The sequence below is a fragment of the Ailuropoda melanoleuca genome, chromosome 5 (genome assembly GCF_002007445.2).
Source record: "Ailuropoda melanoleuca isolate Jingjing chromosome 5, ASM200744v2, whole genome shotgun sequence".
In the NCBI taxonomy this organism is placed as follows: Eukaryota; Metazoa; Chordata; class Mammalia; order Carnivora; family Ursidae; genus Ailuropoda; species Ailuropoda melanoleuca.
The window spans coordinates 118,329,317-118,473,495 of record NC_048222.1 but is presented as its reverse complement, the minus strand read 5'-3'; the positions used below and the strand labels follow the sequence as shown (position 1 = coordinate 118,473,495).

Below are 144,179 nucleotides of genomic sequence, written 5' to 3'. Positions count from 1 at the left end.
AAAGAAACCAGAAAATTTTGACTTATGAAATAAGTTTGATAGTATATACATGTTAGAATAATAGACAATAAGTATGATAAGATAGAGAAGAATTTTATTGGTGCAAGCTATATGATTTAAAAAGCAACCATACTTTACTGGGAAGAGTAGTGCCAACTGAAGATATGGCTGGACTATAGTCTCTAAGATACAACTTCGAAAAACTGAAATCTTTCATAATTTACATTTTATTTATTAAAATGACTAAAATTACTTTAAAGAATAAATTGTTCCTTTCTTGTGGGAAAAAATCACTTTTTGCCACTGCCTGTTGTAAAACCACAGACTATATGTCTCCCGGTTAAAAATGATACATGTTTAGGAATTTTGAGCTATCATTGTATGAACATTTATGAGGAAGTTAAGGAGGATCTGATTCAATTACCCACATAAAAATATAAAAGATATAGGCCAAATGAGCTCTTTCTTGCTTAATTAGTTTGATAACTTTATTTTCAAATGTTTCTTTAAATATCTGAATAATTTTCCAGTTGCTTTCATAAAGTTCACTGTATTTGTATCTATGTATCCATACAATTTATCTTTTAATCATTTAACTATCCTAAGATTAGTTAAATTTTAGAAAATGGAGTTTAGAACGTATTTTAGAAAATGTATTCTCAGACTCTCTCTTTTGTTAAAATTGAATCATGAGGATTTTTGAGCATTTCTAGCACATATTGAAAATACTATTTAAACCTTTTGTAGAAATGTGAAAGGAAATAAATTTGAGCAATGAAGAGTCATACAACTATATCTAAGTAATAATAATTATAATTACAATAATACCAACATTTCCTACAATCTGCTGAAGTGGTATTATATATTCATTTATAATGAGTAGGATTATTATTCATATGAGTAGCTAAAAAAATCATAGGAATTTGCTAATATTTAGATGTGGATATTAGTATTGAGGGTTCTTAAATGGTATCAGGAGGTGGCGCTAAGCAGTAAAATGCACTGAAATACATTCCTCAAACAAATGAAGGATTGTTTCAGCCTCCCTCATGTTCTGGTTTCTCAGTGGCTCATCCCCTCCAATTCCTTGGCAAGACCAGGGAGTTCATGGTCCCAGTAAGTCCTGGGTTATAGCTGCCTGGTTACACTATGATTGGCCACACATCTTCTAGGCTCCTGATTTCCTTGAAGGAAAAACATAGCATACACCAATAGTTAAACTAAAATGAAATAAAATAAAAATTCCCCAAATATTCTCATTCCTTTGTATTGGCTTCAAAAATTCCCAAAACCGGTAAGCTTTAGAAATGTTTGGTAAACTACTAGAAACCATCCACGCCTTATTTTCTGCTTCATAAGGTCTGATGAATTTTAGAAATTATTTTGCCTAATAATCGCTTATCACCACTATCTAGGGAGTAAGATAGTCCATGAACCTGTCATACTCATGTATAACCATAGAATAAAAGCATACAAACATTTTGAAGGGAAAGTACCTTAGTAAACTCCAGTTGTGCAGTTTAAGGGTTTTTTCTTCCCTTTTAATCTTTATTTGTAGCATATTTTACTTTACTTTAACTAATACTTATATCTGCTATTATAGCATGCTATGTATTTTATGATCTATTAAAGATACTAAGCAGTTTTCAAGCATCTATTTATAGAACCCTGTGCTCTTCAACCTCATAGAATGTTCTCTTAGAACATAGAAAGTTGTCTTATTCAAAATGTGCTTGCTGGTTCACATACTAAGTAGAATATGGTGAAACTCTATGAATAACATGTGAGGAAAGAAAAATGATATAAATCCAAAATTCTGACCTAAATTGGATATTCCAATTTATTGTGCATGTTTTAAATTCTAGCATTATCCCTACCTACTCTTTCGATTGTCAAGAGAGGATAAAGATTTTTTGGAATAAAAAGGTTTTTTTCAGATGTCATGAAGAAAATTCTAGATATATAAATAACAAGAATTAATTATTCCAAATTGTCTTAAAAATCATGTATATGGAGGCATACTATGTTATATGAGGAGCAGACTAAGTTTGGGTGAAATTTTGCAACTTTTAAAACATTTTCATAATATGTTTTGTAAATAATATAATTAAGAGACTAAAACAATCTGTTGCAATAAAAAAGAAAGTAGATGGCACTTTAATAAATGAAAGTAAATTCTGAGCCTCAATTGGGAAATAACCTGGTATATTTAAAATCATAATTTTGAAGAAAAGCAATTAAAATAGCAAATTTCAATATCTGAAACAATAATTTTCTTTTAAAATCTCTACCTGGCATAATAACAGATGTTAACAGTCTTATATTCATTCAGTACTTATTTCAACTAATTATGGAACTCCTATTATGTTCCAGATAATATTCTGGGGTATGGGAATAAAGCAGTGACTAAAATAATCTTCTTGAGCTCTGGAGTCTATGTTCTAGACTGTTCACATGTACCAGTGACTCTTTAGAACATTTATTTATCTACCCATGTATGCAAAAGCAAGTATATGTAATTTTATTTTACTAAGAAGAATTTGGGTGAAATTTATTTATTTAATATTGCAGAAAATTAGGCTTACACTTAAAGAATACTAGATAAATACACCTTAAAAATTACTCTAATCATATCTATGGTGGTTTTCAAAACACATACTGGAGGCTTGCAGCTTTGTCAATTGGATATTCAGGTCAAAATGCTCTCTCCATCTACAATTCTGTTCTTCATAACTTTGAGCTGGAGAGATAAAATAGAAATCATTAGATAAATAGATTAATTGATAGGTAAATAGATAGATGATAATACATAGATAGTTGTATATAGAATAAGTGTATTGAAATATCATGCCTCTGTAATTTTTGGTAGCTTTTCTGGATATGCCTAACAAAAATGTGTAATTTATTTTCAATCTACATTGACCTTACTACACATATTTCAAATCACTTATGGATGCAACCTTTGTTATAAACCAATCCAAAAATTATCTCAGTCATGCTTTAATCTTACTGACTTTAAAATGAATCACATTGTTCTTGTTTCTGCAGTTTCTAATCTATTAATCTCACCCAATTTTCCATCAGAGTCAAAACAATATAGTACCTAGGCTTACTAGTATGTTTTTTCAAGTCGCCATGCCTTCATTGCTCACTTAGAATTATCCTCAATTAATGACCATCTTTGGGAACAAGCTGCTTTGTCTTGGCCACCTAAAATGTTCACTTGATTTCTACTTTGCCCCCCTTCACTCCCCCTACCCACTCTACCAAGTAAACCCTTGCTGGGTCTTTAGCTTTATCATATTCTTGCTTTTAAATATACATATTTGTGTATGTATTTTAAAATACATATATTGCTTAAAGTTTTTTTTTTAACTTTATCGAAAGGATATGTATGTTTCCTAGACTTTTTATTTATTTTTATTTTTTTATTTTATTTATTTATTTTTTAAAGATTTTACTTATTTTTCAGAGAGAGATACAGAGCACAAGCAGGGGGAGGGAGAAGCAGACTGTCAGCTGAGCAGAGAGCCTGATGTGGGACTTGATTCCATGTCCCTGGGATCATGACCTGAACAGAAGTCATGACACTTAATCAACTGAGCCACCCAGGCAGCTCATTTCCTAGACCTTTTAAATTCAACATTATATAGCTAATATTCATCTATATCTTGCAATTATAGTTATAGTTCATTTGTAAATATATTCTATTGTGTGACTTCACCACATTTTATTTTCATCCTCCACATACAGAAATAAAGTTGGCATTTTCTGGCGTTTGAGTTAGCATTTGGTTTACAGTATTACTAATAGTGCTGCTGTAAACTTTCTCAAACATATCTCCCAGTGAAGAGTTTCTTTAAAGTTTATATAAATATAAGAGTATGACGAGTCACATGGAATAGTAATAATCAACTCTATACAGTATAAAGAATGAGCAAATTATTAATCGAAGGGAATGCAAAGGAAGAAAAGATCATTTCACCAGAGTGCCCGGGTATTGAACACATAGTAAATCTGTTCCAGGCAAATACTTCCCATAACTATCTAACAGACAATATTTTATTCCTTAAATCTTTCTGTCTTTTTCAATATTGAAAATTGGATCTTCCCCCATCATCTCACTGTTGTGATAAAGATCTAGAGGAGATGTCATTAGCTTCACTACATATTAAAAAACATAGAAATGTACATATATATATATTTGAGTGTGAGTATATATGTACTTACACATGTATTTAAATGAGTTAATTCATGATGAAAAGTACCAGTCTCATCCTAGTAAAATAAACATCTAAATTATGGTTGAAAAATAATTTAAACCTTGAAGTTGTCAGTTCTACTCTTCAAAATGCAAAAATAATAAAATAATAGCTTAAAGATAATGAAAAACTGTGATACACTTTGTTAGAAAATTCTGAGTATTACAAAATGTTAATTATAAAATTCAACAAATTTATTAAGTACCATTTCTATTAACTAAAATGGCATTTTATTTTATTTTATTTTATTTATTTTTAAAGATTTTATTTATTTATTTGACAGAGAGAGAGACAGCCAGCGAGAGAGGGTACACAAGCAGGGGGAGTAGGAGAAGGAAGAAGCAGGCTCATAGCAGAGGAGCCTGATGTGGGGCTCGATCCCATAACACCGGGATCATGCCCTGAGCCGAAGGCAGACGCTTAACCGCTGTGCCACCCAGGAGCCCCTAAAATGGCATTTTAATTTGAAACCAAAAGAATCAAGATTACTTGTCAAACAAAAGTGTGCTACAGAATTGAACGGGGTAACTGCTGTGTTCAAACAGACCAGTTCCTTAATATCAATATGTAAGGCACCATTTTCTGAATCTACTATAGGACTTTTTAATATATTTTGAAGCTTTGATAAGTTATTATGAGGCTTAAGTAAGGTAATATATGCAATCAGAGTTGATAGTATGCTATTTAAATAGATATTTGTATCTCTCATAAAATTTTATTAACAGTATTAAAGCAATAACAAATTTTAATAAATCATTACAATTTTTTATTACAAAATTTTTATTATATCATTTCTGTTGCTCAAATTTGGACTATAATCGCCTCTTAATTGATGTGACAATAAAACTTTGGAAATGGAGCAAATGGCAGGTTGTATTTTAAGAAACATTTCCAAGAGCCATTTTCCATTATGAAACTTAAATAAATCATAAAGAACACAAAACAAATAAAAATAATCAGTTCATAAAGCACTAATTTCAACTGAAAAATTCAAGAATAAATTCTGACCTACAAACCAAAAAAACTAATTACAAGAATTGATACTGTCATTGTGCAGAAAAAAATAAAATATATATATATATATTGGATTTCTGGTCCAAAGCTATTATAGAAATAATCATTGACAATGATTTATTTCTATTTTAAATGTGAATGCTTTGAAATGTTGAATTTAACTTATAGTTACTATATCAGCCAGGAAACAAAATACATGATAAATATTTAAACAGAAGTTATTTCATCTGACAATAAGTTATGTACCTGTTATAGAACTGAGACCAGAGCAAAAACACAGAGATACACTAGAGGTGATTGCATGGAGTAGCTAACAGTCCCAAGTCTGGAGGATACAAGGGGAAAAAGTTGAGCTGATCAGATTTCAGAGGGAAGAAGAAAAGCCGCTTTTCCAGCTGGAGCATGGGCTGCTGCTGTTCCTTTGAGGGAGTGCAGTAGAGCTGGTACTAAGGATGCTAGAAGAAGCCAGAGGCTAGAAGAAGCCAGAGGCTAGGACCAACACTGCTGAAGAGATTTGTTGCCGGACCAGCAGCAAACAGATAAGGAGAAAGCCTCCTCTGTTCTCCTTCCACCTTTCAATCACTCTAAATCCCCTGTGTTAACACATTCTGACCAGAAGTCAGTTGTCAAAGTCGACCTGGCGTTTGCAGAATCTCAGCCTCAGCACTCACAGAGCAGAGGATGGAATTGTGATTTAGAAGCAATAGTTCCCTAAGCTATAACTTCATACAGGTTTTTATTCTATTCTTACAGTTTGTTTCCACCCAAATAAAGAAATGTTTATTGCTTCTTAAGATTTGGCCCTGGGAGGTACTTGCATTTTTGACTCCTCCTGTCTTCATTTCTTGCCAACATTTCTTTTCCTCTTCCCAACCCAGGCCCTTTACTATTTCCCAGGCACTGTAGGTTCCATACTCAGCATGTTATTTCTCACATTGGAGCATCTGCACACCCTGGGCGCTCTGGGGGGCATTCTCTTCCCTCTTCTCCAGCTGGTAAACTTTTACATGTCCTTCAGGAGTCAGCCAAGATATCATTGTCCTTGGCTTTGAGTGACAAGTGCCCTTCTTACTGACTATAATGGTACTACTTGCTTACCTCTATTGAGGAATGTAAAACACAGTACAACAACGGGCTCATTTTTAGCTGTGCCAATAGGCCATAAGCCACTGGAGTGGTGCGACTGTTTTCTGTTCATCCTCAGCTTAGAAAATGCGAGGTATTATATATATATATATATAAAATACATATATATTATACATATATATTATACATATATATTATACACATATATTATACATATATTATACACATATATTATACATATATATTATACATGTATATATTATACATATATATTATACACATATACATATATATAATACATATATAATACATATATATTATACATATATATTGGATTTTGATTCAGAAAGCTATAGGCACACTGCAAGGGCTGATATGGTTGCTGTGTTTGAGCTCTAGTTTTGTTAATAGGCTTTATAGAAGTGAAGGGGGGGAGGGGAAAGCCGCAAGATAAACTGAAGCAAGACTTACCTTTACTAGGAAAGGTGAAAAGAATACCAATGAATAAAAAGCCTTAAAAATGTGTTATATATCAATGAGCAAACTGATCTGCATGCAAAAGAGTACAGGAGTAAAAACTGGATCAGAATTAAAATGTCTTATCCATGGTTGGTTTTTTTTTCTGTCTCATGGAACATAACTATCAATTGAAAGCAGTAAGAATAACAACACATAAAAGAGAATCAACCAAAGGAGCTGTTGAGAGAAAAAAACCACCTAATATTAAAGCAGACTTCTGAGCAAATGGCAATTAGTTTGCATTTGGTTGAAAGGAGAAATAGTGGAGGAATGAAAAAATGGAAGAAAAAAATAACCCCCATTAGAAAGAAAAACATGAGAAAGTTTAAAAGAATAAAGAACATATGAAAAAAGAACGAAATATCAAAAGAGAAAAAGAGGCTGACTTGGCATGTTCCGTTGGGCCATAGCTTGTAAGAATGCCAACTGGTGATACAAGAGTCCATTTACAAGGGACCCTGAGAAACTCTGGGGCATCTGAACAGGTATGTCCTATCTGCTTTTACATAAACAACTTTATCCAGATCGCCTTTATGGGCAATAGTAACTGTTAGAGTAATACTATTTCTTAAACTATTTCACTTCTTTTTTGCAAATGTCATATAGAATTTAACTGCTAATATTCTTTTATCTTGATTTACAGCAGTCATTACTGAAGTAAAATGATTGGCTTTATAATTGAGGAAAAAAGTTATGCCATTTTATTGACATAAGGTCATAAAAAAGCTCATTTTTGCTTCTTAACAAAGGCAAAGAGAAGTAAAATTTTGCATCTGATGAAAACTTGTAAAAACTAGGATGATAGGCAGGTCCTATTCCTTAGAGACTAAATCAGGATTGTTAAGAGATAAGAACATTCTCAGGAACCTTGACCTTTTTTTTTCTCTCTCTCACCTCTAATCCCAAATTGGCTATTTCACTTTCAAATATCCTGAGACTAATTATTTCCTGATTGATCTTCTTAAATGAGCTTTTCGCTGCCTCATCTAAAGGATGTGTGCCCCTCCCTAAATCTTTTGTCAAACTCGCCAATATAAAGATTATCCCCCAGTGGTGATTTTAGTTTTTTGTTAAATAGGTCAGCCTGAAACAAAATGGAGACCGAAAACTCAAACCTTTCACGGAACTAAAACCCAGGGGGCGTTATATCTGTTTTGATGGTGTAGCTTTCTGAGAATTTGAATGAATATGGATTTAGACTCATGTAACAGCAATGTCAAATTACCGTAGGAATTAGTCTTGACAACAATTAGGATGTTCATGAATATCTAGTTTGAAAGTGAGCACATTTGCATTGGAATTTCTATACTAGTCACTAAATTAATGCAATAACCTTCAGTGGTATAATGTACATTTGCCTTTCATGAACTTCAACTTTGAAATTCTATCATTCGTACTTCAAGGCTGAGTTCAGAGAAAAAGTTTATAAAATTCCACTTTATGCTGAATTCTATTATACTTTCACATAAGAGTTTTAATTCTATACAGTGTTAAATATGGAAGCTTTCTTTCTTAGAAGTGTTTTTCCATATATAGAACATCAAACCAGTGCGCATGGTTTTCTAGGCAAATACTACATGAGTTTCATTATGGAGATTCATTTCTCCTAAAAGTTAAATAAAGTGAAGTATTTGCTCTGAGTCCCACACACATAGGAATCAGGGTTGGCTTCTTGAGCTTGTGAATAGCATAAATGCACAGGGACCCTCAGTCAAAAGAGCCCATGCTCATGATTAAATGCTTTTTGTTCACTGTCTTGAAATTCTTAATAATCTTGCCTTTGGATTTCTTTATGTGAAGCTCGATGGAACAATGAAGCTTACTCTACAGTCTTAGCAACTGGGCTCACATTTTCCGATACCACGTGTTGTCCTCCCAGGATGTATTCTTCATAGTTTTTATTTTTTTCCCCACCCCCTGGTGTCCCAGGGTTTTCCTGACCTACCCCTCTCTTTCTCTGCCCCATCACCTCTGCCACGCTCTACCCCTGACTTACTTGTGTAAGCAGAGGGAAAGAAAGGAGAAAGCCTGTGTTCTGTTATTGCCCTTCTATTCCTTGCAGGGATCTGAGTACAAGTGTGGGGAGGGGAGACACTGGGTCTGCACACACCATGGCATCTCAAGGAGGAGGTGGTAGCCATCCCCAATTGGGCTGGCAGTGCCATAGTATGTTTGGTGAGCAGCTTTGAGCCTCTTGCCTACCTTTGATCCAGGTGTTGAGCATGGAGGTTGCAATCCCTTGGAGGTCACTCTTCCACCATGTATTTAGGTGGTGATTTGTTGGAAGTGGAGACTGATTTCACAACCCTCAAGTGAGGCACTTTGCCTTGGTCTAGTGGCTGGTAGGAGAGGGAACCTAGCAGCCGGGGGGTCAGGTGCCTGCATGTGTGCCTTATCAAAGGGTCTGCACTTGCCCTATGAGTGTCCTGTGACTGAGGAAATACAGCATTAATGGAAAATAAAAAACACTGATGAATGCTACAAATAAGCACTGAATGCTCTTGCTAATGATTAAATGCAGTAGAAATCAGAACCCTATGTAAAAGACATACATTACAAGATATAAATAGGTATTATCAATGTCAGATTCATATCATGTGGAAATTTGAGAGTAGGTGTTCATAACTGTAAGAATTTGACTAGGAAAGTAGAATCAGTATGAGTCCTATGTAAGTTTTCACGATATGGAAATTATACATATTTCATATTTGAATTATTATAAAGATTAGACTTGATATAGTTGTGGGAGCTGGTAAAAAAGTCTGTGACAGGCTTTTGCCTTTGTACGTGTTGGTGAGCCTGAAGCCACTGTCAGCAGGGCTGTCAGGAAGAAAAGTTGAACATGAAATAATGGAGAATTAGAACCCACAGGACAGTCAACAACCTACAAGGACAAATTGAAACCCTGAACTGTTTCTAACAGTATCCAATATAAATTACATGATTTGACCTGTAGAAGAAGCTGGGGTCATTTTTACAGAGGTACACAAGTACCCTAGAACTTGAATTACCAAAAGAGAAAGGCAATTGTCTGTGGACCTAGCTATTATCTCCTACCAACAGAGCGAGCCAGGACAACCACAGGAATGTGTTAGAGTTACAGTGAACCTTGCATTATAACCTTTTCATAGTATAATGCTGCTGCTTTGCTTCCAACTTAAAAATCTTTCACAAATTTCTCTTGTGACCACCCTGCTCATGGGACCACAAAGGGAAAAACATTGTAATTACAGTTATGGCTTAGTTAGGTGGACATAGTGCAGAGCCATTGTAGATGCCAATATTATTCTATATCAAGCATAGCAATGTTTTGAAATATTGGTGATTGAGAGGATTTGATTTGGAAAATTTCTTTCAAAAGGATTGTGCTATGAATTTCACTTTCCTACCTTTCAAAAGGAACGCAAGGGGTACTAACTCTTAAACCAATGATTACTGAGAGAGGCTTCAAATGGACCACTCTTTGAATTTGATATATAATATATTTTTTAAAGATTTTATTTTTTTTTTATGTGACAGAGAGACAGCCAGCGAGAGAGGGAACATAGCAGGGGAGTGGGAGAGGAATAAGCAGATTCCCGGTAGAGGAGCCTGATGTGGGACTCGATCCTGGAACGCTGGGATCACGCCCTGAGCCGAAGGCAGATGCCTAATGACTGTGCTACCCAGGCACCCCTTGATATATAATATTTTGTGTGTGTGTGTGTGTGTGTGTGTGTGTGTGTGTGTGTGTGTGACTGGGTTAATCCAGGGGATGGTTAATGATTCACGTTTTAGGAAGTGAACATGATTTGCATCAAAGAGTTAAAGCTGGTATCAGGGAAATAACTGCATTGCCTTATATTATGACAGCAGGTCAAAGGCACATGAATCCTGGAGACCAGATGAGCAATCATAGTAGAAATGAAAAGAAATCCTGCCTAAGATGGTGTCTTAGTTTTATGTTACCAAGAATAAAATCTAAGATGAAGATTCTTGTTCAAGTGATTTATCAGTGGAGTGATCTCAATAAAAAAGGAGTTGTATTAGTGTTCTATGCTACGTAACAAATTATCAAAAAATTAGGAGATTAAAACTACACCCATTCATTATCTCAGGTTCTGTAAGTCAGGTGTCTTGTCATAGCTCATTTGGGTTCTCTGCTCAAGGTCTCAGAGGGTTGAAATCACTTCCTGAATGATATTGCTGCATTTTGACAAATTGCTGTCTCTAAGCTGATGCCTTGCTGCATCTTCAAGAGGCCATTCTTTTGCCCCCGTATATGTATCTAGTAGCTTCTGGGTGGTGTAATACATAGTACCACTGGTTGATCCCATGTGTTGTAACCACTGCTGCCTCTCCTTAGGTTTAATTTTTTTCTCTCAGACTTGGAGATATTATACAAGGTTCCATAACATAAGGTCCTCTTTACACACACAGTGGTGCTGGCTGAAGTACAATGGGAAGGAGAGGCAAACCCACATTTTACCCTAGTCAGGAGGAAAATTTGCCAGTTCTGGGGATGAAGGTGATTGATATTAAACACTTTTACCAAAAGGTTGACTGGTCTCCTCAAATTTTGGTTTTATGGACTCAGCATTTGTCTCTATTGCTTGTACGTCAGAGTGGCAATCACCAAATCAATTTTGGTAAGACAGCTGATGCTACTGAGCTCATACATAGTTTCCAGCTCTGCCACCATGGAAAGTCCACTCTAGAGACCAATGGAAAAGCCTAGGACATTCCAGCATTTAAAAGCCATGGGGTATGCTAACAGAGGCAGAAGGTTAGGTGGAATTGGAATTGGCCAGCCAAAAAAAAAAAAAAAAATAGCACTGTTTTGTCTAGGAACTTATCATGGAGAGGTCCAACAAAAAGTTTGTGAAGAAACTATATGCATTATCACAATATAAACTATAATCTTTAAATAAGTCTTTGCTGAGAAGGGGAAATTGTGCATGGACCTAGTTAGATTATTCTCTTTCCTCTCTATGCTTCAATTTCAGAAATATCAGGAAATATGGTGAATAAGTGAAAAAAAGAAGATATTAATTTAAATTCAGCCTAGGCGTTTTGATTATCAGTTCTGAAAAACTTTACTTTCTAAATTGAGAGTATATTTGCAATTTAAATCGACTGTAGGTCTCTGAATTGCTTAAGAATGACCAGAAAAGACATGAGCATATGGGAGATTTTATTCACTGTCAGGGGAAGAACTACCAACTATGTCCCATGAGTCTTATTTAGTTCAAAGTATTAACTACATAGGTTTGTCCCACAGATTACAGGTTGAAGGCATTCCTGAGAATAAAAAGAGGAAACAAGGTGTAAATGTGTTTGTTAGGTGAGTCTAGACCTGCACAGACCAAGCACTATAGAAGATGAAGCCAAGAGATAGTTGGCCAGGATCTCACAGAACTGGCTATGACCTCATGTTTCACCTAGACCTCACCTCAAATAGGATTACTAAGAGAATGTAAGAAAGTTGGCATAGAGAATGCTAAAATTAGATTTTTTTCAAAAAAACCTTGATTCTTGGTCATATTTTAGGGAAAGGATGGTGCATAGGTCTCATTTTCTTGTAAACTCTCTTTTTCTCCTACTGTCTAATAGGTATGCAAAAGGGAACAATATTTGAAACATAGTATATGAGATTTGTAGACATTTCCTTATAACTTTTTCCATTCACTATGCGCACTATTTTCGATCTATGATTTACCTTCCTTTTTTTTTAATACAAAATATTTAATTTGTTTTCATTTCTGTGAAATGAAACAGTCTTAAAACAGTCTGGATCCCAAGCACTTTGAAAAAAGGGACTGTTTAGTAATAGTAACTTCAAAAAGAAATGATAAATATACAAATTTTTCTTCAGTATTTGTTCTAAATCTTCTCATATACTTTGCTTTGTAGTTTTTAAATGTTTTCCAATACTGCTCTCTTTCAAAATGGATTTTATGATCTAAAAATAAAACATTGTTATAATTTTTTCAGTTAATCTCATAGATTTCTCAAATAATTTTTTTTCATAGAATGTGTTGTATAAATAACCGAGGTATGGCTAATCAGTCAAGAGAAACATAGTTTAATTATACACAAAGAACCAGACTGATCCAAAATTTCTGAGAGCCAACTTTGTAATACTAGACATAAACTGATAATAATGTCACAAGTCATTACCCAAGAAAACAAATTATTTGAATAAGACCCTTATTCCCTCAAGAACTACAGCTCACATTTTTGAATTAACCAACTTTATTACAGGAAATTATTCATGGAGATACAGTTGATTTTTTTCATGTTTAAAAGGTGAATATGATTAATATCCCTGACTGTACTTCGGTCATGTAGTTAACTTAGAACATGTTTCTAGCAATTAATTCATAGTGTCATAAATATAACTTTTACATCACCAATTTATGCCCTAAAGAGCAATAAAACACATGCAAAATCTTCTGAAGACTATTAATAATAAAAAGGCAAACAATGAAAGTAAATATTTAATTACGTCTGTTGCCATGTCATAAGACTTTTGTGTATTAATTCTATCTTCTCTATTACCACGCACAAATGCATGTTTGTGTTTTCTTTTGCTAGTACAGAGAAATGATATACAAAATGATTTTGGCATTGTAAATAGTGACTTTGAATAATGGTAATGGTATGGTAATATTTCATAGAATATAAAGGAGAAGCAGTAATATCTGATGCACTTATATGTTTTTCTATTTGACATTCAGGTAAATATTTTATTGAAATTTTATTTTCCAGAACTGGTTGTCAAAATTTTTTAAAACTTTTCTCGCTTCTCTACTCAATTACCTTTGTTACACCCAAAACAATTATTATTTTTTTTTATCATCGAAGTCAGAATATACAAAATGGATTTGGGGACAAACAAGAGATGGAGGAAGTATGGAGACTAATCAACTATTTGCAGACTACAGTGATGTTTTTATACGAGTCACCTATAAGGTACAAAGAGGGGGAAATCCCACTATGAAGGGAAACATCTTCCTTGTGAAAATAAAAAGATAGAAAAAATGATAGAGATACTTATAATGAAAGTGCAGGGGGATTGTCTGAAATGTGAATGAAGATGGCCAAAAGATTTTTGCTATAATCAAATATGGTTTTTGTAAGCATGTACATGTGTGCATATGTAGTTTATGGGTCTTGCATTTGTGTGTTTGTGGTTATCTGTGATGTATGCTGAAGATAAGTTGTAGCGAGTGTTCCTTTAAAGTCTGCTGGGAATAGACAATTGGTCAAGGTGTAGGATTTAATGAAAGTTTTGAGAATAAGTACTACAAAGATACACAAAACTTTAGTTTCTAAATACTGCTTTTTTGGTCACTCTTCACATAAAGTGATGTTTTTATAAATTGGTCGTTTCCTCTAAGTTCATAATATTAAAAATGAATGTCAGCATACTATATTCTCTCTACTTTTTTTTGTGTAAGTTTTCATGAGTTTCCCCAAGCCACCTCCGTCATCTGGGAAGTGACAGCGAATGGGTAGAAAGAAGTTCTGCATTCTCCTGCCAGCCCTTCCTATCAACTTGAGAAAAGTCTGACTTTATACAATGAGATTCTATAAGTTTTCCTTTGGACACAAGTCTATGTCACTTAAAAATAAATAAGCAAATCAAAACTGACAACTACTGCTGATAACTTCTTTATAGTAAATATGTGAAGCCTTCAAAAATATTAGATAATAATTACCTAATGGTATTAGGTAAATGTCATCCACATGAAAGAGAAATGTTTAGGAAACCACAATAGTTTGAACCAAAAGAGCAGCAGAATAACTGAAAATTACTGTTATTGTCAAAAATGCCTGGCAGAATTATGTCGGACCATTCTTTCATCCTAACCCAGAAGTACCAGGGTGACCTTCTGCAAAAGGTTAGTGCAAGGCTGAGGACCGTTCAGAGGCTCCCTGCCCACCAAGATAATTGGTAGAACAACCAATACAGGTTGCTATCTTTGTGTGACTCAGGTGGCCTACTCCCAGTGAAGCTATTATATTGCTCCCAGAGCAGGTCAGACAACCAAGCTCCTTTGTGTGCATCACTTCAAATAGGCACTTGCTCATAATTACTCTAGGGCACATAGGTTATGCCATATTACAGAGTTGAACCAAAGTAGTTTTGTAAAGTCATTTCTAAATCTGCTTCTACTGAGGCCTAATTAAACATCAATGACTATCCTAAGGAAATACCATAATAAAAACATAGATGAGTGCTACCCATGAAAGTACTAAATAAACCATTCCAGGCACATGTGCAAACTAACAAACTAAGGTTTTCTTATTAATTGCCCTTAGGTATCTATTCTTTTCAAGACATACAAGGAATTCTTCCTTCTTTATATAATTTCCTCAATCAAAATTTTGTTTGGCATTAAAATTTTCCCTACAACTCTACCCAACTATAATTATTCTTCTTTTACTACCTACCAGTGATAATTTCTGAATATTTTATCTTCTCTATATCACTGATTTGGAATATTTAAATCAAGAATGTCAATTCAAGGAAAACTATAAACATCAACAAAGGGAGAGAGGAAACATTACACTGGATAATCTCAAGAGACAAAGGATATCAATGTTGTTTTATTAGCAATGACTAGAAATTATGGATGTGTGATTTAAGATTGTGTTGACCATGAGACATCAAACTGGACTTTTGAACTAAGAAGTGTTTGGGTCACAGTGACAAACACATGTAAATATTAGGGATTAGTGTTCTGGGGATGGATGCTTTGATTTTTTGAGTTTCTTCTTACTTACAAGCAATACACACATATACACCATTTTAAAATTTCAAGTGTTTAAATTAAATATATCAGTTGCTATAATTCTTTTATTCACCATAATTCATATTAACACTAAGTTTTATTATGCTATTTTCAAGTTTGAAAATACCTCTCCTTTCAAAATATATACTACTCTATATTCTCTTATGAACATCTGTACTACCATCTACTGGAAAGGTAAGTATATATCAGATATCATTATTTTCAGCCATTCAAAAAAGAATACAATGAATTTGGGGAAAAAATGCAAAACACTGTCATTTTTTGGTATTCAAAATCTTCCACTTAACAACAGTAATTATTGTGTATATGTATCATACTGAAAGATATACACACACATGTGTACTGCATATCAACTACATGTGTGCCCTGATCACAAAATTTTAAATTAAATTACATAATTACTTAGCATTTGTTCACTAAATGTTTCATTTTTATCTCATGATTTTACTATTAGTTTTCAAATACTTTCTGAATGTAGAGATCAAATGAAATTCAGATATAGTGAATTAACTTTGACCTGTCAAATGTTTATGTAATTTCACTTCTTTAACAGCATATTTTTCAGTGAAATAATAGTGTCAAATAAAGCATCTAGATGAAATTCAGAAATGAAAACTAGAGCGCTATATTTAAAGATAGGTAGATAAAAGGTTCATTTTCATGGACATCTAGGCTATATAAATTCATGTTTGTGTTCTATGGTGGAGAATGAGAAACCATGCAGAAGCATAACACATGAACAAATGTTCACAAATGTTACATTGTGTGATGTCTGGAATCATGTCCTGACCCCTCCACCTGCAAACTGTTAAAACTTGAGCAATTTAAGGGGTGCATGGGTGGCAAATTTGGTTAAACATCCAACTTGGTTTAGGCTGGATCATGATCTTTGGGTCATAAAATTGAGCCCTGTGTTGGGCTCCCCGCTCAGCATGGAGTCTGCTTGACTCTCCCTCTCCCTCTCCCGCTCATTCTCTCTCTCTCTAAAATAAATAAATACATTTTTTTAAAAATGAGCAATTTAATTAACATCTCTGATACCCAGAATTATATATATATTAGGACTTTTGGAAACCTCAGAGATAATTGATAAAAGTGCCCATTAGCTCTTCTTATAATAGAAGATAATTATCAAAAATCCTGGATGATAACAGTTTATACATATTTTACAAATACCTTTGGATTTATTTTGCATTCATTATGATACTCCTCTATCAGCCAGCACTCCTCAGTCAGGCAACATATGCTAATAATTATGATTAAGTTCATGGAAGTACTTAAGCCAGCAATGAATTGGTTCATTTGTTTGAAATATTAAAAAAAAAAATCAAAGTTGAGTTAATTTTTGTTCTCAATATATCCATTCAATGAAACAACGTATGTGCTTTAATCATACTTCTGTTAATGCTGATGATAGGTTGTTTAAATAATGCAGTAAAATATAGAAGCCACAAACAAAAGTTAGAATGGATTTTGTATAGATGGTAACTAGTTTCAGTAATTAAAGATTATATCCAATTAAATGGTGGAACAGCCAAGTCATAAATTTTATTATTGTTGCTGTTAGAGTTGGTTGTTACTATTTATTGTTAAATAAGATTTAGTAAATAAGATCAACATACATTTGAATTTAGAATTGATTTGCAAGAAATTGTTTCTTCTAGGTAAGTAGAAATGGGTATTTATTGAAACTGTAGAAATGGTAAAAATCAGCTGCTTACAGTAGGGATATTTAAGGAGCTCATTATTTCTACTAAGTACCCATTAAGTATACTTGGAAATCTACATTTAATGATTTTGGTTAAACATCGGAATAAACAGGTATACTGTCAAAGTATAAAATCTGTATTTTCCTTTACTAGGAGTTAAAATAAAGGGTAATAGAAAAGAAAAATTACTTGTTATAAAGTTTAGCTATTGAGATTGGCAAGTAATAAAATATGCTGATTTAGAATTACTTTCTAGAACAATGGCATCCATATATCTACAGTTGCTATAATTTTATGAGCTTTTCTGACTGCTATTGAATGCTTTAAATATGCTCTAATAAATTAAACAATCACATTTATGTGTTATTCACAAAGTTCTTTTATTCCACTTTGTAATAGATAAATCTTGAAAATATAAGTTTTTAAAGGCAGTTTATATGATATTCCAAGAATCAATTAAATTTTTACTTCATATAAAAACATTAGAGCAGTGTGAAATATATTAGAAAAGATAGTATTAAAAAGTAAATATAAAATCATTAAATTAATTATATATTTTTTACATCTTGAAATCCTTCTAAAGACATTATTCATGTAAGTGAAAATAAATTATATTTTCAAGCAAATGCATACATTACCTCCTGGGGTTTATACTATTATAAGTAGTGAAAAATGTGTAAGTATACTTTTCTGAATTTTTCTCATAGAATTTTGATGATATCACCCATTTAAAAAATACTATTTTATGAACTTCTTTGCCTTACAAATATACCTATATGAAATTTTTACACTCATATGTGTTGTGGTTCTTACCTACATGCTCAAACTTACTTTCCTATAATCTTTTTTTTCTAAGTCCCAATTATTCTTAATTTCTATAATATATTTAAAGAAAAAAATAAAGAGTAGTAGACATGACGAAGTGTAAACAGCATGTTCACACAACATACAGATGATGTTTAGATGATTATTTAAGCTTCACATTCCAAAGTGATAATATATAGATTACATGTACTTCTAAGAAGTTTTACAATTAAACAAGACATCATATGTAAATAACCTATCAGAGTTGCTATCTAATAGTAGTTATGTTATGCATGTTAGTTCTACCCTTTTATTCCTGGGTGGAAATTATCTGAACATTTTGTTAAATAATTCAAGCAATATTCTCTCCTCATTTATTGCTACCCATCACATGGGTATACAAGAAAGAATGATAAATGGCCCCAGCCTTTGGGGATCTCTGTCTCAGAAAATCAGTGAAAAAATATTACAAGGAGTAGGTCCATAGTTAAACAGAATACATACTCTCAATGTTAAAATTTTTGTTTTAGTTATAAAACCTCTTTGTTTGAAGGATCTAAATAATATTGGTTTAAGTTAAATTAAGCTTACTCTTGGATTTATATATACATCCCCAATGTAAATTTCAAATTCAAATAGATTACGGTTTCTTGTTCCTGTCCATAAATTCATAGTTTTTTTTTTAATTGAGTATTCCAAGAAACAGTCAGTCCCCTATACATATAACTATATTTGACAAATTCTTCTAATACTGAAGTAAAAAATTAAGTGTATCAGAAAAACACTAAATTTGAGTTTTCACAATGTATTTTTTTCTGGTCACATATTACTGTATGTATGTACGTATGCTTTCTTTTTATATTTGAATGTTATTTTTGGCTTTCCCAAGTGTACAAATGGTAATTTTGTGATCCTGCACCCTTAACATGAAGAAGTAAAGAAAAACTGACATAATCATCATCCAATCCTACCATGAGCAAATTAGTTTCCAGTGATCACCCATGAGAGGCAAACATTTTCTTCCAGAACATTGGGGTTCCATTTCTGTTACCTCTTCTGGTACAGCAAATGACACTTCGGTGCCTGATAGAGTTTATTTGCCTCTTAGGTATACCATACTCACCGAAGCATTACACAATAATATTAACTTGGATTGTAAATTCAATGAACCAGTGCACACCATCCCCAGTTCCATGCTATGCATAGCACCTAATTCACTATAGAAAACTATTTTCAGTTTGAATATTATCTAAGAAAAAAATGATTTTGTAAGAACAAGGGCAGAAAATTATGAGTAGTAATATTCAAAATTAAGTTGTATGTTAATTTTTATCAATCACATATCTGCTATTCTGAATTTTTCACTTTTCTAGACCCTAGTTCTAAAAAACTAGTTTATTATCTTTCTCTAAGCATTTGTTGCCCTCCCCACCTTTTTTAGCTTGGTAGTTGTTTTTATTCTTTCTTTTATACTAATGATCTCACACTCCCTATAGCTGATTTTGCTTCTAAGCATCCTTCACTTTTCTTCTTAGTCACAAAACAGGAAAGCAACAAAAACCAAAATAAGGGGGAAAAATTTAACACTATAAAAATTTAGTTTGTATCTCATAATCTTAACTTATGTACCCTTTTCCTACTTCAATTGGAAAAGAAATTATAGTACTAGGATTTATTTATGTTCTCCAACCAAGACAATCTACTTCCAGAAAATTTATGTCACATTTCAACCCTTGTCCCTGATTCTGTATAAAATATGTTAAAATAAAGGAAGAAACAGAAAAGAAAAATTAAAAGGTCAGTAAACCAGTAAGACTAGAATTTTTATTTTTTTGAAAAACAATATATTGGTAAAATGGCTTCAGTAAAGCTAATACGTTTATAATATAATTATGAGTGTATATGTTGAAGACCATAGGTATCAACAGTAGAGAACATTTTTTAAAAATCAGTACAGTTCATGCTCGATTAAGTGGAAGAAGATGGCACTCACCAGCTTTTTACCCATACCTACTCAATTATCTCAGGACCAACTTGAAGCTGAAGAAAAGACAAGATCCCAGAGATCATGACAGACCTCACTGGTCTCCTCCTAGAGAACCTCCCCCATATGGATACCAGAAAGGCTGAATACCTCAGTTATTAGAGGATTTTGGAGATGGAGGTGCTTTTCCAGAGATCCACGTAGCCCAGTATCCACTGGATATGGGATGAAAGAAAAAAAAATGTCAAATGCACCAGTCAGGTGGATGCTGAAGGAAAAATTAAATATGATGCAATTGCTCGGCAAGGTCAGTCAAAAGACAAAGTCATTTATAGCAAGTACACTGACCTGGTTCCAAAGGAAGTCATGAATGCAGATGACCTGGAACTGCAAAGACCTGATGAAGAAGCCATTAAAGAGATAACAGAAAAGAAAATGGTAACCCTAGAAAAAACTACATCACAGAAGGTTGCTGCAGCCATGACAGTTCGAGCAGCTGAAAAACTGGCTCCTGCTCAGTATATTTGACACACACCATCTCAATAAGGAATGGCTTTCAACTCTGGAGCTAAACAGAGAGTTACTTGGATGGTGGAAATGCAGAAAGATCCAGTGGAACCTCCAAGTTTCAAGATTAATAAGAAAATTCCCCGAGAACCACCTTCTCCTCCTACACCTGACATGCATTCTCCTAGCCAAAAGAGGACCGTGAAGGAACAACAAGAGTGGAAGTTTCCTCCTTGTATTTCAGACTGGAAACATGCAAAGTATTATACAATTCAATTAGACATATGTCTGGCTGCTCATGGAAGAGGGCTGCAGAGAGTTCACATCAACAAAAACTTTGCCAAGCAGGCTGAAGCCCTCTATATTGCTTATTGGGTGGCTTGTGAAGCTGTAGAAATATGGGTTCAAGTAGAGAGAAATATGGTTCAAAAAGAAAAGGAGAAACATGAAGAGAAACTTAGAGAAATGCCCAGAAAGCCAGAGAGAGAAGAGTTGGGATCAAAACCCATGTGGGAAAAGAAGATAGGGAGGCACATGAGAAGGATGAAATCCAGCATGACAGGTAAAAAGAGAGACAACACAATGGGGGAATCTTTCCAGGACAGCTCCTGATAAGAGGTTAAAACTACAGAGATATGAAATTGAGATTTCAGTGAAATCATTGCTCCTGGTGTGCCCAATCCTCAGAAGTCCAATGAAGTCCAGTATGACCAAAGGCTCTTCAACTAATCTAAGGGTGTGGACAGTGGTTTTGCAGGTAGAGAAGATGAAATTTACAAGGTTTATGATTAAACCTGGAGAGCTGGTAAAGATATGGCCCAGAATATTTTCATCCCAGTAAAACTCTGGACAAGGACATGTATGGTGACAACCTAGAAACCAGAATAAAGACCAACAGTTTTGTTCCTGATAAGGAGTTTTCTGGTTCAGACCATAGGCAAAAAGGCCTAGAAGGACCAGTTCAGTTCGAGGAAGATCCTTTTGGTTTGGACAAATTTTTGGAAGAAGCCAACAGCATAGTGGCTCTAAAAGACCCTTAGATAACAGGTGCCTCAGGAACATATTCATGAAGGCAAGAAGAGGAGGAAGGAGTAGATATACCTCTCTTCAAAGTGAATGAAATTTTATCCATAACCCTAATGATGCAAGTCAGATGGGGAAACACGTTGTAAATGGCCAGGATAAAAACGAAATCTGGATATCAGACCCTAGCACTACTTTTTATTACAGGAGTAAGAAGGGATGAAAATTCTTCGACTGGTTGTTGTTGTTGTTGTTGTTGCTGTTGTTGCTGCTGCTGTTGTTTTTTAAAGACTGGGTTGCATTTGTGCTTCTATATTTTGGCATTTATAGAACATACTGCCCCACACATGAAATTAAGACCACTTCCTTTTGTGTGACTTAGTATTTCTGGGGGTTCATATTTTGTGTAAGAATGACTGCTGAGGAATAAAGTTGCCTAACCACAGTGGGCGGAAGGATGTTCCCATACTGAGACTGTCCTGCCAAATGACATTTGCCACTATTATGCTCTGTTTTAATTTGGAGTGAGGAAGGTAAGCTCTCATGTGGTGCAGCTATTTGTCTCAAATAAAAACATTTAGACAAAAAATAAAAGCAAAAGATCATTACACAATTGCTTAAGTTACTCTTGGGGAAACTTACTGTTAGAGAATATTATATATTTTTTGGTCTAGCGTAAGTCATAGTGCTAAAATCCTTTTCATGTCCCTCCAAAATAATTGTGCAGTATTGATAGCTCATTCCTTTATAAGATCACTCTGAATGTGGACAAGTTAGGTGGTACACGTGCAGAAGCATAGCAAGACCATTTGGAAATGGATCTGAAAGTAATAAGCAGAAATATAGAAGTCATTTCTTAGAAGCTAAATGGAGGGGGATCAAAGGAGATTAAGAATCAGTATGGAAATGAAAAAGAAGAAATGAGAATGGGTATTTAGACAGAAAGGGAAGAGAAGAAGGAAAGGAACAGAAAGGAAAAGAGAAAGAAAAGGAAAAGACTGAGTCCACAGTTGTCACTGATTCCCTTTGAAGTACAATTCTCACATTGTCAACACCGTTGGCTTCCATATTTTCAGCAGTAATAGCTCATTTTGTCTTAGAAGGCCTTCCTTACATTTATTGAAATGTGCAAACTCTTCTCCTGGAGCTTTGGCTTCCTATAACACCTTGCTACCTCATGTGGAGTCTTTAGACCATTAATGGCAGCATCACCAGGAAGTTGTAGGAAATGCAGACACTTGAACCCTACCTAGACTTACTGAATCAGAATCTGCAATGGGACAAGACCCCAAGTAATCTGTAATACACATAAATACTTCAGAAGCACCACACATTACATATTTTTAAATTTAAAAAGTAAGACCATGTTAAACTATACAAAATTTCTAACCAGTATGATTGAGTATAGAAGAGATCTTTCAGTGTTTGGATGAATTTTACACTGGGAATTTAGGATTATAGCAGGACATACCATACAGAGAGGTTGGAGGACTTAGTGAGCATAGGGGGTATAGGACAGATTATTGGAGGCTGACTGCAAATTTTTGGCAAAGCAGAAATCACAGTGTAACCCATGGTTCCATCAGAAAAGCTTCAAAACAAAAGTTAATCGACATTTTCCTGGAGATGTAGAGAGAGACCTTCATTACCCTGAATCTCTGAGTCATGTGGGAGTATATTGGGCCCATAGAAATATTTTGAATTATAGTAGATGTCTTTACTGAATCCTAATTGGTGTTTTAGGGTAACAGACTAATTAATCCTGTAGGCATCGGCTAGCAAAACCTTGATATCTACGTCTTTTGCTTGTGGATTATGTGGGATTTTATAGGGTATTAGGGGAAGGAAGTGAACAATGAAGGAGGATGGCACTTTGTGAACCTTCAATATCATCAAGGTGCTATTCTGAGCTCCCAAGGACAGAAGAGCTGAGGTGATTTTCCTCTTTTCTTTTCCTCTTTTTTTTTTTTTTAATTCACAAAAACATTGTGAAATTCAGCACATTGAACTGGCGCTCAAAAATGTCACCAAACAATTCTTAGTAACAGAAGGGCAAGTTTATTGCTTATATGGTAAAGGAGTAAATGTATATTTATATTTTATTTTATTGTGACAGTACATACAAGGTTTCTGGATCAAAGGCAAAATTATTTATTTGTACAATATTTTAGGGCCTTTTGTCCATGTTGCATTTTCTTCCAGGTGGCAAGGTGGTGAGTCAGATGGACCTGCCTGTGGAGGGGAGAGTAGGACCCGTATTATAGGAGAAGAATTGAAATTATAAAATTGGAAGCTTAATATATAGGTATTGGCATACTGACTCCTCCCCACTCCAAAGCGGGTTTTTTTGTTTTTGTTTTTGTTTTGTTTTGTTTTGTTTCTTTTTTTTACTTTGGAATGGAAAGAAATTCTACCTTTGGGAAAGAAGGGGAAAGTCGCCTACGATCTCATGGTTTGGAATATAATGAATGGCTACGGATTTTATTACCATTTGAAATGTAAACACATGGCTCCAAAACTATCACCTTAGAATATGAGGAGTAAATGGTTTTAGGAAAAAAGAGACATTCTTTATCATTATAGAGTGCTGTTTGTCTCTATCAGAAAGTCCTGTTTGTGCAGAAAAATAAAAATATTCACATTCACATTCGACAGGAAAGCACCACTTTGCCGGAGTCTTAGTAGCATCTCTGAAGGAGAATGCAAAGTCAGGATATTTATTAAGATTTGAAGTCTTGTTTATAGAGGATCTTTCAGGCGAAGGGCTTAATTAGGGTAAGAGTCATGATGTAATAATTTAGAACTGGCAAGAACAGACAAGCAAAGATTTGGAAGAGTTGAAAAGTGTAAACTATTATTTGATGCTTCCTACTAAAGGGCTGATGTAGCTTTCAAAAGGTCCCTGAAATGAATATATGTGGAAATTTTACCTTCCTGAGCAAGAGTTTTCTAGCACTGTAAATATATTAATGAACAGTAAATTAATGGGACAGTAGATTTATGTTAATATAAACTATAAGCTATGTAATTCGTTTTGATTCTCAGAACATTCCATGTGTCTTTGGTGTAGGTTACCCAATTATACCTCTGGTCCCACAGCCCCTTCACACCTTGGCATGACCCACCTGTTGACTGATGTCTGTTAATTGGAGCTCTGCGTCTGGTAGGGCAGCAAATCCCTGAGATGGGCAATACTTTTAGATAAGGAGACTGGAACAGAAAAATAAGAGCCTGAGTATTTGTGAGACACAAACCTCTTGGGGAAATTTCGAAGTGTTTATGACCCTAAATATTGTGGTGTGAGAAGTGTCAAGAAAGATGCTGAAGTTCTTCCCACATGAGACAGCAGAAACCAGGACTCATTGTCATCTGAGCATCTATGCAAAATGAGCCTATATTCGCCTACAGGCTGGTAAATCCTGGCAAGTTTGGATTTCATCACTGAACTTCTGAAGAGGCAATGAATTTTGTTGTGGTCAATCAGAATTCTCATCTACATAAAACCGATCTAATTATTATTTAAGAAAATTTACAAAACTTTTTTTTTTTCTGTTAATGAAACCTCAGTGTAATTTTGTGGAAAGATTATTTTTCTCTTATTTTATATGTTTCCCAAAATGCTGGTAAATAAAAATATATGAGCAAGCAACATGCTGTGAAATGACACAAAGAAAATCAGGAAAACGTGTGCATGGAAATGCTATAGAAGAGAACAAAGAAAAACATAGTCACTTGTCAAGCATTTTTAAGTCTAAACAAAGAATCATGCATATGTACAACATAATCACTTTAGAATCCAAAGCCTGATTAATTTGTTTTTTGTAAAACCTATTTGGATTTGTAAATAAATTAGAATCATCGTGAATCAGATTAGGAAACTGAAAACAAATCAGTTATAGAGATGTTTCAGTAAAATTTTAAGCTTTTAAGAAAGTAACAAAGATTATTTGAAGATAGCTCAACTTCTGTCTGCATTAGTAGGAGATAGTGCGTTTTGCAAATTGCTAATCCTATAACATGCTCCACGAAAACAGGACATGGGAAAAAGAAATGTTAGAAAGGCATTAGCTATGGAAAACCCTGCAATAAAGAAAACTCCCTAACCTTGTTTAACTCACTGTTTGCCAAACTTAATTAGCCATTACATCTTTTACTTCATACCTCTTTTTATTTATTTATTTATTATTTTTTTTTAAGATTTTATTTATTTATTCGACAGAGATAGAGACAGCCAGCGAGAGAGGGAACACAAGCAGGGGGAGTGGGAGAGGAAGAAGCAGGCTCATAGCAGAGGAGCCTGACGTGGGGCTCGATCTCCCATACCTCTTTTTAATACAGAAGAGCTAACACAAATGTTTTACACAGTGTATCAGATTAATCTTTACTGTGATACAGCTCTGTCATGAATTTCAATAGCCGTGACTTGCTGTGCAAAATTCGCACCAGCGGCATTGGAATTAGCTAGGATGTTGTTAGAAATACAGTTTATCATCTTGAAAAACTGAATAAGAACTTGAATTTTATAAGATCCCTAAGTGGTTCATAAGCATATTAAAGTGAGAGAAGCCATAGTATAGAGCCTGTTTTTCAACCATGGTTGAACATTAGAATAATGTGGAGATCTTCTCCTAATACCAGTGTCCTGGTATCACGCTAAAAGACCTCTGCTGTAAGTGCTTGCGAGAAATTCAGGTATATTGTCAGAAGCTCATTCGCTAGGAGATTCTAATTTGCAGCCAGGTTGAGACTGGAGGTAAAGAATACCACCAGCTCTTCAGTGTCCTGCAGGCATCTGTTCTTCCTCAATTAGCAGCAACTTCATATTTATAATAGTTTGAGGCAAAATCTTGGAGTCTTTCTTGACTTTTCACATTTTTTTCACATGCTACATTTATTTTATCAAAAATCTATAGGCAGGAGACTTCCATTTTCAGCCAAGGATATATCGGAATCAGTATGTCAGGTTTACCCTCATGTACCCGGTTCATAAATCCAAACAACTACACACACACACACACACACACACACAAGGACCAAAAATTTGAAATAGCAGTTTTCTAGACCCTAGACATCAAGAAAGTAAGGACAGTAATCCCTGAAATATGGAAAACAAATGAGGTGAGACCTGTAATTGTTTTGACTTAACTTGGGGGAGTTTCCAGGCCTCTGTTCATGGAGCCAAACTTTTTTCTTTTAATGTTAGTGGTTTATAATGGACATATAACATATTTCAACATAGTAATTACGCGTGTGCAGATATTGCTAAATAAGTCTAGTCTTATTCATCACACCTAATGGCAAATTGTTTTTCTTGTGATGAGAACTTTTAAATTCTACTCTCTTAGCAAATATACAATACAGTATTATTAACTGTAGTCAGCATGCTGTACATTACATCCCCACGACTCATTTATTTTAAAACTAGAAGTCAGTAACTCTTCACTACTTTTACCCATTTCATCTACTCCTATTGCCTGCCTCTGACAACCACCAATCTGTTTTCTGTATCTATGAGGTTGGTTTTGTTTTTAGATTCCACATATAAGCGAGATCATATGGTATTTGTCTTTCTCTGACTCATTCAAAATCTTGTATTGAGTTTTCTAACACTCAATCTCCATCTTCTCAATTCTCTTTTGCCCATCAACACTTTGCAAAACAGGTTCTGGTTGTTATTACTTCAATAAATCATAACTCACTTTCACGTGATTAAACCCATTGGGAATTGTTCCTTCTTGTACTTGACTCCAGAAGCTTCCCACACCTTTGAGAGTTTCTCTTTCTCTAAACTGTCTTCCTTCGGCTTTATTCATATCAAACACTCCTAGTTTGTCTTTATCCTTATGAATTCTTTTCCTGTTTTCCTCTTTAGTGTAATTAAAACCTGTATTCCACCACCATTCATACTAGTTAGTGGTCCCAGCTTTTATCAATGACTTCAATTCTATTTAACAGGGATGAACATCTAATGTACATTTCCAGCCTAGTATTCTTTTTATCTTGTATTTCCTTCTGATATTTTAAACTTATCCTAAAACATGTTCATAATTGAAAATAAGATTATCATTTCCAAACTGGTTTTATAACATTTCTATCCTTATGAATGTGAACCAACATGCATTCACTTAAGAAAAAAAGAACATAGAAACTATGCTTGATGCCTCCCTCTTCTCCAAACATCTGTTCCTAATTTTGCAAATCGATCCCAAATTCCATGTCTCTAGCAACACATGACTTCTAGCCGGTAAGGTTTTTTTTTTTTTCCTTTGAACACTACAGTAGGCCCTCAACAGTCCTCCCTTGCTCAAATCGATTTTCTATATGGAAAGCGGGGTTTTTGTTTTGCTCCAAACAATAATCTGATTATGTTGCTCCCTGATTAAAACTTTATGGTCACTCTCATTGCTCAAGGATATAAACAAAAGTTTTGTTGTAATTGAGAAGGCCCTCATTCTTGCTTCTACTAATCCCTCCAAAGTTATTTGCATTAAATGTCTCCTCGCTCTTTCAGTGGGGTTATAATCCTACAATGCTGGTCCCTCTATTCTTTGTCCAGGAAACTCATACATACCCTCTTTATTTAACCGAAACATCTCTTACTCCATGAAACTGTGTTTCATCTCTATGCCCAGGTGGCACCTGCCCATTATGTGTCCCAGAACTCAGTATATGTCTTTCTCATGGTACATCACATTTTTATTTTCGTCATTGTTTGAATACTACTGTAGCTTCTATTTTTTTTTTTTTTTAGTTGATGCTTGTTTCTTATACTAGACTTTAGGTTCTATGAGGGCAAGGTCAGCATATGCTTCTGCTCATCCTCTATGCCTCCTATTGTGCTTGACATAGAGTAGGCACTGTAATTATTCGGCAAACAAACATATTGATTGCATTTTTTTAATGATCATGTAATCTCTACTGCTTATTTTCAGGGACTGAAAATATTATTTTTGGGGGGTACTTCTTTGATGGAGTACTCATAGAGTACTTTTTAAGGTTTTATTTATTTATTCGAGAGACGAGAGAGAGAGAGAGAGAGCACACGTGTGCATGTGCGGGGAGAGGGGCAGAGAAAGGGGGAGATGCAGGCCCCCCACTGAGCAGGAAGGCCCAACACAGGTCGGTCCCATGACCCTGAGATGATGACCCGAACTGAAGTCAGATGCTTAACCGATTGAGCCACCCAGGTGCCCCTCAATCTATCTTTCTTGAGTCAAATATATGTTGGAAGCTCTGAGTATCTGAAGATAGTTGAAGGCCTGTGCTTTCTGGAAGTTCTGGAAAAGAAAATTTGTGCAAGCTCTCTCCTAAGAATGAGGCATGCTCTTACTAGGTCAGCATCATAGAGCCCAGAACCACAAAGCAGTAGATTCTGAATTATTTTACATCAGTGCATGTTCCTGGTTTCCCTTCTTCCCAAGAAGTGAAAAAAGGAGTTAAGGGTGTTGGGTGAGATATCCCTGAGTACCTAGGCTGCAGGAGTTAACAGTAGTGAAGATGACAAAGAGGTTTCCTCCAGAAGCATCAGCAGGGAACTTTTAGCTGGTTTCTTACACTCACTGGCTTGTGATGGACATCTGACTTCACATTCAACACCTAGCAGACTGTTGACACTTACGGCCCTCCAACAAACAGGAAACGAAAAACTGGAATGACAATAACAGATGGTAACTCAGAATGGACAGAAGAAATGATCAGAGAATCGAGTTTTTAGAAAGATAGACAATACCACAGAAAAGCAATAAAAGCAGTAAGGGAATAAAGTGAATTGTAACATCAAAAAGGGGTTTGTAGTTTGCCGCAAACAAAAATAAAACAAAACACCAAAAACCCTTATTTTAAACTTCAACAATACAATTAATAAATTGAAGGAAGGCGTGAATGCTGAGGAGGCCCAGATTAGTACCTGGTAGAACAATAAAATAAAAAATTTTAGGGGCACTCAGTCAATTAAGCGGCTGACTCTTAATTTTGACTCAGGGTATGATCTCGGGATCCTGAGATCGAGGCCCCATTGGGCTACACGGGGCCTAAAGCCTGCTTAAGTTTCTCTCTCCATCTTCCTCTGCCTCTCCCCCACTGCTCACTCTTGTATGCTCTCTCTCTCTCTCTAAAAATAAATAAATAATAATAAATTAATTAATTAATTTTAAAACACAAAACAACAATTGAACAAATATATCATGAAATGTCATAATAAGGAAAATATAAGTGACATAGTGGGTAAATTCAGAAAATATGAAGATTTCACTTGCGAATGATTGCATTTCTAGCAGGAGAAAAACAAATATATGCAGAAGAACTAATAAATAGATTAAGAATGGTAGAATAGCATGTACCTCTGCCAACCTGAATGTGTTAATGCAAAGATTTCAAGTAGTTCTGTGTAAGTCTAGTAATCAAAGACCCTCATCTGAACAGGTTAATATTCAATATGATGGACAACTGGTTGTATCTAGGCTTCAGCCAATACGAATGGATGCGAGCCAAAGCAATCTGATGGCTTCACTGGTACACAGGAGCAGAATTCAGCCTGGGACTAATACCGTTTTATTCAAATATCCTATCTCTTCCAAGAATCCAGGCACAAAGAGTTACTTATGTTAGATATCCCATTTATAGCAAATGTTGAAGAAGTAATTCTGGACAAGTGAAGAAAAGAGCCACAAATACCACAATGTTGATCCAGCCAAGGGACCATTCATTCCTCTGTCAGGGAAAAAGTGTTTCAACAGTTTTTTGTTTTTTTGTTTTATTGCAGATAAGATATTCTGAGATCCTTAACATTCTAATTTGAAAAACAAAAATGCAAGAAGTATATTTGTTACATAGCATGTTACAAGATTATCGGCTATAGAAGACATTTGAGTAATTTCTTTTGAATTAGTCCCCTGGAAAACTATACTTAAGGAAATGTTAAATTAAATCTTACAGTTTTTGTTAAAGGAAAATTAGAATGTTGTCATTAGAATTTCTGGGTACATAAGAATAGTTTCTGAGGAAAAGCTCCTGCTTTTATCTTGGTTTATACTAGGTAGAGCAGAACATCTTAAAATCTCTTTTGTTTTGTTTTATTTTATTTTATTATTTTATTTAATAATAATTTTTATTATGTTAGTCACCATACAGTACATCCTTAGTTTTTGATGTAGTGTTCCATGTAAAATCTCTTTTATAATATAAACTAATTTTGGAGGCTTCAGTTTCTTGCACTTAAACAGAAAAAGTATCCAAAATTTATTTTATATTGAAATTAAAAATTTATTATATATTAAACAATAAATAGAATTTTTTGGCATTTTAATTTTAAGGCATTATTATATAATACATTTTTGTTTTTTTATCCTGATAGTGAACAGATCAGTCAGTAGTTTTTTTAATAAGTCAGTGAATCAATGTACAAATAAGTAAAGGTAATATTTGAAATCAATAACCGAAATCCAAATTATAAATTTTTTAAAATATGCTAATTTTTTCCAAACTGTTCCTGCTTTAATGACTCAAAAATTATCTTAAGCATTTATAGGGAGATGAAACCCAGAGAACTAAATGCAGGTTGTAATCCACATTTTTCTTATTAGTAACTATGTATTATCCTTTGATTTAACTTTCAGTGTTTGGCAATATTCCAATATTATAAGTTTCACTTCTTTTTTTTTTCTTTTTTTAAAGATTTTATTTATTTGACAGAGAATGACAATGAGAGAGGGAACACAAGCATGGGGAGCGGGAGAGGGAGAAGCAGGCTTCCTGCTGAACAGGGAGCCCCATGTAGGGCTCAATCCCAGGACCCTGGGATCATGACCTGAGCCGAAGGCAGATGCTTAAAGGCTGAGCCACCCATGTGCCCTCACTTCTTTTTTAACTTAGTCTCACACAGGTGACCTAAACCTTGCAATCATATACACTCATTTGAAACTCCAATTTAGAAGTGAGGAATATAAATGGAGCTGTCGTATTGCTTTCCCAGATTGTGGCAGAGACATCTTGTTTTTGGAATAAATTGAAAGTGAATTGAAAAAATTTAGTCCTTAAATAATGGTGTCCAAAATGATGGCAGAAGAGCCATTGTAGTCAAATTTAGTTGTTGGGTTTTCTTATTTGGGGCTATCATCATGGTGGAAAGAACATGGTTTTCGATGTAACCTTGGAATTGGTCATTGTTCCTGGAAACTTAGTCTTTGTTTCACCAGCACTCTGTTTACCATTTACTATTCCTTAATGTAAGAGTTTGTTTTCTACTTAAACTAGCAGGAGTAGATTCTGTTATTGGTAACTAAACAAAATTCCAAACAGGCAGCAGATCTCTAGTCCTCACCCAGGCACCTATGTCTCCCTTTTGGCATCTCCTAGGTTTTCATGCTTGCCCATCCAATGGTGTGGGTGGAAACTTTTGACACTAAACAAGGGGCATTTTCTTCCTTTGACAAACATTTGTGGGTGGATATCCAGATTCACTGTTGACTGAGTTCACTTGACCAAAGTCCTTACTTTTTCTGTACTTGCTTTTCACCATGTGACCTTAAAGAAAGGCCAAAATATATACTTGTAGCTTAAAGTGGGGCCAGCCAGGGCACTTAAAATAAACAGCTTTCTAAAATTAAAAAAAAGTTAAAACTTGGTAAATTTCTCTTCAGAGAAAGCAAACTGGTGATATTAGGAGAAAATAATTGCAATGACAAAACAACACTCATAGCAGTTTACAAATATAAAACAAGTTGGTTAAAAAAGTATTTTATGAAAATATAAAAAGCAGATTTATAGGCCAAAATCAAATGATCTACAAATATGTGAAGCTGGAGGTTTTTGCTAAGATTTTAAAATGAATACAAAACCGTTTTATACCCACCTATTTGACAAAAATGTGGACGTTAAATACTAGCGAATGATAGTGAGGGTGTGGGGAGACAATCTTCATAATACACAAGCAGTAAGTTAGTGAAATTATTCATAGTCATACATGATGATCCAGCACTCCATATCTGGGTATTCATTCTAGAAAAACTTGGAGTTAGGTCCCTAAGGGGACATAGTACAAGGATTTTTACTATAGCATTTCTTGAGTACTAGAGAGTGAACACAATAAAAAATTTATTAAATAATCTATCAGCAAGATGGTAAATAGTATGGATGCTACTATGGAATAAAACCCAAGAGTAGTCAAAAGAGAAACTTTAAAGTACGTTCACTAACATGGATAAAATTAAAAAAAAAAAAAAGGTGGTGCTGAGTAAAACTGAAGAAAATAATGTCTAGAACAACATTGTTTACTTAATGAAATATGCATACATTATGTATTTTTTTCTAATATGCCTAAACATTCAAGGACATTTATTAATATGTAAGAGTCTATGGGGAAGAGAGAAAAAGTAGAATTGGTCATTATAGAAGAGGAGAAAAAAATTAGAATAAGATAAAGGGAAGGAAAAGATAAGAAGACAGGAAAGGAAATAGAAGGAAAGAGAAAAAAGAAAGCCTTTACATATACTTCAAAAATAAACTCCTTCTGCAGCTGAGGATTAAACAAATAAGTTAATTGCTGAATCTAATCACTCTGAAATCCTAGGCACCTACTATTTAAATCAGATACTATTTACTCTCTTTTGTTAAGCTGTTATGTTTTCTTAGAGTGGAGTACGTTATCTATATCTATATATTTTACGGAAGAATCATTTCCAATAATATTTTCGCAAAAGTTCTCAGTGCTGTTTAACAAGATTAGCGCAGGTAATTAGCCACAGGCTCGCTGTGGCTAAAAAGACTAATATAATCAATTTTAAAACACATTTATCAGACTTGTTTCTGGAAATTGTTGACTTCCAGCAATTAGACACACCCTGCTGCTTTTCAGCAATATTCAATTTCAGTATTTTTCCTAAAATTTGGTTCTCTTAAAACTGACCAAATTTTCTCACTTTGACATTACATCTAAAACAAATAGAAGTGTTGGAATTTTAAAGTATTATATTTCTAAACCAACATAGGGGAGCATAAACTCCATTAGATTAAGGATACACTGCTGATTTTCTGAAGGGAAAATCCCACTTGCCAATAATTGTCAAATCATGATTCATGCGCTCATATCAATTACAGTCTGCAATAAATATGTAAACATCAATAACAGCAGATTAGGTCAGTTTCTTCTTGCTGATAACCTTTGTGTTAATCTCTTAAAGTACTAGCAAAACTAGCTGCACTAATCTTTGTGATGTTGATAGTAATAAAAGAAAAACTTGAAGACTAATAGATTCCTTGCTTTTACTTTTATCTGGTTATAGGTCCTCTTCCCTGGCCACTGGTATCCATACCTGCTAATGTCGCTGCCAGAGTTAACTAACTTTCATGATCCTCAGGAGCGTGCTTTACTTTTGATTATTCTTTTACCCTAAAAAACTGACTTTAAAGAATTTGAATGACAATGTGACCTATCCAGCCCATGGATATATCCCATGGTGATAACAAGGAGAAAATTGTTTTTCTTACAACAGTCTCTTTTTCAAAGGAAAACTTGAGCTTTGATCTTTTTAGGTCCTGTTGCTGTTCATATTCAGGGACACAATGCCATAGATCTGCAAACTTGGAAGTTTCTCTGCGGCAGGACTAAAAATCCATAGCTAGCCAATTATATTGCATTTTTTTAAGATATGGAAGACATGAAATCTTCCTTTTTGGGGTATTCTCAATTTCTATCATATACAATGTACTCTTGCAGTATGGAACACAGACAGCCTATATTTAATTTGACTTAAGAGAATTGCATTGCATACTCATTAAGTTGTCCCGCAGGTCTTTGAAGAAGTACTAAATTTTGAAGTGCCATAACTAGTGGGCCAATTTTAATTTTAACCAAGCATGACACGAAATAAACATGCAAATGGCAAACAAAGAGCTGCTAATTTGTGTGAGAAGTTAAAATTAAGAAAACAAGAGGATAAAAGCAGTTAGTTTGCTCTAACACAGCGTAGAATCCACAATTCACATCCTGGGGGAGGGACAAACCAGTCATTTAATGCTATGTCAACACATGTATCTTGTCTTTCATTAGTAACTGTCCTGCTGGTTCGTACACTGTCAGAAGTAGACCTCCTACTGACATTCATAGAGGTGTGGAAACTAGGATGGTTTAATAATTCTGTTTTGTTTAACTTTCTTCCTTATCCTATTTGAAGCCAATTTTTTCCTTTACTTTTAGAACAAGTACATATTAGCTTCATTTATGAAGTAAATGTTTGAAATGTTTATGATTCCAATGACCTACTTTCCTCTTAATTCCTTAGAGCACTTTGACTATCCCAGCCAATTGAGGGTTACATCTGCCTGTAAATTACCCATGCTTTCGCTCTGCACACAGTCTGCCCACATCATCTGTGAATAAATAACCACTAAAAATAAATGGAGAGGAAAGACGACAGCATTCATCTCCCTTTCCCACTGAAAACTGTTCTATCGAGATGTTGGTTAATGACCTAAGCAGTATTATAGATCCAAAGTATTTTTCACCCCTCCAGCCCACTCCAGCCCCACAAACCTGTTCAATTTAACTCTTATCTGTTCTTAGATAATGCTGCTTCTAGGCAGTGAATAAGCAAATAAATATTTGAATAACTACATATGAAATTCATGCAAAACAACCATATAAAAATCTAGAAAATGCATTTTCTATCATTTGATATAGAATTTTTATCTATAATTTCTGCAAACATTTCCTAAGTACAGTCAAGAATCAGAGAAAAGCTGTCCTAATTTTACATTTTAACTAGCAAAGTCCTATTTATTTTAGGAAATGTTATTTGTAAAATTAATTCCTGGGATTATTTTGCAACAATGTAAGTCATTTTGACTTTTACACTAATCTGCAGAATACTTAAAACATAAATGTTGTTGTAGGGCTGTTTCAAATTGTAAATAGTAGTGCACAGGTGTTAAACATTTAAATGACAACTTCAATCAAATATTATTCCCATTTGAATTGATAATCCCTCTTTTTTTGATAATCCTTCTTCTAAAGAAACTATATTTAAATTATTTTGTTGTCTTCTTGGAACTATCTTAAATGTCTAATTTCTTTTAAAAAAGGACTGAGATTTTTTGGTTGTTGGTTTTAAGAACAATCAAGTAAAAGTGACATAGCTCACAAAAAAAAAGCTTTTGTGTGAAATCAAGGACTACTACAGCAATTTTAACTGTTTAATTATGTGTTTTACAGTCAGAATATAAGTAAATTCTAAAAGGAATACCAAAATTTTTGGAGAATTGACAGCACTGTTGAAATATGTAGATAATCATAGTAACTGATTTGAAGTACAATACATACGTAACATAAAATTCTATATATTTGTTTAAAAGTAATCTTAAATATGTTTGGTATATTTCTTTTTTTTTTTTAAGATTTTATTTATTTGACAGAGATAGAGACAGCCAGCGAGAGAGGGAACACAAGCAGGGGGAGTGGGAGAGAAAGAAGCAGGCTCATAGCAGAGGAGCCGAGGAGCCGAGGAGCCTGATGTGGGGCTCGATCCCATGACGCTGGGATCACGACCTGAGCCAAAGGCAGACGCTTAACCACTGTGCCACCCAGGCGCCCGGTTTGGTATATTTCATATCACAGTTTTAATAAAGGAATTTTAAAGTATTTCATATTTTGAGGTACCTGGGTGGCTGAGTAGTTAAGTGTTCAACTCTTGATTCTGGCTCAGGTCGTTTCTCAGGATCCTGGGATGGAGCCCCACATCTGGCTCCATGCTCAGTGGGGAGCCTGCTTCTCTCCCTCTCTCTCTGCCCCTCCTCCACTCTCTACTCATTGTCTCTCTCTCCCCCAGAAATAAATAAATCTTTCAAAATAAAATACAATATTTCATGTTTTACAGAAAGTAAATTTTGTACTTTTGAAGAGCTACAAGCAACCACCCTACTCCAAATTAAAAAACACAAACAGCTTTTAATTGAATATTAAATCACTAGAAGTAAAATGCTAATTAGTGCTTGACCTTAAAGTATTGAAAAAAAAATTTTTTTAATAACTACAATTTTAAGGGGAACCTGGCTGGCTTAGTCCCATGAAGCATGTGACTCTTGATCTTGGGGTTGCAAGTAAGTTTAAGGCCCCACCTTGGGTATAGAAATTACTTAAAAATAAAATCCTTCAAAAAACAAAAACAAAACTATGATTTTAAAATATTAAACATTTTGGGGCGCCTGGGTAGCACAGTCATTAAGCGCCTGCCTTCGGCTCAGGGCGTGATCCCGGCAACCCGGGATCAAGCCCCACATCAGGCTCCTCTGCTGGGAGCCTGCTTATTCCTCTCCCACTCCCCTGCTGTGATCCCTCTCTCGCTGGCTGTCTCTCTGTCACATAAATAAAATCTTTAAAAAATAAATAAATAAAATAAAATATTAAACATTTTATAAAAGTATTTTCTTCTAAGACCTATTTTTTTTTGAGAGAGAGAAAGAGAGAGAAAGAGAGTTTTTGAGTGTGAGCAGGGGGGAGTGGCAGGAGGGAAAGAGGGAGAATCTTAAGCAGGCGGAGCCTGACTCGGACTCAATCTCAGGATCCTGAGATCATGGAGCTGAAATCAAGAGTTGGACATTTAACCAACTGAGCCACCAGGCGCCCCTAAGACCAATTTTAAATTTTTTACTCTGAGCAAAATATTCATAATAGGAAACTAATTTTTTAATGAAAATGCCTTACTTGATAAAAAATATGTACAGTTTTTAAAAGAGAAAGCAAAATTATTTAAAATATTACAACTTAAAAGAGGCTGTAGTTTCAGTTACTGGAGGGAAGACACTTTTTGATACTCACTGAATTACAAACTTTAAAATGGAGAAACATTCTCCTTTAAATAATTAAACATTTGCTTCATAATATTTGCACCTTTAGCTTGTTCAAAAAGACTTGTGTTTAGTTAGTTCAAAATTATTACTAATTCTGACTTACTGGAATTCCTTTATAAGATTTGCATGATAAAAAAATAATCCAGATCTCTAAACAGATTTTATTTTAAATATTGAAACACAGGAGAAAATATTTTCCATAGTTCAGGAAAACCCACAATTACAAGAGACTGAGGAAAGTTAATTTCAAAAGTAGTTTCCAAAGCTTTAAGATTTTGTCCAGTTTCTCATTATGTTGGAAATCTGTCATGGTGCTATGTTTATAAATAATTGCCTTAAGCTTTAAAAAAATTATGACTATCTCAAGCTATGATTTTGAAAATGCATTTTATATACAATTTTATCCCTAATATTTAATATACATGAGCATAACACTTCTAAAGTGTCCCTCAATTTTGTCATTAGTTCTTTAACCCTGAATCTGTTAAAAAAAAAAAAAGTATTTTAACTATTTTAAAATCACAGCCCTTCTTCACGTTCTTATTTTACAGAATTTAAACATGCACTGTTTGGGTTAGTGTTTGTTTGCTTTAGTTTAGTTTTCTGCCTGTTTTAGCATGGGAAGTTTGTGGTTTTATCTTTTCCTTCTGTCTATGATTCTTTAAATTGCTTTTAGGTTTCCCATGGGAAACATATTGCATAAGATTATGATGATAAAGTTTTAGGGTAACTATGTTTCTCCAGCAAGAAGTAAAATGACTGTGCGTGCACCAGTGTTTATGATCTCTTAGGAAGTATCCGATGCCTTAAAAAAAAATTGTCATCAGAAGATCTGTCCAAATACAGCCAGGAATATTTCTTAGAGAACCACAACTCGATTTTTTCACTTAATATATCTGGTTTTGGTTGACTAGAAGATGTCCATAACAGAGCATGAACAAACACTGTAATTTGCTGGGGTCAGCCAGGTCTGCAGCTTTGAGATGGAAAGTCATCTTAAATTATGCTATCAGCTTTCCAAACCTCATTAGACTTAACCCATTTAGGCGCCACTGACTTCTCGGAATCACCAAAGGAACCCTAATCAGAAAACCGCAGAGCAGCCAGTCTACTGCTATCAGAAACCTCAGTACAACTTTGTATATTAATATTTCAGAAAGTTTGTAGGAACACATACTCCCTGCTGAGCACTAGGACCGGCTCAGACACAGTTACAGTCAGTGAACCCGCCCCGAGCGGCTGGCTGCGCCCTGTCTGTCTCTGCACCTGGCAACCGGGGAAAGGAAAAGACAGATGAAAATGAAATGAATGCCTCGCCTTGATTTATGATTAATAAATTCCCATAATTGGAGAGTCAGGTAACCAGTAAATAGAATAACATGGGTTTACAGGAAAATACCAATTTTATCCTGTAATGTAGCCATAGAATTTTGAATACAATATTACTTTATTTTTCTAGGAGAAGCAAATTTTGAGGCTTTTCTGAGACCATTAGTTTTCTCTAGTATTCTTCAAAATATTTAATTACATTTTCACCGTGTATTGGTTTAAATAAAGCCTAAGAGATATCCTACAAAACAGTGCAATTAAAAATATTTTATTTTTAATATTTTTATTTCATAATAGAAACCAATGTGGATTGTTAGCAACTTTAAAAATGTTTGTGATGGAAAGAAATATAATTTCTATAGTGATAAACAGTGACCAAAGTTCAGTGAAACACAGTAAAGCTAAATTTTAAAAATCGAAACAAAACAGTAAATGCAACCTAAAGGATGCTTTAATAATTTATTGCAAATAATTAGAATTTTGTACATAATCAATCTGTTTATTTATAACAAGGAAGATCTCATAATATTTATATTTACTATGCAATGACATATATTTACAGATGCTCCATTGGAAAAATATTTACAGAAACTTCTAACAAGTAAGAGTTAGTAAACAGGGGCACCTGGGTGGCACAGCGGTTAAGCGTCTGCCTTCGGCTCAGGGCGTGATCCCGGCATTATGGGATCGAGCCCCACATCAGGCTCTTCCACTATGAGCCTGCTTCTTCCTCTCCCACTCCCCCTGCTTGTGTTCCCTCTCTCGCTGGCTGTCTCTATCTCTGTTAAATAAATAAATAAAATCTAAAAAAAAAAAAAAAAAAAGAGTTAGTAAACGACCAGGGCACTGAAATGGCAACAAGGAATCTTTTTCATGTTCATTTTTCTTTAAACAAACGAATTGTTAAGACAGGCACACTTTCTGTCATATACAAACTTGAATATGACATTTTCCTTTATTTATGTGATTATAAATGGAAAGCATTAAAAACAACTGTAGCCATAGTCCTTATCGAAGGTGCTTGAATAATATGTTTTTCAATTGTTAACTGCATGGCACCACACACTGCATGGCACCACCCATCAGGAGTGACGGTCTACCCCAGTGCCAGCTCTGCCGAGAGCTATATGGACTGTACTGACAAGTTAATGAGCTTCTCACCTAAATTTAGTGTCATCTTACATCTGAGATTCCTCACAATCCCGCTGTTGAACGACTACATCAAAATCTTACATGGGCATGCACACACATTAATATAAATGTTTCTACCGTCATCCAAATCTGAGTATGATTCATATAAAGCTTCATAATTATTTTATTTAAAATGATATAGGGCCGCCTGGGTGGCTCAGTCCGTGAAGCAGCTGTCTTCAGCTCAGGTCATGATCAGGGTCCTGGGATCGAGCCCTGTATCTGGCTTCCTGCTCAGTGGGGAGTCTGCTCCTCCCTCTCCCTCTCCTCCTGCTTGTACCTTCTCTCTCTCTGTCAAATAAATAGATAAAATCTTTTAGTAAATAAATAAAATGGTATAAGAATATGAACACACAACAATCTTTGTCAGTTCTGATTTTATTTATTTTATTGTTATAAGAATGCTTAAGGAGATCTGGCCTCTCAACAAATTTTAAATACATACTACATTATCTTTGACTATAGATATAATGTGTACAGTGGATCTCTAGAAATTATTCTTCTTTCTTAACTGAAACTTTATGCCTGCTGCTTAATTACTCTTCATTTTCTCCCACCTCCAACTCCCCACTATTCTGGACTTTAATGTTATGAATTTGACTATCATAGAAACCTCATATAAGTGGAGTCATGTGGCTCTTTCTGTGTTTGGTTTATTTCACTTAATATAGTGTCCTCCAAGTCTGTCCATGTCTGTGTCATCACATATCTTAAAATGTCTTTCTTTTTTTATTTTTTATTTTTTTTTTAAAGATTTTATTTATTTATTCGACAGAGAGAGAGACAGCCAGCGAGAGAGGGAACACAAGCAGGGGGAGTGGGAGAGGAAGAAGCAGGCTCATAGCGGAGGAGCCTGATATGGGGCTCGATCCCATGACGCCAGGATCACGCCCTGAGCCAAAGGCAGATGCTTAACCGCTGTGCCACCCAAGCGCCCCCTTTTTTTAATTTTCTTTTATTTTTTTTTAAAGATTTTATTTATTTATTCGACAGAGACTGTCTTTCTTTTTTAATGCTGAATAGCATTCCACTGTATGTGTATACCACATTTTCTTTATCCATTCATATGTTGTTTGGTTGGTTCCAATCCAAATGTTGGCTGCTGTGTATAGTGTTGCAGTGAACATGACAGTGCTAATATCTCTTTGCGATCCTGATTTCAATTCTTTTGGATATATACTCAGAAGTGGGATTTTGGGATCAAATGGTAGATATCTTATGTTTAATTTTTTAACAAATCTCCAAACTGTTTTCCATACTGGTTGCACAGTAAGACCCATCCTGACAGGTGGGAAGTGATATCTCATTGTGGTTTTATTTGTATTTCTTTGATGATAAGTGATGAGCATTTTTTTTTCATATACTTGTTGACAATATGCATGTCTTCTTTGAAGAAACGTCTTATTCAAGTTCTTTGCCCATTTTTTTTTTAAAAAAATGAGGTATAATTGACATACAATGTTATATTAGTTTCAGGTATACAATATAATGATTTGGTATTTGTGTACAAAGTGAAATGCTCATCACAATAAGTCCAGTTAATATCTTTCACATGCATCGCCTCAGAACTTTTTCTTGTGTTGAGAATCTTTAATATTTACTTTTCTGGCAATTTTCAAATATGCAGTATAGAATTACCTGTGTTCACTATAGTATACATTATATCCCCATGACTTATTCATTTTATAAATGGAAGTTGGTTCATTTAGACTCCCTTCACCCATTTTACCCATTCCTCACCCTCCACATCTGACAAACCCCAATCTATTTTCTGTTTCTATGAGTTTGTGAGTGTCTATGTATGTGTATGTATTTGTTTTTTAGATTCTACATGTAAGTGGTATCATACAGCATTTGTCTCTCTGACTTATTTTGCTTAGCATAATGCCTTCAAGGTCCATCCATGTTGTCACATTGCAAGATTTCTTTTTTTTATGGCTGAAAATTCCATTGTATATATGTATCACATTTTCCTTATCCATTTATTTGTTGATGCACATGCAAGCTCTTTCAGTATCTTGGCTATTTTAAATAATACAAGGAACATAGGGAGTATGCTTAGACTCCTTTCTCATTATCTTTTGTGAATCTACTATATGTTTTTGCTTTGTGATTACCATAGTCTTTTTTTTTTTAATATTTTATTTATTTATTTGACAGAGAGAGAGGCAGCCAGCGAGAGAGGGAACACAAGCAGGGGAGTAGGAGAGGAAGAAGCAGGCTCCCAGCAGAGGAGCCTGATGTGGGGCTTGATCCCAGAACACCGGGATCACGCCCTGAGCCAAAGGAAGACACTTAAAGACTGAGCCACCCAGGTGCCCCTGTGATTACCATTAGTCTTACATATAAGTTATTTTTATTAAAATCTATTTTCCGTTGATAACAACTTAAGATCAAATGCATTCCAATGCTCTATATTTTTATTTTCCTCTTCCATGTTTATATTTTTACATTGTATATCACTTAACTAATTATTGTAGTTACGGTATTTTCACTACTTTTTTAACTTTCATACTAGCTTTCTAAGTGACCAGTCCACTGTTTTTACTGTATGTTTACCTTTATCAATAAGATTTATGCTTTCACGTTTTCTTGTTACTGATTAATGCCTTTTCTTTTCAGCTTAAAAGAGCCCCTTTTACATTTTTTGTAAGGCCAGTTTGGTGGCGATAAACTTCTTTAGCTTTTGCTTTTCTGGAAAACTCTTAAACTCTCCTTCAATTCTGAACTGATACCTGCCAGGGAGAGTACTCTTGGTTGGAATTTTTTTTTTTTTTTGAAGCATTTTCAATATACCATTCTCCTCTATTTTGGCCTGCAAAGTTTCTGCTGAAAAATCTACTGATAATCTTATGGGGGTTCTTTTGTATGTAACAAGTTGTTTTTTTTTTTCTTTCTTTCTGTTTTTGAAATTCTCTCCTTGTCTATAACTTTTGACATTTTAATTATAATGTGTCTTGGTATGGGTCACCTTGGGTTTATCTGTTTTTGGAGCTTTCTGGGCTTCCTGGATCAGGATGTCTGGTTATTTTCCCAAGTTCGGGGAAGTTTTCAACCATTATTTCTTCAAATAAGTTTTCTTCCCACCCCCTACCCCTGCTCTCTTCTCCTGTAGGGACACCTACAATGCAAATGTTAGTCCACTTGATGATGTCCTGTAAGTCCCTTAAGATATCTTCACTTTTTTTCATCTAGCTCCCATTTGTAATAATGAATGCTTCAGTGACCATTCTCCATCATGTTTCCTTACGGGCTTGGATGAGAATTTCTCTGGGATATATATATGGAAGAGAAATTGCTGGGTCATAGGAGTCAATAATTGATTTGTGTCTCTGGCACCAGACGGGCGTTCAGAACAGCTGTGTCAGTGCACAGTCCCACCTGCAATAGAGAAATGAGATGGCCCAAACATTACAATAGCCCTCAGCATTTTACAGTTTTCTAATTTCAGTGTGACTGGGGCAAAGTGATAGTTCATTTTTACAATTTTGTATTTCTCTTATTACCAGTGAATTTGAGGATACTTAGTAGGTTTATTTAATCTTTTGGTTATCTTCTATAAATTTTTGTCCATATAATTTTTTGCCTGTTTTTTCTCTCTTTATTGCTCTTTCAAGAATACTTAACCTGTTTGAGAAAACAGACATTAACACAGATATTTCTCACCACCTTTACTGCTTGCCACTTTTTTTTTCTTCCTCCTGTCTTGTTAAACCAATACGGTATTATCCCTGGTATTCCTGTTTCCACACTTGCTCCTGACTCATATAGTCTGTTCTCAACAAAGTTGCTAAATGATCCTATTAAATTGTGAATCAAATTGTGACATTTCTGCTCAGAATTTTCCATGTCTTTTCAAATTACTTCAGGACAAAATAACAACAACCTATCAGACCCTGTATCCTCTTTTGTTCATCTCCTCTTTAATCTCATCCTTCCCACTTTTTCCCCATTTTTGCCATATTGATCTCCTTAGTATTCCTTGAATAGGTCGGGCACACATCCTCACTTGGGCTTTGCAATCATTGTGACCTTGCCGGAAATACTAATGAATTACTCTTGCCTCCTTCAATGTTTGCTCCTGCTACCTTCTCTGTGAGCCCTTTTCTGAGCAGCCATTTAAAAATTGAATTTTTATCCAAGGCATTTCCTATCCTATTTTTCTTTAAAAAATATTCTTTGCAGCATTTATTATTTTCTAAAATATGATATAATTAAATTATCCATCATATTTTTGTTTTATTCCCCATAGTTGAACATACATACCCTGAGGGAAGAAATTCCTTTTTTATTTTGTTCATTCACTTTGTGAATGCTCTTAGCACATTATCTAAAATGTAATACAAAATCAAAAATTATTTGTCAAATTGAAATCACCACTATTTTCTCTTTTACCTAAACTTAAAACCTGGATAGGCCTAAATATATACACATCCTGTCAATTTCATATTCCTGCCAACAGTGACCTAAAGGAAAAGCAACATGGCATTTATAAAATGTTAAGGTACTTTATTAAATCTCGTGATAGATCTCTACAATGTTGCACATACCAACTTGTAAACAATTACAATGGCACATCACTTGTTACAAAGATATAGCTGAGCACTAGTTTGGCAAATCTAGTGAGCCATGTTTAGCCAAATAAAAGTTCCATAATACACAAACCAAAAACTGGGCAGAGAAGATCATGTAAGTTTGAGATAGTGAGTAATAAAAAAAATTCATTCATTTTATCATTTACCTTAAAAATTCATATAATATCTCAAGCCAGAAAATAAAAAGTTGTGAAGACTTGTTGTCCATACATTTCATTCAGGAATTTTAGCCCTACCACTTACTGGCTTGTTTAATTGGAAATAATTCAACTTTTACATAGAAAAGTATTTTTTCAGACATTTACTACTGCAAAATATATGCCCTTTATTCCTATTACTCCTTCAAGTCACTGAGCTTTCATTAAAGTATGTTTATGTGATACCCAAACCTATGAGTTCTAGATATGATCTTTTTACTAAGCTTTTCATAACACTCATTTAGCTATGATAGACATCAGTTCATTGTCATAAAGGGTTTGGGCTCTAAAATCATACATGTACTCTTGGGTATGCCCTCTGAATCTCAGTATGAAGTCAAGAAAATTCTAATATCTGTTAAATAGAATTGTCTTGATTATTAGGTGAGAAAGCATACATAAGTTACCTAACACAGTTTATGTTTAAATTCTCATTCTTTATGAGAATAAACTCTCACTTACCTTGAGTAAATTTCTCTTGACTCCTGATTGCCTATTCAAATCTTCCATAGTTTCATTTGCCTCCCTCTTATGGAACTCATTGCTAGTTGTGTCAATATCAAGCAAGAATTGGGGGGAAAAAAACAATCTGTGTTTAATTATTGCAGATAAATAAACAGATCTAAATGTTTTCTTAGTCACAGAAGTTGAAAAAAAAAGTTCTGTGAGTTACTAGACATATTCAGTCATTATATGAGCACAATTGCTCATCTTGTCATGTCTCCTCAGTGCATCTAACATTTGAATTATAGCATGGAGTTGCATACAAAGAGCTTCTAGGGCCATCACATTAATCTTCTGATGGGTACAAAGTACTTAGCACCCCATAGATAGACCATAAAAGCCAAAATGGAACCTGGACTCTTCAAGAAGAGTGTGGTTATAATTACCAACATTCTGGTTAGTACTTGTCATTAGTCTTCGTCTTAAGCAAATGGAAGAGAATTCTGACAATATCTATTTGATTACCTAGTGAGATACCAACAGAACCCTCAAGAAGCCCTTTGAAGATACAAAGATTTTTGCTTATCCCCATTAATAAAATTGTTCTCCTATTTTATTCAGCATTGGTATTTTTAACTTCCTCTGCTTATAAACATTAGGACATTCTGAAAAATATTTCTAGCAAATCCCTTTCTAAAGGAATTTTTAAAAGATCATCGTTTCCTGAGATGATTACAGATATGCTTGCAAATGTACATGCTAGAGAATGTTTTAAAATATACCTGAAAACTGGTTGCAATTTTGTTACTTGAGTCAAGGGCATTTAATGCCCTTGGTAACAAATTATTTTGGAGATGTGAATGTTGTGATTAGGTATTCTAACAAATGTATGTATTCACTTATCCCTTCTGTTTAAATCCCTTTGGCTAAGATGTTATCAACTGCTTTGAGAGATACTTAATGGTCTCTCATCAGTAAAGTTACATACATTTCCCCATTCAAAATGTTGTTTTGTAATGCTTTCATAAATTTGATTTAAAAGGAATGACTTCTTTATATTTACATTAGAAGTTTCACTCATATTTTAAAAGAAAATACTGTCATAATGTATAACTTGTATAACACATAAATTTATAATCAACTCAATTAACCAGATAGTCCTAAAAGAAGTAGGATAAAATAAATTATTTCTAATGCTTGCTGAACGACCTCCATCATTTCTCCATAAGTGTGTATACTGAATATGTTCTTAAATGGTAATAGGCTTTCTATGCAACTCTGTAACAATATAGCTATAGATATAAATGTAGTTGAATTAAGGCATATCTATTATTTTTTAGCTTTGACACCTAAAATGATAGAAAACAATGCAGAATCTGCCTCATGTATAAGTGTCTATGAAGGTCTAATTTTGGATACATTGAGACCACTTCACTGATTGAATGAGAATGATGTGAAATGTATACTAAAGGGAAAAAGATGTTTTCAAAAAGATGTACATGGAACTTCATATTGTAGCTTCTGGGTGCTGGATTTTAAGTGAGAAAAGACTGAAATTTCCCAGAAACAAATGTATAAACTTAGCCTATAAATAATTTGGAATTTCATGCACCATGTATAGAAGATTTTACTTGCCAGAAATGTTTTAAACATATTGATTCAGTTTTAGAAATAACACTTAAGGCTTTTATTCACCAAGATTAAATTAGCACAGGTTTGCCAAATAGTGTACCCTGTTTAGATGGAGATCTCACAGAGATCCATGCTATGATTTGTTTTTTTCCAGCTGTAAGAATGTTTTAGTCAACAAGGATCATGCTTCTCTATTTAAGTCTACAATTATGCCACATAATCAGTCATTTAGAAGAGGGTTTATAGTAAACAGTAACAGCAATGACAAAGCAAAGGTAACCATAATAGGCAGGGATGGTTTTCCGGCTTCAACATGTGAAGTGCTTTCAACTTAAGTAGGGCCGTGTATTCATTATGAATCATCACAGTGTGACTGTGTGGAACCAGCTCTGTTGATGACTGACTTTGACACTACTTGGGCACAGCTTTTTTCATCTAAACTTAAAATGAGACAGCTGACTTATGTAATAACAAAATTCTTTCTGGTTGTTGATTCATAATCTAACCTCTTGATTTTAATTTTTTGAAAAGAGTAGAAAAGAGGAGTAAGATCTGAACATCTTCTGTAGGTTTTTAGAAATTATAAGACTCTACAGTAGCCCCTTCTTATCTGTGGGGGATATATTCCAAGACCCCCAGTGGGTACCTGAAACTGCAGATAATAACGAACCCAATCTATACTATGTTTTTTTTTTTCCTATACATACATACCTATGATAAAGTTTAATTTATAAATTAGGAAGGTAAGAGATTAACAGTAACTAAGGATAAAATAGAATAATTATAGGGGCGCCTGGGTGGCACAGTGGTTAAGCATCTGCCTTCGGCTCAGGGCGTGATCCCGGCATTATGGGATCGAGCCCCACATCAGGCTCCTCCACTATGGGCCTGCTTCTTCCTCTCCCACTCCCCCTGCCTATGTTTCCTCTCTCGCTGGCTGTCTCTATCTCTGTCAAATAAATAAATAAAATCTTTAAAAAAAATAGAATAATTATAACAGTATATTATAATAAAATTTGTGTGAATATGGTCTCTCTCTCTCAAAATATCTTGTTGTACTGTACTCACCCTTATTCTTGTGATGATGTGAGATGATGAAATGCCTACGTGACAAGATGAAGTGAGATAAAAGACGTAGGCATTGTGCCATAGTGTTAGGCTACTGTAGAACTTCTAATCATATGTCAGGAGGAGGTCATCTGCTCATCACCAGGTAGATTTATTTTATTATTTACTTATTGATTTGATTTTTTTTATCACCTAGTAGATTTTAAAAGTTCTCACAGAATGCACATGTACACACACACACACACACACACACATTGTAACTGTGTGAAGTAATGGATAGGTTAACTAAACTTATTGTGGTAACCATTTTGGAATATATGCATTACATTTATCAAATCATTGTGTTGCACAACTTAAACTTAAACAATGTTACATGTCAATTATATTTCAATAGAGTCAAAAAAAAGAGAGTCTGTGAGACATCAACAAAAACTGACTACAGAGAAATCTTCAATAAATCTCCAAAAGGAAGCAGTACAGATTATTTAATGCAATGAATCTAGAATTAAAGACAAAATGGGAAATGAAAGAAAGGAGGAAAGAAAGGGAAGAAGGAAGGAAGGAAAGGAAGGAGGGAAAGAAGGAAGGAGAGAAGGAAGGAAGGAAGAAAGAAATATACAATGTAATTTAAGGCACAATGGAGAGAAGAGGGGGACATTTATTGAAACGAGATGTGTTTTCACTACTGGAATCACAGATCATAAGAATATTTTAAGTTATGTCTCTTGCCTGACATTTGTAGGAAAAATAGGGGAAAAGGAATTATGTTGATCTACATTATTTGGTTGTATAATTATATTTCATAAAATATGCTTGATTTGCTATAGGTCCCATTATACGTGTTCATGATTCAAAATGTAATTTCAGATTCTATTGTATAAATGGCTAGATCATTGTAAGATTCTACAAATACTGACACATATTTCTTTGTATAGTAGTCAATATTAGGAGATAGTTCACATAAATGTGAAGATTAAATTGAAGAATCAATAGCAGAGGCTGTGAATTACTATAGAAAATGAAAATAAACATAGGAAAGAGTTTGCATTTATTATTTCTATGCACCGTATTATTTATTTTATGGCTGATAATTTAAATGCAAGTTCCTGGTCTGATTCAAAAGAATGAGATTTTTCCTAATCAATTCATTAGTTCATAAAAATCACATTCCTTATCTGAACTAATATTCTTTATTATAGACAGAGACTATGATAATAATCTGCAATGAATAGCATTTGCAAGTTAGTCTTTACTAAATGTGGCCATCTTTGCTTTTTCCAGCTCTCCCTGATTAATTTATTTCAGTTGTGGAAACTAAATAAGAATCCTAGAAAATAATAGGTGGTGGGTGTAAGATTAGTGAGTGAGATTTTTTTTAAAAAGATTATATTTATTTATTTGAGAGAGAGTGAGAGAGAACATGAGTTGGGGGGGCAGAAGAAGAAGGAGAGGCAGACTCCCCACTGAGGAGGGAGCCACTGTGGTGCTCAATCCCAGGGACCCCCCCATCACAACCTGAACCAAAGGCAGATGCTTAACCACCTGAGCCCCCAGGAACCCCTACAAGATTTTATGAAATAGTTTCTCATCTTTCACGATGAAACTTTGACTTCAGTTCAAATTACAGAACAAAGAGAATTTCAAGATCCATACTTTATTTTTTTAAAGATTTTATTTTTGAGAGGGAGAGAGACGGAAAGAGAGCACAAGTGGGAGGGGAGGGGCAGAGGGAGAAGCAGGCTCCCCACTGAGGAGGGAGCCCAATTCAGGACTTGATCCCAGGACCATGGGATCATGACCTGAGCTGAAGGCAGATGCTTAACCTACTGAGCCACCCAGGCGCCCTTTCAAGATCATAATACTTTAAAAGAGATATAACCTGGATTGCTTATATTATTCCCATTCAACAGATAAATTTAAATGTTGGCTTTGTTTTACTACTTTTTAAGAATAATTTATTCATCTTAGATGTTGAAGCATTATAGAAAGGTATTATGATATAGTAGCATGTGGGGTTTTTTTTTATTGTGCTTTTATTTCCAACACAAAATATGAAGTCCCCCGAAAGAGCACTCACTTTTGAACTAGTCTTTTTCATCCTCTGCCTGTCATATTCTTATATTTGGCTTTTGACACTGTGGTATAGAAAGGGTGCACTGTAGGAAGACCAGGCCCTGTCAATGATGCTGAAATTATTATCAGGCAGTAGAGTTAGCATGATGGAGGAACTCTGCACTATGTGGGATATACTTCTCTGCCCTTGGCATCACATTCACCTCTTACACTGTTTACCGTGCAAACCTTTAGAATACAGTCAACAAAGGGAATTCAGCAGGAAATATGGAAGAATGTCTCATTGGGTAAACACGTACAGCATAACCCATGCTCGTCTACTCCTGTTCATCTTCATCAGTATCCCCTTAATCCACGGTTAGCCTAAGCTTCTCTGTAGCTTCCAAAGTGGTTTTTCTGTTCCTCCCTCAACCTCATTAATTGACTCTCTACATGGAAGCTAAGTTTACTTTTAAAAAATAAAACAGATTATGTCTTTTATGCTTAAAACCTTCCACTGTCTCTACACTCAGAATAAAATCCAAACTTTTTCCTCCCATACCAACCTATACAACTGGATTTATGCCTGACTTTTCAAGCTTGTGTCAAACTACCCTCCTCCTTGCTCACTATTTTCCCGCCATTGTGGCTTTTTTTCTTGTTCCCCTGGGCTTTGCACTTGCTTTCCCTTCTGCCTAGACTCTCAACCCTAGAGTATTGCATGTCTGACTCCCTTTCTTTTCAGGTCTCAACATAATTGTTCCACCCTCAGCAAGGCTTTCTTTGAAGTAACTCAAACCCCAAACATTTTATTGGATCATCCTGTGTGTGTGTGTGTGTGTGTGTGTGTGTGTGTGTGTGTGTGTGTGTTTAAAGAGCACTTTAGGGGCGCCTGGGTGGCACAGCGGTTAAGCATCTGCCTTCGGCTCAGGGCGTGATCCCGGCATTATGGGATCGAGCCCCACATCAGGCTCCTCCACTATGAGCCTGCTTCTTCCTCTCCCACTCCCCCTGCTCGTGTTCCCTCTCTCGCTGGCTATCTCTATCTCTGTCAAATAAATAAATAAAATCTTTAAAAAAAAAAAAGAGCACTTTAAAATATCTCGAAATGTTTTACTCACTTTAATATGATTATATTTTTTTATCAGCCCACTAGAGTATAAATTCTCAGAAGAGATGTGATTTTTTCTTTCTCTCTATGGTATCTTCTTGGTCTACTACTGTGCCTGCAACACAGTAGGTGATCGATAAATATTGAATGAAAGATTAAATTGAAAAATAGAGGTGTTCTATTTTGGTCTTGATTTTTTTTTTGCCTCCATGTGCTAAGAGAACCAATTACAAGGGTCTTTGTCCCAATGGTGTTATGCCTGTTCTTATCAATAGCCAAAATACTTATTTGTGAATGTGGAAGTAAATTCTCTAGGTGGGACAGTGACTTAATTCAAATGAGAAAAATCTTAGGATAAAAATGAGCCCTCCTGTCTACCAATTGGGAAACAAAAATTGAGTCATCTGAGAAAGTCAATGAGGTAATTGAGTATAGTGTTTAATATTGTATTCTAGACTCAAACTTTCTGGGTTTACATCATGACGTGGCTATTTACTAGTGATGTTACTTTGAACACATTGCTACAGTCATCTTCTCTGCAAATTTATTTATTCCTTTGTTTTTTGTACACGTGAGTGACGCTATGGCGTCTACCACATAGAATGGTTGTAACAAAATAAGGTAACATACTTCAGACTCTTAGAACAAGTTCTGAAGTGTTTTAAGTACTCATTAAAGCTTAGGTAGTATTGTTTTCACTGCCCCACATTAGCTTTACAGTCTGGGCTATAAATAGCTACATTGAAAGAGACATTCAGAACAGAAACTCTGATAGCTTCTGGCTCAGTTGCTTAGCGTGGAAGCCCAGCTCTACAATGGAGAAAAATCCCATTCTTAAGCACTCCCCATATGCTTAGATATAATTTTGATCTTGTATCTATCAAGAAGAAAAATAACTCCACAGGGTATCGGTCGCGGGTATTAGCCTTCTTTGTCTGAGATAAGGTCAGATATAAGGATTTGAATACTGGCAGTTTACTTGGGATATGCCAAGATTACCTGCAAGCAGGTAGGGAATGTTACAGGAAAGGAAAGGCAACCAATAAAAAACATACTTTTAAATCAACTAAAATGACAGGAAAATAGAGATCATGTTCACAGAGAAATTCTGAGCCTTTGTGTAAAACATCTCAAAAATATCTAAGAAGGCTGAAAGAGCTGAGGTATTTAAACTTATTGGCTGAAGGCTGCCCCTGGGGTGTGTTGATTTCCTGGTACCATCTGGGTCAGAATGACTTTATATAGCTCCAGGGAAAAAAATAAAAAAAGAAAGAAAGCATTCAGACCACAGGTGCAGGTAACAATGGGAGTCATTAGCTATAGGAAACAGAAAGGTCCAAGGAATATGGGCAGGTGACATGGACAGGTCTGCTGGAGGAAGAAAGCAGCATATGCAATCAGAGCTCGATTAGGCACCTCATGGTTCCAAAGAAACCATGTGGGACTAGCTCAAGCCTTCTAGTAATCACTTGCCCCTTGGTAAATGTTGAACTGGGATGGGGCTTTACCCTCTCAGCACTGGGAAAACCAGTCCCAGGCACCCTTTACAGGAATTTCTCTGAGTATAGCTTTTAGGAACTCAGAGTGCATTGGGAGGTCCCATTCAAGCAGGACAAAACCATTTATACTTTTTGGAGTCCAATACTTGTCTTCAAATTCCTGTATTAGTGTGCTTAGGTTATTGTAACAAAATACCGTAGGCTGAGCAACTTAAACAATAGATGTGTATTTCCATTAATTCAGGAGGCTGAGAAGTCCAAGATCAAGGTCCAGTTAATTGGGTTGAGCTAAGAGTCCCCTTTGTGGCTTGCAGAGGGCCATCTTCTTCTTGTGTCCCCACGTGACAGAAAGATCTACCTTTCTCTCTTCCTCTTATCCACTAATAGCATCATGAGGACTTTACCCTCATAACTTCATCTAACCCTTATTACTTCCCAAAGGTCCCACCTCCAAATGTAGTCACATGTGTGGGAGATGGAGTTAGGATTTCAAGATATGAATTTATGGGGGAACATAAATTAGTCCATGGTGGTACCTGAAAGGTACCATGTCATTAGTTTTTGAGATTTTTTTCACTTGAGACCCCTCTGTAACCCCTCACACAGGAAGGGTGTGAGCTTCCAGTCTCGTACTGCACACAAGTGGCTCATTGCTGTCTCATAACCAAGTCCAGGGGGTAGCCTAAAATAATCACCCATTCCATTTTGTGCCAAAGAATGTATTGTTATGCACAGGGATTGGGATAAATATACCTCTATTATCTTCAATGTTTTCTTCTGTAACACATAGCTGATCTCATCTAAATTGATTCTTTGTGGTTCTTTTTATTACTATTTTTATAGCACTTTGCTTTGTTTATTAATTTGATTTGACATTTGTTTGTTGCTTCATATGATTCTGTTTCGTTTTGAGTGGCTTTACATCTATAAGTAGAATATTAATTAAAAACTATGAGTTGGAAAGAGTCCCAACACCATCACAGATAACCAAAATCCATGCGTAGGTGTTTAAAGGGTGGCAGATACTTACAACTGAAATAATGTTTGTGTTCTATATGCCAAGACAGCTACAAAAAAGTTGAACTTTCTTTGAAGAAAGTCTTAAATATTAAAAATTTCTAGCAGTAATGAAATTATTTGTCTATGCTAAGTATATATGAAGTTAATTCATCATGTAACACTTAAACTAAAGAGGAATTTTTAACTTTAGCAGCACTAGAAGAATTATTTATAACACAAATGGGATAGGTTGATGTGTCTTAGGCTTCATATTTTAGGGACATGGAACCTTCTTACTTAGGCATGAAGTGCTTAGGGATGCACGTTAAACTGAACTCAAGGAAGAGAGTTCAGAATAAGACAAGGGAATTTTATATTTTATCTTTCTGAGATATTCCAAGAAGCCAGTTGAGAATGAAGGTTTTCTGTTTTGTTTCCTGCTGGTGGCTGTGGTTTAGACTGAAGACATTTTGCAAAAATACCGAAAGACTGAAGCAGAATCTGTTTTACAGTAAAAGCTGATGGGTTGGTCGGCCCTACAGTTCTACCATGCCAGTGCTCATGTGGTTTTAAAAATGCATACCCTGACGTGCCTCGATGGCTCAGTTGTTGGGCATCGGCCTTTGGCTCAGGGCGTGATTCCAGCATTCTGGGATCGAGCCCCACATCAGGCTCCTCCGCTAGGAGCCTGCTTCTTCCTCTCCCACTCCCCCTGCTTGTGTTCCCTCTCTCACTGGCTGTCTCTCTCTCTCTGTCAAATAAATAAATAAAATCTTAAAAAAAAACCCCGAAAATCCTTGCCTTCATCAAATTTACACTAGAATGTAGAGGAACATAAAACTTTTTAAAAGTGCAATATAATTTAATAATAGTGTATTAATAATAATGATGATAATGATAAGAGTAGCCAACTCTTACATAGCTTCTGATACATTACAAGTACTTTATGTGCTTTATGTAAATTAATTCATTTAATATAGTTGGTCAGAGAGGGTAAGGGCTAGATCTCACAACACTGAAATATGACCTGAGCCAAAATCAAGAGTCGGCCCTTAACTGACAGAGCCACCCAGTTGCCCCTATTTGGGAATTTTCTAAGCAAAACTTTCACGTGTCTGCATAGTCAAATTCCTGATGTTTTCATGGACGATCAGTAAAGTCTTGGCCAGAGAAAAGGGAGAACAGTCAGAGATGAAATAAGAGACAAAAATGGAGTGACAGGCTCAATATACATGGACTTGTGTGTCAGTAACAGGACTGTGGCACTTACTTCCAAAACAGCGGAGAGTTGCTGAGGGAATTTTTCAGGGAAATGGTATGGAAATTGTCTTCTGATTGCTTCTGTTTTCTCAATGAAATAGAAAGCAGATTCATCAGATAACAGTGAGGATAGAGATATTAAAAATCTAAGGAGAGGGGAAAGTACAAAATAATTGTAAGAACATGAGAAGCGAATGAACTTGAAAAATGTATGGCATTAATTGGAGGAATATGCATCTATGAGAGGTATTGGTAAGTAATTTAAAGTGCAGTCAGCATGAATAAAATGAGAACCAGTCAGGTACAGAGTAGGAAGGTAGGATTTAACCAAATTATTTTGTATTTGTTTTCACCTTTTTCCAGCAAAGCCAGAGAGGGGCAAAAAAAGTTGAGGGTGGACAAATGAACACATATGTTGAGAGGCTCAGGTCTGATCTGTTAAGCACCAGAGGAAATGGGAACCTTAGTATTCTCTAGCTTATATTTTGACATACTGATGTTTTCTTCTAAACATAGCTACATGGAATAAATACTTCTTACGGTATATCTCACCAAGACTCAGATACTATATAAAAGTTATACCATAATTTTAAGGAAATCTAAGAAGTATAGTTGAAAATATACTGTGCTTATACTGATTTTCAGGAGAACCATATAGCCTAAACCCAATGAAGTTATAAAACCTGCAGTCTGTTTCTCATACTGTGGAAAGCTTGTTGGATATACAAACTTGATATCAAGGAACTTTTATTAATAAATCTGTGAGTGAACAGATATGTTTTTCTTGATGACTCAGAGACATTTCATCAACATTTTCCCCAGCAAAAATTTGATCTGTGATACCTACATCAACACATTGTTCTATCTGTTTTGACATTTCTTTTGTATTTCTGATATTCCTGCTGTATATTTACACTTTACTTGTATACAGAGAACCTATGTTATTAAAGTAGGTACTCAGATTCCCTTTGTTCCTTGCCTCTATGGAGCTGAGCTAAGGCTGGCGCTGCTATCAACATCAAGGCAAACAACACTTGCCTAACTTCAAAAGCAATCCTGAGTCTGAATCAATAGATACTAGAATTAGAACAGAGCATAAAAAATGAGCAGAAATTTAACAAATTTACATCAGATTTTTAAGCATGAACACCTGAGAATGTGCTTTTTTATTGGGGTAGGTAGTAAGGTGCCCTGAAGATTGATAAGATGATCATTCCTTATTGTTAGCTAGCTCTTCTCACTACCATAGAAGTTGACAGGGGTTCTTTTCTTTCTTTAATTCTATCCAGTAAAGCATCATTTATATTATGTTATTGAACCACAGTCACATTGTTGCGGTTAACGTAGAGCATGAAATCAGCCGTAATACCTGGCTTGCTAAAATGTGACACACAGGCTGCTGAGGGAAGTTTTCGGAGAAGGGCGTAGGCCTTTGAGGCTACGTGACCACTCTGTTGTTGGAATGCCCTGGGGAGTGGCCTTCCCAACACTTTCCTAGCCGGAACAGTTGCCCTGTGGTCTAAGAGATATAGGCATTGTCCCTTAGGCTATGTTTAGCAGAACTCGACCCTGCAAATTAGCATATCGTATCTTTCCGGTAAACAGATCGCCCCAGTTTCAGTGAGACCCCTTGTCACACATCACAGGCTTGAGAAACAGTGATAAGGATTTGTGATTATCCTGAAGGAGCAATAAAAGTGGAGCAAAGAAGAGCAAACAGTCTCCGTCTCTGGACGTTGGCCCCCTTGCTTTTTCCTCTCTTTCCTAGAGAAGTTTTTTTTCCTCGGTGGGTTCAGGGATTGCTGGCCATTCCCGGCACACATGGGGAAGGTGGAGGAGGTATGGGGATATAACTGGGATATACTGATTCCTGGTGAACTTGATATTACCAAAAAGATTAAGTCGATGCTTTTGCATTTGCATTTTTTTCATGCCACCGATTGATCCATACCAAGTAATCTTCTAATTTGTTTCTGTCCAAGCATACTTTTTTCAGTTTCAGCTTGAAAGTGCTTTTCACCAACACATATGAGTATCTGCCTATTTTATGTTTTTTGGTTTCATTTAACGTTTTTATATGTCATTCCCTTAGCAGGGTTTTACTGGTGCTCTGCTCAGAAAAATCTCTCTTAAATGATGTGGAATGAATTCTGGTCAATTACATGCTTTCTTCTAGATACTCCACAAACCTTTATAAAACCACAATATCTCAGCCCATCTGTTTTTTGACTATCCTTCTTTCCTCCCACACTCACTAATGAATGACCTTTGCCTGAGTGCCATGTTAACAGTGGTCAGTTACTTACTAGCTTCCGAGTGGGGGATCCAAATTTACTAGTCTTGTCTTTTACAGATAATATTTCAATATAACAAAGAAGTGAAGATAGAACTATTGCTTCAGGGCTGTGTTTATATTCATTAAGTATTTCCCATTTCCATAGGGCAAATTAAAAATAATATCAGCTAGGAATTAAATACATAGTAATTATCTATTTTAACTTTTTGTAAAGGTTTTATTTATTATTTATTTGAGAGGAGAGAAAGGGAAAGTCCACAGCAGGGTGAGTGGGGGGGGATAGGAAGATAGGGAAGCAGACTCCTGGCTGGATCCCAGGACCTTGAGATCATGCCCTAAGCCGAAGGCAGACACTTAATTGACTGAGCCACCTAGGAGCCCCTGTCTATTTTGTTTAACAAGTAAGTATATTTGAGTAGTTTACCAGAAAATAAATGACATTGTGTAGAATTTCAACACATAATTATTAATTTATCTTTTCACCTTGTCTTGTTTGCTTAGGTCTGGTATAAATTTCATTATTATCATTTGCAACAAATTTAATAGCCCAATTTAAGCACACAAAAGGAACATCTCAAAGGACTATATTTCATTGGCTTTTTAACCCAATCCATTAATTATAAAACAGAAAACACTGATATTACTGCATCCTAGACAATTTTTTATAAGAGTTATGAACCATCTACTACCCATTTATGACACTGTATGAAAATATACTTGTTTCCTCTGGTGTAATAACACTAAAGTATGTGGTATATGGTTTGTTTATGGTTGCTTTTTTTTTTCAATTTGGAAAGAATCATGAAGAAATAGGAAAAATACATTAATTTGGAAGGAAATTTCCATTATTTCTATAGAAACTTTTGTATCTTTTACTAAATGTTGTTCTTCTATTCCTTATATCAATGTTCCCAAAGCAATGGAAAAGATATAAAATGCCCCCAATAAAATGTACTATTTTCCTATTGCTGCGATAACAAATTATCACCAACTCTGTGGCTTAAAATGACTCAAATCTGTTAGCTTCTGTATAGTTAGAAGTTTGATACAGGTCATGGGAAGCTAAAATGAAGGCTCCAATAGGGCTATGTTCTTTTCAGGAGGGAATGGAGAGAGAGTGTGTTTTCTTGCTTTTTCCAGCGTCTAGAGACCACCTACATTCCTTGGCTCATGGCTCCCTTCTTCCATCTTCAAAACCAGCAAGGTTGTGTCTCTCTGACCATTTTTCCATTGTCATATGTCTTTCTGACCACAACCAAAAGTGTTCTCAGCTTTTAAGGACCCATGTGATTAGATCAGGCCCAAGTGGATAAGCCAGGGTGATCCCTCAGCTCAACATCCTTAACTTAAACACATCTGCAAAGTCATTTTTTGCCACACACAGTAACATACTCAGAGGTTCAAGTGATTAGGATGTGAACATCTTTGGTGGGCAACTTATCTGCCTACCCCACACTATATGTAAGAAAGACAGCAGATTTTAGATCACATTTACAAAAAAATTAACAGAAAGAAAAATTTCCAAATCATAATGTGAATTCTCTTAGGAAGAGTATGATTAAATGAATTCATTAGCTAATTATTTTCTAATCAAGTAACTCCTTTTATTTCTCAAGATGAAAGGTGGTAGGAAACGCAAGTTACTTCCTATGATAATGTTAAAGAGAAAATGACTATCTTCTTTTCCCTAAGTATTTCCCATTCTCCTCTCCTCCCCTTTTCCTACCCAGAAATAATAATATATCTGTGTTTAGAATATAAGGAAAAAATGTTATTTCATGAATCAATTCATGATACTTCCTTACAAATTTTATCACTTTAACATTATTTTACCTGATTTTAGCTTTAGATATTTCTTTTCTAAATGTATGTGATGTTGCTAATCAATTCTCATTTGTATAACTGACAAAGTAGGAAGATTTTATATGCTAAGGTAATATATTTTAAATACATAGGTTGTGCAGAATAGCCAAAATGCCATAAAACTGCTTTTGATATATTCATGTTTTAGCATGTCCCATTGAGACCATAGTAGCTTCATTCTATCATGATTTAAGGTGACTTGTACAAAATATGTAGCTTTTACTTACTTAAATATTATAAAGTCATAACAGTTATTGAGACTATCAGGGTCATGGGAGAAGATCAGCTGTAAGAATAGATTCAATGATCTTTGAATATTGATTGTTCAATTGCAAGAGTCTAGTTCAGTAGTTTTTTCCTTCTTTGACACATCTTTTCTTCACTGTTCAACCATTCGGTTAATAAGGCAATGCAGTAATTTCAATGTACGACAAACCCTGATTTGCTGCCAATAGTTTCTGTCTTCACGCAGTTTCACCAGCATAGTGTTAAGCATTTGATTGATGTACTCCAATGTCATTCCCTATTCCCTTTAGCTGCCTTAATTCTCCTATCACTTGTCATCACCCAAGAGATGTTATTTGTCTGTTCATTATCTGAGTGCCACGCTAGATTACAAGGTCCGTGAAGAAAGGCAACTTGTCTCTTTTGTTCACCACTGCATCCCTTGTGCCTACAGTTACTGTGATATAGTAGGTGCTCAAAAAAATGTTTGATGAATGATTCACATGCTTAAAGAACTATAACCAATTTCAAAGTCACGAAAGATTTAAGAAAGATTTTACAGGGACCACATCAATTTTAAGTTTATATTGCCTGAAAAATGTTGCCTTTTATGTCATGTACGTAAAACCTATTTGCAGAATAAGTGTTTCCATTAATACATGTTTTGCACACACTCTCTATACAGTAGTGATTTTGTTAACTCAATAACCTGCACGTCAATGCCATATTTAATTCAACTTGTATGCTCTCAAGCTATATAATCCTGTGTGAATTCATTTGTTGCAAGTATACTTTGAAAAGTCCTTCATAGAGATCTAAATAATTTCTACTTGTTAGCAGTCTAACTTATCTTGTGTGTCTTTGAATTTAGGTGATCCCTAATGTTTTCCATAGATTTCCTTTTTTTTTTTTTAAGATTTTATTTATTTATGTGACAGAGAGACAGCCAGCGAGAGAGGGGAACACAGCAGGGGAGTGGGAGAGGAAGAAGCAGGCTCCCAGTGGAGGGGCCCGATATGGGACTCGATCCCCGAATGCCGGGATCACGCCCTGAGCCGAAGGCAGACGCTTAACGACTGCGCTACCCTGGTGCCCCTTCCATAGATTTCCTACCACTTGACAATAAATTACAATCCTATAACTTATTTCTATGTCAACCTGTATAATTGTATTAGTATAAGTTGATCCACGATTGCCATAAGATCTAGTATTGGACATTAGACATCAGGGATATAGTTCTATTACAATTATACAAAGCTTATGTACTCAAATTGTAATAAAAAAATAGCCATTTAGTGTGATGCAATTTTGACAGTTAAGACTGCCAAAAATAGCAATGCAGATAACTATTTTCATGCAAATTAGATCTGCATACTCAAAGATTTAACTTTCTAAAGTAAAAATCACATGGAATATTCCTCACAATAGAAATGACTTGAAGATTTTAGTGTTTTTTCCTGATGGAAAAATGACAACTTTTATTATAGCTAAAATTTCCTTTGCTCAAACTTTTGGAAACTTATGTTGTAGGTATGGTACATACATATCTTAACATTAAATACTTGGCAATTTAAAACTATTTAGTCATGCCATATACTTTTCTTAACTTTTGTCTCTACATTGACAGCATGTAAAAAGTCAAATTTCTAATTTTATATTTATTCCATATAGCACCAACATGCCTGCTTCGAAAAACAATAGTTAATGCTAAAAGCATTTCCTACTCCATCTCACTAAGTAATTTCATAAAGTCGTTCTATTGGCATGAGATAGATTTCAGGGTGATACGTGTGTGTGTGTGTGTGTGTGTGTGTGTGTGTGTGTGTGTATGCATATTTCCATTGGGATTGCTAACTTAAAACATTTCCTCAATTCTTTCAGGCGTTTTAGAACATTTTATTTAGGTTTCTTATCTGCTTTCCAAAGGGCAAGCTTACACTTTGGGTGCTTCCCCATCTCTCCTATTTCTTTCATCCAAAACTCCATTCATATACACATTTAGCTGATGAGTTACTTATGTCTCTGAGAAATTAAATTTCCTCGTCTTTTCACATTTTTCTATCATCTAATGGCAGGCATGTGTGTCCATAGACTTCTTTCTTCTCTTAGAATGGAGGAAATCACTTTCTCCTTCTCAAAATCCTTTTCCTCATGTAGGATCCCCAGTCTGGACATCATCCTTCTTTCTTTCCACAGCACCCTGCTTCTGCCATTAAGTCTGGTTTTTCCCACATTATCTGTTCCACAATTTGTGAAATCATTTCTAACAACGTTCATATTTAATGTAATATTGTCTCTTTTAGGAAAACTTCTTTGTTAAGTACAAGTTAGTCCCTAATACTTTCATCTTTTCTAAAAATTCTCAAAAGATTAGGCATATGCTGACTCTGTATACTCTTGATACATTTATTACTCTACCCACTGAATATTATTTATGCCTTAAAATCCCACTGATGCCCATCTTGCCATATTTGCCAATGATATCTTGAGTCCTATATTTAATTGACACTTTTCTATACTCTTTTAACAACGGGCAAGCGAGAGAGGTTTTTGGCCTGAAAGCCTTGTATAATCTGAACTCCATGGCATAAGGGCCTCAGCATATGTCATGTTTGGTTGAAATGATGGCTTACCAGACAGTTCAGGTATCTGAGTTGAAAATCAATGAAAACATCTAATAATAATAAGACCAACAATCAATGCAGCCATACTCGACAGGTTTTTGTCTGATACTTATTTTTTTCTGACATGCATTATTACAAAGATGAGTTGTCTAGTTTATCTTTATCAGATATGGTGTTGGCTTTTTTAAAAAAAATCTTTCTGAATGTGATTTTTAATTAACTGAATGGAATTTTTAAATTTTTGAATTATTTTTTAATCTTCCTTTCAGTAGTTTATACTATTGGAATGGCCTAGGAGGACTAATTTTAATATTTTGGAGGGGATCAAAGGAAGAACACAGATTAATTATCTATACTTTATAACTTAAATATTAAGGAAGGTGTTTTTGGTGGTAGAAATTTATGCTCATATGGGTACCATACCAGATAGGTAAGTGTTAGGACCATAGGACAATTTATGGTTAATGGATCTCAGAAAAGTATGTTCCAAAAATCTATAAAGATGGAGGAGACATTATTAATTAATTAACACATATTAATGAGTATCTATATGTATAGAGGTGAGACATACCCCTCTTTAATAAAGGAAAGGGGAATGGGAAAGTATTTTTAACATTGGTGTAAGGTGTGAATTGGCCAAGGGGCCTTGAAATAAGAGAAATTAAAATCCCAAGTAAAATGGAGACCCAATTAGGGGTTGATTTATCAGACTGGAGTTTAAAGAAAAGTTGTTTGAGGAGCCTATCATGTCTCAATTAAACCAGCTGCCTGGGACTTATCAATGTGATGAATGATTTATTGAATGTCTTTTTTAAGAGCCCAGCTTGTGTATTTTGAGAAGTGAAATGTGTGTCTCGTCATCTTCAGGAATGTCTGGAGCTCTAAGTAGGAGCAAGTTGATGCTGGTGAAGGTTTGTATTATAGCCTTGGAACATGTGGAGACATGTGACTTTGATTTATATTTGTGAGATGAAAGACTTCTAGACTTATTTACTCTGGAGGAGATAACTCTTAGGTAAGGGCCCAGGTTTGTGAAAATGAATAGATGAGGCCATTTGTTGGCCAAGGCACCTAGCATCGAGATGAGTGTCTCAAATTTTGGCCAGTTGGGTCCACTCTGGGGTTTTTTATCAAGTACATTTTGAAAAGGGGTTGAACAGTAGTAACATTCTACAGAACTCCATCTTTTATGATGGTGGCTATGCCATTCATAGAGTCTATGAACTCTCCTTATTGCTCACTCAGTTGATCAAAGTATTCCCCATATAGCCAAGAATCTGGGTAAGGGGTACCCTCCTTTAGCACTGTGGCATCTGGCAGGAAACGGAGGACTGTGGAGGTTACTGCCTCCTACAGGTGGAATATGACAGATGACCTGGAATTGACTGTATCTTGTGTCAAGGAGGCCTTTGCAGCCATGTCCAGCTAATAGGGTGTTGCTTTCATGATCCAATACACAATGAGCAAGTGGGTATGGAAGCTCACAGGCTTAGGGTCTGTGGGAGCCTCTATTTTTAAAAGAACTTAGTATGTGATGAGTAATTGCTGTTCTAAAGGTAGATAACATGGGGCCAAGTAGGACAGTTGTTTCTATTGGAAGTCCATGGGCAACTTCTGGCCATTACAGTTGATCCAGAGAGTCTAAGAGGCACGAGAAGTGGTTGCTGGAGCTCTTATAATAAAGTAGTCTCTGAAGGCACTAACAGGAATGATGATTTTGATTTGGACATATTTTAGAGCCTTCTACTGGAGAAGTGGGCTGATTTGCATTTAGCAACATCGGTGAGATTAATAAAATTGAGGAATGTGCTGCCTCAAGAGCTCTAAAAGGACTAAATAACACTGTACTTATATGTCTTTAAGGAGAGTGTCAGACAAATCTTTCTTGGAGAAGGGTTTCATCAATGTAATGTCATACCTTTGCTCCTGGAGAAAGATGAGAGTAGTTAAGATCTTATCTGTAAAGATTGTTTGTAAAGGCAAACTTCTTGAGGTCTCCTAAAGTGTAGCCTAGTAAAAGTGTACTGTGTCTTTTCAGAGGTGAAAGTGAATTATGACAAAAAGGCTGTTGAGATAGACATTGAACAGAAGATATTAGCCAAATGTATAAATGCAAAATGCTTAATGGGTATTGATTAGAGTTAGTAATTTTAATAATATCGAGTTACTGGGTATGGAGACTCTTATTGGGTGAGACCATAGCATTAAGGTCATAATAAGCTATCATGAAGCATAATTATTTATTATTATTATATTATATTATAGATTTAAGAATATGAAAAAATTGTTTGTGAAGTGTTAAAGTCATAGGGAAAGTAGCTTATTTATTAATGAAGTCCTAAATAATAAGTTAATTTTTGAAGGCTTTGTTTTAACTTGTACTGAACCATATTATGTGAGGGTTTGTGGGGTTCCAGTCTGTCAAGCCAGTTTGGAAGTCTCAAAGATTTAATTAAATTTCAATTTATTACACATTGTGTCAGAGTTTCTATTTGTGAAATATTTTAAGGCAATGGGTATTGTTGACTATGGAAAATTTAGTCAAGGCTATAGTTAGAATGAGTTTTATCTATTTTTTTTAATATTTATTTACTTTCCTAGGATTATAGGGGTACAATGTTTAAATTTAGTGTAATCTCAGGTATAACTGTAATTTAAACCCCAATATTGATTAAGTACATGAAGTTTTAAAATCAGTACATTTTAGCAAATGTTTAAGTTAATTTAGGACCTATGTGGTAGCGCAAAAACCAAATCAATCAGCACCATTTTTATCTTTTCATTATACAAGTTATTTTAGTAAATTTTGGATTTCTAGTTGGGTTAAATTATGGAACTTGTTTTAATTTAATAATAATATATTTGCATGTGTATTACTTATTTATTTTTTATTCAATCTATACCTAGGTCTTTTAAAATAATTCTTCATCCTTCCTCTTCCTCTTCCTCTTCCTCTTCTTCTTCTTCTTCTCTTCCTCCTCCTCTTCCTCCTCCTCTCCCTCCTTCTCCTCTTCCTTCTTCTTCTTGTCACTGGAAGTGCTTTAGTGTGGGGGCAGGGGAGAGGTTCTGTTCACCCAGATCACGTTTATGTATTTTTTCCCTAGATAGCTTCAAATCAGTTTTGTCAGTGTTTGAAACTTGCCCCACGGCAATGGTTGTGTGCTTTAAGGAGCCCCAGGTTCACTTGGGTTTGGATTAACCATTCCACTGTGCCACCGGCCCACCGTGGGTATTCACTGACCCCCCCCACCACCCTCCTCCATGAACCCTGAAGCTACAGCGGCAGTGGTTCAGCAGCAGCCCACTGGGCCCACAACCTAGAGATTGGCCATTGAAAATATCCTCGCTGCAGCCCAGCCTTTTCTCACCCTGCAGGGGTTCCCACACCACCCCTCTTTTGGGGCTTCCAGCTACCTAACACATGTTTTTTTTTTTTTTTTTTTACTATTTGATAACTCCTGTCCTACTGGGAAAGGGGCAAAGAGCCCCTACAGCTTTCCTGGTAGGCAGTTGTCTCTCATCCTGTCTTCCCAATCTACCTCCAAAAGTGAGGTTTGTACTTCGAGAACTAAAGAAGCCCTCAAATTACCTAATTTAAATAATTATGTTCTGGGCAAAGGGCTGTCTTTAGTTGTTTGGTACCTAGACCTTGGCAATAGGGCCAGTGCATTGTGGCCTCTGGAGTGTAAAAACCTGATAAGGGAAGTGGTGGTCCTGTGGATCGAATTAGCAGCTCTGAAGGAGAACTGACCTGCCTTTAGCCAGGGCCTCAAAACTGAGTCAAAACACCATTACAAACAAATAAACAAAACAAAATAAATCTGTATTATGGGTTATAATTATAATAGTACTAAATACACACAAATATATATACATGCATATATTTGGAAAATTTGGCAGTTTTCTGTGTAAATATTCAATTGCCAAGACAAACTATATTATTTACTTATTCTAAAACTCTTTTAGGATCTTCAGTAAGATTTTAGGGTTTTTTTAATATTGTTTATATTTCTTATTGAGTTTATTTCTAAATTTTTAAAGATTTTTTTCACTTAACTTTTACAGCTCATTATGATTGCTATTTTTAGGTTCTCCCTATAGATGAAAAATACTGATTTTTAAAATTTTGATGTCACCAAGAATATTTAACATTTATGTATATGATACATATTTGTGTATGTGTTTACTACAGTAGATTATTTTTATGTTTCTCCTTATTAAAACATCTTGAAGTTCTAGAATTAATACCCTTCATAAAGTACCATTCATTGTATTCGTTGATGGTTCATGTAGATGGTATTTTACCTAGAATTTTGTATGGATATTCACTTGTGAAATCAATCTACGATATTTTTTCTTTTTATCCCCTTGTACTAATTTTTCTTTTCTTAAGATTATAGCTGTGCTACCTGGAAAACATATATATATGAGGTTTTGATCCCTCCCTATGATCAAGAAATGTTTATTTATTTTTTATTTTCTTTAATGATTTTTTATTATATTATGTTAGTCGCCATACAGTACATCCCCGGTTTCCGATGTAAAGTTCGATGATTCATTAGTTGCGTATAACACCCAGTGCACCATGCAATACGTGCCCTCCCTACTACCCATCACCGGTCTATCCCATTCCCCCACCCCCCTCCCCTCTGAGGCCCTCCGTTTGTTTCTCATAGTCCATAGTCTCTCATGTTTCATTGGGCCTATCAATTCTTTATAATTAAGTAGAAATTAGCGAAACCATCTATCTTGCCATTTGTAACGACGTGGATGGAACTAGAGAGTATTATACTAAGCGAAATAAGTCGATCAGAGAAAGACAGTTATCATATGATATCACTCATATGTGGAGTTTAAGAAACAAAACAGAGGATCATACGAGAAGAGAGGGAAAAATAAAACAAGTTAAAATCAGAGAGGGAGACAAACCATAAGAAACTCATAATTGTAGGAAGCAAACTGAGAGTTGCTGGAGGGGAGGGGGATGAGGGGATGGGGTAACTGGGTGATGGACATTAAAGAGGGCAGGTGCTGTAATGAGCACTGGGTGTTATATGCAACTGATGAATCACTGAACTCTACCTCTGAAACTAATAATACACTCTATGTTATTTAATTGAATTTAAATTAAAAAAAAGAAAAGCCATCTATTCCTACCACCAGTTTTAATAGTTTTCAATCCTTTTTAAAACTCTAATTGTTATTATAATTTTTTCAAGTTATTTTCTACTAGATATTTTTGGGCATTGTATATTTTGCTGGAAGATTATTACATCTAATTTTAAAATGTTTTGTCTTAAATTGTCATGTATAACATAATAAACAATTTAAAGCTTTTCATATTTTTATTCACTTTATTTTTTTGTAAGCAAGCTCAAAAGAAATTACCAATTTTGTTGGACTTTTCAAATAATATCTGTATCAGTTAAATATTGCTGTATAACATATCACCCCTAAATTCAATGACCTTCATGATCCATCAAATGCAAATCATCTATGTTTATAATTCTTTTTAGTATTAGTTTTCTGTATTGCAATTTGAATTTTTTTGTGATTAGTCTTTTGTTTATTTGTTCATTATATATCTTTTCCATAGAGTTAAATTCTAGGAAGGCAGAGACTACTTTTGTTTTGTTCAATGTATGTATCCAGTTGCTAGTACAAAATCAGATTATAGAAAGTAGTCAAAAATTTGTTTAAAAATAAGATACATTTATATTTGACACACATGTAATTTACTTTTCATTTAAAAAAATTCTTGTATGTGAAAATAGTGCTATCTAATCTGTGATGGTTCATAATTGGTAAAAGAAGTTGTAATTATGTAATGACTTAACACAATTTATGTGTTTTATATGGCGTTGATTCCTTCATTTAAATATTTATTAATTTAAGAATTTTTATTGAAGATTTTTGACATATTTAGCTAGACGCTGAGGAAACAAAGAGAAACAGGTCAACCCTGCTTTCAAGAAGCTTAGAAGAAAATTCTAAAAGACAGTTTTTAAAGTAGTAATTCACCTTTCTAAACACTTCGGAAACAAACTGGAAAAAAAATAGCAAAAGTATGTATAGTACAAACTTTAGAATATTGCTGATTAATTCTAGGAAAATTTTTCCCTAAAGTTTAGTTTATATTTATGGTCATGTTTTCTGAAGATGTAAAGTAAAATAATTTTTGAAATAATTAATAGAAGAACACTGAAATATGATCCACTTTATTTAAAAAGTCCAACTCTTCAGAAAAATAATCAAGGCCAGAGATATCAATTCTTACAATCTGTTTTTCTATCAAAATAAAAAGATTTATTCTTCTTATTTTAAGAGATATAGATGTCCATTATAGGAAAATAAAAATATATATGAAGTTGTAAGTAGAGTGTGGGATCATCTTGAATCCTAACATTGTAGAGATAATCATGCTTTAGTTCATATGTTACATGTTTATGTTATACACAGATATGTGTATATGTGTATGCTTAAAAATGAACATATTTTAATGTAGTTATAGGTAATATAATCTTAAATTTGTAAAAAATTATAAACTTATTTATACAGATTAACTAAATGAAATTTTAATTAAAAAATTAATGTTCTTTCTGCCTATATCTGCATATTTCTAAGAAAGGCTCTATACTGGTCGTTGCATTCTTAAAAGACAGTCTTTTAGGGGCCCCTGGGTGGTTCAGTCGTTAAGCGTCTGCCTTCGGCTCAGGGCGTGATCCTGGCATTCTGGGATCGAGTCCCACATCAGGCTCCTCCACTGGAAGCCTGCTTCTTCCTCTCCCACTCCCCCTGCTTGTGTTCCCTCTCTCGCTGGCTGTCTCTATCTCTGTCAAATAAATAAATAAACTCTTAAAAAAAAAAAAAAGACAGACTTTTAAGGCAAAGAATAGTTTGCTTCTTTATAAGGTTTTTATCACTTAACAATATACTGTGAAAATCTTTCCATTATTTGAATTAATATTATAACATCAATTTAAAGAATTTTTATATATGATTTATTTTTTACTAATTACTCTATTCACGGTTATTCTTAAGATCTGAAAATTATGAAAAATACTCAAACTCATTCATAATAAAAGAAATGTAAATTAATACTCTGAAATACAAGTTCTTACTTATCATATTGGCACAAATCCAAAAATTGGACAGAATACTCTGTTGGGAGTCGGTAGGAGTTCAAAACCCTACAACTCCCACAGAGATGAATTTGACATCTAACAAGATTTTGTATCTGTCTCTCTGTAACAATTTACAACTTATCCACCAAATCCTACTTCTGATAATCTATCCCGAATTTACACACCTGCAAGTACAGATTTGTTCTGTAATAGAAAAATAGTGTAAACAGCATGATCACCATTAATAAAGAAAAGGTTCAATAAAATATGGTGTATCTCAACACAATAGACTACAGACTATAACATACAATTAAATCAAATAAAACCAATAAACTGAAGTAAAGTAATTCAAGGATTTTTACTCTAAAAAAGACACAGTTATATATACACATATTAATGTCTGTATAAAATATATTTTAATATATCTTTATTTTTACAATAAGAAATATTGTAAAGAGTAAGGAGTAATTAATACAAATAAGTGGTGCATGAGATTAAGACAAAAGAAGGGGGTAAAAATGAGAATTTTTGCAGGATATATTCGTAAAAGATTACATTTTATACCTCTTAAGTGTTTTATGTATTTTTAAAAGTATATACAAAGGAAAAAAAATCAAAATGACACATTTCAATTTAAAGTAAATTGGAGGAAGAGAGATTTTCTAAATTGAAAAGGCAAGTAGAGCAAATACAATAATTTTTTCTCCTGCTAAGTCTCACAGAAACTATTGCGGAAGCAAAGCCGAGAAAGATTCAGTCTGGGAAAGATTCTGAGAGAGCTGAAGCCAAGACAGAGCAAACCTGCCTGTAATCTTCCAGAGCATTCATTCTAGGAGAATGCATGTGCCAAAGAGGAAGGAAAAAATTAGTTTGGAAATGGGGGGGATTAGTTGAATATCTGCATTGTAAGATGCCTTATAGCCAGATATTTAAACTCAAATCTTAAAAAAAAAAAAAAGCCAAGCTTCTTTTCTTTGCAAATTGACTTAGTTATCTTAGTAGAACTAGGTCAGCCCTTTTGTGTGATTGAGAAACGTATGGCACATTCCACCAGAGTAATGGAGGCAAATGTATTAAAGGCACTAATTACAAAGATGCCAACAGAATTAACAGAAACAAATTAGGGATACTGAATAACTTAGGTCTAGCAAAAGCAAGGAGCTATGATCAGCAGGTCACCTGAAGATCTGAAGGGGAAGGGAAGGGAACAAGGGTCTATGGCAACTAGCAAGAACTGTGGCTGACAGAGTGGGTGTACGCGTCTAAAAAAGAGGTGGCAGAACAAATAGAAAAGATCCAACACAGATCCCAGGAAGGCAACCCATTGTGTTCTGAAATGTGTGTGTCCCTCAGTCATTGCTGGCTGTTCATCCAAAGGCAAAGACAGCCAGCCAGCAAACACCCTCCTTTTATGCATTTAAAATTCAAAGAACCTTATTCACGAATATCTGTGAATAAACCAGAATCATTGAGCCTTGCAACATGACAGAGAAAGATCTGTGTTTAAAAATGAAAAGAAGAAAAGAAAGAAAAATATGAAAAATCTAAAGATACTGTGGTAATTGTGGTATTGAGAACACATTAAAAATTAACATGAACAAACAAATCAAAATATAGCTTCTAATTATTGTTCCCAGAAGTTTTGAGTAAAATTTGCATTTGAAGAGTTAGAAAACAAATCTAAAATAGACCAATTACAGAAGAAAAATTAAGAAAACATTATTGCCAACAATGAGAAAGAATCAATAGAAAATTTAGAATACAAAAATTAATGATTACCAAAATAAAAATAAAAGGGAAAGAATATCAGATAAAAGATAAATGCATATAGAGAAATGATATAGGAAAATAGTAATGAAATATTAAGGAGTCCAGAAACACTGAACAAGGAAAATATAAAGGAAGAATTTATCAAATATGTTGTGTATTAAAATAAATTATTGTTGAAATGAACACGTCTCAATATTGGCATCTTTTTTAAATTAATTAATTAATTTATTATTTTTTTATTTTTTTAATATTGGCATCCTTGACAAATACTAGTCAGGATTAGTAGGGAAATTAAAAAAAAAAACCTCAAAACATTGTGAAATTTGAAAATTAAGGATAAACAGAAGAAACTTAAGTCTTTCAGAGAAAAATCTGGTCACTTAACAAGGAAATAAAGTTCAAACTGTCATGAGACATCTGGAAGCTAAGAAAAGAGTAGCCAATATCTTTTCAAACCTTAAAAAAGATTTCAACTTTGCATTTTCTATCTAGCCAAATTACCAGTCTTGTGTGGCTACAGACCAAAGATAGTTCAGATTTGATAAACATCGGAAATATTATCTGCAAAGCATTTTCCCCCCTCAGGTGGGATGCTAGAATTTAGGGCATTCGAATGAAAGGTACCACCCCAAAGGAAAAAGACACGGATCCAGGAACCTGCAGAACCATGAAGGGAAGCTTCCAAATCACAGCACAAAGGATAGCCAGAGAAATAGTTTTAATCAGAGCCTGCAGAGTAAAAATTGTGCTTTGGGACAGAACAATACCAACACGAGGAAAAGGGCTTTAAGGAAAAAAAAAATGTGAGTATGATAAATATATAAGACTGTGAATTGCAAAGGTACAGGATGAGTGAAAAGGAAAATTATCTAGAAACTCAAAAGAAGGAAAAGAAAAGCTTGTAAAGAAAAGTGTGGTTCATATATAAACAAATTAAATATAGCATGGTTTTGAGAGATCAGACGAGAAAGAAGAAATAATTTCAGGTAGGTGTTAAGACAATTATCCTCTGAGTGGACTAAGTTAAATTGGACCCTTTAAGAATGAAATAGAGCTACAAAAAACATCTCAGTACAGTGTTGAATGATATTTGCACTTTTCAATTATTTTATGCTGTTTATTGACTTTAAATCTTTGTAACTTTAAAAAGAAATGATAAAATACTCAGTTATCATCATAGACAACTATAAATAGGTCCCCACTGACAATATAGGTTACTTTCCCTCCCTCTCTCTCCCACGTCTTGTCTCCTTCTCACTCTCTCATTCTCTCTTTCTTCCTTTTTCTCTTTTTTAACTGATTAAAGTAGAAAAATGGAATGCAAAAGAGAGGTGGAAGGGCAACCACACTTTCATTTTTATTCCAAAAAAAAATGAGAAAAGAAAGAATATTTCTTATGATTGATAGCATAAATAATGAATCTTTCAGTAGATGGTCTCACATTCTAGAAGTGATCATTGCAATTTCATAAGAGGTGATATAAAAGCAAAATCAATAATCTCTAGTTCCAATATATCAAAAAATAATGAAATTTGCACATTATTTAGATGAAATGACAGCCCAAAGTATTAAGAACAGATATATAGTTAAGTAGGTGATTAAATATGATGGCCCCTGAGTAGTGAGATTAAAAGTAAGAAAGAATAAGAGAAGAAACTGTTGCCTTTCTGACCCAAATGTTTCAACTCTTTTTAAATATTTCAAAATTTCCTTAAATTTCTAAATATAGAAAAATGTGAAAAACAGTACACTACAATAGCCTATTTGAACACAATATATCTTATAATTTTATATCTCATACCAAATTTAAAAATTTATTCCGTTCCAGATAATTTCCAATAGGTATTACAAATATTTGGATAGAAACGCACATTAATATATATAAAATGACTGTGAGGTTTAGGAAGGAATTATGCTTACTTATCTCTCATCAAGATAAATAACAGTTCTTTTTGATAATTTTGAAGAAGTAAATGGTAAGTTCTAGCATATATCAGTTGACATTTTATCATCTTGGCTTACTATTCTGTTTTACTCTACATTAAATTCTGAGAGTGCCTGGATCTCCACATGCCTTCTGTCCACTTAGTCTTATTTTTCAATAACACAGAAAACAAGTAGCTAGCAGGGTGCATTTTTGCTCTGAGAATGCCTAAGTCTTTACTGCCCTTCTATTATTTACGTTTCCTGTGATGCCAATATCTATCAATAAAGGGCATGAGAAGATGACTTCTGCCGAGACATTTATGTTTTCACCATCGCCTGTGTGTTAAAAACCCATGGCACTTTAAAAAAAAAAAATGAGAGTCGTTCTTTTGTAGTATCAGTTCAAAAAAGAAATAATCACTTGGGAAATTTTACTCTGTATCTGCTGCAAAGAAACCCAGCAGAGAAGAAAGGCTTGCAAAACCATAGAAGGCAGTAAATGTCAGAAAAGGTGGGTCATTTTTGCTTGTAACCATAAGGGCATTTCACTTATACTCAAGCTCATTGTTATGCTTAGTCAACTATAACCTTATGTTAAGCTGATCTTTGCTCTGTGGAACTCTAGAAGTAACTACAGGTAACAAACTTTGAAATGATATACTGCCTCCAATTTACAGGAGGACTTTGCAGGAATATAGCCCTAAATAAACTTTAATTGCAGTTATAATGTAAAAATAAAAATGATTTCTCAGAGTTCCTTGATTTCTGTTTCATTAAGTGTAAATTTTTCAGATGCTATTTTCATTTTCATTAATTATTTCATTGAATTTCGCAAACTCAAGAGTCCATATATTTTCAGATATGTGAACCAAATACATACAACTATCTTAAATCTAATACATTTTTAATCTGCATACTCTCCAAGTGTGTTTAGCTATCATACGGTATATAGAAGAAAATGAAGAGCTGTGAACATCCAATAGGAAAAAGAAAATGTTTATTTTGAAATATTTATTTATTTATTTTTTAGTTCTATGAAAAGACTAACATCTGATAAATTGAACAATTTAAGTGAAGTAATAAAAATATACAGATCAAATATAAAACACAATTTAGACAAATATGCAAGACATTTTCATCTTGTTTTACCAAGCCAATAATCATTAAACAAATTAGATTTAGTTTAAACCTCAAAAAAGATCAGAAAATACAGACATGAGGACCTCTCTAGAATGTGAAACTAAATCAATTGGATAAAACATTGTAATTTATATTGTACTCTATCAAGAAAATAAACTGTACAAATGCTTGTACATACATCGGTATCTAATTTATTTTTTTAAGGAAACTTTAGTGTTAAGATGATGGTTTTGATTAATTTTGTTTTGCTTTTGAAAGCTATTTAGACATCAATTGTATAGAAGAAATTGTCCCTGTTATGACTGAAAATTAAGCAAAATGACATGCTGAGAAAATTCGGTTGTTGGTTCATATGTTTGTTTTGACCTCCTCCCTATATTCCATGAAGTACATGCTTGCGAGTGTTATCCTGGAAGTGGTCTACACAGCTATGTAGTAGTTACTTAGCTTATACCTATGATTAGTAATGCAATTTAAGAAAATTCGAGGCTACATTACACAATTTCATTTTTTAGTATATTCCATTGCTAATCTCTGGAAAAATCCTCTCTGCTAACACAAAACGGACATGATAGGCTAGTTAAAAAGATAAATGAAAACAGTAGTTGATGAATATAGAAGTAAGATGGGATAACATGCCATCACGTGCAACTCCTTTTCAATGTAACATTGTCTCGAAGCCAAGTCATTTACAAACTTTCATTCGTTCATTCAATCAAAAGTATTTCTTAAGCATGTACTAGGTGCTACAAACTGTTCTAAATTCCGAGGGTGCAGGAATGAGAAAGACAGACAAGACTCTGTCCTCACAGAGTTTACATTTTATTCGGAGAGGTAAAAATGCTGAAAAGCCTGAAATAAACTTTAGAGGTCAAGGATATGAGGAATGCAGTGAAGAGAAGAAAGCATCCATTGAAGTAGGAAGAAAATAAAAGCATATGAGTTACTTGAACCTGTGATGGACTATTGAATTTACCATCTGGTGACCTAAAACTCAGTTTGTGGAGTGGTGTGGATCAAATGAAAATTTGAATCAGTTCAAAAGTGTATTGGAGAAGAGAATGGAAACAACTAATACAGAAAATTCTTTCAAAACATTTTCCTCAAAGAGATTCAGAAAATGGATGTGGTAACCAGATGGAGAGCAGAAATCTCTGTGCACATAACCACACACAAAATAATTGTATCCTATCAATGTGACACAAAGCAATTGCTTTGAAATGATTCTGGTATTTGTATCAGCTTCTATTTTGGACCAGGTACACTGAAAATAATGAAAGATTTTGAGGATAAGAAAATTATTTTATGTTTATTGTTTAGTGAAAAGGGTATGCACAATGAAGTTTGTGTACAAAAGATTTATGATATTTCTATTTAACTCTTAAACAACTAATGGATTTTGAAAAGAAAAAAAAAACTACTAAACCTCAGGCATGCAGAAAAAATACCTTTTTTTCTAACTTTCTGCACTCCTTTACATAACTGACACCTTCTAGGTGGAAAATCCAAAACTATAAAGGGGTGGGGGTTGGGGGCTTAAACCACTGTGGTTGCCATGCAACAATTAAAAAGTCTGTTCCATATAAAATTCTTCAGTCTCTCTGATACATGGTCTCCAACACAATGTGACGTACCTCTCAAGATGGTACCTGGGAGTGAGGTGGGGCTTAGATTTCTTGACTTACTGTGTTTTATGAGTGTTTCCTACTGTCCTAGAGTTACAACCCACCTAGAGGAGGGTCCTGTACTGTCCTTGTACTATGGAAATAGTACTTGTTTTACTGATAACAGCTCACCCTATTGATGACACTGCCAAGGTCTATGGCTGACATAATTTTTAATCTGGTAAATCTCCTGACTGGATCAGATACTGGTGGGTACTATGCGATCAACCTGAACTCATCTAGGCTCTCACCATGGATGTAGATACTTGAGTTTTGCCATGCACTCACTATGGACCCTCACTGGGAGGGCTGTCTTAATCTATGCTCTTGGGACCCTTCCATTTCAGCATGAGATAGCAGTGCCCCTTGCACTCAGTCCAGTTGCCTTTACCGTATCCCCTATAAAACTTCTTAATCTCATATGAAAAGTTCAGGATATAATCTCATATGGAAAGTTCAGGATATGAACATTGCTACCTTGTTACTCAAAGTTCATGAGACAGACTACAAGTATTGGCATCATCTGAGTGCTTTTTAGAAAGTTAGAATCTCAATCTCTTCACTTTCACTGAAACTACCATTTCCGTATCTGCATTTTAATATAGTGTGGGAAGCACTGAGCTAGAGCACTAACTCTAGTTCTTAGATAACTAACTCTAGTCTTAATCTCTGATATGATGAGTAGAATTCAAAGAGAGTCTCACACCCACAGCCTGACTGAAGGCTATGGTTTGGCCTGTGTAAAAGATCTCATGAATGAACCTAAAGAAGAGGAGGTTAAAATGGAACAGGATTTAGGGAGAAAAATAAAATGTTTTGGTTTACTATTTATCAAATATTAACAAAATAGTAAAGTCATTAAAGTTATTTCATGATAAAGGGGGAAAAAAGGAAATTGCAGTGGTGTTTTCAAACTGTCATTCTAACCCAGTGGTCAATCTGAGCATCATTCATGGTTGATTATCCTGATGTTATGTGGCTGCTGATGTGATAAAAAAAATGAATGACATAACAACTTACCTACAGAATATTTTAACCAAAAATGTATACCTTTGATGCATGGAAACTTTTATACTAATTTCCCATTTATAGAAAATTAAGGGAGGTAAAAAAGAACTAAAAACTATGAAGAAGGTATCAGAACAATCCAGAAGGTAGAGCAACTGTCTGGATTTCTTTGAAAAGTCAGTGTAATGAAATGAAAATAAAAGGTGGCCAGGGATGGGGTTTGGGGGAAGGAGAACTTTAATAGAGTAAAGAGACAAGGGTTAAATCCACATTTTTTTTTCACTTGAATGAAATCATTTCTAACATGATAACAGTTTTCAAAAAGAGATGAACTACATCTATAACAAGAAGAGAAAATGTTACCAGTCTCAGCGATTCCCATGTGCTTCATTGGAGATAAGGTTGGTTCACAGAAAGTCTGATGTTATCTTCTGCTATACTAAGGCTCAATTGCTCAAATGCCTATGGTTCCTAAATTTAAAAATAATTTTAAAAGTATATGGACCTGGCTTAGCCAAGTTTTTCATTGTTTCTTCACTTTGTTTACATCTAAATAATGGGAGAAATACTTTTTTACATCTAGATGGAGGGGGGCGTTCCCTCTCTCTCTCTCTCTTTCTCATTCTTGAACTACAATCCTTCCTCTCTTGCTTTTTCTCAGTAGATCATTCTTCCCTAATTAAACACAAATAGAGTAGAGGGAGCTCAAAGCACTCCTATTACAAACACTCATTTTACTTAGGAAGAAAATATATTAGAACTATCTCCTAACTCTCCTAACTCGTGCTTAACTAATGCCTCTAACCAGTGTTGACTGAAAGAGAATCTTTGGGGGAGGGGTGGTTAAAATAGATGTAGGGTTATAGAAAAAGTTATAAAGACATTAAAGAAATTTCTCATGTATGCCATACTCACTTTACACTATTTTTAACATCTTATATAGGATGGTATATTTGTCATGATTAATGAACCAATGTTTATATGTTATTGTTAACTAAAGTCCATATTTTGTTCGGATTTACTTAGGTTTCACTTAATGTTCTTTTGCTGTTCCATTCCCATCTAGGACAAAACATTACATTTATTAGTCATGTCTCTGTAGACTTCACTTCCCTGTGAGTTTTTCAGTCTTTCCTCATTTTTTAGTATCTTAATAGTTTTGAGATTAGTCAAGTGCTTTATGCAACGTCTCTTAATTGGGATTTTGTCTGATACTTTTCTTAAGAGTAGATTGGATTTATATTTATACTTATATTATATATTTTATTTATATTATATGGGGGAGGTACTACCCATAGAAGTAAAGTGCCATTCTTATCACATCATATCAAAGGTACATATTGTCAATATGTCTTATCAGTATTGATATCCTTCATCATCTGTTTGAGGAAGTGCTTGTCAGATTTCTCCACTGTACCATTACTCTTTTTCCCCCTTCCTATACTGCCTTCTTTGGAAAGAAGTCATTCTGTATAGTTCACGCTTAAGGGTGAGGAATTATACTCCACCTTCTTCGAAATAGCTTATGTACATGAATTATTTGGAATTCTTCCCTGTGAGACATTTGTCTGTTTAAGAGATTCACTTGTTCAATCATTTTCATCAGCAAGGATTCGTGGATATTTACTTTATACTTTGAGTTATAATCAAGGCAGTCTTTTTGTGTCCATACTTATTATCTAAACTTTTACCAAAGAGTTTTTCTTTTCCAAAGTTCAATTGAACACTTTTTTTTAAAAGAATTTCTTCGTTTATTTTGAGAAAGGGAGAGGAAGAGAGAGGGCGTGGGTGAGAGGGAAAAGGGGAGAGAATCTGACACAGGCTCTGCACAGAGCCTGATGTGGGCCTCAATCTGACAACCGGGAGATCATGACCCGAACTGAAACCAAGAGTTGGATGCTTAACTGACTGAGCCACCCAGGCGCCCCTAACTGAACACTTTTAAGGGAAATGTTGAATACATCATTGATCTAAGAAAGGGGATAATAACAAACTTTTAAATAGATAGAAGAAGATTTATTTAATTTCCCTACTTTTAGATATTTGCCTCCATTGATCCACAATTATATACACTTATCTAATAAAACTTTTCACACCTATTTTTATTCTCACAGCCTTAATTATAAAAATAAATATACTTAACAGTTGAATTTTTGTTATAAATTTTAGAAAACACATAAGAAAGCTAAAATCTACTCTAGGAATACAAAGCAATTTACTATCCTACAAGAAGTAATTTAAATAAAGTGTCTGTCCTTATATACAAGCTCTGTAGCAGAAAGTATAAGTCATTTACCCAATAGCCATCTACTCGTTTTCCTCACTACTGGTGTTCTGATTTTATTCAAATAAAAATGTCCTCAATCACAGATCAAGAATTACAAATTGTCATTTTCAGTCCACTCAATCCTGAACATTTGGCTAATGATTCATCAGGGTCAAACATGTCACTCTCTTCTGTCTACTAAGATGTCGGGGAAAGTTTGATGGGGCACTTCTGAGAAAGGCTTTTTTCCTAATAAAAGAGAGGCTTTCTGGGAAAGAGGAGATTTTTATTATAAACATTCATTTGTGTTTTTATAGTTTCTTTATTGGCAACCTCTTTTTCCTGTATTTTAACGTGGTTTGGTAGACTCCAGATCAGTGAAGTTCCTATAACTATCTTGTATGAACAAGAGACCAAAACAATCAAAGATCCTCAATGTAGCACCCTGAAGTTCTCAAACCTCAAAATCAGCCCTAGAACTGACTAAATCCAGGTACGCTTTTACGTGAAGTAATGAAATGAATTAGTCTGCTTAACTGCTATTATTATAGAATTCTGTCACTCTCAGCAGAAAACAACATAACCATTAAACTCTCAAATATTAGATACTGACTGAAGACATCTTTGTATGTTTATTAGGCCATGTTAATTAGAAAAAATCATTAGAACATATCAAATATCTCTCATTTCTGACTATTTTTTTCTGCCTCGTAGTAGTGTATTCTTTTGTAAAGATACTCAATTTGAAAAGGCTTTTTTTTGGTATATGCATAATGTATATAGTTGAGATATTTATATGGTAAGATTCAAAATATTTGGAATTAATTAACTCTTTTATCATGTCAACCTTTGTTCACACCAAATTTTGTAAATTCCCTCCCTGTGGTATTTTTGCATACACTTCCATGTTCCTTTTCCATTAGCCTAGGATATTGTGTTATCACCTCATGCCTGGTGTGCCCATTGGTACTTTCAAAGCTGCATCTCCAGTCTCTGCTTACTCCTATGTTCATAATACTAGTAAAACTTAGACTCCTCACAATACCACTTTCCCCCATTACTCCTGTTCTTAATATTCATCTTTTAACATCTAGTCAAACCATTTAAAGTTCTGGTCTTATGACTATTTCCTAGTGATTTTGCAGCTTTGAGAAAAGAATATTTGTTATAGAGAATTGAGAAGCTGCTGTTTTAAAAATGTTTCTATGGCATTTGCCATCACTAAAATCATGTGCAGCTTATAAAGCATACACCTTACAGACATTGTTTCCTCCTCTCTTCTGTATCTACAATTCAAGAGTGGTTGTGGGCACTGTTGACTTGACATATAGGAAAAATCAGGAGATTAGTCTTCTCCCCCCAAAATAAAGTCAAATAGTCTACTGGTATGGATGACTGAGAATAATAGGCAGTTATCACTGCTTTCTATTTCTACAGAATTTAGGTGTGTATTCATTAAAACCTCAATGCCACACAATATAGTTAAATATAGAGATAAATTTGAATATCAGAAAGGAGAGAAATTCTTTCATTTTAAATATTTATTTATTTGAGAGAGAGGGAGCACGCACATGTGTATGCACACGCATGCAAGTGAGGGGAGGGGCAGAGAGAGAGAAGCTTCAAGCAGACTCCCCACGGAGCACTGAGCACAACATGGGGCTTGATCTCACCACCCATGAGATAATGACCTAAGCTGAAACCAAGAAACATTTAATGGACTGAGCCACCCAGGTGCTCCATAAAGGGAGAAATTATTTATTTATTTTTTTAATTCTAAAGATTTTATTTATTTGGGGGGGGGCAGAGAGAGAGGGACAAGCCAACTCTGTGCTGAATGCAGAGCCCAACTTGGGGCTCCATCCCAGGTCCTGGGGATCATGACCTGGGCTTTACCGAGTGTTGAGAGTTGGACCAACCGAGACACCCAGATGCCCCAGAGAGAAATTCTTTAAAAGATATTAAGAATAAAAAAGTTTGTGGTAAGTTCAACTTTAAAGATATTAAGTCCTTTCTTAATTCATTACATTTTAAAGCAAAACTGTTTCTAGATTAGGATAAGAAAAAGCTGATTTATCTATGAATAACCTCTTGGTTAAGTTTATTAAAAATAACATCTTGATATATTTAAGAACAGTCTATGATATGCTTACATGCATACCGGATTAACTTCTAAATAAACTTCTTACTATTAATAATATCACCTTACCAGAGGAGAATATGAAGGTAAAATGTAGTAATGAATCCTCGGAATATGCATTTTTCCCTAGTACAAAAATAGCTTGAAGATATTAAACATTATTTAAAATGAAATGTTGGGGTGATAAAATATGCTCCTATCTTTTAAGAATAGTTTAATTGGTGTCTTTTAAGAAGATCAGGATACACCAAAAATCATTTCAAGATTAATTCAATAGCTAAAGTCTTTACCCCACACTGGTGGAAAGGGGCTGGCTCTCACCTGGACTGTCTGTCATAAAGACAAGTGTGCTAAATGTCACACTGACCCAGCATGGCAAATACCTCACTGTGTGTCTCCTTGCGCTGGAAGTATTTGCATTTTTTGGTCTCCCCATATTCAAATTCCTTCTCTTTTCTTTATATTCAGAGTGCCCAATTGATGGTATAACATCTGTTGTTAACATGGCTACAACTTTTAGCTACATTTAATACACATTATAATTGTCTTTTTGAAGGAATCAATTTGGAGTTGGACAATTTGGATTTCCAACTAGACAGTTAAGAGTGTTATGATTATATCAGCACAGATATTTTGTAAAATTTTGGATGACCTATATGTCCAGATATGTATTCTGCAGTTAATTAGGCAAGTTTATATTCAGGAGACATAGCTTAATAGGATAATATAAGGGGATTAAAAGAATCATTTAGCACTATATTAGTTAATATTCTGTTCACTTCTTACTTTATTTTATAATGAGTAAAATACATTTACTTGATTATTATTATTGAAAAGTGGACACTAGTCAAAAGAAGTTTGGTTAAGTCACTCTGACACTGTGCCTCAATTTTATCACGAGAAAATTGTGTGTGGGTGAGATGAAACGCCCGTATGTCCTTCTGTATCTAATTTCTTATAAAAATAAGGTGATTTTGGCTAGTGAAAATAAATATGTAATGTACCAAATATACTTTTTATTTTACATTGAATATCTCCTATCCTTAGAGATGAAAGGTTCAATGGATGTAGAAATGAAGAGCTCACCACATATTGAATACCGTTACACCACTCCCTCTGTATAAGCAGCATTCCAGAATAAAGTTTTAAATTAGGAAAAGTAGCTAGTTATTGAATATGAACACAGAGAAAATGTAATCAATATCTCATGAGCTCCTATTATGTGGAAAGTGTACATATTTGCTTGGTTTTCTTTACCATTCATTCCCCAATGTCCAGCTGAGTACCCAGCACGTGGTATTCATTTTATCTATTATTTGTTAAATGAATATACAAAGCATGTCAAGCAAATTGCTCCTGACAAACGTCTGATGTAGTTGATATTACCCAAGTAGCAGATGAGAAACTGCTGTGCAGAGGTTAGGTAAGTTTGAAAATTTGCTGAGTTTGTAAAGTATTCAAATCCACAGCTGTTTGACCTCAAGAACATTTCAATCAGGACAATTAGGTAAATAAAATTGTAAATAGGTTTGAAACTCTTTTACCTGCTTTACCACCAGTCCCCCTTTCCATGAGGATATAGAACTTCTTTCAACCAATTTCCATTTCAGTGTGACTCATAGGAAAATGTAACCTGGATCAAACCTTCCTGTACCTTTTCCAAAACTAGTTTTTAAATTTTACATTTTCCCAATACATGCTCTCTTCTCTGGCATTCTGTTTAATTTGTGATTTTTATTCTTGTTTGATGCTTGTGTTACTTATATTAGAGGATAAATAACTTGGACAATTTGCTAATAGTAATAATAATCATTTTTATTTACATCATGTATAATTTAGCTACTATCCAAGGTACCTACATATACTTAATTTCATTAATCCTATCAACTAAAGCTTCTATATGATTTGTTTTCTGACAAATAAATAAAACCTACTACCTCTTTGCTCATTAAAAAAACATGCTGTGCTATAAATATCTAGTTCCAAATGGAAGAGTGCCATATATCATAAGCATAATTTATAAATTAGTTTATTCCACTTGTCTAAATTTTAATGAGTATTCTATAAGTTCACAGAGCACTCAGCCCTTTTCTAAGCCCAGACTCAGCCAGGAGGATATAAAATCCCACCCTTACATTAATTTATCAGTTTCTATTTCGTTGAAGTACTTCTAATTAGGTACCCTTTCTGATGCATTCATAATGTGTAGCTATGTAAAGCAGAGGTTGATGAATAGTTAGTTTCTGACGAGGCTACTACAAATTTCTAGCCTGTAAATTTTCAAATGCTGGAATTTTACCTTTGATATATTCTTTGTATGAGTCTAACATTTTGTAAGAGACAAGTAGAAGTATAATCTTAATTAAATTTGTGTCATTTGCTTTGTCTTCCTTACATTGAAACCATGGTGAGAAGCTATGGAGAGAGGAAGGGGAAGCTTCAGCACAATGGAAAAGAAGCTGAACAAAACCCTTCATGTTTTTAATATTAGGTCATTATGGATTTTCAAGGTACTTTTGAACAGGGATATCTATCAATGTGCTATACTTAATCTCTTAGTTCTCAAAAAAATTAACTTATATTTTCTCTGAAACCAGGTTGCAAAATAGTATGTTTTATTAGAATATTCTCATTCTCAAAGGTTTCAAAGATTTTTGCAGATAAAATATTCAATCATGAGCACAGAACTCCTAACCAAGTTCCACCTTAGAAAACCAAAGTACATTGTAAGACTCAAAGTTAATTGAAGAGACATTTTAATGACAATTTAATGGATGGAGATAAAAATATCATTTCCAACTTAATATTCTGCTTTTAATAGGTAAGACACAAATTAATGTCAAAATTAAAATAACGTACATTTTAGTTTTACAAAACAGCTAGAAATTTTTAAAAAGCAAAAACATACTAAACTCTCTCTCTTCTGGAATTTAAACATCAAAAACTTCTTAACAGTATGCATAAAAATCCACTTTGATTTCCATTTTATTACTTTCTTGTTGCTATAAAATTCCAAACACTTTATACACTTGTTGCAAGTATTGAATTTGAAATACTTACGAGGTAATAATTCTTTTTAGCTTTCTGGGTACTTATCTCTGAGAAATTGAATTTTTTTTTTAAAGATTTTATTTATTTATGTGACAGAGAGACAACCAGCGAGAGAGGGAACACAGCAGGGGAGTGGGAGCGGAAGAAGCAGGCTCCCAGGGGAGGAGCCCTAAGTGGGACTGGATCCCGGATCGCCAGGATCACGCCCAGAGCCTATGGCAGACGCTTAACGACTGCACCACCCAGACGCCCCTGAGGAATTGAATTTGAAGAATAACAACCTGGCAATCTTTAATCTTATTGTATGAACATTACACGATGACTAGAATTCCTTCTAATTTATATTTGCATGAACCCCCTATCTATAGCAGATGAAAACCATTTTTACCCATCAGGGAGGAGCTTATATTTAGTTTCATTTATATATTCTCCATTTAAAATTCAAAGGACTCATAATAATTTTGTATACTGTCTTTTCCATCAGCTGTTTAACTATTTAATTGCAGAATAGTCAGTAATTGCAATTCAGCCTCAATATCTTCTTTTTTTTTTTTTTGCTATTTTCCTGAAATTAAAGTATGCAATATTTTTTCCGTATACATAATACAGAAAAATGTTCTATCTTAAAGTTGTGATAAATATCTTAAATCATAACTCTGATCAAATCATCTATTTACTCTTGGGCTAGCATTACACAAAGTAGAAACATGTATATTCTCAAGGTCCCCAGAACACCGTTGGCCAGTTTTCTGAATGTGTGGACCAGCCAAGGGGACTTTGACAGGAAGTTTAAGTGTTTGCAATTTTCATCCCTGCTGGTCGTTGAGAATCTTCAATAAGAGGGTAGAGCCATTGCGTTAATTTACAATAAGTACATTGAACTTTTTGAGGATTAAATACAGCTTGATTCTCAAGGGTTTACTCTGAGGAAGGCAGTGTTAATTTAGTTGTATAAAAAAATCAGAATTTTATTTGAACAAAACAAAAGATAGAAATGTACTTTTTAAAAAGATATATAAAAATGTGCTTAAATTGCTAATATTCTATACAATTAGTTACTTTTGAGTTTAAACAAAACTCAATTTCAATTCTGTTTGGCTAACAAAAGTTTCCAGTATTGTGTTTAAGTAAACTAACAGAGGTGTGGATTTTTCTGTTTATTTATAAAGAAAACTCGTACCGATGCAGAGATGTGCTTTTAAAGAACTGACATTACTTATAATATTTTGATACTTTTAAATTTTGTTCCTTTCATTGAAAAGACTGTAAATCAAGGAGCTGAATTTTAACTGCCACAGTTCTAGTTGTATTTACTTTTTAGCATATTGAATAACTAATAATCATTTTGTCAGAAATATATACTGTCTTCAGTTGCTTCAATATTAGTGGACATGTTTGTTTCACCCAGCAAAATAAATGCATAAAACTGAAATACCACGAGAATAAAATTTATAATATTGGATAATTTCTGGTATTTTAAGCAGTTACTCAACATAATCACAGAATGTTTGGCCCTTAGTATTATTCAGGTTGTCTTCCATAAGTACCGGATGCCTAAAAATCCTTTCTCAGAACTCCCCAAATCAGAGGCCAATGATTTCAGAAATTTGTCTCAATATAAGGCAATGTGTACATCTGCGTTATCAGTCAAATGGCCTGTTTTATAAATGGATTTATCCTCAGGTTTTTCTCAGATTGAAATGCAAACACACAAATACAGATTCATAAATAAATGGATTCTTTTGTGCTCCTGGAGATTGTTTTCATCATTTTAATGGGCCAAAGACACTGCTAAATATGAGAGCTATTTGAGAATAAAACTTTCACAGCCTATTTTGTGAAAACAACCTAATATCACCCTCATATTATTACATAGTACTGTAATTTCATTCAGAGAACTAAAATGAAATACATCTCATCATTTCTCAAGAAGAGCATTTTGACAGTGTTAGTATGGAATATACACAATATCAGTAACATCAAACACCGAACATTGATTACGGACTCTGAAATGTTAACTGTGGCTTTTCCTCTTGTTAATTGGAGCATGGGCAAGTACTATTATCTGTCCCAGCCATTTATTTATAAGAGAACATTTTGTTCTGATGATGCCATTGTAAATAGACCACATATCTTATTAAAATAGTATCTGAAGCTAAATACATCTACATCTAAGGCTGGTGAGTCTAAGCAATTCCTTTTTTACTTAAGATGGTTGAAAAGCTTTACACCAGAGACAATCCTTGATATGTTTGAAATAGAATTTAAAATGCCTATCAGTCTATTGAGAAGTTCTGGGTATAAATGTTGGTTTTGTAAATTACAAAACTATTAACCTTGAGCATATTACTGAAATTCTTATGTTTCAGTCATATCTTTAATATGGCATGAAACTGTTTGATGAGGGCTTTGTGGTGGTGATTTAATGAATGTTTTAGAAGTTGTTACTGTAATATTTATCATATGCTATTGGCTCAATAAATGATATTTATTTCTTTGCTTGACTTTCTAAAAGATCCAAGGTCTGAGCTCAAAGAAGTAGGGATGGAAGGGACAAAAATTAATTAGAAGTATGAAAAGAAGTTTCTAGGATCTAAGAAGGCAGAGTAACTTCAGAAGCAATTTAAATGTCTTCTTATATCTTCGAGGTCCCAGTTACCCACACAGGTCTCAGCTACCTGTGCTGTTTCCTCAATGATGATGCCGCCATGATGGGCTGCCTATGTCTCCTGGTTGTAAAGTTTTGGCTGCCACATATGTTGCCTCACCACCAAACATTGTCAGCTATTTAACCTTCTCAAGGAGTGAGGGCAGGGCTTCAGTCTGACATCCACTGGGTCATCACAGTGGGAGAACAGCAGCTCTCAGTGTAGGTGTGACCTTCCTGGAAAAACAGAAACTCTGTCTTCATCCAGAGTCTGTCCTGAAGGGCCTGTTAACATGATTAAAAAGTGTTGGGGAGTTAATGACTCCTGGGACAGATTCGGGAAAGAGGAGTAGACCTAGGAGAAAAAATTTCTCATTCCTTCTTCTTTCGCTAACTTTTCTAAAGTACTGTGGTTTCATGTGGCCTTTTTTGGGAATGCTTTGTGTCACTGAACCAGCTTCCTCTCTTGTCAAAGAGTGGCAAATCCACTCATATGCCATCTTGTACTTGCTTTCCTCCTTTCCCTGTCTCATTTTCCTTTTTTTTTTTTTTTTTTGGTTCATTTTTAATTTCACTTCACTAGTGTTGTACTTCTACTCTGGATAAAGTAGAACCTCATAAAATTTGCCTCTGGCATTTATTTATTTATTTATTTATTTATTTATTTATTTATTTATTTTGCTGGTCTTATCTTAGCCAGAATTAAGAAAATAAAATTAGAGCTCCTAGCTCAAATAAACTCATATCTTGACCAAGAGACTCATTGATACTTTTTTTTCCTTATCTCGTGTTTTTTTTGAAACTTGTGGCTGGCCCTGGCTCTACAAAAAGAAAAGAAAAAATGAAGAAGAAGGAAGAATTAAATGATTCTTTTATATGATACTTATAATTTATTAACTTTTTCTTTTTAAAAAGTTTTTACTTAAATTCTAGTTAGTTAGCATACAGTGTAGTATTAGTTTCAGGTGTACAATATAGTGATTTGATATTTCCATACAATCGCTGGTGCTCATCACAGCAAATGTCCCCCTTAATTCCCATCACCTATTTAATCCATCCCCCACCACCCACCCCTCTGGTAACCATCACTTATTCTCTAAAGTTGAGAGTCTGTCCCTTTGTTTTCCTCTCTCTCTCTCTTTTTTTTTTTTTCCATTTGCTCATTTGTTTTGTTTCTTCAATTTTATGTATGAGTGAAATCGTATGGTATTGCTCTTTGACTGACTTATTTTGCTTAACGTCATACTCTCTCACTCCACTCATGCTGTTGCAAATGGCAAGATTTCATCTTTTGTACGGCTGAGTATTATTTCACTGTGTATATATAGAGATATATGTACACACACATACATTTCATTGTATATATATACATATACACACATATACACTTCATGGTATGTGTATATATGTATATGTATATATATGTATATATACATATATGTGTGTGTATATATACATCTCTATATATACATCTCTCTATATATACATATATATATTTGTGTGTATACACACACACACTATATATACACACACTATATATACCACCTCTTCTTTATCCATTCATCAGTTGATGGACACTTGAGCTATTTCCATAATTTGGCTATTGCAGATAATGCTGGTATAAACATCAGGGTACATGTATACCTTTGGATTAGTATTTTTGTGTCTTTGGGTAAATACCTAGTAGTACAATTACTGGATTGTAGGATAGTTCTCTTTTGACCTTTTTGAGGAACCTCTGTGTTGTTTTCCAGAGTGGCTGCCTCAGTTCATATTCCCATCAACAATGCAAGAGGATTCCCCTTTCTCCACAGCATGGCCAACACCTATGGTTCTTGTGTTGTTGACTTTAGCCTTTCTGACAGGTGTGAGGTGATATCTCACTATAGTTTTGACTTGTATTTCCCCAAAGATCAGTGATGTTGAGCATCTTTACATGTGTCTGTTGGCCACCTGTATTGTCTTTGGAAAAATGTCTACTGATGTCTTCTGCCTATCTTTTAATAGGACTATTCATTTTCGAGGTGTTTGATAAGTTCGTTGTAGATTTTGGACACTAACCCTTTATCAGATATGTCATTTGCAAATGTCTTCTCCCATTCTGTAGGTTGCCTTTTAGTTGTATTGTTTCCTTTGCTGTACAGAAGCTTTTTTATTTCGATGAAGTTCCAATAGTTCATTTTTGCTTTTGTTTCCCTTGCCTCAGGAGACATATCTAGAAAGAAATCGCTAGGGCCCGTGTCAAAGAGGTTGCTGCCTATGTTCTTCTTTAGGACTTTCATAATTTCCTGTCTCATATTTAGGTCTTTCATCCATTTTCAATGTATTTTTCTGTTTGATGTAAGACAGTGGTCCAGTTTCATTCTTTTGCATGTTGCTGTCTAGGTTTCCCAACACCATTTGTTGAAGAGACTGTCTTTTTCCCTTTGGATATTCCTTTCTGCTTTGTTGAAGATTAATTAACCATATAATTGTGGGTCCATTTCTGGGTTTTCTGTTCTGTTCCATTGATCTATATGTCTGTTTTTGTTCCAGTGCCATACTGTCTTGATCACTACAACTTGGTAATATAACTTGAAGTCCAGAATTGTGATGCTTCCAGCTTTGCTTTTCTTTTTCAAGATTTCTTTGACTATTCAGGTTCTTGTGGTTCCATACAAATTTAGGATTGTTTGTTCTAGCTTTGTGAAAGATGGTTTTGGTATTTTGATAGAGATTACATTAAATGTGTAGATTGCCTCAGGTATAGACATTTTAACAATATTTGTTCTTCCAAACCATGAGCATGGAATGTCTTTCCATTTCTTTGTGTCATTTAATTTCTTTCATCAGTATTTTATAATTTTCAGAGTACAGATCTTTCACATCTTTGGTTAGGTTTATTCCTAGGTATCTTATTAGTTTTGGTGCAATTGTAATGGGATTGATTTCTTAATTTTTCTTCCTGCTGCTTCATTATTGATATATAGAAATTTAACAGATTTCTGTGTGTTGATTTTGTGTCTTGTAACTTTACTGAATGCCTGCATCAGTTCTAGCAGTTTTTTGCTGAAGACTTTTGGTTTCCTTTATAGAATATCACAACATCTGCAAATAGTGAAAGTTTTACTTCTTGTTAATTTGTATTCTTTTTATTTCTTTTTGTCGTCTGATTGCTGAGACAAGGACTTTCAGTACTATGTTAAATAGGAGTAGTGACAATGGACATCCTTGTTTTATTCCTGACATAGAGAAGTTCTCAGTTTTTCCCTAATAGGGGTGGTATTATCTGTGACTCTTTCGTATATGGCCTTTATTATGTTGAGGTATGTTCCTTCTAAACCTACTTTGTTGAAGGTTTTTATCATGAACGGATGTTGTATTTTGTCAAAATGTATTCATTTATTCTTTATATATTTTCCACATTCCCATTATACTATAAACAGAGAGTAGCCGGAAGTCTCTTTAAACATTATATAAAGTAGGGGGGATAGCTCAGGGGCAGAGAATTTGACGGCAAACATTATGGAAACTATTCTTTAGAAAATCATCAAAATGGGGGCGCCTGGGTGGCACAGCGGTTAAGCGTCTGCCTTCGGCTCAGGGCGTGATCCTGGCGTTACGGGATCGAGCCCCACGTCAGGCTCCTCTGCTGGGAGCCTGCTTCTTCCTCTCCCACTCCCCCTGCTTGCGTCCCCTCTCTCACTGACTGTCTCTCTCTCTGTCAAATAAATAAATAAAATCTTAAAAAAAAAAAAAAAGAAAATCATCAAAATGGCAAAATTACCTCATTTAACCCTATATATCAGTAACCTCTAAAGTCATCATTGAATATTCCTCATTATTTATGACTCTCTGAGAAGGTGGAAAAAGTGACATATATTTTAGCATGATTTTAATCAAAAGTAACATTTTGACTAATAATTCAAAATAAAATTTAGGGGCGACTGGGTGGCTCAGTCAGTTAAGTGTCTGCCTTCAGCTCAGGTCATGATCTCGGGGTCCTGAGATCGAGCCCTGTGTCAGGCTCTGCTCAGCTGGTGAGTCTGGTTCTGCCTCTCCTTCTGCTTCCCACTCCCCCTGCTTGCACGTTTCTCTCTTTCTGTCAAATAAATAAATAAAATCTTAAAATTTTTTTAAAAATAAAAGTTAATGCTAAACATAGTCACAGTGATTTGGTCCATTTTTTTCTGTAAAATTTACGAATGGGGGTTGCAAAATCTTGATATGTAAGAGATTTTTGCTTGTTTTAATAGACAAATGACATTTTTAAATGATACCAAATTTTAAATAGATGTTTATAATTCTAATAGTTAAACTTCCAAATATATTTTCATGTAAAATAGTATGCATTATGATTAGGCCACTAAGTGGTCCAAAATAAAACAAAACCATTTTTATGGATAATTTTCCTGGGGATTTTAATCTCAGATGGCAAGAAAATCATCTCAGTGCAGCCCAAAATCAAAAGAGCAGGATTTCTCACTCTTCCCTATACCCAATTGCCAGGCTGTAGATCACGAATTTCTCATGATCTCATAGGGTATGGTTTTTCTGAGGAAAGGATGTGGTAGATTAGACAATCATCTCCAAAGAGACCTATGCATGATAATCTACTAGATTTTCAGAAAAATGTGTTAAAATGTTTGTTTTGTTTTCTGAGATATCTATTTTGTATGCGTCTGTGATCACATAAGTTATGTAGTAACATAATGTGAAAACATTGTGTTTAATCATGCATTATCATGTTAATATCATCTATAGAATAAAAATATATTTACCATGTTGTTGGAACCTAATACATTTTATTTTGTTTGTTCATAACATATAGAATAAAAAAGACAAAAGTTTATATACTCCTGGGAGATCTTGGGCCATGTATTTCAAAAAGAAACTGCAGTCATTTTTCTAACAACTGGGGTATTGGTGCTGATAGCTACCATTGGGTTGAGGCCAGACAAACTTATTTGGGCTCTAGATTCTTCAGTGAGACATGATTGGCTATGGAACTCAACAGTGTTTTTTGTTGCTTCTTTTGGTTTTCATGGAAGGAAGGATTTTGCAGGAATGTATAGTAAATGAATAGAATGCACTAAAGACAAGTTAACAACGTGAGTGCAGCAGATAGCAAGCTTTGGGATTATAAGATAGCATTCCATCCAATATCTGCTTTTTGAATATTTGATGTAGAAAAAGAAAAGAGAAGTTAATGACATACTTACCACTATCTTCCCTCTGCAAAGCAAACTGACACTGACGCTGTAAGAAATCCCTAAATCTCCTTCTGAAAGCCAGTCCCTCAAGTAATTACATATATATATAATTTCCTGCAAAGTCTCTATCAAACATATTGTCCTTGAGATTTTGATTATAATAGGAAAAATAGGGGCGCCTGGGTGGCACAGCGGTTAAGCATCTGCCTTCGGCTCAGGGCGTGATCCCGGCGTTATGGGATCGAGCCCCACATCAGGCTCCTCTACTATGAGCCTGCTTCTTCCTCTCCCACTCCCCCTGCCTGTGTTCCCTCTCTCGCTGGCTGTCTCTATCTCTATCGAATAAATAAAATCTTTAAAAAAAAAAAAAATAGGAAAAATAAAATCTGTATCTGTCCATTATAGGCATGGACTATAGTTACTAGATATATCTTGATAAGCTTCTCCAAATTTAGGTTGATGGGTATTTAAAAGTGCTTTGGGACCACTTATTGAACATTTTAGGAGGAAATCTCTTTTGTAGACCATATATTCAGTTTATGACTATGTAGTTACATATTCTGATGCTCTGAGCAAAGTGAATTAAAATATTTAAGCTGCTTTGCATTTCTATCTCATCTACCAGGTGTTTAAGCATCCTGCAGGAACTTGAGGACTCTATTTGTATGTATTTTAAAGTTTAAGTATTATACAGCTGTGGATGCACTTGCTTTCTTCTTGCTCATTCAACTAGGTTTCTATCCTCCTCTTAAACGCTGTAATTGCATCAAGCGTAAGGAATGTAAGGAAGAGAACTTTGAACGAAGCAATACTCTGTGTATTTGTAAATGTAAAACAGATGTGCAGTAAATATTGTGAGTTTTGAATCAATAGGACACCATATAAATACAAAAGAATGAAAGAAGAGATAAAATTTGTCAGTGATTTTTGCTAAATGTCTCATCAGTAAGGAGAAGCGGCTTCCTACAGCACTTAACGAACAGCCTTTTGCACATGGTTTTCCTATTACTCCTGGGGAGCAATGAGTCTGCAAGCTAAATGTAAGCAAACTTAGTAAGAGGTGTATACATTCATGAAAAATAAATTTCAAAATATTTCAAAGGATTTTTGGGACTTAAGGTAAAACCAGGGAAGCATTTTTATAGAAGAAATTTTATAACTTTCAAAACATGTTACTAGTCTTAAACCACTTAAATTATACAATTTATTTTTCAAGTTATTATTAAATGTAGATAAATTTGGAAGAGGAAACACATTAAGACAAAAACAATTTATATTGTATTTTAGAGAAAAAGAGAAGTATTTCGTGTTTCCCAAATCATTCTCTTATCCTTTATTTCTCAAAATCTGATGATGGCATCACCTTTCATTGAATAACTCAGGTTCAAAGCCCACGCTCTCATCACCTTTATTCAGTCCCTAAGACCTACTGAAGCTATACTCAATTTATGGCAAAGGTTTCTGACTTTCCATGTCCATTGGTTATTTCTGTACATTTGTTTTTTTTTCTATATTAATTAACTAAAGAATATCATCTGTTTAATATTCCTGAGTGCACACTGAACCAGTTGCCCTTGACTTAAAAAATGTTTAATTTCTCCCCATTTCCATATGAGTAAGTAGGTCCTTTGACCTGAATTAACAAGCATTCTCTAGTCAATACCAAAAATGTTTCCAATATTATATGATGACATATAAATTAGCCTGTATAAGACGAAGTAGATATTATTCCCTAATTAAACTCATTCTTATTGCCTTAAAATTTTTTCTCTATCAAATTTCTATTTGGTTCTTCTCTTAAATCATCACAACTTAATTTTCACTCTTCCCTTTTTGCTGCTTTATTTTGTCAAATTTTGTATTTTAAATTTAACAGAATAAATTTTACTATAGTTTCAAAATTGGGCATATGATACATATATTGATTTTTAGTTTTCATGTACACATAAATACATATACTATTACATATTTCATAGGTGCAGTTAGAAATTTTAAAAGATGAATAGGGTTGTTATTGTTCTAATCTTTTCTGATTCACTATGTCTAGATGATCAATAAGCCTAAAATACTTTAAATACTTTAAAACAACAACTATTTTATTATCTGTCACAATTTGGAGTTGTGAGTCAGGAATATCGGCAGGGCTCTGCTGGATGAGTGTTTTGTTCCATGTGGCATTAATGGAAGTAACACAGTGAACACAGTGAAGGTTAGCTGGTTGATGGTCTGACCTGGCTCTGCCTACCTCCCCATTCACACACACCGGCACTTTCATACCCTCACCCCTGACCTCACCTACAGCTGGGATGTACCTGGGGTGGTAGGGGGTAGTTCTCTCTACTGCCCAGGCTGGAATCCAGGTGGAGGGTTGGGAAGAGGCTCTCTCTTCTTTATTCCCTCCCTGATTCCTGACCCTTCCCCCATTCCTCTCCCCATTTCCTTTGATGTTATTTTATTACAGCTTTTTAAATATTTTTTAAAATTATTTAACCCCTGGGGACGGAGACTGAGGGCAGGGAATGATAAAGGATCCCAGACTCTGTATGATTGAAATAAAGGTAAATAAACAACAACAACAACAAAATTACATATATATACAAAAAAATACATATATATATACAAAAAAATACATATATACATATGTATATATCTTGTCTTCTTGGGAGTGACTATAAGGCTTAGCCAAGGTAGAACTAATAGGCATGTACCTAAACATCCCCATTCCTACATGGCAGTCTCAGGGTGGTTGGGCATCTACCTTTTTCAGAGGCAGAGAGTGCCAAGAAATCCATTTGGAATATGAAAAGCCTCTTATTACTTAGGCTTTGAAATTTCAAAACATCATATCTGTAGTACTTTTTGGTAAAAACAAATCACTTATGCCTAATGAGTTTCAAGGAGAGAAGAATGAGACTCCACCTCTCAGCAAGAAGGGTATCAAAATTTTAGGTTACCATTAATGCTAATTAATGTGATGTAATGAGCATAAAGTATGTACACTTTTTTCACACTCAAACTTCACCTCTTACAAGGCACAGAATATTTCATCCTATTACAGAATTCGTTCAAAGTCCATATCAGAGCATCTAAACTAGGTCTAGGTTCAAGTACAGATGATAGGATCCATGAATACAGGTCCCTAATTCTTCTCAATCTTCAGACCTCTAAAGAAACCAATTACCCTTACCCTTCCTCCAGGTGCATATGTGGCCATAACATATAATGATGATACAGGAAAGGATAACTTCCAATGACATCTGATTGAAAAAGGAAGAAGCAGGGGGCACACGGCAATCATTGCTGCACAGCAGTGCTGGAATCCTTTTGGAGATGCATTGCCAGTTATTTACTTAGAGCACCCTGGGAATAATTCTTCAAGGTGTTTGGCTGTACTCTTTGGGCTCTTTGTTCTGTCTCTTGGTATATCCTTATTTTTTTCCAAAAGAAATAACCCATTTGCAGCTGAGTAGACCTCTTAGATTACTTCCCATCCTTAGATGTTTAGCTGCCCCCCACATGTTGCTTTTAATTTTGTAAGGTCTCTGTCTCAGTAAAAACTGATGGCACTTATGCCAGAATGATTTTCTTAAAATTTTGTGAAGTTACTCTGAATTTTATTGGGCTTCACATCATTAGACAATGACGCATCCACAAATTTCTTTGATATATGTCTCTCTCTAGAAGAGACTAAGAGTTATGTTATTGTGGGACAATGGGACTTTAAAATACTTTTTTTCCAGAGATTCATTTGCTTATGGGTCTGTCTCCTTTTAAAATGTTTGGGGTCTTAAGAGTTTTCCAGAAGCACTCTTGATACGATTTTAGCCTGAGTCTATTTCTTACTTTGAGAATTTTTTGCTACCTAGAGAATTTGAAAATAAAAGCTTGCCTTCATAAAATCTATCAAGTTCTATTTCATTTATCTTCTAAATTTTGCTTGAAAATTAGACTGTTCATTTTTTTAGTCTCATCTCTCTATATCCGTATATTATCAAACACAGCTAAAAGAAATCAGTTGGTATATTAAAACTATTGCTTGAATATTTCCTTAGCTTAATCAGTCATTTCTCTATAGATTCAAATTTTTTCCCCATTATCAATAACAATTGTCTTTTTCTGTCAGCATTTCTAATACCATCTGTGAAAATTTTTCATCTTCCACTAATAGTCTCCTTGAGATTCTCTACTTACAATCCCTCAGGCTTTCCAGCTTTTTCCCCACAGCTGAGTCCCAAAGACAATACCACACTTTTAAAATTTCCATTACAAAGCATCCCTTTTCTACTCAAATCCATTCCTGTTTTCTATTGTTCTATAAAAACTATGTCAAATTTATTGGCTTATAGCAAAAAAATTTTATATATCACAATTTAATGAGTTAAGATTTTGGTCAAAGGCTTGATAGGACGATTCTCCTGTTTCATGTGGCATCACCAAAGGTCACTCGATGGTATTCAGTGGGTCTATGGATTCTACTGGTCCAAGATCATTTCATTCACATGTCTGACCTCTAGGCAGGACAATATGGATGACTGGGCCCAGCTGGAACTACTGACCAAAGTACCTACATGTTACTTTCAGGCATAATGATGTTGGGATAATGAGAATCATTATACCATGGCTTAAGACCCTCAGAGAATGTCCTAAGACACTAAAGTGAAAACCACAAGGCTTCTTATACCTCAGCCTGAGAAGTCCTGGAATGTTCCTTCTTTCATATTCTGTTGGTCAAGCAAACTCATAAAGTCCTGCCCAGAAGCAAAGAGAATGAAAATAGAATCTATTTCTCCACAAGATAAGTCATATAATTTTATTGCCAGATTGAATCTACAGTATAAACCATGGAAGCTCCTTACTTCTCATCAAATATTCTGTCACTGGTTGTAATCTCATAAGAATCAGATTTTGAGATGAAGACAAAGGGATTATTAGAGATTACTTTTGCAATAAAATCCTGTGAAGAGAAAAAAAGAAAGCAAAAATTAGCAGTGGAGAAGTTGAACTGAGATGCAATCTCATTGAACACCTCAGCTAACACTATGGGAGTTCAGAAATTGGTTGTCTCCACAGAGCAGTTTGAGTTGAGGAGATAATTCAAGGGTTCTCTGCTGGAAGCACTCCCGGTAACTGTGGTAATAAGTTATTCATTTCTAAAGGAAGAATTACAGTCCAACACATGTCTACATCCAGAACATACTCACCATGTAATTTCTCTAAAGAGGTAAAAGTGCTATTCTGTACAACACTCAGCAGCCATGATTGAATAGGTAATAACGAACCAGGTGAACAGCTTTAAAACAGTACTGTCTTTTTTTCTGGAATGAGTGTAATTCATAATAAAAAGTTAAGATTTATAGATTCAAAAAGCAAAATTTTTTAACTAAAACCATGATATTGTTTCTAAGCATACCATATAAGTTGTGATCAGTTACCACAGTGCACTTAATCCAATTAAAACTCTTTTATTCATGAACTTTAAAGCAAGCAACATTGGATTATTTTTCCTTATTTTTTTATAAAACTGTGTTAAGAATTACTTTATATTCCTTTTGCTATTTCTTTCCTTTTTTATCTGACAAGAGTTCAAATAAAAGATATACTAATTAATACATTATTTTATGGGAGAACCCATATCCGGTGCGGATTGACAAGGTAGACCGCTCACAGCTGTACGAGCACTTGGAGGAGGCCCTGACTTCCCTAAGGTTATCAAGAGGTGCCAGATCAAGAACTTAGAAATTCAGGGAAGTTAACACTGGATGGAGACTTGACCAGTGAAATTCTACATTCAAGAAGGGGCCAGAAGATAAATTTCTTGCCCTTCTTACTTCCAACTAATTGGTTGGAGATGCAGGGATTCCATGTGGTCTTGCTGGATATGTCCCACAAAATCTAACATGAGTGGTGTTTTGTGAAGCTGTGGCCAGTACACTAACATGTCACATGTTTTTGGTTTTTCTCCTTCCGTGATCCAGTTTCTTTTCCTTCCATGCTTACATGTTTTCTTGAGAACCCAGATTAACAAAGAAGGATAATCAGAATATTTGTATATTCCTCCAAGATGACTACTTTGGAGTAATATACTGCCTTATATTTTAAAATCCTTGATTTTTTTTTTATTTTAAAAACTTTCCCATTTTCTTGTGCTTATACCTCATACATATGAAAAAATATATTATTATATTAAATTACCAGTGCACATTTTAAGCAATTTTCCCAGTTTTCAAAAGTAATTAAAAATGATAATTATATAATAATTCTTGTGGGATATAATATAAGAAATTAACTTCACTATAGATAGGACATTTTAAATATTTATGAGTAATATTGAGATTTTATTTGTGATCAAAACCTACATGTATAGATCTGTATTCTACATGAGACGGGGAAACTGTTCATCTTCTTTTTTTTTTTAAGATTTTATTTATTTATTTTAGAGATAGAACACACCCGTGCACATGCACACAAGAGGGGGAGGTTGGGAGGAGGAGGAGATGGGGAAAGAGATGGGGAGAGAATCTGAAACAGACTCTGTGCACTCAGCACAGAGCCCCATGTGGGGCTTGATCCCATGACCATAAGATCATGAACTGAGCAGAAACCAAGTGTCAGATGCTTAACCAACTGCACCACCCAGGCACCCCAAAACTGCTCATCTTAACCACTTTTCTTTAGTGCCTAACAATGTGTTTGGCCCTTGGAGAGATAATATATTAAATGAATAAATTAAACACCTTATGTATTTAGTGTCAAATCTATTGCTTCAGTTCTCATTCACTGATTGTTCCCATTAATCAAATGTGACTTTTTATTGACAAGGCAACTAAAATATTTGACATTTATTTATCACCATGCTTAATAATATTTAGCTCTTTTTCAAATTTTAAGTTAATATAACTGAGCTAAATTTAAATATGTTTTAGAAAAAAACATTTTTTAAATTAACAGTTGAAAAAGAGTGATGAAAAAAGATACACATTTTTATTTCTCTAAAAACACTCTGGCACTCCTGTTTCAAATCTAAACAGTTTGTTATTTGATACAAAAACTCAATTCCTGTATTAGATTTATATCAATTCACTGAAAGGAAATACCTGTAAATTAGAGAACAAAATCAGGAAAAAAGCATAGTGCTTATGTTCAAAATTGTCAGTATTAATATTACTTCATAGTTTAAGAAAAAAATTTTAAGGAATGTTATTAAAATTCATTCTTTCAATCATTTATTTTATCAAATAAATGGAGTTATTATATGCAAATATCTACTCAGGTGTCTAGTTAAATACATATCCTTAAGTCAATATATACAAAATCATCTTTAATTGTAACATATAACATTGTTCATATAAGTTCTAGGTCTATTATTTATTTGTAAGGCATGTGAAAATCTGTTCAGAAGTATTTATCTTTAAGCAAAAATCACTATGCCAAAGGATATAACATATGAAAGTCTTCATCTGAAGACCCTATTTTCTTGAAATTTAGCATGATCCTATATTGAGTCATTTATTAAAAAAACAAAGTTGGTGCAACAGTATGTATATGACATATCTATATGGCATATATATATATATGACTTATCCTCCCAACACTATTAAAACAAAAGTAAAGGGGTATTGTTTTTTAAGGAAGAAAAGAGGGTAAGATTAAACCTATTAGAACAAAGAGAATGAGAAAAGCAACGTGGTCAATGAATGTCAATACATTTTGGGGAAGACGGAAATCACCCAGAGGAGGAGACTGAGCAGGGTTTAGGTACCTACAACACAATAGGCTAAAGCGATAGTTGGTCTTAAGAAGGAATTATGTTCACCCAAATGGATCCTGAAAGGAACTCAAAGTAACCAGGCCAGAGGTATTATGGAAACTGGTAGCGAGGCTGAAATTTGAGTAATTTAGCAAAAGTAATTCTGGAGTGTAGGTACAAAAGCTGGTCCCTCTCTAACATCAAGGAGGCATGGAGCAGTGAACTGTTATTTTCTGCAGAAAAAAAATCTAGACTCTTCATTTGGTAAAACTTACACATTGCTGTGTGGGTGGAACATAGGGCTAAAAAAAAGGAGATGACTAGAAAGTGGCATACTCTTTGGTGGGCTCACCTCTGCCCCCCCTTACCCTTTCTATTCCCACAACACTGAGAGCCAGGGACATTCCTTCCTCATGGGAGACATTAAGCAGCACCTGTAAAAGGTGCTTACTTACTCATGTTTGGGGGTGTGGAGCACACAACAAAATGGCCTGATTTCTATCTGATCATTCTTCCATTCAAAAGTCAGGCACAAAACTCAAGGGTTATGTAGAAATTATTCCACTTCAATAGTAATCTTTAAAATGTTCATTTATAATTATACATATTATAAAACAACCCTCTCCTCCTATCACTGTTGAACTCTATCATATTATTCTACTTTATTCTTTTTAAGGTTCATACAAAAATCTGGAATTACTTTCCTACTTTATTTGACTTATTGTCTCTACCTCAATATGATAAAAGCTTCCCGAATTAGGAGGCACGGTCTACCTGGTTCACTGCAACAGTATCAAATGGAGTTACCCTGGAGTGGGAAGGAAGTTACTATTTATCGTGGATTTTCTAGATGAAATAAAGATTTCTAGATGAGACATGGGTGAAAATAAGAAGCTAGTCTTGTAAATATGTGGGTAACAGAGAGCTCAAGAATAAATAGAAAAGTAAACGCAAATGTCCTGGGGCATAATCTGATGGATAAAAAGATTGTGTGGCTATGGCAGAGTGAATAAAGTGGAAAATAGAATGACACAAGTAGAAAAGAGGTACGCAGGGGCGCCTCGGTGGCACAGCGGTTGAGCATCTGCCTTCGGCTCAGGGCGTGATCCCGGCATTATGGGATCGAGCCCCACATCAGGCTCCTCCGCTATGAGCCTGCTTCTTCCTCTCCCACTCCCCCTACTTGTGTTCCCTCTCTCGCTGGCTGTCTCTATCTCTGTCATATAAATAAATAAAAATCTTTAAAAAAAAGAAAAAAGAAAAAAGAAAAGAGGTACGCGGAGGCCAGGTAATTTAGTCAGGAGTTTCATGAGACCAAAGGTATTCAAGGTTGGCCTCAGCTTATTCCCATTTCCTTAAAAAATTACATTATTATATAAATTATTACATTTCTTACAATATTGCTTTTGAATATTTTCTTTACAATGTATCTTAAACAATTCAGAAAATCACCTTCCTTCCTTATTTAAGAAAATAATCAGAGGTTTTTCCCGATAATCTTTGCTTTTCCCCCGCCAAGATTGCAATGTATTCTATCCCCTCTTCTAACATTTCCTGACACAGGATAAATTAGCAGTGACAGTATACAATCATACCTCCATTATCCTATTTAAGGAAGTATTAATAACAGACATGCCTTCCTCTGATTTTTAGTAGCAACATTAAAAAGCAAACTGGTGAAATTTTTGAACAAAATGTGTCACTGTGACTTGCCAAGAGTTACATATTTTATTTGGTGGGATAATGTGTAATTTAAGAGTATGCATAGGGGCGCCTGGGTGGCACAGCGGTTAAGCGCCTGCCTTCGGCTCAGGGCGTGATCCCGGCATTATGGGATCGAGCCCCACATCAGGCTCTTCCGCTATGAGCCTGCTTCTTCCTCTCCCACTCCCCCGCTTGTGTTCCCTCTCTCGTTGACTATCTCTGTCTCTGTCGAATAAATAAATAGAATCTTAAAAAAAAAAAAAGTGTATGCATAAAGTATATCTTTATAGGACTTAAGAACATAGGCATTTTTAATTTGCATTCCCTTTCCTAAAAGAGAGAATATAATTAAACATATTGTGGCTGTTAAGGAGTCTTCAAGTCTATAAAGGCAGATATAGCCAATGACCATCTTGGCCGATACTTTGCTATGGTCTGCAGTGTGATGACTAGATGGAGTCATCATAATAAAAACATTTCTAGTCCTGTCCTGAACCACAGCTTGTGAATTCTTATTGCTGTGATAAAGGTGAAGCTACAGATTAAGTTGTGAACTTTACCTGAAACTAGAAATCCAGAAATATCTGTCCAGGACAGAACCTCTCTCTCCAGGACCTGCACCCTGAGTCCCATCATTGCTGTGATATATGCATGTTGATCTGTAAAGCAGAATCTGCCTGAAGGCAATAAGCATAATAGTTTCATTTTTCTGTGTCTCTCTGGAGCCAAATTCTACCCATTCCTAATGTGCAATTTTATAGACTCAGGTACCAAAAAGGTTGACAAAATGGCAGGAAATAAAAGAGCTCACATCAAAGCCTATATCTAATGATAGGAGCTTTACCCTGAGGATTTGCTTGCCTTCAAGGGAGAATATCAGAGTAATTGGAAGATTTTTGAGGCATACTGTAATGAAAATAAGAGACTGAGCTACATCAGTGCAATCCTGGGCTTTTCTCCTGGGTGCATCCTTCCTATTGCCTTGCGTGCCAATGTACAGCATTGTCCTGAATGCACTTTTTCCCATGCAAATTTTTGTGCTTGATGAAAATTTACAACATTGGGACTTTGATTTGTGAAAATAGCTTCTGTTATGCAAATTTTGAGTTTAGAACCTAAGCCAGAACAGAAAAAAAAAATGCCCCCAAGGCTGAGTTGTCCAGTTCCGATGATAAAAGTCTTAGACTATTTATCCATGTTAGAATTTGTGATTTTCAGTATTCTTACCCTGAATGGAATATTTCAAAAATAGAATACTATGGAGGCAAAGCTCAAGGGTTTCCACGTTGAAAAGTAAAACTTCATCAACTAAAAATGTAAATATTTTTTGAGAGTTCAGCATTTATTCATTTAGTAAACATCAAATTCATAAAATAAATAAGATATAAACTTTCAAGCAACTGAAAAATTAAATGAATAAAAAGTATTTAATATTCATCCAAATAATTTCAAAACACAATGGGAAAAGATAACAGTAAGACGAATACAAATGCAAATCTATGGCATTCCTGACTTTGTATGCATTCTTTTGACCTAAGGAATCTGAGATGGCCTATGCGAGGTGTAGAAAAATAATCATTTAGGCAAAGAACTAGCCATCACTAACTCTTGAAGACCCACGTATATAGGCAAACATGCCCATGAAGCTCATATGTGGCTAGCACAATTCACATTAAGAAAATGTTTCCCCATCTCTCTTGCAACTTGCATGGTCTTTATATTTAGTCCTTCTACACCTGTGTCAGTTAGTTACCTATATAAAGTAGAACAAAATTCAAACTTCTTAACAATGCCTACACCAGCCTCACGGGATTTTTATCCATTGGATCATGACCCAGGTCTTTTGCACTGTTTTTCTATTTATCCTTTTACACTCTGCTACTCTTCTATTTGCAAAACCAGTTCCTTCTCCTCATTCAGGTCTTAACTCAAATGTCAACTCATCTTAGAAATCTTCCTGGACGATCTTCCATAAGTTTTCACCCCTTCCTTCTACCTTAGTTGTGCTCTATTGCATTATACTGATTTATTCATTTAAAGCCCTGTAAGCATTTTAAAACATTTTCCTTATTCATTTGATTACTTATATCTATTACCTTGGATAAAAGTTTCATTAGTTCAGGACTCCTCTGTCCTTTTACATTGCAACTGTATACAATACAGCATAGGTACAATAAATATGTGTTAAATGAATATATATGTACATATCCTTCCCCCTTTTGTTTTACTCTTGAATTATTCACTTCCCAGTCTTGTCCATGCATAAGAGATTTCCTATTTTCCGCAATATGTGTTTGGTGAGACTCTCAGTTTGAAAACAATTTTAGAGCAATCAAATCTGAGAAGGCAAATAAACCAAATGTGAAGCTGATGAATAAATTCTACACCTTTCCCAGAACAAGGTGAGGTGTTACACAGCAGAAAAAGAAATGGTCTTTGCCATCAATCATACCAAGTTTGAATTTTACCTTTGTGTGACTTGAAAAAGTTGTGCTCTTTGAAACTCCATCTCTCATCTGAAAGATGAAAAGTGTATAATAACACCTTTCCAGCTGTGAGAATTAAATGAATTAATTTACGTGAAGGGATATATCAAAAAGCTTTCTGATACATAGTTGATATTCAATAAATATTTCCTTCTTTCTTTCCCCTTCTGCCTCATTCCCTCAGGCTAATCAAAGTTTCAAACTAGAGTCAGAGTTCTAATTTGCATTAAACCTACGGGGTGATGCCTAATAAGCCTGAAGGTAAACCATTTTGCCTTGGGCCTCCCAGGCAAGTATCATTATAGATGACTGACTTAGAAATATTAGAGCTATAAATGCAACCGCAAGAGGGAATGTTCATTAAATTAATGTCTACATCTTAATTTAAGAAAGCTAATTGATTTATGAAGAAAAAAAAACCTCCTCGAATGTCTGGTTTTGAAAGATATAACTTTGAAAGTGTAAAAATGTTTAAATAGAAATCATGAATATCCTTGAGATTTCCAATGTATTTTCATACAATAAAAACTATGTTTTCCTTTAATTATCTTATACTCTTACAAATGTTTCAATATATTTCTATTTTAATCTAGTATTTTCTTCCTTCTTTCCTTCCTTCCTCCCTCCCTCCCTCCCTTCCTTCCTTCCCTCCCTCCTTTCTTTCTTTTTCTTTTTCTTTCTTTCTTTCTTTCTTTCTTTCTTTCTTTTTTCTTTCTTTCTTTTTCTTTCTTTCTTTCTTCTTTCTTTCTTTCTTTCTTTCTTTCTTTCTTTCTTTCTCTTTCTTTCTTTCCTTCTCTCTCTCTCTCTTTAATCCTGAAAGTCATATATCTATTCTTTACATCAAAGAATGNCTTTCTTTCTTTTTCTTTCTTTCTTTCTTCTTTCTTTCTTTCTTTCTTTCTTCTTTCTTTCTTTCTTTCTTTCTCTTTCTTTCTTTCCTTCTCTCTCTCTCTCTTTAATCCTGAAAGTCATATATCTATTCTTTACATCAAAGAATGAATTTTTTGATCTATTTGTTTTCCAAAATCATTTACTGGTTTTCTATTTCATTAATTTCAGCTTTTATTTTCATTGTTTTTCTTCTACTTTTGGTTTTCTTTACTGCTTTATTATTCTTCTTGTTAAATTTATGAGTACTAACTAAGGTCTTCTTTCTAATAATGTGTTGGAGAAATGCAATTAAAAAGGAAATCTCCTCACAACCTGGAAAACCCCTTCATAAAGGTAAAAGAGAAAAAAAAATCAGTTATCGACTAAGCATTAAACTAGAATGTGATGCACAGCACAGGGAATCCACTAAGAGATTGCCAAGACAGAAGGATATTTCACCCCATGCCAGCAGATACGACCCCTTACATACATGTTCTTAAGATAAATCATAACTAATCCTCAAGTAGAAGGGTTTGACAGCATCATTTGTCACACACAGTTCATCTTGATTCACCTGGTAATTGGGGTGCCCATCGGTGTTTGCTAATTGGCTTAATTTAAAGGAAAAGTAAACTTCTTCTATCTTTATGACAAGGGGTACTTTTGCAACTTAGAGGGAGGTAATTATAGAAATTAGGCACCTGCCCTCCCACAGAAATTGGAAGATAGGGGCTGTCTCTTCTTTGATGATTGTAGTTATAAAAAGATGGTTCTTCAGAGAGACATTTCCTGAGCTGCAAATCTGGTGAGAAGCTTATTTAGCTTTTAAAAAGATTTCCATACATTTCAAAGAGACAAAACACTCACAATGACAACTTTTCTAAAGTAAACGCTCTAAGAAAAAAGAGTTTGGAGGAGGGTGTCTCTTCCTTTATTTTCACCAGCGAGAATTAAGCGTCTTATTTTTAATTTGTCTTTGCCCTTACAAATGAAAGAGTTTTTAGGCTGCTGAACTTCTGCTGAGTTTTAGCTTTGCCTGAGGCCTTGCTTCTGTCTCCAACCCCCAGCATTTCCAGCTTCAGTAGCATTAATTGGATCAGATCCAAGAAACAAAGTAGCGTGGATTCACTGGAGCATTACTCCTCAGCATTACTGAAAGGAACCCAAGGAAGAGAGGAAATGTGGTACATAAATTACAGCAGTGGAACAGATCAGTACAGGTTCTAAAGAGTCATTAAAAGAAGGCACGAGGATATGCCCCCTAATCTGATACATTAGGTAAAGGTAAGAGCCTGGTACCTGTTTTACTTTTTTTTTTTTTTTTAGCAAGGACCACACTTTGTAGGATTCTAATAAGTGTGCTGGGGTATGCTTTGAAAAACTCCATTAAAGCACTGAGGAGCTGGGGAAGATGGGATGTGAAAAAGTCTGTTCCAGAAACATTAATCTGCTGGCTGAACATACAGGGGAAGCTGGAAATGAGAAGGCGAATTTGAAGCTAAAGCAAGAAAAATCTAGACTTCAAAGCTGGTGAAATATGCACACATCCATGCCATAAGAGATTAAAAATGTGACAAAATGACTCATAAATGTTTAGCACTGTTCTTTACCTCTGTAGCATTTAATAGGGTTTAATGTCATCATCTTTTCAAACATCTGCTCCTCAACTTGAATACTTTACCAGTGTATTTGCCATTTATATTTTCTTTTCTAGTATTTTCTGGGCTTTTAGAATTATCCTTTTTATATTCCTATTCCTAGCATCCAAGGCTACCTGGCTTCTGCTTTTCTTCTTCTAAATTTCTTCCTTAGAATGATGATATACAATCACAAATTTATTACCCACCAGTAAGTTTTATGGTGATTTTCATCAGTCCCATCATCATTAGCCTTAGCTGTCATCTGCATTTTTGACTCTGGTGGGTAATACAGAGTAGTGGTTCAAGAGGAAATGTTCAGGGAGCCAAATATATTGGTAATGTATCTGATCTTGTAGGAAGCATGGAGTAGGGGTGGACTGACTTAGAATTCTCAAAGCCTTGATGTAGTGAAAACTAACATGGGTCCATTTCAGAAGAGCTCTCAAGTGCCAAGGAAGATGTGTGCAGAAGCTAGGAGTGCAAGAGAAAAGTTGTTAAATGACAAATTTCTATAAGAGGAGAGAGAATACTTCATGGGCAGTGGAAGCTCTTGTGATGGAAATGTGAAAAGTACGAAGGTTCAGGAGCCCAGAATTTCACATATCAGAACATTTCAATGCTGAAACAGACGAGAGTGTTACCTGTAACTTGTTATCTAATAAGGGTTAGACTAGATGTTTACAAGATTCTGTACAGGACCAAAATTCTATAAATCTATAATTCTTAACGGCAGTGAATAATTGAAAGACTTTATATTTATTTGGTTTGTTTCCTTAAAGCAAAGTAAATCTTAACATTGATTTATAATTTCACGTAGAAATCTTACGTCGTGTAGACTCTGAATTTGATTCTGTGCCCACAAGGTAGTAATTTGAAATGAATCTGTAGATGCTGAAGGATGGTAATGTTTCAGCACCTGGCCATAACAAGATTCTCTGGGAATCACAGCCTCAGACTGAAACAGAGTAGCATCTTCCTTTTGCTTCAAGAGCCTTTCAGGGTTCTCAAACATCAGGAGCACAGAATTAAGCCTTTAGGAGAGTCGGGAGTCATCAGTCTTTCTTTTTTATCTTTTGCATTGACTTTAATGTGTAAATATTGCAACTGCACATGGCTAGACATGAAAAAAAATCTATTCTATTTTTCTATCTCAATCACAATATGATCAATAAGTGATCATAGGCCTAGCTCAACTGCCTGCTTTCTTTTATTTTTATCTCTTTGTTCTTTTATTTTTATCTCTACTCCTTCACCTCTATACAGTTTTTGCCTTTCAAAATCCTGAAATTTACTTAGAAACTGATGCATTTCAGGCCACTGTACTGAAAAACCTTTCCAATTTTTAATATGTTATTAGCACAACTCAGCACTTGAAGGCCTTCAGTCTGTCCCAGAAATGAGAATTAGGACAGGAGAAAAATCATTGTGCAATATGCAAAATACATGGTGTTTCAGATTAACGTTCTATGTTGTGAAGAGAGATGGAGGAAGGCTTAACTAAGGAAGAGAAGGAACCGTGGTGTCAGTGCCAAAAATTTGTAATGCCCTTGAGGTAATTTGGGTGCTTCCATGACGCACAGGGTCCAAACCACAATATCATAAGCAACGTGGCAAATGGGTATTGGTCATACACAGTGATTGGTCCTTATGTCAGAGGAGACAGACGGTGTGAAAAAAAAAATGTGTGTTCAAATGGGAAATAGCAAATGTAAAACTCAGTCCATCTTTCGACTACAGAAAATTGTCACTCACTTGCAACAAAGGCAAGGGGAGATATATTTGTAATGTGAGAACTTGCAAATGACTGTTCTTGTATGGTTTTAGATTGGAACTTTACATATATTTTCTGTTTATTATCTATTCAAGAAGAGACCCACATCACTTTATGAACCATGTCAGTTTGGGCATTTGACTCTCTTTACCTTTTGGCAACCTCAGTTACCTGCTTTTAGTGTCTCTTAGTACTCAATATTTTATTTGCCCCCTGCCTACTAACCCTTAACGTTATCCTGTTTTCTTATTTTTATAATTTTTCCTCTATTCATCAGAAAGCATTCTGGTCTTTCAATTTGCCTTCACTCAGTATCAGTAATTCATGTAATGTTTCATAAATATTTATTACATTTTTTCTTTACACCATTTCTTGGGCTAAGCAGGATACATACTGAGCAAGACTCACATGATCGTCATTCTCACACAGCTTAGAGTTCTTTGGAGAAAAAAAGAATATTCAGGTAGTAATATTCATAAAATGTGATAAGTGTTAGAATGAGGGAAGTACAAGAATCTTTGTGACATACAACATGTGGAACTCACCTTGTTAAGGAGTCAAGGAATTCCTCCCGAAGAAATAAATGTTTAAGGTGAGATGTAAAGGACTGATAGGAAAGATGTATAAAAGTATGATAAGTATAGGAAACCTGTGAAAACATAGAGGGATTGTACTTTATTCTGAAAACAAAGCAGAAGCTTTAAAATGTGAATTAAAATAATAGATTGAAATTGGATGTGCATGTAGAGATGGTTTGGAGCCAGAGTGAGAAGAAATAGATGCAGGTACTTCTGTGGCATTAACATACACATAATTCAAGTCCCTGCTCATGTTGTGGCTTGCACATCATTACTTGTCCACCCTTTCGTGGCTCTGGAAAAAACTTTTTAGAGGGTTAAGCCATTGGCTACACAACTATTGGACACTTGTCATCTATATTCTCCACTTCATACTTAACCAGCCTTGTTCCCCATTCCAAATTCCACCATTTTTCCATGTGCCATCAGCATCCATACGTGGATCCAACAATACCCTAGTTGTTTAGCACTTAGAGCTATATCTCCTACATGATGTTCCTCCATTCTCCTAGGGTGCTCATTTATTGTAATGGGTTTTGAAAATGTTTCCCAATCTATCAAAATACATTTATTTTTTTTTAAGATTTTATTTATTTATTTGACAGAGATAGAGACAGCCAGTGACAGAGGGAACACAGGCAGGGGGAGTGGGACAGGAAGAAGCAGGCTCATAGCAGAGGAGCCTGATGTGGGGCTCAATCCCACAACGCCAGGATGACGCCCTGAGCCGAAGGCAGACGCTTAACCGCTGTGCCACCCAGGCGCCCCAAAATACATTTCTTAAATAAAACAACAATAATACAAAGCTCTCTTGTAAATGGGAGGATATGAAAGACCTATATTTAGTCCAGTTCGGTAGCAGAGGAAAGACTAAGGCTGTTGATGTCTTAATGAGGAAGGGACATGACTCCTTTGTAAATCTAGATTCACACACGCAAACAAAACAAAACAAAAATTTTTAAAAATGCAAGCAAAACCCAAACCAACCAACCAAACCAAACCGAATAAAACATCTCAATGTCAATTCTAAAGTAAATCTTGGTAGCGGTGGTAGCGATTGTGGTGATGGTGGTGTTTTAATTTCTTGTCATTATGTTCTACGACTGAACTTAAGGGAGTAAGTTGTATCCAAGAGAAGATAGCACTCACTATTTTACATACTGATGAGAAATTATTTTATGAATATTCTACAATCTCCTTTACTATAAAAATAATTGCTTATATTATAATATAATGTGTATATCAAAAAGTTGCTGATAGAAGGTGATATTATAATGTGTATATCAAAAAGTTATAATGTGTATTATATTATATGTGTATTATAATGTGTATATCAAAAAGTTGCTGATAGAAGGTGATATTTTTAATTAGAGATAGAACAGCATGAAGAAGTGATGACAGCTGGTCTCCTTTAAAGTTGTGTGTTTTGGGGTACCTGGCTGGCTCAGTGGGGAGAGCATGCAGCTCTTGATCTAGGGATCCTGGGTTCAAGCCCTACACTGGTGTAGAGATTACTAAAAAAAATAAATAAACTTTAAGTTGTGTGTTTTCCCTGGGAAGTGCAAAGCGTTGTTGGTATGAAATAGGGCTGGTATGTTGCTGTTAGTTTGTACGTTGACTTGGGATGTGATTACATCAGCTCAGGCAAGTTCTGCTTTCTTGCTTAGAGGAGAAGCATTTTATATATAGTTCATCCTTCCAGTAGGAGTATTTTCTAAGCCATGCTAAGATGTTTTAGGTTTTATTATGTTAGCAATCCAATTCTAGGTTTCAATGTCTGTATTAGTTGCCTGTTGCTGTGTACAACCACCCTAAAATTTGGTACCTTAACATAATGGTTTATTATTTTTTTATATTTTCATTGGTTGGTTGCTGATTTTTATATATTTTGTTTTTCTGCCGAGTTTGCTTAGGGTCCATTATACATTTCTCTTCAGCTGGCAACTCAGTTGGGGTGAAAATATACAAGATAGCTTTCATCTTCCAGGCTCCCACCTACACTCTAATTACTCGTTAGCCTAGCCTGGACTTTCTTACAGAGGAGAGCAAGCCCACGAAGGAGAAGCAGAATCCTCTGAAGGGTGGGCATGGAAGCCCCAGAATGTCATTTGTACCACATTCCAATGGTAAAAAAGAAGTCACAAGGATAACTGACATTCAAGAGGACAAAAAACAGAATACATCTCTTGATGTGAAGAACTGTATCCACACACATGGTGATATAAAGGATTGTGAGCAGACGTATTTGGAGATTATTTTCCACTTTCCTTTTTTTTCTCCGCCCTGTGCTCAGTGAGTTGCGCTGTTACTTAAACTTTTTTGTGTCTCTTTTTCTAGATAAAAAACGATGTTAAAAAAAACAAACTACTTATTTTATAAGTGTTTGTAAGTCTAAATGTGATCCACGTATATAACTTAAAACAAGACCTGACACATAATAATAATAATAATAATAATAATAATAAAAGTAATAACAATAATAATAGCCACTATTATTATCATATTTATAATAATTATTTTGATTTCTCCTCAATTTATAGCAGTTTTGTAAATATTTGTTATTTGGTTATTTGGCAACTTCCACATTGTCAGTGGTGAAGGAGTTGTTTACTCTGTCTCTATAAATAATTGAAATATTTCTCTAATATCAATACAAACTTTGAAAGTACTGTAGGGGCACCTTTGTAGCTCAGCTGGTTAAACTTCTGACTTCGGCTCAGGTCATGATCTGGATCCTGGGGATCGGCCCACATTGTGCTGTCTGCTCAGCAGGGAGTCTGCTTGTCCCTCTCCCTCTGCCCCTCCCCCTGCTTGTGCTGTGTCGCTCTCTCTCAAATAAATAAACACAATATTAAATATATATATATATATATATATATACCGTAAAACTATTGTGTCTGCTAATAAGATTAAGCTACCACCATTCCACAAATATTACGTTTAAAGTAATATTTTCAAATTCAGTGGTTGTTTGCCTTACTTCAGTGCATGCTATACACATAACTAACTATAACTACTACTACTGGTGTCACCAGAAAGAGATAATAAAAATGACAATATTTTGGAGTCTCCCTCTTCAGCAACTCTTAACATAGAAGGGATGTTACTAAAATGGATATAATTTTAAAGTAATAGATCCCCTAAACTGTCTTATGTTATGCAAAACATGGCAACACCACTTCCTACCACACACGAAATAAATAAACAGATTTAAAAAAAGAAGTCTGTGTGCTTGTTTTTAAGGACGACTTGGAAGAGTATTTGTTTTTTCAAATTGTATTTATTCATTTGACAGAGAGAGTGAGAGCAGAGGCAGGCAGAGTGGCAGAGGGAGAGGGAGAAGCGGACTGCAGAACTCAATCTCAGGATCCTGGGATCATGGCCTGAGCTGGAGGCAGAGGCTTAACCACTGAGCCACCCAGGCACCCAGAAGGGTATTTTAATGTAATACTTATGTTGATATTGTAATCTCTCTATTCTGTGTTCATTTTTATTGATTAATGATTCTTTGTCACTCATTCTAGTTCCATTCTAAACCCCCCATTAAACCACCAGAAGCCTCATGTTATTTTACCTCTGCAATTAAAATAAATGAATAAATAAATAATAAACAATATATATATATACACATATGTATCTATCTTAGAAAAAATGCCTAATTAATTTTTCAATATTCAAAATAATTAATAACTACTAAATTGCTAAAAATATAACAATTCTGTATTGAACAATTCAAGAATTATATATTTTAATCCTAATGGAAAATAAGTATAATAGGTGTATTTTTACCTTCTTATGACATATGAGAAAAATGATTCAGAGTTCTTAAAAAATTTTTCTCCATTCATATAACCAGATTATGAAAACTTGAGTTTTAAACCCAAGTTATCCAGACTGCAGGGCTCATATCTTAACTACTATTAAATTAACCCATAGTGCCAGGGTATTTACACTAAAAAATAAGTTCAGTTCTCCCAATAAAGAGAAAATATAATAATAAAATCTCAAATATCCATTATGAGTTACAGCTCACATGGCACTTTTTTTGTTTTTTTGGAGGTGACACCAACCTTCCACCCCAATAAAATTGAAAGGAAATACCTTATGATAGAATTTGAAAAAAACACATACAGTATGAATCTGGTAGCAGCAGAGAATGAAGGTCAAAGCTGAACCAGTAATGACCTCTTGAATATATTTTCTACTTTTATTTTTTACTCTAATCTACCAGTGTTCTTTATACCCCCGACAGAAGATAATTGCTTTTGCTAATTGCAATTGCTCCATCTTCAGCCTCATGGACCTCTCTACAGCACTTGCCAAAATTAATCCCCTCCTTCTTGAAAATCTCTTCCTCTTGAATTCAGAAATTAATGAATTCCTCATTACCTCTCTGATCATATTTTCTCTGGTCCTTTTGTTTTTTTTCCTCTCTCTATATAGACACAAAATACTGTTTTAGAAATGATATTTGGTTATATTCTAACTGCTCTTAAATTTGCTGATAGCAATTAGGTATCTGCTTATCAAAATAATGTATACTTGATTATTTTCCCAAATGTTGAATTAAGTCCATATATGAATCCCTAAGAGATCAGCCATCCTAGGTTAAAAACATCACATTTATTTGGGCGCCTGGGTGGCATAGCAGTTAAGCGTCTGCCTTCGGCTCAGGGCGTGATCCTGGCGTTACGGGACCGAGCCCTACATCAGGCTCCTCTGATATGAGCCTGCTTCTTCCTCTCCCACTCCCCCTGCTTGTGTTCCCTCTCTCGCTGGCTGTCTCTATCTCTGTCGAATAAATAAATAAAATCTTAAAAAAAATCACATTTATTATCTTTACCTTGAAATTACTTTGGTTTCACCTAATATGATGGCTACTACATTGGGCAACTCATATGTGTACTTCATCTCTGCCGTAGTGCCCACGGCACAAAAGGCAGTCAGTCATTAAAGATTGTCAACTGAAAGAAAAAAATGATTTTTTAAAAAAGATTTTTTTTGTGCATCTCATTTGTCTTCATAGCTCTAATTCTATGTTGTATCTATATTTCATAATGTTTGAAAATCACTGTGTTTGAAACTAAATCATAGAAACAGAATTCGAGTAAACATTTTTATCTTCTTGTTTTCTTAAAATAATCTAGATCCGGTACTTCAAAATCATCTTTTACCTTCTCTTCTCTATTCTCTACTATCCCGGACCTTCCTAACTTTCCTCAGAAACATTTCATTATCTATCTAACCTACCTCTCTGCTTTGATTCTCTGCTAACATGGAACATTTTAGCACTTATTTATACTAATAATTTTAAAGCATGAATTGATTATGTTTCTCACATTCAGAAAATTTTGATGAGCTCATAATTGAATACAGGATAATTTTTAAAACATTTAAGCTACCATTAAAGATATGTTTAATCAAGCCATATTTATTCAACATTATCTAAATAATTAGCACCTTTCTATTTTTTAAAGTCTAAATATTAATCCATGTTTTGGTTTTTGCTTTCCCTACAACTTGGAATTCTCTCCCTGTTTCACCTCTGTCTGCATGCCTAAATATTGCTTATCTCTCCAGACGGCACTCAAATGCTGCCTTATCCCTGATTCTCAAAGCCAGCACATGACAACCTGATAAAACTAAGTTGGTACGTGGAAAGAATAATTACATGCAGAGTATTGCAAAGAAATTATTCAAGAAATCACTGAAAAACTTTAATGTAGCTCTCAATGAATGAAAACAACAAAAACAGAGAGGCTACTAAGGAATGTACTTACACTTCATATTTTCAGCAATTCTATCCTTCATTCTAAGAGTCAGAGAATCACTTGAGCAAATATCCAAGCGGCTAATAAAAATTAAATTTATAGATACACAAAATTAAAACATTCAGTTTGACTAGATCCAATAATATTAGAAACATAGTTGTATTTGTTTACCTGGATTCTGAAAGATTTTAAATAAGAAGAAAGAACTGCATCTAGCACTTACTGTAAAAGTAAAAATACAATAAAACTGGAGAAAGAAGGAAATGATGTTTGGATTGCTAGGCAAACACAAAAGTTAAAATCCAAGGAAACTTTAAAAAGATGAAGGATCTAATACAAACCATACAATCTAGACACAATAATATTTATTTCATTTTTGTTAGAAAAGCTATGTCACTGTTTTTAGGATTTGAACATTTGTTGGTGCCAGGATGTCTTGAAGTTGGTCCTTAGTCCAGTAAATGATTTATTTTGATGAAGACAAAATAGTTTCCTGAATTGCTGCAATAGGCATTAGTTAGTAGTTCTGGAAAACTGCTGACAGATATGTGTGTGTGCATATACATGTATGTGTGTGTGTGTGTGTGTGTGTGTGTGTGTGTGTGTGTATATATATACTGATCATACTAAAATGAATCTACATATATACACACATGCACATACATTTTTTCTTTGTTAAATCAACATTTTCATATTTTATCACATGTGAATAAATCTTAAATATAATAAGATAGCAAGCAAATTCATTGTGTTTGGTTTTGACCATGAAAAAATCACTAAATAACTTCTAAAAAATAAATTACGACTTTGAAAATAATAGCAGTGCAATACTTTGAAATACTCTTTGAAATGTACTCCATTAACCATTGAATATTTTGTTGTACTTAATACAGATCAGAGATGTTTAAAAATGATATAACATTTTTTTTCTATTAGGAAGTACTTTAAAATAATAAAGAAACATTTTTAGAAGGTCTTCAGTAGTTAGGTATAATCAAATAGTTCACTGTACTGGGATACATTCCAGAAGAAAAAAACAAAAAACTAGAGAGCCTTTCAATCTTATAAATTTATTCTAATGCCTTTTTTTGGTAAGTATTTCACTAATTTTGAAGGTTATCAGCAGTTTAAAACACTCGAAAAATTTTAAACATGAGAATTCACGATGTAATCATGACTAGTTAAGATCTCATATAATCATGCTGTCAATCATCACAACAAATACTCACTTCAGGATATTTCAATATCAGTAACATTGGGGTAAGAAGCAGTCCAATTTTCCTCTTTGCAGCCAGATATAAATAACAACCCATACAAATCTAGGAGAGAAAAGAAATCTCAAGTACTTCCTCTTAGATAGTCTCTTGAGCTGTATTTTTCTTGGCAATCATTCAAGTGGAAAAAATTTAAAAAAGGATTCTGTCTATAAGCAAAATCCACAATCACCAGTTTTATAATACATTATTAGCAGATTCTGGTATGCAAAATTATTAAGGGACAATTTTTTAAGTAAAGAAATGAAATAATGATGCAGGTTGCATTGGAATGTTTATGTGGGATGAAACCATAAAATGTCATTTTTTGATTAAGCATATTCATTAATATAGCTTTCATAAACCAGTAATATTAGTTGTTTAAACCAAAAAGTTTATAAATGAAAACATAGATTTACAACAAATAGAATGGGGCAATGTATTATAAAGATTTATATGATTCGGAAAGTATACCACAAATATTTATTGAACATCTGCTATTGGTCAGATACTGTGCTATGTGCTGAGGAAAATTAAAATTTAAACATATATGTCAAATATATATATAATTATAGGTAAAAATAAAAATATTTATGCTTCATATTTATTTATTTATTTATAAGTAAAGTATCTAAAAATATTTTGTAAATGGATTCCAAAATTTCAATACAATGGTGGTTTTCCTTTGTTTCCTCATCCCCACCCATCTGTCCTCTGGTAACCATATGTTAGTTCTCTATAGTTAGGAGTCTGTTTCTTGTTTTGTCTCTTTTTTTCTTTTTTCATTTGTTTTGTTTCTTAAACTCCATACATGAGTGAAATCATATGGTATTTATCCTTCTCTGACTGACTTATTTCACTTACCATAATACTCTCTAGCAACATCATCTTGTGGCAAACGATAAGATTCCACTGTATATTATATATACCACCTCTTCTTTATCCACTCATCTATCAGTGGATATGGGCTGCTTTCATAATTTGGCTATTATAAATAATGCTACAATAAACATAGGGGTGCATATATCTTTTTGAACTAGAGTTTCATATTCTTTGGGTAAATATCTGGTAGTGGAATTACTGGCTCATATGGTAGTTCTATTTTTAATTTTTTGAAGACCCTCCATACTGTCTTCCACAGTGGCTGCACCAGCTTGCATTCCCACCTGCAGAGGAGGGGGGTCCCCTTTTCACCACATCCTCTCCAACACCTCTTGTCTCTTGTGTTGTTAATTTTAGCTACTCTGACAGGTGTGAAGTGATAGCTCATTGTAGTTTTGACTTGCATCTCCTGGATGGTGAGCGATGTTGAGCATCTTTTCATGTGTCTATTGGCTGTCCAGATGTTTTCTTTGGAAAAAATGTCTATTCACATCTTCTGCCTATGTTTTAATTGGATTATTCATTTTTGGGGTGTTGAGTTTAAGTTCTTTATATATTTTGGGTACTAACCCTTTATCAGATATGTCATTTGCAAATATGTTCTCCCATTCAGGAGGTTGTCTTTTAGTTTTGTGGTTTCCTTTGCTGTACAAAAGCATTTTATTTTGATGTAGCCCCAACAGTTTATTTTTGCTTTTGTTTCCCTTTCCTCAGGAGACATATCCAAAACAATGTTGCTGTGACCAATATCAGAGAAATTACTGCCTATGCTCCTTCTGGGTTTTTTTTAAGGTTTCAGGTCTCACATTAGGTCCGTAATCCATTTTGAGTTTATTTCTGCGTATGGTGTAAGAAGGTGGTCCAGTTTCTTTCCTTTGCATGTAGCTGACCAGTTTTTCCACCACCATTTGTTGAAGATACTATCTTTTTTCCCTTGTATATACTTGCCTCCTTTGTCAAAGATTAACTGGCCATATAATAGTGGGTTTTTTTCTGGGCTCTCTATTCTGTCCTATTGAACTATATGTTTATTTTTGTGTACTATGGTAATTTTTTTTAAAAGATATTATTTATTTATTTGACAGAGAGAGAGACAGCCAGCGAGAGAGGGAACACAAGCAGGGGAAGTGGGAGAGGAAAGAAGCAGGCTCATAGTGGAAGAGCCTGATATAGGACTCTATCCCACAACGCCAGGATCACGCCCTGAGCCAAAGGCAGACGCTTAACCGCTGTGCCACACAGGCGCCCCTATGGTAATTTTTAATACTGTGTTGGTGGCCAAGGATGACACATACCTGCTTACTTGCAAATCAAAATGTGATTGGATTGTTTATTCATATTAGTCCCATACTACTATATAAACCCTATTTACAATAGGAACTACAAACTAACAATAAAAATAAAAGTAAAAATGAAATTGTGGTAGATATTGTGGGATAGCTTGCTCCAACATCTATCTTTACTCCTAGTGTATTTTCCCATGAGTAAAATCTGAACAGGAAATATAGAAACAGCAACATGCAAATAAATTTTAAAAGGTGGGGGGGATGATTGTTTCTCAGGCTCACTTGCAGGTAGGGTTTTAGATGTGAATTAGACTTCTTGAATTGATACATCTGTGGAAGATCTAGACACAGAGTGTGAAATGAGACCTGCTTCCTACTCCTTCTCGTGCTACTGTTAAAGCTGTTACACAATCAAATTTTCAATAGCAGTGCCGTCCTTAGCTTCTTTAATGATCAAAATGGTGCTACCAGTTGAGGCCCAACCCAGCAATCAGTTGTTGCATTTCTAGTTTTCTTTTTACCAGGAGTTTGTAATAGTCTAACAAACAGCTAATTCTTGAAGGTGAAGTTCTGTAGTATATTCTTCAATGCTATACCAGCTTCTCTCATGGACTTCAGTCCACACAGCAGTCTCCAGGGGTTCTAATAAGTTGGTATGCACCTGATTCCCAGTGTGAAATCACTTGCTGATTAAAGTAGTTGGGGTTGTTTCGATTTTCTCTATCTGGCTCTAATGGATATATTAATCATCCAATTAAACAAACATAATTCTTTAAAGTGTGCAATAATTTGGGTTCCCTGAATTCTCAGTTGGTTAAGTGTGAGACTCCTGGTTTCAGCTCAGGCCAGGATCTCAAGGTCATGACATCAAGCCCTGTGTCATGCTCCACGCTCAGCAGGGAGTATGCTTGAGATTTTCTCACCTTCTCCTTCTGCCCTCCACACCCCCCATTTCCCAAATAAATAAATACATTTTTAAAGTGTCCAATAATTCAAATACTAACAAGATACAGCCCCAAACCACTGCTTAACAAGTAGTTAACAAAAGGAAGTACAAGTGAAAAGCTTGTCTTAGATGTTCTGCAATACAGAAATGGCAAACTACACAGATGAGTAATGCTGTGATTATAATAGTCAAGGTTTTTACACTCAGAGGGGGACAAAAAGATATTACCAACTTAATATATGCAAAAATAAAGGAAACCTTAAGAAAAAACTCAAGAATTTACTCAACCATTTATCCTTGAAGTTTGGTAAAATTAAGTATTCAAAGACAGCACATTACTTTGATAGTATCCTAGAAAATCTATTGATAGATATTGATATAAATATTTGTATGTATTCTAGTCCTGTGGCTTAAAATTCCATCTGTATGCAAATTTGTAACTTCAGCCTCAAACTCTCCTCCAAATGTCAGATTTGCTTATTCAAACGTCTGTTTGACATCTTCTTGGATGCTTGGTAGACATCTCAAATTTATCTAGAGCATCTATGCATCCCTGATCCTTCTGCCTCCCACATGGTCTCTACTTCAGGAAATATTACCACCATTTGCCTTCTAGAGTCATCCTCCTATACATCTTGTCTCATTTACTCTCACCAGCAACATCCACCTTAGAAAAATATGTTTGTATATATTCTAGATTTATGCACTTTTAATCCTGTCCACTCTTATTACTCTTATCGAAGCACCATCATCACTTCCTTGAGAATTTCACAAGGCTCCTAAATAGCTTCTCTGCTTCTCCTCTTCACCTCCATAAATCTAGCTTCCACAAAGAAACTGGACGGATCATCTAAAATGCAAATCACATCACATCATTCTTCTGCTCTGTAATCTCTAATTACTCAGAATGAAATAACACTTCAAATAAAATCCGATGTCCTTACTGAGACCTAGAGGGTCCTCTTGTTTGGTAATGATGAATAATGTTGAACATCCTTTCATACGCTTAGTTGCCATGTCTACATCTTCTTGGGTGAGGTGTTTGTTAAGATTACTTGCCCGTTTTTCAACTGGATTGTTCACTTGTTTGTTATTGAATTTCAAGGGCCCTTGTACATTTTGGTTGCAAGTCCTTCATCATACATGGGTTTTGCAAATATTTTTTCCCACTCTGCATCCTGTCTTTCACAGAAGAGGTGTTTTTAATTTTAATAAAATACAACTTATCAAGTTTTACTTTGATGGATCAACTTTTCCTGTACCTGAAGAGTCATTACCAATCCTAAGTACACAAAGCATTTGTTCTATTTTCTTCCACACTTTTTACAGGTTTGCATATTATATTTAGGCCTATGATCTATTTTGAGTTGATTTTGTCAAAGTTGTGTTTAGATTCATTTCTTTTTGCATAGTATCATCCAATTTTTCTAGTACCATTTTTTGAAAAGGCTCTTCTTTCTCCATTAAATTACTTTTGCCCTTTGACAAAATATTTTTGAATCTATTTGTGTGGATCTGCTTCTGTGTTGTCTTTTATGTTCCATTGATTTATGTGTCTATTTTTTTTTCAATACCTTGGTGTTGTGATTATTGTAGCTTTATAGTAAATCTTGAAATTAGGTAGAGTGAGTCCTCCAACCTTGTTCTTCAGTGTTGTACAGGCTATCTTAGGTCTTTTGCTTTTCCAAATAAACTTTAGAATCAGTTGGTTGACTAGGTATTTTTTTTAATCTAACATGAGATATGTGTCTGGAAGTTCTTATAGACTGTTACATGTAACAGGTGTATACAAAGGATTATCTTCAGAGTGCTAATTTAAAATATTTGATGTTTGTAATCAACAAATTAAAACCACAATAAAATTTGAACTGCCTTCTTGTAATTCTGTTTAGACATCACTTTTACAGGCAGTATTACCTGACCCATTCTAGACCAGATCACTATTATATTTTATATACTTCCCATAGATAATACACTTCCCTTTTTCATGCTAGTTTTTAATGCATGATACAAAATGAAGATATTTTCCCTTCTCACTCTTCTATCTTTGGAGTTCAGCATTGTGCTCGACATAATAATTCTGTAAATCAATAAATGATTAAGGAACCGAAATAGGAGCGCTGATGCCCAGCTCTTAAAATTAAACTACTTCAGAAGCTTTAGATCTTATAATCTTTATATACATAAAATTAGTAATATGGTTTATTACCCATTTTAATATGTTCTCAGAACATAGAGTAAAAAATTTAGATGCTTTGGAGAGCTGGAGAGAATTATCAGCTCCTCAACTTAAAATATACTTAAAACCTTCATTTTTTTTAATCATTAAACATATTTGGCCTGCTATTCCAAGAATTTCAAAATGTCTTGTCAGTTTTCAATATGAAACATTTGTATCTCTCTTATTTTCAAAAGAAGTTCAAGCTTATGAAAATTTTAAAGAATACATCATTTTTATTTGGGAAATGTTATATAGGCCAAGATATATTTATATTAATAAAAGCTATTTTAAAGAAATGGTAAATTTTCACTTGGGGGAAAATGTCAAAATTCCAAACATCAATATATAAGCTTGCCCTCAGGAGTTTGCAATTCACAATGTGGCTTATTAAAGTCTACTTTTTATAGAGTCTAAAGATTAAGGAGTGAGATACTGAACCATATTTGTAGGAAACATCAAATGAAAGATTATAGAACATAAATTTTGAATACTTGAATATTTGTAATGCTAAGAAATCAGTTTTACTTATACCTGTCAAATAAAAACATTATGTGGAAAAATGAACATTTCTTTTTCAATATGTTTTTATATTAACAGGGTACCATTCATCCCTCATTCTTCCTTAAGCCAAAAGACATTAATTCATTCACCTCTTCAGAAGTTACTATACTTTGAATATTATTTGATTCTGCCCCTTTTGTCCATACTTAAACAGATGTAGTCTAGAAAGTCTTGTTTAAATATTTTATTTTCACCATTCAGTTAAAACTATGGACTTAGAATAAATGTTCAGTATGTCGCCACTGGTTTCAGTATTCTTCGATTCTGTGAATCTATAATCTGGTTATGCATTTGCATAACCTCACAAAACACATGCACACATGCAGCTTAAAAATAACAGAAAAATGAGGAAATGCTTTTTTATTTCCCCCTCACATTGGTGATTTACCTTCTTTGCTGGCTTCATATTTTTCTACATATATAATTTCCATGTGGCTATAAGGGAGATTTACATAGCTATGATAAACCAGAAAGTGTCGTATGTGAGTTAATGGAATGAATCACAATGAATTGAAAAAACAGCACTTATAAAAGCTTAATCTAAACAAGGGGATTTACAAACTGCATATTGAGTATCTCATAGAATCCAAAGAACTGAAATCAAATCATCAAGAGCGGCAGAGATGCCTGAGAAGTAGTATTGCTTAGGAATCTCTTCACCTGGTCTTCCCTTCTGTGTGGACAGCTTAATTCGCCTTCACCAATTTTCTGCTCAACATACAGACATCCTCACTTATGTGCATACTTAGCAAACAGAAATAGGACACCTTTTTTCTAAAAACAATTTTAGAAGTGTAAGAGAAAGATTCTTATTTCTTGGCTTTGATTTTCTTTTCATCTATTAGTGGACAAGGGGGTGATACTTTCCCAACTTTCATTATGCCTCTGGCTGCAGGTACAGAGTCTGTGACAAACAGAAGGAAGTAATTGGGAAGACCAAATGATAAGCATCAACAACGGATTAAGATTAAATGCAAAAATACTAAATGTTGACTCCTCATCTTCAGTGTAGTTCAAATCACAAATTGTCATATTTAGAAAAGTGAGATTTTAAGAGTGTGCGTGTGTGTTTATTTAGAACACATTGTTTTATGTTAAATTTAGCAATGGCTCCCCTGGCTTAGTCTGCCCTCTTTATCCATGAAAACTTTAATAGCACAAGATTAGTGCTCCCTAATGGAGGCTATTCTCATTGTTGAGCATCTCTTATATCTTTCTGAAATTTCGGAGATAGAAAACATCACATAATTCAGTCATCTACAATTCCTAAATTATATACTGTATAGGGATGTTGTCCTAAGTGAACCCTAGGGTGAGCATGCCCCATACAATATTAACTTTCAATACATCTAACTATAGGTGTTCTAGTACATTTATGATTTCATTACCTGTACTCAACAAACCTGCCTATCAAGTACTTAGTACCTTCTTAAATTTGCATTTCCAAACTTTTCAAAGTATTACTCATTTTTAGCAGTCTTTACCTACTCATTGTACGGAAAATCCATTTCATATGTGTGAGTTTTGTAAAACAGAACATTTTTTTCTCTCATATTACCAAAAACAACCCATCATTCAAAATTCAAACCATCAAATATTACCACTTTCTTTATCAACTCTAACTAAATAATGCTGATATTCTCCAGATTCATACTATTATCTTGTGGAGCATATTTTTTTCCATTTACTCCACAGCATTTTAAAATTCTTTCCATTGTATTAAATTTGTTGTGTTCTTGCCTCCTCTTTCATGCGAAATTTATATAACTTATATGTATATATTGTACATAGCATATAGTAAACATTGTATACTAATAGATGTTATATTGGAAGTTTAAGAATGTGGAAAACTAAACCATATACTGTGTAGGGTTTCATATGTGTGTGTGTTATATCTTTAAGAAGGCATATAAACGATAAAAACAAAATATAAACCAGAGCTTACTTCCAAAGAGGAGAAAGCAATTATAGTTAGAAGCAGCATCTAGAAGATGCTAACAGCATTTGAAATCTTTCCTTTCTAAAGGGATATTTTCAGTACATAGGTGTGTTTATATTAAAATCAATATGCAGACACTTTATAATTTTTTATGCATTTAATGTTTGTTTAACAAAATGTTTATATAATGTGAGTGGAAAATAATTGGTAGATAAATACCAGAGATACTGTAGTTTGAGACCAAACATTTGCAAAAAGTTGGATTATTTGAATCTTTCCTCCTCTGCCTTTTTTTACCCTATTCATCATACCTGCATATTAATGGAAAGTAGTGAATAAATATCCTCAGATCTCTGCACTCAAGAAGCAGATCTGATGGAAACTACACTGACCCAGAAGAAACACTCCACTGTACTTCCAACTTCCATTTAGAATTGTGATCAGACCGCTGAGGCCATGAGATATGTGAAATAATAGCATTAAAGAGGAAAAACCAATAAAACAAAAAGAATATCTGACAATTCTAGAAGCACTCTCTTATAACCTTCAGAGAGTATACAGAGGAAATTTCAGTTCTAAATACAGGACAGACTTGCTTTGAAAATGAAATGATCATAAAATTAAACATTTTTATTGGCATTTTAAAATACATTAAGAATTGGAATTGGCTATAGACATAAGATTGTATCTGGAAGATAAAGTTGATTAATTTTTTTTTGTATTGTACAGTCAAATACTCAGTGAGATGGAAACTGAGAAAAAATGGGCTCCTATTTTAAGAGATTCTGATTTTCATTTTATAGTGGTGCTAGAGGAGAGGGAAAAAAACAGTGCAAAGGAGGAAATTATAAAAAATATAATTAAGAATAATCTGAATATCCCATTCCTATTCTTTTGGTCATGGCAATCTGATTTTACTCTGCAAGAGTCTAATGTGACTGTTGATCACAATGGCGCACTCCTCCACTGTCGGTTAGGGTTATAACTCAAGGAAAGCTAATTAAATATTTTTCCTATTTTTAAATATTTCAGTTTTTAAGGCTACCTTTTTATCCTGTGAGTTGCTAAGTATTCCCAGTTACTGTTTGTTTTTTCCTTTTTGAGTAAGTTCAGTACTTAACATTACTAAAGATCTTTAGAGAATTTTCCCTAGAACAATAGTTATTTGAAATGGGGCAATATGTATTCTAATAAAGACCAAAAAGACCTCATTTTCATGGGAACACTTGTTCTCACAGTATTCTCTCAGACTACATTTTAAGATGAGGTACTTTTATGTGGAAAGAGATGATTACTCAGGGGATTTGATCTTTCCATTAATATAAAATGTGGTTCAGTTACCCAGATTCACTCTGATTCTCCTCCCAGCTCCCTAGAAATTCTTCTCAATCTCCATGGCCAATTATTATCATTACCCTCATTTCTTGCTTTTGGTATATCCAAAGGAGTCTTTGGAGCTCTTTTGTAGTTCCACTACCTGTCCAAGTGATCTTATCTGGTCACGTGCTTTAAATAGCATCTATGCATTGCTGAAAACTAAATTATATCCCCAGTTTGTGCTTCTCCTCTGAGCTTTTTTATTTTTTTTTAAAGATTTTATTTATTTATTTGACAGAGATAGAGACAGCCAGTGAGAGAGGGAACACAAGCAGGGGGAGTGGGAGAGGAAGAAGCAGGCTCATAGCAGAGGAGCCTGATGTGGGGCTCGGTCCCATAACGCCGGGGTCACGCCCTAAGCTGAAGGATGATGCTTAACTGCTGTGCCACCAAGGCACCCCCTCCTCTGAGCTTTAAACTGAATCCCAAATGCGGTCTTTTTTTTTTTTTTTGAATCTGGACTTTTTTTTTTTCTAATTTTTTTTATTGTATTATGTTAGTCACCATATAGTACATCCCTGGTTTCTGATGTAAAGTTCGATGATTGCAGTCTTGACACTCCACTTGCAAAATACGTAATAGATATTCCATGCTTAACATGTTCAAAACCAAACTGCTGATTTCTCTTTCAAAACTGAAATCAACCAGCCTTCTATTTCCCAGTTGCTCTGCCCAAAAGTCTTGGCAGCATTCTGGACTTCAGTCTTTCTCGTACATCTCCATACCTAATGCACACTAAATCCTGCAAACACAGCCATAATCCACCTATTTCATACTCCTAGTCACCATCATAACTTACACAGAATTTATCAAGAGCTGTCAGGCTGTGCCTCTTGCTTCTAACCCTGCCAGCCAATGATGACTCTATTTACAATATAGCAGAAACAGTGATACTTCAAAAATATACCAAGATCTTGTTACTCAATAGCTTCAAACTCTTCACTGGTTTCACACCTTTTTCAAAATAAAAACCATTGTTTTCACAATGGCAATCAAACCCAGCAGGATTTACCAAGCACCTCCATCTCCTACCATCATTGCCTAAACTTACTCTTGCAGATACACTGGGTTCATTTTCTTTTACTGCTTTTTGCCTGAAACTATATTTTGCTTTTATCTTCCTGAATGTTTTACTCCTGCTACATGGGTAACTCCCCAACTTCTTTTAGTTTTCTCCTTAAATATACTGCTTTTGGTGATCATTAGAAAGAAAGTATTAACTTTGGCCACCCCTTCAAGTCTCCAAATCTTTTAGCTCCAAAGCTCTTTTCACCATTAAATAATGTATAATACTTACTTTCTTCTTTATGGTCTATTTCCTCATTCTGGAATGTAAATTCTAAATTAGGGTTAATTTTTCTTTGTTCTGTTCATTGCTGCAACCCTGGCACTTAAAGCAACCATTCATTGTGGAATAAGTAATGAAGGAAAGGATAGAATGATCTATCGATTTTCTTTTAATATTTTCAGTTTGGTTTGTCAGAAATGACAAATAAATAAAAGTAAAATTTTCCAATATTATCTTAGAAAAGAAAGGAAAGATTATGTAATATGTCAATGTAATAAATAAATGTTTTCTTGGTTAATTATTTTCAAGCTTTTATAAATGACTTCAAGACATACAGAAGATATCATATGCAAAATATAATACATTTTTGATGTAATTTTCTGTTAATGCAAAATACATGGAAATTCAATATAATCTCATAACCAAGTTTATTGGGAGCTGTAATTTTCACCTGAGTTATAGAACCTTGATCAGTTTGAAAATTAATTTATATTTTTATCTTCTTACTGACTTCCTGATCATTTTATTTCAACTAGTCCTCTGATTTGCCATGCACAAAGGCAGTTATTTTTTTCTCCCAAAAGATCTTATGTAAATGATAATATTATATGTTCATGAGGTATTTTGAATTTTTCTTAGAAAGGCCATAAATACTTTTGAAGGAGTATTTTTGGAGGCACAAGATGGTTGAACATATGTTCTAGCAAAAAAACATGCTTGCCACAACTCCTTATATGAGGACAAGCTCCTGACACTCCCAAGTCAATGCCCCTTCCAACATATTTTTTAAAAATCTTTCTATTGTCATCACAACAATCCCTAAATAAATGACTGCAGTGGGAACTAAGACAGGAAATGCACACACTCCTGTGTCTTCTCTTATCCCCACACACCTGTTGCCTAAAATTCAACAAACCATCTGTCCCCTCATGCAATTCCTAAAACCAGGGAAGAAGATAGAGATTTGGGCTATTTCAAAGAAGAGTGATATACAAAGAAGAACCTTTAACTGCTGATTACTGTTATCCTAATACTTAACGTTGGCAGGAAAAGTAAGGATACTGCATCCAATGAGTCTAACAGTGTTTGTAGACTTTCCCAAATCATTATTATTAGAGAAGTAGAATTCTTTTATCTTTTTTATAAAAATGGCTACTAATAATACTATAAATCACAATAATGTTAATACTAAAATAAAATAATGAATTAAATAATATAAATATAAATAATATTATAACCATTTTAAATGATCGCAAGTTCTTTAGAACAAATAATTTCAGCAGTAATTTGTCATAGTCATAACATTCTTAAATCAGATAACTAACAATATTAATACTTTGCGCAAAGAAAAACAAAATCCTAAGATGATATGTCTCCACATGTAAACAGTTAAGTGAAAAATTCAGATAATCTCTGAGATATTACTAACATATTTTGAAATCTAGTGCCTCTTTATTATGGAGTCTTTTGCTATAATGGACCATATAACTAGAGAACATTTAAGTTTATTTTATGTGCAGTTCACGTTATTTGAATAAGCATATAAGTTATAGCCTATCCATACAGAGAAGCCTGAATATTTTGATTATCTGGCTAGAGCTATAAAAATTCAAGATTACAGAAATGTCACTAAGTAGAGAAGCAAGAAAAATACTTTCATCTATGTTTTCTTCAACTATTCATGAGTTTCTTCAAGTGTATTCTGGAGGAAAGACTCATAATTTTACTTGAGGACACAAAGCCTTAGTCAGTATATTATACTTGTAGTTCAAAGCATGCAAGAAAACCAAACCAAGAAAGCAAAGCTATTTGATGTTGCTTTGTGTTAGAATCCAAGAAAAATAACTACTTTGATCATTTGCTGCCTTGAAAATGTCCTCTAGTCGAACTGCTCAAGAGTAATTTTTGATAACAATTGCAGAGTATATGTATCAATCCTCAATTCAATTTGGTGCATGTTTTGGAAAAGAAAAGCAAGTCCAAGTTCTTCAATATGTATATACTGCGTTAATTTCTATCTTGATTAAATAAGGAAAATTTCTTCCCCTTTTTAGTTTCATTACCCCAAATTAGAAATGATTATAATGTATTTAGCCCATCACAAAAAAAAATATTTGACAGTGAATATAAGTATTTAAAAGTGTAAAATATATTTTAAAGGATAAAATATGGTTCCAACATGTGAAAAAGTGGCCTGATGTTGAATGCTTCCATAATATCTCATACATTTAGAAATGTTTATGTTAAATGAAAATATGAAGTAATTATCTAAATGCTTCTTTACAAAGTGTGGTACCTATTATAGGAACAATAAGATGATTCAAAAGCAAACTTTTAGGGCAATACACATTTAACTGATTATTTTAGTTAAGATTTTTTTTTAAAGTGCAAAAATCATGAGGGGTGCCTAGTGGCTCAGTCAGTAGAGTGGTCGACTCTTAATTGCAGCTCAGGTCATGACCTCAGGGTGATGAGATCAAGCTCCGCATCAGGCTTAGGTGTGGAGCCTGCCTAAGAATCTCTCTCTCTTCCTCCCCCCCTCCACCCCCCACTGCTTACACACAAGTGCTCACTCTCTCTATCTAAAAAAATGAAAAAATAAATAATAGAAGACAAGAAACATGATAATTCACATCTGGGAAATATGTGAAAATTATTATGTATTACCGACATTATTTATTTTGTGTCCATTCCATTGCAATACTTTTATTGAAAATATTTTAAATAATCTTCAAAGAAATTGGAAGTAGACATTATTATTCCAGTTTTACAAGTGATAGAAATGATTTTCAGAGATTCTATAGGACAGTCACAAAGTTGGCAAGTGGCCTTCCTGAAATTTGAACCTTGATATATCGAGCAAAAAGGATAGCAAATAAAAACATAACACAGGTCGGCTCATGGACAACCCTCTCCCCTAAAATGATTCCATGATGTAGAAAGTTGTGCAATACTTGGAGGCAACACCAGCAACTGCATCTTATTTAAACTATAAATTTTATACAACAAAATTATTCAGAGTCATCATGCCCAATTCTGAAGACACTTCTACAGTAAGAGTAGGAATAAGGAATTATCTGGGTTGAAGATTTTGTTATAGAAACACACAAAAAAATGTGTGTAACCAAACTGGTTTGTTATACCTTGCTGAATGTATGTCAACATTGGTGCCTCAATAGAGAAAAATTTTGCCTGTTTTTTATATTGGTTTTATAGACATTATCTGACATACAGATAAATAAACATTTTTGAAAAATAAAGATTCAAATGCTTTATATACAATGTACACCTAATTTTCATAAATAAAAAATAATGTTTTCAAACAATTCAGTATGATTGTCAGGAAGAACCTCTGATATTTTATTGCTTGCATAAAATTGTGCTTTTAGTACAGAAGCAAATGCTATATTTTAAACCTTCTGATGCTACTAAAACACAAGTCAATTATTTCTACGCCTTCTTAAAATAACTTCTTATTGCATACTAATAAAATCCAGTTATTCAGTGTATTTAGAAAGAAAAGTATATTTGAAAAGCAAAAATGCGTATGTTTTCATTTCAGAAACTGTTCAAAATGAAACAAGCAGTAAAAGTTTATATCTATCAAATGTAAATTTGCATCTTTGTTTATTATGGACTATTGAATACCTTTGACTATGTAAGACACTTCTGTAGTATATTTAAAGAAAGATTAAAATGTGGAAAAGATGCCAAGCATACTTGCCAGCAATTTCCTATAGTGTCAGTTGCAAAATATTCTATTGGTGTATTTTTTAAAAATTGGTTCATTAGCTAATATTTATCCTTATCTAACTTTTCCTAAGATCAACAAAACCATCAGCACTATATGAACTATAAAAAATTGACTAAATGAAAAAATTCTTTGAATAAACCTTTAAAGATCTTTAGAAAACTTCTGTTTGTGTACTTAAAGTCACTATTGAAAGATATTTATAAATAATTTATATTTATAAATATTTATAAATACTTCAGGAGGTCTTCTTCAATACTTTAACTTTAAAATATACATTAGTCTACCCAATGTTCAATTGTATGGATCTAAAAACAAACACCCACAACTATCTTTAATTATCTTAAATGAATATTGTCTCAAAATCCATATCACCTTTTTATTCATTTTAGCTCATTCCTTGTACTATAAAGAAATACAGTGAGGGAGTAAATGAAAAAAGTTGCAAAAAGCATAGTAGAATATGATTTTAAATAGCAAAATTTCCTATAGGAAAATTTTAATTGAAAGAAAATTGGAAGAATCAAAATTATCTGTTTCAGTATTGCAGTTGAATTGGAATAGCATCAAAGAATGAAAAATGTCAAATATTCATTTATATTTTCCTCTTTATTATAATATATTATTGATAATGAAGTTTATATTTTGAGTTTATTCAATTCATATATATATATATATATATATATATATATATCTGTCTTTTTTATGCAAAATGGGGTTTTATTAAAGCACGGGGACAGGATCCTTGGGCAGAAAGAGCTGCCCTGGGGTCATAAGGACTGGCCCATCATATACTTTCAAGTTGGAAAGGGGTTAGGAATAATGTAAACCTAGATGTTTTGGAAACAAGGTCTCCAGGATCCTGAAGGGGCTAACTATTGTTAGGAAAGGTCATTTATTACTGTTTAGTAAAAATTCAGTCATGAGACCCTTCTGATGTGTATCAGTGGGTCATATACTTGGGGGATGGTTGCCAACATGTATCTTGGAGGGGTAAAGGAAGATAAAGATAAAGGAAGTTTCCAAAGGAATTTTTATATGTTAAAGTACAGGGTCCTGTGGAGTGGGCTAAGATTGCCTTTTGCCCTTAGCAAAGTATCAACATCAAGGCATTTGAGTCCCTAGAGGAGTCTTACTCTGCCTGTTTTAAGGACTTGTCAGTGGACTATAGGTAGTAAGAAAATTTAATAATTTTTCTTCTGCCTTTGTTCCCCACATCATTCCCCCCTAAACAATTTTGACCCTTAAATCATTAAGGTTGCTGAGGGTGGAAGTTCTCGTCTTCTGTAACTTCTTCCTGCTGAATAGGTGTGTAGAGATGTCCCTACCTATGGGTCAACATTGGTCAGTTGGGGCTTATATTGATATAGGAGTTACGAAAGGCAAAGGGAGCTGAGTCCAAGGGAGACTGCATGTGTGGATCTTCCCAAGTGGGAAGGGTCATCCCTTGGCTTGAAGTTATGGCAGCAAAGGCGTCTTGACATCAACAGCAAAACGTGATAAGTACTACAAAAAGAAAAAGATGCCCAAATAAGAATCCTCTGATAGTTCATGAAAATCTTCCAATCCAGGAGCTTAACCAATCATTAAAGGAAAGAGAGAGATTTTTTAAAGTGCCAATTTGAGTATCTATGTCAGTTAGAAACCCAGAAATATTTTTGTAGTAATCTGAAACGTATACCCAGCATTTTGTTTTTGCGATAGCACACATTCCACCTTGTGCAGAAGTTAAAATGACTAATGCCATTCTATTTTGTAAGAGTACGCCATTCTGTTTAGTAAAGGGCTTTGACCATGTACTCATTAAGAGCTTCCATGCACCAAACAATATCCTCTGGTCCCAAAGAGGGAACAAAAATTAATGTTAGCTGCTCATACCAATGAGACACAGAACGTGTTCACCATTGTTTTAAATTTGGGAGGTTGGCTGGGTTGGTAATGGTTTTAATGTGTCCATGCATCCAGGCAAAACCCAGGGTACAGTGGCCTATCCAGCCTGGGGGAAGCCATTAACACAAGTTAGAGCCACATAGCCATCGGGTCCTGTTAGGAGACAGTCATCCAATTCTGGGTCTCCTTTAACTGCAGTCAAGGTATCAAGGGTTATTCAGTTTTGGAGGGCCATCTTTTGAGTTTGTACAATGAAAGACAGTTTGTTGTCACTTTGTAGGGACCAAAGGAGTCCAAATCTAGGGATAATTACTCTTAACAAAGTTTTCATCACCTTAGTGGCCTTTTTACCCAAATCAGTATCCTGGTGTAATATCTGTCTTATATTATTGACTTTTTTATTCTAAATTATTCCGAATATAGGGGGAAAATATATAAAATTTTACAGAGGATTTCTCTATATATGAAAACTAGCGAATTCTATTTACTGGTTTGAAGAAGAGATTTTTTAAAAGATTTATTTATTTGAGGGGTGCCTGGGTGGCACAGCGGTTAAGCGTCTGCCTTCAGCTCAGGGCGTGATCCCGGTGTTATGGTATCGAGTCCCACATCAGGCTCCTCCGCTATGAGCCTGCTTCTTCCTGTCCCACTCCCCCTGCTTGTGTTCCCTCTCTCACTGGCTGTCTCTATCTCTGTCGAATAAATAAATAAAATCTTAAAAAAAAAAGATACTAAAGAAACTAACTCAGAGATCTCATATATCACAAAGCCATAAAATTGATTCAAGGACATCAAAATATTCTGAACTTGAAACTGTAGAAGAAATAAAAAAAGAAAGGAAGAAAAGCAGACTTCGTTTTTCCCCCCAAGAATTTACAATTTTTTAGATTCATTCTTGACAGGTGTATTGGAATCTTTCCCCAGTGATAAAGGACCCTGAGATCAGTGAACACACTAGTTTGAGAGGCTTGTAAAGCTTTGGAGTAGAAATAAAGTCATTTTTTTTTTCAGAAGATTTCCATAGTATTTTAACTGGATCATGTTTAACGTTCTGTGGCTTTCTTTTAAGTCAGACTTATGATACCTTTGAGTTATCTATTTTCTACCCTTTTGGTGTAGCTCATTTTAAAGAGGAATAGATGAATCCAGAAATGATTTATACCCATCAACATGGCATACTTTGTCTGTAATTTTTAAGTAAATTCATGGGAATTATAAAACTTTTACTATGTCTGTGATTATATTTGCCAATCTCCAAGCAGTCAGTAAGTCCACTGAGTTTTTACACTTTTCATTTCACTAGAATGAAAACACACGGACACATGGCTGTTAAAATGTATATTATTTAAGCTATGCAGTTATTTCCTACAAAAATGCCTGACATGTACTAAATTCTCAGGAATTATTTACTGGGTAAATCAAGGAATGGAATTAACTGACCTTGATAATCTGTGAAACGATCCTGGATTTCATGTTGTCATGTGTTACTGAACAATGTACCCCACAATTGAAAAATATTATTCATTATTAGATATGTGAATTAACATTTTAAATATTCAACGTGTCAACAAATACCTCACTTTGGACCCTATAAGCCTTCACCACTTTCATTGGTGCCATTGTAAGCAAAACCACCAACATTTCTTACCTCCATAATTACTGTAGCCTCCTGACTGATCTCCCCAACTTGGCCTTTGCTCCTCCTTCAGACTGTTCTCAGGCTAGTAGCCCGAAAAATTACATTAAACTCAGTTGAGCATATTATCTCTCTGCTTAAGACCCGTCAATAGATTCACATCTTATTAAAAAAAGAGCCAAAGTCTTTCTCTTCTCTTCGACCTTGTCACTCTGCCTCAGTTTCGCCAGACCCCTGGCTGTCCATCTCATTCTGTAGAGATTTTTCACTACAAGGTGTTTTAGTTGTCACACGTACCTGGAGGGCCATGTGCCCTCGCCTCCAGCCCACCCATCTAGTCTGGCATCTGTTCCTTCACTCATTTACTCTTTCTGGACAACTCTTTATAAAATTGCAATGTCACCCACACTCAGCACTCCATGTCCCCCTGGTCTGCTTTATTGTCATCCTTACATGTGTCACCTCTTAACATATTCGATATTTATGTATTTTGTTTATTATCTCTCTCATGATTAGCAGTAAGCTCCACAAGGTGAGAGTTTCTGATTATTTTGTTCGCTACACTATCTGCTCTGCCTAGAACACTGACACATCTGTTGTTATTATATTATCATTCGTTCATATTTTGAATGATTAATATTTTATTACCTAACTACAAGAAAGATAGTTAAAGAATGTGAACATCGTTGCCTCATAAAAATCCACTAACTGATATCTGTAAATAAAAAGGAAATAAGAGAATGTGAGACAGTTCTATAACATTTAAGGGACTCTAGATATATGTTTTCAGGAACCCTATAGTAGGTCCTAAAATATGAAGTTGAAAGTAAGGGATATTTATAGGGGTCTGCAATCTGGTATCCTTTTCTTTGAGAAGCTCATATAACTATGACCTGCAAATCAGGTCTCTCTAGCCCTTAATTCCAAAGTAAAGACTGGGCCATATTTGAATGAGCAAAAGCCCTCCAGATATTCAGGCAAACAAAAGAGGCCATATTTTTCGTAGGATACAGAAGCCCTTGATTTTCTGTTAGCACTTTCTCTCCTCCTTTGAAGGCAATTGATGATTTAAATTGTATTTCTTATTCCTTCCTTATAATGTTCAGGTTTACTTATCTTAGAAAGTAGGGAGTTACTAATATTCTATAAACATATAGAGGTAAAAGCAGTCAAATATAATTTTATTTTTCTAAATATATTTTAATTAAGAACATTAGGAGTATACTATCTTTGAAAGTTTTTAGATTTTTTTCTGATCTGAAAGTACTTGACGTTAATAGAATCTTGAGGCTGATTCAGTTTAGATGTAAAGTTAAAAACGAAAGTATATCATTTACCAAAGATTTTAGAGATTTGAGTATGTTTGAAAAAACTCGTCGAATATTATATCAAATATTTTAAATAAAAATTGGAAAGAAATATTCCATGAATACTTTTATTATCCCTAGAAGCCAGTATCCTTTTACTCCAAATTGTCTGTACCACTTATTGGATTAAAAAAGAGAATAACTATTTGCCTATCCTGTTTTCAATCAAGTTACCTGAACTTACACAGTAGGTCTTTTCCACTTATTTCTGCATCTAAGCATATTGAAGCATGGGTCAGCTTTAAGAAGAGAGGAAGTAGTACTTTCTATTAGCGTCTCGTGAAGATTTTCTTGAGCACCGTGAGAATAGGTATAAAGAATGCTTGATTGCCATTAGGATAAATTTAAAATGATTGTAAGATGTTTTTTACCAGGATATTTTTAATATTTTAAATTTTATTAAAAAATTTTAGAAATATCAATAACATATATTATGAAAGTTAGGCATAAAGATCTCAGTGTAATTTGACCTTTATATGAAGAGAAAAATATTTGTACAAAAACACATTGACTAACCTTTACTTAACTTCAAATAAAAATCTCATTACACTACCACATTGGTAAAATAGACAAACAGAAAGAAAGCAAAAAACCCCTTTTATGTAACTCTCAGTGTATTCCTCATAAATAGGGAATAAAAATATGTTTCCTTATTAAAATTCCCATTGAAAATAAAAGAAAGGACAAAGGATTGTATGCAAAATGCTATAGGAATATGTAGAAGTCTGTAGCATTTAACTGCATGCAGGAATTATTCCAGTCAGGAAAAGGAGAAAGCACTACAAGAAGAATGGTCAAAACGTAATGTGCCAAATGCCTGTAGGCACAAGCAGGAGGTATATGCAGTGAAGCCACCAGAGGTGGGTCAGACAAATTCACGTGTTGTTAGCATTGGGCACTATGCAGCTCATGCCTTTCCCTGGATAAAGGATAACGCTGGTACTCAGGACAAGTCAATATTTCATTCCTCATAACTGAAGAAATAAATTTGGATAGTTGGGATAAGTTTATTAGAACTGACATCTTTCTACACATATGAAAGCTGATACCACCTCCACACATGTAAAATCAAATCTTCCGTCAAGGTCTTTCTAATATACAAGGTCAGGATTTCACAGCTGGGATTTGTAGTTTGAAGGAAATAACAAAGTGTGAAAACACTTGCATGTGGAGTAAGAAGCTATGAAAAATTACGGAAGCCCAATATCATTCTTGGAAACAAATCTAAACGCTTTGTAATTTTACTGCAATGTAACCATCATTATTACACAATTAATTGTAATGACAGTATTGTTGTCATGCATTTCTTTCAATTATATGTTTTCAAAAGAGAGGCCACATTATTAAATCTGAATTTATTGTTTGGGGCCCATATTAACTATGTTAACAAAGGAACATAAGTTTAATGCACAAGAAACAATTTTTAGTTAAATATTCTACAAACATATTTGAATGAGTTTATAATTACGTAAATATTTCCTCAGAATCTTTATTTTCAAACACAAGTGATGTTGCCCCAGGGCTAACACTAATGTTTCATGGGACACTGATGGAGAGATGGGGAAGAGTCCCAGATCCCTACCTCATTCCAACCTACACACGGTTTAAAAACCGCTGATTTACAGTTATTTTTTATCTTTAATCTGCTTGTTATTTCACTATTTGTAAACAAGTTGGTCTTTAAAGGAGTGTTTAGAGAACAGAAACAAGTCTTGGGGGAAAAAAATGACAACAGGAGTTTATTAAAAGCCTAACAGAGGATTGAAAGATAGGAACACCTGGGTGGCTCAGTCAGTTAAGCAGTTAACTCTTGGTTTCAGCCCAGGTCATGATCTCAGGCTCTTAAGATCCAACCCCACACCAGGAGCCTGTGCTCCGCAGGGAGGCTGCTTCTCTCCCTCTCTCTCTCTTTCTTTCTCTATGTCAAACAAACAATTTTTTAAAAAAAAAAGAAGGATTGAAAGATAAAATTATTTACTCCACAGAAAGTAGCTAAATAAATAAATAGGTGGTGATAAAAATTGTCCATGAATGAAGTCAATAAATAATACCTAAAATTATAAAACTAAAAAAGAACAATATGAAACTGTTATTTAGTATTAATTAGCTAGATGTGGATAAACAACAAACTAATCTGATTTTAAAAATGGTATAAACAGGTCAGGTACTACTATGTACATATATGGTTGTGTGTGTGTGTGTGTGTGTTTAAAAGTGATAGAATTATTTAATTTAGGAACATCTTAAAAGTAGACTCCCTGTAAATAAACAGAAACAAATGCAAACAAAGGTAGGTCTAGAACTATTAATATCACATTGGTATTCATTCATCTACTTCATAACTTTATAATATTTATTGAGCACTTACAATGTTCCAGACACTATTCTGGATTTTGTGGAAACAAGCAGCTAACAAACTTGCCCGAATGGGACTTACATTCTAGTGCAGGAAGACAAACAATCATGCATTAGTAAAATACATCGCATGCTAGTGAAAATAAGTGGAGTAAAAGAAAACAAAGCAGCGCTGAAGGATAAGGAATGGGCAGAGGCGATGAGCAAGAAGTTTGTGGGTTTCCACAGTAGTTTCTAACATGAACGTAACTTTGCCCCTTCTCATATGTAGCTTATCTCTGTCTGTACATTTATTTTCTGACTATTGAAGTGGCCATTATTTGCTGTGTATTTCCTTTACATAATTGCTTCTGCTTCTTCAAATCCAGTTAAGTCAATGCTTTGGCAATTATGTGTTCCTAATGCCATTTTTTTCTATTTCACCTTTGTGGTTTAATTTTCAGTGCTAAATCCACAATATTATCTGTTTTTACCTATTCACATTTTTAAGGGTGAGATTCAAAATGGCCCTTCATCACTATTCTGGCAAAGCTATGGAAACCAGGTCTCTTCAAGACAGTTTTGCTCCTTATGGTTTGGCTGTTCTTGGGTTATACATCTGTCCCCAAGCTAATCAACTATGGCTGGGGTACACGGTGTAGTTTTTCCTTCATGATATGCCTCAACAGGCTCTATAGGCATGGAAGATTGCTTAGAATATAATACTCACATAGAGTCTTGGGAGAAAAATCATTGAGCATGAACTCTTATGTTTAGAGTATAACCAGGCATTAATACAGGGATAAATTTATGTATTTACCTACTGGTACTAATTTTTGGTTTTAAAAAAGTAAAATCAAATAATGTGTGAACATAACATCTGAAGAATTTAGTTGAAAAATTTTCCTGCATGGAGTCAGTTCTATAGTAATTAGTTAAAGCTATATTATCACTTATGCATTGTTTCAATTGAAATTAATTTCACCTTTTTCTTTGCTCTTTTCCTGTTTTTCTTCCAATCCCTCCCTCCCTGTGTTTCTCTTCCTCTTTCTTTCTATCTGATCTATCAGTCTATTACCTATTGTTTTGTTTCTCGTTCACTTTTGTTTTTGAATTTTTTACTAAAAAGTGATAATTTTACAAAATTACTTATTTTTCAGATGCCCCAATGCCCCATTGCTCAAAATACTTAGTAGTGTCTCACACTACTAAGATCGCATGGAATGTTTGAAATGCATATTCTAGAATCTGGAGAGAGAGAAGCATTAAATGAAAGCAAACTAACCCAATTACTTATGCTGCTGATAAATCTTAATACTTCACCCTATTTCTGTAGTAATAATAATCTTTTCCTTTAAAACAGGGTTCAATAGCTATCATCAACTAGTAAGATTGTGGACTCAGCCCTGCTGGGATAAATCATGGTGAATGCATCAGAAATGCTGTGAGTTTTCCCCTCAAATAATTTTCCCAGAAAGTGTTTCAACTACTTTAAATATATTTTATAAAAACACATTTTTATAGCTACATTGTGTTAGAAATGAACCAATTTTATGTAAATGAACATTCTGCATTCTGCAGATAAAGCATGCTAATTTTAACGATTTCAGACATCTGTGACAGAATTTCTAAACAACCCAACTGGATTAAGCTGACAAATATGAAAAAGTAATACATGGTTAGTCACCTTTTAATTCTCACATTTACATTAAACTACCACTTCAAAGGGCAAGGGTAATTTCACACTTTTAAAGTTTTAAATAGCTTTTATTTCAACTTAAACAAAATACGCCAATATTGAAACACAGTTATAATGATTGTTTTATTCCTTTTTATGACTTCTATTTGAAAGTATATTAAATAATATAGCTCTAACTCTCTCCTCCCAAATAGCTAACACACACACAGTTCTGTGAATATTACTATCTTATAACTCTTTATTTCCAAGATTTTCTGTATTGAAAATGTGCACATCTAGGAGCAGATTTTCAATCCTGCACATATATGGTTTCCCCCCAAAATTGTTGTCATTGTACAATGCCTAATTACATAAAATTTACATATTTGAATGGATAATTACAGTATATGCTCAAGCCATAAAATAATGAGAATACTCACATATTTAAACTACCTAAGTTGTGCCAGCGATTTTTGTAAACATTTGCATGTGTGAACTCATTAAACCCTGACCTTCACCCTATGAGGTACGTCCTATTAATTGACACAGTAAACTGAGGAACAGAAAGTTCATGCTCATGCTTTAGGCTAAGCACTAAAAAAAAGCATTTTGTGCTAAGTTTTATATTTCAGTTCAGATCTTGCAGTACGTGGTGTACTTGAATACTAAAATTATAAATGATTCCAGGAATATTAACTTTTTCTTTTATATGTGACATTTAAGTATCGTTATGCTTGCTCATTAAGGGAAAATCATTTCCCTTTAAAAACAGCTCTCAAGTTAGTATTAATGAAAGCCAATGCCAAAATAGTTTTAAAATATTTGCCTTCAGTGTGCCTGGGTGGCTCAGTTGGTTGAGCCTTCTTGATCTCAGTTCAGGTCTTGATCTCAGGGTTGTGTTTGAGCCCTGCGTTGGGCTCCAAGATGAGAGTGGAACCTACTTAAAAAAAAAGAAATTACCTTCAATATTACACATAATGATTTGTGCCATTCAGTGTGATGAAGATTAAATGGAAAATGAGATCTATCTGCAGGAGTCATTGCTCATTAAGTTCAAAATTTTTTCTTTAAGTAATTGTCAATATATATTTTAAGTCAATGACTAATTTTCATTTAGCAAACTCCTACACACATGGCTGCTTGAACAACAACTAAATTTCAGGCTTTCTAGTTAGTGTTGGATGAGTGAGCAGTTGAGGGATAATGTTAGTTGACCACAAAAGTCCTCCTAGTGTGAGCAGGGACAGGCTATAGACTATCACTCTCCCTACATCACTCACTGATTATAACTTAGGGAGGCCACTTCCTTCAGAAGCAGTGCTGATTCTTAAGCATTGAAGCAAGGTGTCTGGGTGGCTCAGTTGGTTAAGCGACTAACTCTTGATTTTGTGAGATCGAGCTCTCTGTCAGGTTCTGCAATATGTCAGGCTGGGACCAGAGCCTGCTTAAGATTCTCCCTCTCCCTTTGCCCCTCCTCAACCCTGCTCATGCGTTCTCTCTCTCTCTCTCTTTCTCTTAAAAAAAAAAAATCTTTCCTGACCATTTATTGAATTAATCTGCAGAGATAGTGATTCCAATCTTGAAGGTTGTCAGGCACTCTGTTGGAATACAGTTACATTCAGAATTACCCAGCACCTGAGGAATACTATTACCACAAAAGAAAGATGACAAATCTATACATTCATGCAAGAAATGCTCATTTAGTGTATGCTATATGCCAGAAATTATTGAGGTGCCAAGAAATATCTGATATAATACATGAGTTTTTCCTTTTTTAAGGCAAAAATTCCCATTCTTGAGGAACATACATTCTAGTAAAGTGAGGTAGACAATAAACATAAAAATAAGTGTATTTATTTTAGGAGAAGATAAGTTCTATGGAAAAATAAAACAAGGGAAAGGAGGTTAGGAGGTTGGGCAGGGTGGAGATTGCCATTTATTTATTTTTATTTTTCCTTTTTTTTTTTAAAGAAGGGAAGAGAGATGGAGTGGCAGAAAGAGAGGGAGAGAGAGAGAATCTTAAGCAGGTTTTATGTCCAGCTCAGAGACTGATGCAGAGATCATGACCTGGGCCAAAATCAAGAGTCTGACACTTAACCCAACTGAGCCACCCAGGCACCCTTGGAGATTGCCACTTTTAATGGATTGGTCACTGAATGCCACATTATGAGGATATTTCATTAGTAAATGAAGAGGGTGTGGAAGAAATATGATTAAATGGGCAAATACAATTTGAGGCTTTAGAAAAAGCCTGTGTAAGTGTTGAAGAGGAATCATCTCAGATTGCTTGGAGAATGTATTAGTTCATGACAAACTGGGTGCCTTAAAACAACACAAATCTATTCCTTCATAGCTCTGGAGGGCAGAAGTCCAAAACCAAGCTGTTGGCAGGGCCAAACTCCCTTCAGAGGCTCTAAGGGATATTCCCTCTTGCCTGTTCTAGATTCTGGTGACACCAGGAGTTCCTTGGCTTGTGGCTGCATCACGTCAGTCTTTAGTCTTCACATGGCTTTCCCTTCTGAATGTCTTCTACTCTTTTTATTTTTTTAAGTTTTTTTTTTTTTTTTAATTCAAGTTAGTTAACATATAGTGTAGTATTATTCTCAGGAGTAGAATTTAGTGATTCATCACTTACATACAACACCCAGTGCTCGTCACAACAAGTGCCCTACTTAATGCCCATCACCAATTTAGCTAGCCCATCTAGCCTATCCCCTGTCCACCACCCCTCTAGCAACCCTCAGTTTGTTCTCTATAGTCAAGAGTTTCTCATGGTTTACCTCCCTCTCTCTATATATATTTTCCCCTTCCCTATGTTCATCAGTTTTATTTCTTAAATTCCACATATGAGTGAAATCATATGGTGTCTGTCTTTCTCTGACTGACTTATTTTTGCTTAAAAAAATTTGCAACCACATTGTTGCAAATGGCAAGATTTCATTCGTTTTGATGGCTCTTTATCAATTCATCAGTCAATGGACATTTGGGCTTTTTCCATAATCTGGCTATTGGTGATAATGCTGCTATAAACATGGGGGTTCATGTGCCCTTTGAATCAGTATTTTCATATCCTTTGGATAAATACCTAATAGTGCAATTCCTGGGCCATAGGGTAGCTCTATTTTTAACTACTTGTTGAACCTCTGTACTATTTTCCAGAGTGACTGCACTAGTTTGCATTCCCACCAACAGTGTAAGAGTGTTCACTTCTCTGCATTCTCACCAACATCTGTTGTTTCCTGTGTTGTTAATTTTAGGCATTCTGACAGGTGTGAGGTGGTATCTCATTGTGGTTTTGATTTTTATTTCCCTGATGATGAGTGATGTTGAATATCTTTTCATGTGTTTGTTGGCATGTCATGTCTTCTGCTCATTTCTTAACTGGATTATTTGTTTTTTGGGTGTTGAGTTTGATAAATTCTCTATAGAATTTGGATAATAACCCTTTATCAGATACGTGATTTGCAAATATCTTCTCTTATTCCATAGGTTGCCTTTTAGTTTTGTTGACTGTTTCCTTCACTGTGAAGAAGCTTTCTATCTTGATGAGGTCCCCATAGGTTATTTTTGCTTTTGTTTCCCTTGCCTCCAGTGATATGTTGAGGTCAAAGAGGTTTCTGCTTGTGTTCTCCTTTAGGATTTTGATGGTTCCCTGTCTCACATTTAGATATTTCAGCCATTTTGAATTTATTTTTGTGTATGGTGTAGGAAAGTGGTCCAGTTTCATTCTTCTGCATGTTGCTTTCCAGTTTTCCCAAAACCATTTGTTGATGACTTCTACTCTTCTTTTATAAGAACATGTGCCATTGGATTTAGAACCCACTTGGATAATCCAGGATGATCATATCTTGAGACCCTTACCCATATCTGCAAGGATGCTTTATCCAAATAAAGCTACTTTCAAGGTTCCAGGACCTGAATAAATCTTCATGAGGACTATCATCCAACCCAGTACATGGAGTAACTAATAGGCCCGTGTGGTTGAACCTGTGTGAACAAGATGAAGAATAGAAGGTATGTTCATAGAATATGGAGAGTTTTGTGAAGTCTTACAGTAATTACGATTATTTTGGGATTTTCTCTGAAATAGAGAATCTTTAAATTTGAACAAAGGGCTAAAATAAGCTGATTTCTGGGTCACCTGGGTGGCTCAGTCATTAAGCATCTGCTTTCAGCTCAGGGCATGACCCCAGGGTCCTGGGATCGAGCCCCACATCGGGCTCCCTACTCCACCGGGAGCCTGCTTCTTCATCTCCCGCTCCCCCTGCTTGTGTTCCCTCTCTCACTGGCTATCTCCCTCTGTCAAATAAGTAAATAAAATCTTTTAAAAAAAAATAAGCTGATTTCTGTTTTTCACAGGCTCCCTTAGAAAGAGCCCATTGGAAAGAGGCTGATGGAGGATATGGTAGAAACAGGAACCAGTGAGGAGTCTACTGCAATAATCTTGAAGAGAAATGATAGTGTCTTGATTCAAAGAAAGAAACAGAAACAGAAAATGGTTAGATCCTGGATATATTTTGAAAAAAAATCTAATTGAATTTTCTGAAAAAATAATGTGAATTATTAGAAGACAGGAAAAGTCAAGGATGACTGCAATGTTATTGTCATAGGAAATAGAAGTCTGGAATTGGCATGATTAGAAATGGGGAAGGTGATTGTTAGAGCAAGTTTGTTTGAAGTGGGGTGTTAAAGATCTTATTGAAAGAGATCAAGTTTGTTTGAAGTGGGGTGTTAAAGATCTTATTGAAAGAGATCAAGATAAATAGATGGTCCAAAAATTTAAAATACATCTGATTATGGAGGTAAATAGAGATATTACCAATGTGAAAAAAAACACAAACTCATTTGGAAAGAACCAGGAGAAATTATTTGGTACGCAAAATATAATAATTGAAATAAATAATGAAGTAAAGGGATGGAATAAATTACTGAGTAAAGCTGAAGGAGAAATTACTGAAGAAAGTTCAAGCAACTCACTAAAATATCCACAAGAAAGAAGACATAGTAAATAGAAAAGTTCAGAGACATAAAAAACAAAAATGAAATAATTAACACCATTATAACATGATATCATAGAATAACAACAACAAAAAGGATTTAAACAAGATGAAGACAAAGACAATAAATAAAAATCTTAGACTGGAGGGGTGCCTGGATGGCTCAGTTGGTTGAGCATCTAATTCTTTGTTTCAGCTCAGATCATGGTCTCAGAGTCTTGGGACATAGCCATACACCAGACTCCCCATTCAGTGGGCAGTCTACTGGAGATTCTCTCTCCCTCTCCATCTTCTTATTCCCCTGCTCGCACTCTCTTACTCTCTAAAATAAATAAATAAATCTT

At 34.5% G+C, this 144,179-nt stretch overlaps 1 pseudogene; it reads left to right on the top strand.

The window, feature by feature from the left end:
- Positions 1–20,177: 20,177 nt before the first annotated feature.
- LOC100476468 lies at positions 20,178–21,781 on the top strand (annotated as a pseudogene).
- Positions 21,782–144,179: the final 122,398 nt, after the last annotated feature.